A 129,724-nucleotide genomic window follows, 5' to 3' on the forward strand; every position below is an offset into this window, starting at 1 on the left:
CAGCCAGTCTCCCCTCTTCTTGCTTTATATCAGTGCCTGAGCCCTTATGAGCCCAGAGGTTCCCTGGGGAAGGGTGGGGGGCCGTGCTGGAAGACCTGCTCCCACCCGAGCATCAGCAGGGAGCAGTGGACACAGAGGAACCCCCAGACAGGGGCAAGACACAGAGGAAAGGTACATGTATCTCTATGCAGAATCGCCAAAATGTGGAAGCGGATCGAGCGCCCATTCACAGCGGAATGGATAAACAGAACGCAGCAGCACCAAGTCCACGAGATGGAGTATTTTTCCGGCCACAAAAAGGGATGAGTTACCCGCACGCACTAGGGCACGGATAAACCTTGGAAACATCACGCTACAGGACAGACGCCGACGACCAAACATTCTAGGATTCCAGTTGTATGAGATATCCAGAATAAGTGAATCCGTAGGGACAGAAAGAGTAGTGGTTGCCTGGGGCTGGGAGAGGGGTGGGGCTAGGGAGACTACAAACGGTACCGGTTTCCTTTTGCGGTGATCAAAATGTTCTGGAACTAGATGAAGTGATGGTTGCACGACCCTGGGACTGTAAGGAAGCCGAGTGAACTGTCCGCTTTAAGGTGATTAAAACAGTGACTTTTGTGTTATGCTTATTTACACACACACATACACAGACACACACACACACTCACACACGTGTGCCTTTCCTATCTGTCTACAAGTAAGTCTGGCACCCCTTCCCTACGGGTTCCACAGATACCCTCCTGTACCTTCGCCTTTAGCCAACCCTTCCCGCCACAACAGCGGTGGTGGCAACAGCGTCCCACACCCGAGCCGGGGCTAGCCCAGGGGTCAGCTGTGGGGACGGATGGTCGTCATATTCACCACAGTGATTCTTCTCACCTGAATCCTTTGCTTCTGCCTCCTCACCCCAACCCTGTACTCAGACCTGGTAGGGGAGCTCTGGACAATCACCTGGGGACCCCCGGGGCCCTGAGGCCCAGCGGTCAAAGACGACACTTTGCTGAAAACCTGAGCTACTGCCAAGGCTCCCAGATCCAAGCCAGCCAGTCTCGGGGTTGGTGGGGGGGGCGTGGAGGGCTGCCCCGCGGGGTGGGCCCTCCTCCCAGGGCATAGTCTGGCCTCCAAATAGGGGTGGTATGGACCCCATTGGGAGCCACCAACACAGGCCCTCCAGAGGCCCCGCCTTCTTCTCTAGCTGGTGTGCCCACCCTGGCTCGTGGTCCCGCCCTGACACAAGCACCCCGGGATCACCTACTAAGCCCCCCCAAGTCCCAGACACCCCAAATCAAAAGCAGGGGTGTCCTGTACGCTTTAGGAGCCTGACGGGTGGCCAAGTCCCCAAAGGAGGCCTAGTGCTAGGGATGCTACCCTCCCCCGACCCCCCCCCCCCCCCCCGCAGACCTCAACAGGGGTCCCGACCTTTGCCCCCGGGAGGGAGCTCACGGGTAAGGAAAACTCTTCGGTTCACCTGAAAGAGTTCCCCGAACTTCAGTGAGGAAGCCGGCCCGCTCCCTGAGGCTCATGCCCCATCACGAGCAGTCGTTCAAACCCGACCGGGGTCAGCGCCAAGCCCTGCGGCCTTGACCTGGGTTCCGCCCGCGTGGACCCGCGGTCCAGAGCACTTGCGCGCAGAGCACCGGAAGTGCCCGGGAGCTGGTCCAGCCGCGGGATGCCGCGGTCCCCTTGGCAACGGAGCGCACGCGGCCGGTGCTACCGGATGAGGGTGTGGTGCCCTCTAGAGGACACGGGGCCGCACGGCCGGGGACCGGGTCGACGCTAGGGGGCTCCTGCGCGCGCCGGAGGCAGGCAGGTGCGGGACCTAGGTGGACGCAGTGGCTCATCGCTTGTTCAAGGTCACAGGGAGACGCAGATCCGAGCCTTCCTTAGTCGGCCCTTTGGTACTCCGCGGCCGCTCCTAAAAGAAAACAAAAAGCCCTCGCACACTCACACTCGCCCGGAGCTAATGAAACTGACATGAGGGGGCACCTGATTTGTTGAAGACCCTCGGCGGAGCCCCAAAAATGTATTCACCTGGTCCTGTGTGTTGGTACAATTTGCAGAAGTGAACAATTTGAGCCTTAGCTGGTTAAGGTCGCTCTCTTCTCGCTCTGTCAAACTTCCCCTCTGGTCCTGGAGGGACCGAGGGTCTTTGGGGGCTGACTAAGGGGAAGTGGAGTTGGGAATACACTGAGTGTGCCTTTAATGAGAACTGTTTACATATGCAGTTATTACTGGCCCTCCCGGGGTAGGAATGACTTCCGGGAATAATCCCACTGCCCACCTGGCATCATGACACCAGAGCACAACAGCAGCTGGGGCGTGGGAAGAGGAGAAATGAGGTTTGAAATGTGCAGAGCCGGAAGCTGGTCTATGGGAAATTCTTCCAATCACCAAACGCCTGAACTTGTGAGCAGAGCAAAACAGAAATTTGTCCTCCCAAGAATATCATCAATAATGCAGTGAATAGGGTGCCATGGTGGCTCAGTGGGTTAAGCCTCTGCCTTCAGCTCAGGTCATGATCTCAGGGTCCTGGAATCGAGCCCCACATCGGGCTCTCTGCTCAGCACCCCCCCACCCCCCCACCCCCCACCCCCCACCCCCCGCCTGCCTCTCTGCCTACTTGTGATCTCTGTCTGTCAAATAAATAAATAAAATCTTAAAAGAAAAAAAAAGAAAGAAAGAAAAAGAAAATAAAAAATTTTAAAAAATAATGCAGTGAATGTAATTGCAAACTCCCTGGAAAATGAAATTATTTTTCAGGTATGTCAATATGTAACCAATCGAAATGATTCTGACATGGAAAAATAAACTGTAACAAAATGTTTTTTCAAATCATACCAAAGAAGGAAGGGATAAATTTTGAATAGAGGTAATGTACGGGTTCTTGGTTTGTTTAATCATCTACTTAATGAAAAGAAGTGAAGTATATGAACACAATGGGAAAATATTTAAATTTCTTGCTCATTTGACCAAAATACTGACATTGACAAAGATAACAGAAATCTTGTAACACCTCGACAAGGCATTGAGGTCAAGTTGGCTGATGAGTATTGTCAATTCAGGGTATTTAATATTGGTCCCTGAACTTGAATCCTTGATATGCCCTGAAAATGCACAGCTTTTATATAAAAGAAACATGATAGAGGTTTCCTCATATTTGACAGCAGTCCCCCAAATGTATACAGCATTACTAATAACAAATTGAGAAGCCGAAAGTTTTCTAAACTACCAGTAATGAAAACCAAAAACAGAAATAAGAAATAAGAAAAACAGAATATATTACCTTCCTATCCTCTTGCTAGAAAATGATATCACAAAATTGTTGTCATACAAAAAGCTTCTCAAAGAGTCTGCAGCCAAAAATTATAGCAGAAAAGCTTGTAGGGGGTTGTCAGGCAGTAAACAAAACTTTATGTCAGTTTTCTGATTCATGTGAGATTTGAGGTGTTTCTCAGGCTTTAAAATGCTATTTGTTGGGGCGCCTGGGTGGATCAGTGGGTTAAAGCCTCTGTCCTCAGCTCAGGTCAGGATCCCAGAGTCCTGGGATCGAGCTCTCCGAGCTCTCCGCATTCAACTCCGCATCGCCCAGTGGGGAGCCTACTTCCTCCTCTCTCCCCGCCTGCCTCTGCCTGCTTGTTATCTCTGTCTATCAAATAAGTAAATAAAATCTTTAAACAAAAAATAAAAACAAATTTTAAAAAATGCTATTTGTTAGGCGCCTGGCTGGCTCAGCCAGTAGAGCATGTGACTCTTGATCTCAGGGTCTTGAGTTCCAGCCCCACATTGGGTGTAGAGATTACTTTTTTAAAAATTGCTATGGAGGGGGTGCCTGGGTGGCTTAGTGGGTTAAAGCCTCTGCTTTCAGCTCAGGTCATGATCCCAGGGTCCTGGGATTGATCCCCACATCGGGCTCTCTGCTCAGTAGGGAGCCTGCTTCCTCCTCTGTCTCTCTCCCTGCCTCTCTGCCTACGTGTGATCTCTCTCTCTGTCAAATAAAATAAAATAAAATAAAATAAAATTGCTATGTAGGGTGCCTGGGTGTCTCAATTGGTTAAGCATCTGCCTTCTGCTCAGATCATGATCCCAGGGTCCTGGGATCGAGCCCCACATCAGGCTCCCTGCTCAGTGGGAAGCCTGCATCCCTGCTTGTGTTCTCTCTTACTATCTGTCGCTCTCTCAAACAAATAAATAAAATCTTTTTTAAAAACGCTATGTATTGTGTTTTCTTTCTGAGGCTGAATAACATCCCTCTCCTACCTAATTCTGTATCTATTCTGTTCTTTTTTCTCTTCAAGGGCTCCCCCAAATCATAAACTCTTCAAACAACCACAGAAGCTGGACCTGCCCTCCCACGCATGTGCACGCATGCTCACACACACAAGAACCAAAACGAACCACAGGCACACGGAGTGAAAAGAGGCACAAGACCCCTTCCCTAGAGACATTTGTGTGCTTTGGAGAGTTCTTGTCGCTATACGGGCGCTGGTGAACATAAGCCTGACATCAGATTTCTGCTCCAGAAAATATGTAGAATCATTTTACTAACAAAGCTAATTTTCCTGGGGCGCCTGGCTGGCTTCAGTCGGTAGAGCATAGAACTCTAGATTTCGGGGTTGTGAGTTCAAGCCCTGCGCTAGGTGTAGAGATTGTTGAAAAATAAAGACCTTTTTTTTTAAAAAAGCTAATGCTCCCATTGGTTTCCCCACTGCCTTCCATTTCCTTAATGTCACCCCCAAAGGAATTTTGGGGCTTTGGGAGGACGGCTTTGGGCCATTATTTTGCCATTCCCCTCAGACAGAAGGAGTGGTTTTTTTTCCTTCCTCGTTAGCCTCTTGCGTATTTTTAGATTGTCATCATCTGTTATGAAAAGAAAATCAAACTTATTTTTTATCTAATATTTCACGAGCCAAACTTCTTTTGTTCCATTGACATTTGTAGAAAGAGTTTTCTTAAAAGTCTGCTGCTCGAGTAAAGCAGCTGTAACCCGCAAAGAAGTACCTTGTCCACTGGAATGTCCAGTAATATCCTCCTTGGTAGGGAGCTTCTAGTCCCATGATGGTTTTTTCCTGTCAGGCGGTACTAGAAGGAAAAACATAAGAGGCATAAGGGTATGCCAGATGGTGAAAATAGGTTTACGGCACCGAAATAGTGTTGTTTTTATTAAAAACTAGGCTAGTATTGAATGCCAGAAGGTGTGAAACCCAGCTCTGAGTAAGAATCTCCACATTTAGCATTAATCTTGGCCCATCTGAGCCTCCCACCAGGGGAAGCAGAGTGGGCCCACCAGCCTGCCTAGGGGCTTTGCTGCTGGGCTGCCCGCACGGTATGCTGGAGACTCAAGGGAGAGCAGGTGGGTCTGCTTCCTGGGAGGGCCAGCTTGGGCCCCCACCCCTTCCTGTCCCCACGCCCACCGCCATCTTGCCCGAAGTTCTCAGCTAGGTCCTCTCTGACTCACCCGCTTTCTTTCATATTGGATTCTGAAAATAAGGCTTGAACCTTGACCTACAACAAGTTCTAGGTTTCTTCAGCATCAACAAAGGTAACAGCTATCTCCAAAAGTGTTCCCAGAACCCTTAGCAGGCCATGTCCCTCAAACACTCCATCTGAAGGGAAACCAACACCCGAGAGGGTTGGGCTCCTCACCAGGAAAGCCCTTATTTACCTCCAACACCGTACACTGAGACAGTTAGCTTTTGCTACAAAACAATCGGCCACCAAGCCTAGTGCCTTAAGACACCAATTTTTTTTTTTTTTTAAAGAGAGAGAGGGGCGCCTGGGTGGCTCAGTGGGTTAAAGCCTCTGCCCTCGGCTCAGGTCATGATCCCAATGTCCTGGGATCGAGCCCCGCATCCGGCTCTCTGCTCAGTAGGGAACCTGCTTCTCTTCCTCTTTCTCTGCCTGCCTCTCTGCCCACTTGTGATCTCTGTCTGTCAAATAAATAAATAAAATCTTTAAAAAATAAAATAAAATAAAGAGAGAGATAGAGTGCACAAGCGAGTGGGGAGGGACAGAAAGAGAGAGCACGAGAATCTTAAGCAGACTCCTCACTGAACACAGAGCCTGGTGCAGGGGGCTTGATCTCAGGACTCTGAGATCACGACCTGAGCCAAAAGCAAGAGTCAGATGCCTCACTGACTGAGCCACCCAGGAGCCCCAGCCAGCTCTCGATTTAGCTCTTGAGTCTGTGGACTGGCAATCTGGGCTTGGCTTCACTGATGCCTGTGGTTCATGCCCACGTCTACAGTCTCCACCCCAGGGTGGCTGGGGCAGACTGGTGTAGGATGGCCTCAGCCAGTCAGATCGTCTTTCTCCCACATGGTCTTGGCATCCCTAGCAGGAGAGCCTGGGTCTGTTCATAGGGAGCTGGCTGGGTTGCAGGAGAGCAAACAGAAACAGCAAGAACGCCCAAGGATTCTTGAGAGATCTGGACTGGGTTTTACGTTTGGTATTCGGATTGGTCAGAGCAAGTCCCAAGACCAAGTTCTAGGACTACACTTCTTTTTTTTCTTTTTAAGATTTTATTTTATTTTATTTTATTATTTATTTGACAGACAGAGATCACAAGTAGGCAGAGAGAGAGGGGGAAGCAGGCTCCCCACCGAGCAGAGAGACCGATGTGGGGCTCGATCCCAGGCCCCTGGAATCATGACCTGAGCCGAAGGCAGAGGCTTTAACCTACTGAGCCACCCAGGCGCCCCTAGGACTACACTTCTTGATGGGAGCAGCTGCTCTGCATTGAGGAGGGTACAGGTAGAGGGAGGGTAATAATTGTGGTCATATGTTTTCCTTAAATATTTTATATGGCGGGGCGCCTGGCTGGCTCAGTCAGTAGAGCATGCAACTCTTCATCTCGGGATTGTGAGTTCAAGCCCCACATTGGCCATGGCGCTTACTTAAAAAAAATTTTTTTTGAATTGTGGTAATATATACATAACATTAAAATTGCCCTTTTACAGGGGCGCCTGGGTGGCTCAGTGGGTTAAAGCCTCTACCTTTGGCTCAGGTCATGATCCCAGGGTCCTGGGATCGAGCCCTGCATCGGGCTCTCTGCTCAGCAGGACTGGGCTCTCTGCTCAGCAGGAAGCCTGCTTCCTGATTCCCTTCCTCTCTCTCTGCCTGCCTCTCTGCCTACTTGTGATCTCTGCCTGTCAAATAAACAAATAAAATCTTTTTTTTAAAAATTGCCCTTTTACCCATTTTTAGGTATGCGTTCAGTGGCATGAAATACATTCACATTGTGCAACCATCACCACCATCCATTTCCAGAACTTTTAAAAAATAGACTTTAAAAAAATGCTATCTCTTATTCATTTAGCACTTTTACAGTTAGTGTAGGACCATTTCCTTCCACTGCCTCAAAAAAATCCCATGTTCTGCCTATTAATCCCTCCCTCTCCCCCAGCCTCCTGCAACCGCCATCTTTTCACTGTCTCCGTAGTTTTTTTTTTTTTTTAATATTTTATTTATTTGACAGAGAGAAATCACAGCCAGGCGGAGAGGCAGGCAGAGAGAGAGGAGGAAGCAGGCTCCCCGCGGAGCAGAGAGCCCGATGTGGGGCTCGATCCCAGGACCCTGAGATCATGACCTGAGCCGAAGACAGAGGCTTTAACCCACTGAGCCACCCAGGCGCCCCTGTCTCCGTAGTTTTGCTTTTTCCAAAACGTCATATAGTTGGAAGTATACAGTATGTAGCCTTTCCAGATTGGCTTCTTTCACTCAGGAACATGCATCTAAGTTTCCTCCATGTCTTTACATGACTTGACAGCTCATTTCTTTTTAGTGCTGAATCACGTTTTACTGTTGTGGATGTACCACTGTTTATCCACTCACCTACGGAAAACATCTCGCTTGCCTCCAAGTTTTGGCAATTTTGAACAAACTGCTATAAAACATCTGTGTGCAGGTTTTTGTGTGGACATAAGCTTTCAACACCTTTGGGTAAATACCGAGGAACACATTTGCTGGATTATATGGTAAGCCTATGTTTTGTGGGGTTTTTGTGTTTTTTTTTTCTTAACATTTTTTTAAAAGTAGGGGCACCAGGGTGGCTCAGTCTCTTAAGTGTTCTGCCTTTAGCTCAGGTCATGATTCTAAGGTCTTAGAATCGAGCCCTGCTTCCAGCTCCCTGCTGCTCGGGGAGACTGTTTCTTCCTCTCCCTTGCCTGCTGCTCCCTCTGCTTGTGTTCTCTCTCTCTGTGTCAAATATATAAAATCTTAAAGAAAAACATTGGTTTAAAAGTAATCTCTATACCCAATGTGCAGCTCGAACTCATGACCCCAGGATGGAGAGTCGCGCACTCCACCATTGAGCCAGCCAGGCCCCCTGCCTATGTTCAGTTTCTTGAGAAACTGTCAAACTACTTCCCAAAGTACCTGTACCATTTTGCATTCCCACCAGCAATGAATGAACGTTTCTATTGCTCCACATTCTCCACATTCTCACCAGCTTTAGGGGTTGTTTGAGTCATCCCAAACTCAAACTCTGCTCAGTGACTGCTCCTTTCCCCTTCCTCAGCCCCTGGTACCTCTAGTCTACTGTCTGTTTCTATGAGTTCAACTATTCTAGATACTTCCTACAACTGGAACTGTGGCTTTTTTTTAATTGTTGTGGCCATTTTGGAAAACAATCTTTCACCTACTCTTAGAATGGGAAGATGAGGGGCGCCTGGGTGGCTCAGTGGATTAAGCCGCTGCCTTCGGCTCAGGTCATGATCTCAGGGTCCTGGGATCGAGCCCCGCGTCGGGCTCTTTGCTCCGCAGGGAGCCTGCTTCCTCCTCTCTCTCTGCCTGCCTCTCTGCCTACTTGTGATCTCTCTCTCTGTCAAATAAACAAAATAAAATCTTTAAAAAAAAAAAAGAATGGGAAGATGAACAGGGTTCCAAATTCTTCATCATCTACTTCCTTGGCACATGCAGTTGTGGCCACCTTTCCCAGAGTCACGTGTCCATGTAATCTCCAAGATGCCTGGTCTCCTCGGCTGTGGTGGTGGAAGATCTTATTCTGCCTGAAGCTCAGGTTTCAACTTGGACTTGGGAATGGTGGTCAGTGCCCCAGGCAACTTAGCACAGATTTGCTCAGGTCCCTCTGTCTGTCCTCCCCCATTTTAAAAAGACCTTTATTCATTTATTTGGCAGAGAGAGAGAGAGAGCACAAGCAGGGGGAGCAGCAGGCAGAGGGGGAAGCAGGCTCCCCAGCCGAGCAGGGAGCCCAATGTGGGTCTCGATCCCAGAACCCTGGGATCATGACCTGAGCTGCAGGCAGACACTTAACCGACTGAGCCACCCAGGTGCTTCCCCAGTCTGTCCCTTTTGTGTCAGTTCTCTCACACTCCAAGGAGCAGGCATGATGCTTCTGACAGACCCCAGCTGGCTGGGTTGTGGGGGGAATCAAGAGCCCCTCTAGAGGCCAAACCAACTGCACTTTCCACATCCATGTGCCTGTTCCCTGAGCTCAGCTAGCGGGCAGCAATGTGGCTGGCCGCCAGCCGCAGCCCTGGGCACAAAGGGGTGGAGACCCCCAGGGAGGGAGCTACTATGATGCCCCTCCTTTTCATTGACCTTCAAACCCCCTATGGTAACAGTGTAAACCCCCCAGCATAGGACAGGTGAGGTGGAAGGGAAAAGGGATGTGGAGAAAGGGAGAGAGAGGAAAAGCAGAACGAAGGGTGTAGAGTGAGGAATGAACCTTGCTCAGAGAAAGGGGTAGCCTTTGCCTTCAGCTCCTGGGAGGTGATCTCAGTCTGTGGAATGTCTTGTCTGGTAAGAGTGTCATTGGTTCCAAGGGGGCCTTGGACCACACCAGAGAGTGTAATGATGTGATTTACGGTGGGGGCTTTGGGTCACACAGTCTCAGCTCTGTCCCTGGGGGTAAGGGGGTGGGGAATCAAGCATGTGTATGTGACTGAGCTCCAGGAAACACTCTGGACACCGAGGCTCAGGTGAGCTTCCCTGGTTGGTGATACTCCTATGTATTGTCATACATAGTTTCTGGAAGGAGTTAATGCCGTCCATAATGTCACCAGGAGATGACAATTGGAAGCTCTGTGCTTGGACCTTTCTGGACTGTTCCCATGTCTCTTCCCTTAACTTATTTGAATCTGTATCCTTTTGCTGTAGTATACTAAAACTGTGAGTATAACAACTTTCAGTGAGTTCTGTGAGTCTTCCTAGCAAATAATCAAACCTGAGGGTGGTCTTGGGGACCCCTGAACTCTGCAGTTGGTGTGAGAAGTGGGGATGGTCTTGTAGACTGTTGCCTAGTTTTACAAGATGGAGAATGCTATCATGTTAATACTAGATACAAAAACAATGGTAGTAACACCCTCAGTCAGATGGGGCACCGTGATGCTTCTGGAACCTGACCAAGGAGAATCACAAGTTCAGTTCAAACTTGTACTTGTTGGTGACGATGACGCTGGAAAAACGACATTCGTGAAACATCATTTGACTGGTGAATTGGAGACGTATGGGACACTGTTGCCGGTTGAGGCCCATTGCCTTGTTCCACACCAGCAGAGGACCGTTAAGTTCAATGTAGGGAATAGAGGGGTTCAGGAGAAATTTGGTGGACCAAGAGATGGCTGTTATATATGAACTCCGTGTGCTGTCATGATGTCTGATGTAGCATCGAGCATTACTTCCAAGGATGTGCCTCACTGGCAGAGATTTGGTACAAGTGTGTGAAAACGTCCCCATCACGTTGGGTGACATCGAAGTGGGTGTTAAGGACAGGAAAGTTAAAGCAAAATCCATCATCTTCCATCGAACGAAGAATCTTCAGTACTGTGATGTTTCTGCTAAAAGTAACCACAAACTTTGAAAAGCTCTTCCTTTGGCTTGCTTGAAGACTAATTGGAGACTCTCACTTGAAGTTCATAGTCATGGTCGTTCTTGCCCCACCAGAGGTGAGCATGGACACAGTTCTGGTAGTGTGGTATGAGGCTGGTAGAGCCCCCCCCACCCCAGCGTGCCCAGAAACACCATCTCTCCATGTGCTGGATAGCTCCATCCTTCTGTTGCTGGTGTACCATGTCATGGTGCTCACGCCAACCACAGGTTGGCTGCTCTCTATGCACGTGCCTTCCGCCAATGAGACCATCTTTAAGTGCCTAATAGGAAGAACATTTGATTTCAAAATCCATTTGCATCATAATAAGAAATGTCAACATTTCATCTGTCCACTACAGGAAGAGCTGCCAGATTCTTTAAATAGAATTCCAACTGTTGGGGCGCCTGGGTGGCTCAGTGGGTTAAGCCTCTGCCTTCGGCTCAGGTCCTGATCCCAGGGTCCTGGGATCGAGCCCCACATCGGGCTCTCTGCTCAGCAGGGATCCTGCTTCTTCCTCTCTCTCTGCCTGCCTCTCTGCCTACTTGTGATCTCTGTCTGTCAAATAAATAAATAAAATCTTAAAAAAAAAAAAGAATTCCAACTGTTGCACAATTTTGAATGGATAATTAAAAAAAATATCAATTGCTTACTTATGCTAACAAAGTTTCTCCTTGATGGTGACCATTCAGCTTTCAAGTGTTAATCACTAGATCGGGGTTTACATGTGGCTGCTTCTAGCATTAAACCTCATATAAAAAGTTACATTGATGAAAGCAAACTGCAGTAGACTGATTAAAGGCCACCAGTCCCTCCCATGCTCCTTTGCACTGCTCAGTAGGTCCTCCCACATCTTCCTCCCATCCAGGGGCTTGCTGTTTCTTCACCCAGCCACCCACCCACCGGAGAGTCTGGGCTGGCCTTGTAACCTGCTTCGGCCAATAGAAAGAGGTGGAAGTGACGGGACGCCCGCAGTTAAGTCAGGAAGCTTGAGGCTTCTGCCTTGATCCCCTTGGAAGGTTTGGGTCGCCATGTAAGAGTCCATCTAGCCTACTAGAACATGAGAAGCCATGGAGGAAGACCTGAGGTGTCCTAGTCCACAGCCAGACATGCAAGTGCGGCCATCTTGGATCTTCTAGCCTAGCTGACCCTCCCTCTTGAATGAGTCCAGTCGATACCCTCAGAGGAAGTGTCTGGCCAAAGGAGCACAATCATGACAAAGCATGGACTATCGCCAGCACACTTGGGGTGGCTCGTCGTTACACAGCAAAAGCTAACTAAAACACAAGCTCAATTCATCATTAAAAAAATGAAAGGAGGGGCACCTGGGTGACTCAGTGGGTTGGAGCCTCTGCCTTTGGCTCGGGTCATGATCCCAGGGTCCTAGGATCGAGCCCTGCGTGGGGCTTTCTGTTCAGCAGGGAGCCTGCTTCCCTTCCTCTCTCTCTGCCTGCCTCTCTGCCTACTTGTAATCTCTGTCAAATAAATAAATAAAATCTTTAAAAAAAAAAGTGAAAGGATAGGAGCGCCTGGGTGGCTTAGTCTATTAAGCCTCCGACTCTTGATTTTGGGTCAGGCCATGATCTCAGGGTGGTGGAATCGAGCCCGGCCTCCGGCTCCGCATTCAGCCTAGAATCTCCTTGAGATTCCCCTTTCTCCCTCTCCTTAGGCCCCTCCCCCTGCTCTCTCTGTAAATACATAAATAAATCTTAAAAAAAAAAAAAAAGAAAGAAATTAGAAGAACAGAAGGGGTAGGGGCGCCTGGGTGGCTCAGTGGGTTAAGCCGCTGCCTTCGGCTCAGGTCATGATCCCAGGGTCCTGGGATCGAGCCCCGCATCGGGCTCTCTGCTCAGCGGAGAGCCTGCTTCCCTTCCTCTCTCTCTCTGCCTGCCTCTCTGCCTACTTGTGATCTCTCTCTGTCAAATAAATAAATAAAATCTTAAAAAAAAAAAAGAACAGAAGGGGTAAGTGGGTAGGGAGAGAAATGAAACAAAATTGACCCTACCTTGATAATTGTTGTTGAGGCTGAGGATTTATTACCGACTCATCTTTTTCTTTTTAATATGTGTGAAATTTTCCAAAGTATAAAGGAGAAAATGAAGGAGGAGGGCTGTGACGACTGTATTAGGAAACTGTATATGCACACTGGACATTTAACACCATTTATAACAGCTTACATTTCATTTTCTTTACATGATTACATAATCACACAATGAAATCATTTTTTTCCCCCCACCAGGCCCCATTTAGACTCTCCAAATACTCTCTAGTTCACCCCTGAAAGTCATTGGGATATTATATAATATAGATTTTTTGGGGTGTCTCATGAGGTGAACAAGGATGAGGAGCCTGCTCTGACCCCATATGCAACAACCTCGCGGAAGGCGGCTGGCGTACCCGGAAGGGCTCTAACAGGGCAAGCGCTCCAGCAGGGCGGGGCTCCAACAAGGCAGGAGCCTCTGGCCCCCCCACCCCACCCCCGCATCCTTCCCGGAGTGGGAGGAGTCGATGAGAGAGGCCCGCCTCCCGGCCCGCCTGCTGGGCTCTCCGGCCCGCCCTCCTGCCCAGTGTCCGGTTCGGGTAGTGACTATGCCCGGGCCCGCCTGCCCGTAGGCGCGCGCCCCGTCCTCGGGGTGGGGGATGAGGGTGCTGGGAGGGGCCGGAAAAGGCGGGCCACCCTGAATTACGAACCGCTCCAAACCATCCGGGGAGGAGCCAAAAGCTTTCCTTAGACCGATGCGGCAGTTCTCCCATGCTCTCCCGCATCCTTCCGAGGGGACGGGTGGCGGGCGCGCCGCTCTGGGCTTCCAGTCTCCCTGGGATGCCCCGGCTTTGGGGAGAGGGGAAACTCTGCCCCTCTGAGTCACACTCTCCGGGCGACCCTCGACGGCTGTACACGCGCGCGCAGCCCCGAAGTGAAGGGGTGACGGGGCGCGGCGTCGAGGGCCGGGGGCGGGACCAGAGCTGTACCCAGCGAGGCGCCGGGCGGCCGGGGAGGTGGGGGACCCGGCTTGGGCCCGGCCGTGAGCGCCCCCCCCCCCCCCCGAGGCCGTCTGGAACCCAACTTTCTACCGCCCTTTGGATCCCGTCCCGCTTCCGAACGACGTTTGGAATGACAGATGCGGGCTCTCGGGCCTCGAAGCCACGGTCCCAGGAAGTCCTCTTTCTTTGCAAGGGCGCCCAGACCCCACGGCGCGACCGGGGAGGGAGGAAGGGAAGGAGGCGGGAGAAACGGGGTGCGGGGTGGAGGGGAGGTAGGCAGCGGGGAAGGAGGGAGAGGAATTGCATTGGCCGGTCGCATCCGCAGCGGATGATCGGGCCGGATTGGGGAGGAGCATCCCAGGGGACCCAGCGCTCAGCTTCTCCACGCCAGGCTGCATACAAATGAGCCCACAGCACGCGGACCAGAACATAAACAAGGCTATTTTATTACTTCCTTTTTATTTATTTATTTATTTATTTTGCTCACTAATTAATAAACTCCTGCACTGGGAAAAAAAAATGCAAGCAAGCAGAATCCAAACATCCTCTTGGTTGCCATTTGGTTATGTAAGAAGGAAGAATTAAGGCTATTTGGCGGTAAAGAGTTCCTCCAATGCCACGCTCCAAATCAGAGCCCCTGCAAGGCCTTAAATCAAAGGGGAAAGCGGGCACCAGCAGCAAGCAGGGAAAGTGGGGCAGAGTTCTGCCAGCATGTCACGTAATGCTCCTGCTCCTAAGGGGACGATTGTCACATGTCACAGAATCAGGCCCAGCTGAAAGCGACCAGTCCTCCGCACCACCTCCTAGTACCACCCCCCCACCCCCGCCTCCCCATTCACTTTCTGAGCAGAGCCCCCACCCCCATCCACCGTGGCCTGGGTGCTGGGGGGCAGGAATACAAGCCTACCGGAGTCCCCTCATCCAGGGGTTTAGGATTGGGTGGGAGAAAGTGTCTATGTAGAGCCAGAGGCCATGGGTGTAAACAGGAGAGCTGTGGGAGGGAGCAGCCTTCCATAATGAAAGGCCAAGGGAAGGAGGGAGAGAGGGCAAGGGAGGAATCGGGAGACCCAGCATAAAATGCAGCTAGCACTGAGAGGCAGGCTGCAGGAATTCTGCTTATGCTCCCCGCTGCCTTCTGAGGCCCACTGCAGCAGCACAAACCCCCAACCCCCAAACACACACCGTCTTTGGTAACAATAATCCCTGTCTTCTGGTTCACCAGGCACCTGTGAATTATAACCTTCTGAAATTCAATGAGCTCGAAACTTCTGTTGCTTGGACTCAGTGGGCTTCTAAATAATACGCCTTCCAATCAAAGCTTCCCTTCTCATTTTACTTTAAAAACATATATATTTTTTTAAGATTTCATTTATTTATTTGACAGAGGGAGAGAGAGAGCACAAGTAGGGGGAACAGCAGGCAGAGGGAGAGGGAGAAGCAGGCTCCCCACTGAGCTGGGACACGGACATGGGGATCCAGGGCATGCGATTCCGGGGAGAGTGGGGGCTGGACAAGTCAAAAGCCCAGCTCCTGGTTAAGTTTGCCAACGCCACTGCCAAACTCGCTGCAAGAGAAGTCAGTAACTCCAGAGACGAGGGAGTTTGGAAGAGAGAAAGGGAGAAATTTATTTCGGTTGCTGGCAACTGGGGGCTGGAGGCAGGCTCAAGTGACCTCCCCACCTGCGGGATGGAAACCTCGTTTGATAAAGAGAGGTCTGGGGGATAAGTTCGAGACAGCAGTCAGGGAGTGCGTGATCCCGCGTGGGGGTGGGCCAGTGCTCAGCCCATGATCCCGGGCCAGGAAGGGGACGTGTGGGGTGTGGCCTTCTAGGCATTCCGTTGGTATCTGGACTTTTCTGGTCTGGTGGTTGGAATGTTCCAGTCATTGCAAAACATCTTCGTCAATGCCTCAAGAAAGTGCGATAAGAAATAAGCACAATGGGTTTTAGTTAGAGCCTGAGTTAAGCGGCTTGTCTATTTCTGGTTTTAATTGTTGGGATCTATAGTTGAGCCACAGGGCTCCCTGACAAAACAGCATGTATCCACCGTTATAGTATCACACAGACTAACTGCGGTGCCCAAAACCTCCTCTGCGCTCTGCCTATTCTTCCCTCCCCGCTAAGCTCTGGCAACCACCGATTCTTTCACTGTCTCCATAGTTTCGTCTTTTCCAGAATGTCATAGAGTTGGACTCATGCCGTATGTAGCCTTCTCAGATTGGCTTCCTTCACTTAGTAATTCAATTTTTTTCATTAGTTTTAGAGGTAGAATTTAGTGATTCATCTATTGTATAGACCAGCCAGTGCTCATGTCATCAATGATGCCCATCCCCCAGGGACCCCATCCTCCCCAACCCCCCCCTCAATCTGCTTCAATGATAGACATTTCCTGTTTACATTTTCCCGCCCTTTCTCTCCTCTAGTGGACACGCTACATCATACCCTCCAACTGAGGGAAAAAGCTTATTTGGGGCCTCCCAATAAATTGGAATCAAATGTTTTTGCTTTGGGAAAAGGGGAAATGACAGCGACTAAATCCTGGAACCTAGAAATCCCAGCATTTCTCACTGTAGTCACAGTCCAACCAGTTCTAAAGCGTTCTCTGACTTCATTTTCCAGAGCAGGGATGTTTAAAGCCTGGGGAACACATGTTCTGAGTGGCGCCTGCTTCACCCAAGGACTGGGCATGCCCACGAGCCTGGCATCCATGGAACCATCCCTAACGGCTGCCTCTCCTCACTCTGGGTGGCATGGTCCCATCTGCAGTAAGTAGAAGCCAATCATATTCTGCATCGAGGCAAAACCATGAGGGCCTGTTTCAGGAGCACTTGCAAAGACTCCTTGCCCTCTTTCCATGGAAGTCAAGAGCAAGGTCAAGACTCTGCACCATTCTCCCATCACCTGTAATAATGGCAGCAATAGCAGTGGCCATTTACGGAGTGCTAATTATATACCAGGCGCCTTGCTAAGTACTTCATACGCATTTATTTAATCCTCCCAATATAATGAGGTCGTATCCCCCATTTTATAACCGAAGAAGCTGAGTCACAGGAAAATTGTTACATGCTCAAGGTCACACAGCTTAGAAGTGGTCTACCCAGGATTTGAGTCCAGAAAGTCTAGTTGCAGGGTTCAACTGTGAACCACCGCACTGTGATGGGGGAAGATATTAGTTATATGTTGTTGTGTACCAAATGACTCCAAAACTCAGTGGCTTAAAATAATTGGACAGTTATCATGGCACGCAATTCCTAAGGGTCGGGGATCTGGGTGTTCTGGCTCAGAGGGTCTTGGGGGGAAGGCTGCTCTCAAACTATACCCTCCCAAGACTTGACTGAACAGAGAGGATCTGCTTCTAAGCTCATTCGTGTGGCTGGTGGCCGGGGGCCTGAGTTCCTTGCCACATTGGCTTTTCCATAGGGCTGCTCTGGACAAGGCTTCCCCAGTGTTACGTACGGAGGGGGAGAAAGAGACAGATACTGATAGATGAGCCACTCTACCTTTTATGACCTAGTCTTCCAATCACACATCATCACTTCTGCCTTCTTCTATTTATTAATCCAACCTACACCCAACGAGAGGATTACACAAAGGCTCGAATACCAGGAAGCAGAGATTACTAGATGCCATCTTGGAGGCTGGCTACCACAGCTAAGCAGGAAAAGGACCTTGCCCTCAGAAAATCCTAAAGCCTGCTTTAGAGTTGATACTGTGCAAATGTTTGTCGCCACTCAACACACCCTCACCCTGTGTCTGACACATTTCACCAAGCACTATGGAAAGAGGTAGACTCATCTAGAACATGAGCTCTGTGGGGTCACGCTCTCCATCTCAGGCAACATAAGGTTGTCAGGCTTCCAAGAATATTTTTAATTGACACTAAAGATGTCAAAGATGCACTCACTGCCTTGGGAAGTTCACAACCTAGATTTAGAGTAATCTTAATTACATTTTATTTGCATACCTTTTGTGGTAAAATATACATCACATAAAATTTCCACTTGAACCATTTTTTTTAAAGATTTTATTTATTTATTTGACAGATAGAGATCACAAGTAGGGAGAGAGGCAGGCAGAGAGAGAGAGAGAGGAGGAAGCAGGCTCCCTGCCAAGCAGAGAGCCCGATGCGGGGCTCGATCCCAGGACCCTGGGATCATGACCTGAGCGAAAGGCAGAGGCTTTAACCCACTGAGCCACCCAGGCGCCCCTTGAGCCATTTTTTTTAAGATTTTTTATTTCATTTATCTGACAGGCAGAGATCACAAGTAGGCAGAGAGGCAGGCAGAGAGAGAGGAGGAAGCAGGCTCTCCGCGGAGCAGAGAGCCCAATGCGGGGTTCGATCCCAGTATCCTGGGATCATGACCTGAGCCAAAGGCAGAGGCTTTAACCCACTGAGCTACGCAGGCGCCCCTTGAACCATTTTTCGAATGTACCATTAGTGGCATTAAGTACATTCACGATGTTGAGTGACCATCACTGCCACCCACCTCCAGAACTTTCTCACCATCCCAAATTGAAAAATCTGTATCCATTAAACAGTAATTCCCCATTTCTCACTCGCACCCCACCCCTGGCAACCACCTTTCTGCTTTCTATGAGTCTGGTAAGCTCTGGGTACCTGATACAAGGGGAATCCTATAATATTTGTCCTTTTGTGTCTGGTTTAAATTAGCCTAAAAAGTCTTCAACGTTCATCCATATTGTAGAACCTGTCAGAATTTCCTTCCTTTCTTTTTTATTTATTTATTTTTATTATTTGTTTTAATTTCCTTCCTTTCTGAGGCTGAATAATATTCCATTGGATGCGTATGCCACATTTTGGCATTCATCCCATCACTGGACGTTTCGGTGGTTTCCACCTTTGGGCCATTGTGATCAATGCTGTTACTAACATGGGTGTGCGAATCTGTTTGAGTCCCAGCTTGCAATTCTTTGGGGGACATATCCTGAAATGGAATTATTGGATCATATGGTAAGCCTACGCTTTTTTTTTTTTAAATGTCTAATTGCTTGAGGAACCACCATATTGTGTTCTTAACGACCTAGTGCTAATACACACTATTGTTTTGGGGGCCCCCGTGCTAAATCCTTTACACACGTTATCTGAAACCGGCACCGCGAGGAAGTGTTATTACTCTCACTTTTCAACGGATGAGTTCATTTGCTCAATATCACACAATCAGTTCGAAGACAAAATCAACACCAGTGGATCGCCGAGCAAGGCAAATGGCTCCAAACCCAGCTGAAGAAAACACAGATTCAGTGCAAGAAACTCGAGGCCACAGAGTGTGGTTGGCTATGGGAAGTTTCCTAAAAGTAAGCGGTGAACCAAAATTTTGAGGATGTTCCATGATCAGGCATCCTGCTGCAGATCAGGGCACAAGCTTGCTTTGAACCCTGAGGGTCTGTGTGTGAGTCTCTTCTCTGCGCTTGCCAGGAGCTCTGTACAGCTTTGCCGTCCAGAGGAACTTTTGAGAACATCAGAGCAGAGAGGCTGGTACCAGAGCCTTAACCCCAGCTGAGCTGTCTCTTGTTCTGGGTCCGCTCGGAGTGGCTGTCTCGGCTCGAATGGGCTGCGTGTTGCTTCTAGAATCCAAAATGACACTTTGGACAGCATCATTTGCCACCCCGAAATATGTCTCTTCGGCATAAGGAATCCTAATGGGTGGATTATTTTCAAGGAACTGCCAACAAGTGCCGCTCGGGGAACTCAGGAGCCGCCACCCTTTTGTAAGAGAGGTTTACAGGTGTCAGGGACATCTCCATTTGCAAGTGTGTCTCTCTGGCTGTACCAGGAAGAGGGAGATGACTCTGAATCCCTAGAAGCTCACCCATGGAGATGGCCGTGATTTTAATCTGTGTAACAACCTTACCCCTGTTGACTGTGCTTTTTCAGATCAGCTCCCGTAACGGACTCCCCACGCCCAGCAGCTTTTGTCTATCATTGGAGGTGGTATTTAAGGGGCTGGCTTCTGCCATTTTGGGGGAGTTACTCAGTTTTCCTAGGTGTCTCTCATGTATACGGGAGGTACGCATGTTATTAAACTTCTGTTTGTTTTTCTCCTGTTACTCTGTCCTGTACTACAAGGGGGTCTCAGCCAAGAGCCTAGAAGGAAAGAAGGGAACTTTATTCCACTGTTTCAATATGAAACACCGTGCCTTTTTCTTGACGGTTAAGTGGTACGAGGGGTTCCAACTGGTGTTTCACGTTGGGGGGGGCATCCCCTCCAGGTAGTGGAAATTTCTGTAGGTGAACAGTGATTCCAGTTTTGAAGTAGCGATCAGAAAGGCAAATGAAGGAAGAGAATGGCATTCGAGGCAGAATAAGGTCAGAGACTCCATGACACAGAAAAGCCAAATCCAAATGATTTACCAAGTCGATGCGGGAAGAGAAGAGGCTGGTTCACTTTGGAGGGCTCGCCGGACACAGGATATAGTTGTCTTCGTGGCTCAGATTTATCACAGTGAAGGGACACGAAGCCCAATCAGCACAGGAAAAAGGTGCATGGGGCCAAGCCCAAGGGAAACCAGACATAAGCTTCCAAGACTCCTTTTCTCTTGGGGTCACACAGGACGTGCCTACCTCCCCCCAGCAACGTGTAGTGATGATGTGTGCGAAAGGGTGTCTACCAGGGAATCCCGTTACGGACTGGCCACGCTGGGGGTGGGGGGTTGCTCAGGTAGGCACACTTTGCCTGGCATGTACCCACATTCCTGCCTTCCAGGAGGAAAGCAAGAGTTCAGCGTGAACCCCACTGTTCACGTAGAGTCTAGGCACAGTGAGCCACTCTCATCAGGTAGGGAATGGTGGGAACCCTCTCCAAATCCCGATTCCCAGGCACTAGTCAAGGGCCAGCCTGGGTAGCTGGCCTTTCTAGGGAGAAGTAGTCAGTCCTGCCATGTGAACTCCTCTTTGCACAACAGGAATCCCACGGAGCGCCTCGGACAGGTCCACGAGGGAGAGCCACAAGGGAGATGCACGAGATGTCTGTCCCAGTCCTATTTATGGGGGCAGGGATGCCCGGGCACTCTGGGAGTTTGTCACTGGGACAGGGGTCATGGTTCAGGACAGTGAAGGTGTATCCTGGTATATCCCACAGCGATCAGAAGCAATGGATTACACGTACACGTAGTAATAGGAACGGATCTGAAAAACTTAATCCTTAGTGGAAAAAAAAGGTAAGAACCAAGATGATATATACGAGCCAACACCATTAATGTAAATTCAAAATACATACAGGCACAGTTCATATAAATTTCAAAAACAGGAAATGTGACTTGGGAAGTTAGAAGTCTGGATACAAATTACCCTCAGAGAGGTAATGACTGGAAAGGGGTACAAGGCGTTCCCAGAGCACTGGTCAGATTCTCTCTCTCTCCAGCTGGGAACCAGTTATAACGGTGTGTTCATTTTGTGAAAATTGAGCCAGCTGGGCCCTCAGGATTTGTGCATTTTTCCATGTGTTACATGGCTATACAATTCACATTAAAACAAAAAACACTTTGGGGTGCCTGGGTGGCTCAGTCGGTTAAGCATCTGTCTTTGGTTCCTATCACGATCCTGGGGTCCTGGGATGGAGCCCCACGTCACTGGGCTCCCAGCTCAGGGGGGAGCCTGCATCTCCCTCTCCCTCTGCCCTCACCCCTCCCCCTCTTCGTGCTTGCTCTCTCTAGAGCTCTCTTTCTCTCTCTGAAATAAATAAAATGTTAAAAAAAATAACATGTTTATGGAAAAGATCCCATATAAAGGAAAAGATCTACATTAAAATGACTGTCTCTGGGGAAAGGGAGGGGGCCAGGACCAGAGAGAAGATGAATACACACGCGCACGCATGCGCACATGCACACAACAGGCCTTAACGGGGATCGGTGTTGTTAATCTGACTCAAACAGAAGAGGCTTGTTAATTCGCCTCCCTGCACCTGGGGTTAAGAAAAAAAAAAAAAAAAGATCCTAAAAAGCTTGCCTTGTGAGCTCACTGTTCGGAAGGACTCTATTTCTTGGCAGTGTTTATGAGGCCATCTCTGTCTACCCAGTTTCCTAAGAGATTAGGGACCCCCACCGCAACATCGTCTCCAACCTGGAAGAGCTCTAGGGGTTACCTAGCCGTGCTGAGATCCCAGAGGGCCGCAGAGGCTGCTCTGGTCAAGGCTATCCTTGCTGAGTGACTTTACAGTTAAGAAGAAAGATGCATTCTCATCAAATCCCCGGAAAGATTTAAGAGCGCTTTGCAAGTTCTCCCAGGAGCGGCCTCCGAATACCCTAGAGGGCTCATTAAAGGCCAAGGTGGTGGGCCCCACCCCCAGAGCTCTGATTCAATTGGTCTAAGGGGGAGGCCAGGAGAATTTGTATTTCTTTTTCTTTTTTTTATTAAAGATTTTTATTTATTTATTTGACAGAGAGACACAGTGAGAGAGGGAACACAGACAGGACGAGTGGGAGAGGGAGAGATAGGCTTCCTGCCGAGCAGGGAGCCTGATGCGGGGCTCAATCCCAGGACCTCCTCCCCGCCAAAGGTAGATGTTCAACAACTGAGTGACCCAGGTGCCCCAGAATTTGTGTTTCTAACAAGGTCGCAAGTGCTGCTGTTGCTGGTGGTCTTGGAACCTCACTTTGAGAACCACAGATGCTACAGCTACCAGCCGTTTCCGATTAACAAGCTTTCCTCCCCCAGAGCTTCCCCAGGCTACAAAACAAACCTCAGCCCAGACTGTGCTCTAACCAGATGGTGCGACCCTGAGAAATGGAGCTGATTGCATAAACAAAGCGAGAAACTCGAGAAGCAAGGATCTGTAGTCTTGGAGACATCAACGGGCCACCTCGGCAACCAGCGCAACCAACCCTCCATCCGAAACAAGAGGTGGTAGTCTGAGCGTTCGGCTGAGCAATGTGGGCCATGGCCAAGCCCGTCAGAGTGGGAGTCTCAGGGAAATGTGAGTACATGTCCAAGAAGGTCAGGGCGTGATGACCCCGCTCGAGGACAGAACATGTTGTGAAAGAGAATGGTCAGCAGGGAGGGTAGACCAGGGCTTCCTAACCTCCTCACACGCAGAAAACGATAACATTTGCCTCATTCATTTCAGAGGGTCAGTAAAAGGCTTGGTTAAAAAAAAGATAAACGATTCCATTTCCTTTACAATATATAATTGTGGTAATAAAAAAGAATTTGGTCATGATAGAAAACATAGAATTTGTATAAAATGCAAATAAAACTATAAGTGGGGCACCTGGGTGGCCCAGTCCGTTAAGCGTCTGCCTTCAGCTCAGGTCATGATCCCGGGGTCCTGGGATTACATTGAGCTCTCTGCTCAGCAGGTAGCCTGCTTCTCCCTCTCCCTCTGCTCCTCCCCCTGGCTCGTTCTTTCTCTCTCACTTGCAAATAAATAAAATCTTTAAAAAATAAAAAAAAAATAAGGAAGTGTACAACCATCAGTTCCTGGGGGGGACTTGCAACTCATTCTAAGCACCTAAGGAGCCACAGCACCCTCGCCAGGAAGCTCTGTTCCTAGTGTTCCACCTGCCAGAGGCAAGAGCCAAGCTGACCGAGGGGTCCCTGCGTGGTGGGGTATGGGTTCCTCACAGCTGTGTAACAAAACTCAGCTGCTTAAAACAATACTGAACACTCTACCATCTTCCAGTGTCTGTGAGTCCAGAGGCTGGGAGAGCCTCCCAGGGTGATTCTGATTCGGGGTCTCCCATGAGGTTGCAGTTAAGACTGGACTGCAGGGGCGCCTGGGTGGCTCAGTGGGTTAAGCCTCTGCCTTCGGCTCAGGTCATGATCTCAGGGTCCTGGGATCGAGCCCCACATCGGTCTCTCTGCTCAGCAGGGAGCCTGCTTCCCCCTCTCTCTCTACTTGCCTCTCTATCTACTTGTGATCTCTCTATATACATCAAATAAATAAAATCTTTAAAAAAAAAAAAAAGACTGGACTGCAGTCTCTGAGGACTCCACTGGCTGGAGCATCCACTTCCAAGATGGCTGACTCACATGACTGGCAAGTCAACACTGGTTGTTGGCAGGAGACTTCAGTTCCTCACCACGTGGACCTCTCTTTAGGACTGTGGGAGTATCTTCACAACATGGCATCTGGCTCTCCCGAGAAAAAAAATGACTCATGGGGCACCTGGGTGGCTCAGTGGGTTGAGCCAGCCTCTGCCTTCGGCTCAGGTCATGATCTCAGGGTTCTGGGATCGAGCACCACATCGGGCTCTCTGCTCAGCGGGAAGACTGCTTCCCCCTCTCTCTCTCTCCCTGTCTCTCTGCCTACTTGTGATCTGTCAAATAAATAAATAAATAAATGAATCTTTAAAAAAAAAAAGAAAGGAAAGAAAAAAACGACCCAAGAGAGAACAAAGTAGAAGCTACAGTTTCTCTTATGGCCTAACATCAGAAATCACGCATCAGAAGTCACGCACTGTCACTTCTTCAGCATCCTATTAGCTACACTGCCAGCCCTATTCATTGAGGGAGGGTTGTATACGAGAGAAGGGATACCCCGAGGCCTACATTTGGGGCCAACTTTGAGATTCCTGCCACAGGCGGCCTCTGGGGGGTGCGCTAGGGCTCTGCACACAGACGTGGGCCTGCAAAAAAGATTCCTCTGGGCGACCCTCCTTCCTGCACTCTGATTTTGTGCTCGCTTTATCAGTTAGGATTAGGTGTGGCTGTTAAACGGAACACCAAGTGCTTTAAACAAGATAGAAGTTTCTCTTTCTTTTAAAAGCAGTCCAGAGATAAGCAAACCAAGGCCTCCTGGGTGGCTCCACAGGCCTCTGGGAGCCGGGTTCATTCTTTCTTTCTATGCTGTCATCCTCATTGCAGGGCTTCCCTCCCTCAGATCACGAGGCTGCTGGGAGTCCCACACCCACATTCTAGGTGGGAAGTAGGGGAACTGCAAGGGACCACCAAGGAGCTTTCCTAGAAACCCCACCCACCAGCTGCCCACCTCAGCGGTCATCCCTAGCTGCAAGGGAGTCTGGGAATGTCATTTTCTTTTTTTTTTTTAAGATTTTATTTATTTATTTGACAGAGAGATCACAAGTAGGTAGAGAGGCAGGCAGAGGGAGAGGGAGAAGCAGTCTCCCCGCTGAGCAGAGAGCTGGATGTGGGGCTCAATCCCAGGACCCTGGGATCATGACCTGAGCTGAAGGCAGAGGCTTTAACCCACTGAGCCACCCAGGCGCCCCGGAATGTCATTTTCTATCTGGCTTATCAGGATGCTGTTGGCGAGGGGGAAGAGGAGAAAGGGGATTGGGTAGGCATGCTTGCAGCCGGGGCTCACCGGCACAAGAGCACAAGGCTCCAGGGGTCCCAGACAGACCAGGTTTGGCCACTTGGCCGCTGATAAAACCCAAAGGCAGAGAAACGAATGAAGGTGAAACAAGAAAGGACTTTATTTCAGTGAGGCCACCACCGGGCAGACTAGTGTCTCAAAGACTGTCTCCGAAGTGCCAAGCATACTTCCAGGTTTATCTAAGGAAACGGTGGGGTTGGGGGGGGGGGGCGCCTGGCTGTTTCAGTCAGAAGAGCTCATGACCCTTCGTTCCAGGGTCGTGGGTTTGAGCTCCACAAAGGGTGTAAAGATGACTAAAAAACTAAACTTAAAAAAAAAAAAAAAGACAAAAAAATGCGGGTCAAAGGTGGGTGGGTGTGGGCCTGAGGGCAGTGAGGTCAAAGGGACCACTGTCTTGGAGTCAGCCAGGGGCGGATCTTGCTGGCTCAGGGCAGTCCTTGTTGCTTGAGGGGGTAGTGTCATTGCCCATCAGGGAATGCTTTGCCCTGGGGTCTTCCACCCAAGCCAAGAGACAGGCTGGAAAGAACCCAACCAGAGAGTCCAAGGTCAAAATGGCAGCAGCTGGGGCGTCCGGCTGGCTCGGTCCGTTAAAGCTTCTGACTCTTGACTGTGGCTCAGGTCAGGCTCTGTACTGAGTGTGGAGCCTGTTTAAGATTCTAGCTCTTCCTCTGCACAACACCCTACCCCCCACCCCGCCCCGGGGTGGTTGTGTGCACTTGTGAGCTCTCTCTCTGAAAACAAATAAATATGGGGCGTCTGGGGGGCTCAGTCCATTAAGCGTCTGCCTTCGGCTCAGGTCATGATCCCGGGGTCCTGGGATCGAGCCCTGCATTGGGAGGGAGGGGGTCCCTGCTCAGCGGGAGCCTGCTTCTCCCTCCACCTGCCGCTCCCCCTGCTTGTGCTCTCTCTCTCTCTGTCAAATAATAAATAAAATCTTTTTTAAAAGTAAATAAAAATAAATAAAGAAAATAAAATGGAGGCAGCCGAAGTCCTCGTTCACGCCCACCACTTTTGCTAAGCAAACTTCCCACAAAATAATTTGGCCTCCCCGTTTCCTTTATTCAGAGTTGGGGGGCTGGCTCTCAATGGGAAAAATGGGGATTTCTGGACCATGAAAATTTATGTTCAGTGTAAACAAACCTGTACTTCTTAAAGTTCATATACTGGAATCCAGCCTACGCATCTGCCTGGGAGCCTTCGGCTATTCCGGGGTCTAGGAATCTTTCTCAGGCTGGAAGTCCTGGAGCTTGGAGTCCCCCAGCCCTTCAGGTGCACCATCTCGTCAGCTGTCTTGGGTCAGGCCACTTTTCCCAGGGCACTGCCAGGGAGCAGAGCAACCCCATGGCTTGCAGAGTGGCTGACCTCTGTCCCTGCCTCTGTCCTGGGGAGTCCCTGTCCCCTCCCATCCGCTCTAGGGGATGCCCCTCCCTCCAGGGCACCCATCATGACCTCTCAGTCAGCCCAGGCTTTCCCTAAACACCTGAAGCAGGACTTAATCCACCCAGCTTTTGCCACTCCTGCCAAGGCCCTGAGGCGAGGGCCTACAGAGGCCTGGGCTGAGAGGAAAATACTGAGAGAGCTATACAATTATAGTCCAGTACATTCTCCTGCCTCAAGTGAGACGTGGGGGCCGACCCAGGAATGCTAAGGAGCTTAACCTTTATTCTGCAGGCATCCGAAGCTACTGGAATTTTTTTTCCAGAAGGAAGTGACATGACCAGATGTGCATTTTAGGAAAATGATTCTGGGGGCAGTGGGGAGACTGAACCAGAGTGGGGAGATGTGAAAGAAAGGACACGAGTTGGGAGTGCCTGCCAGGTTCTCAGAGAGAAACAATCAGGCAGTCCAGATGAGATCTTTAAAAGGATTTGGGTGAGGGGTGCCTGGGTGGCTCCATCAGTTAAGCCCCCCGACTCTTGGTTTCACCATTCCCATTTGACAGATAAGGGAAATGAGGTCCCAAGAAGTTAGTTTGCTCCAGGACGCAAGGCTGGGAAGTGAAGTTGCTGGGATACAGACTGAGACAGTTTAGCTTCAGGCACTGGGCTCTGAATCATTATTACACTCCGCCACAGCTGTGTGACGGTCCTAGAGGTGTCACTCGTGAGGTTGGCCAGTCTTCGGCACCAAACTGTCCGACCCACAGCTTCTGGAAGGTGTTTTGCAGTGAAAACACCTGACTGCACCCTACCCCCTTGACAATAACTGATTGGGCAGGGGTCAGCCTTGGACCTGAAAAAAATAAATCCACAGGTGGAATGGTAGTGTCCCAGAGTAGATGACCCCAGAGAAGGAGATTTTCTCGCACTTGGTGATTGAAACCATGCTGGGGGATTCATCAGTTAATCACGGAAGCAGAAGCTAAAAGGTCATGATGTGGGTGGGCCATGAGTAAGCAGAAGTTAGGAGGGAACAGAAAGGATGAATGAAATGAGTAAGCAGATGTAGTCATCAGGGAAATGTAGTCATCAGGGAAAGAAGAAAGACAGCAGATTGCCCAGGAGCAAGGGAGAAGCCACAGGAGGGGTCTCAGGCGCTTGCTGCCTGGGCTCCTTTTTGCCTCTCGGGGCCCAGCAAGACCCTAAGCCCTGTCTCTCTGATTGCCCCCCATGGGACCTATAGTTGACTTCGCTGACGAGTAACTTTCCTATCACCTAAAAAGTCCCAATTCAGCTGAAGGTGTTGTCAGCAGAGACAGGGACAACAAGAAGAGGAGGGGCTACGGAAGATGTCCATGGGGGCTCGGAAAAGATCTGACATATTCTTAGAAATCTAGAAGGCCATCTGTATGCGTAGAGCTGTGCTCTTGCCCAGGAAAGGCCTAAGGGAGCCCTAATCTCTCAGCTCGGGCTGACCCTGAGACTCTGTGCAAGCAGGAAACAAAGGCTAAGGCAGAACTGTCAGCTACTAGGTTGGGCGTTGAAAGTGTGTCTTAACATACCCACAGAACCCACTGGCAATGACTGGGGGACCTCCTGCTTCCAGACACTTGAGGAAATCTCTGTCCATTCATAAGCTGACCGCTAAGCTAGCGAGCAGAGACGTCAGTGGCCACCCATGACAAAGAACATACCCTGTAGAATCAGTTCAGAAACAAGCAACGAGGATAAAGAGCAGCAACAACCAACCCTGGATGGAGGAAGACTCCGACTTCCGGGACTGTCGCATTACATTACTTGAAGTGTCCAGGGCCCCTGGGTGGCTCAGTCGGTAAAGCGTCTGCCTTCAGCTCAGGTCATGGTCCTGGAGTCCCGGGAACTTAATATTTCACGCGCTGAAAATATCTCATGAGAACAAGCTAAAGGAAAACAGAATGCTACTACGCACCAATGAGAATGGCCAAAATGAAAAAGACTGACAATGCCAAGTGCCGGCAAGAATATGGAGCCACTGCACTCGCATATGTCACTGGTGGGGATGGCAAGTGTTTTAGCAACTCTGGAAAATGGTCTGGCACTTCCTTAGCCACGTAAACAGAATTACCATACGATTCAGCTACTCTGTTCTTATTTACCCAAGAGCAATGGGTAAATGAGAAAGGAGGCCACACAAAGACACGTATACAAATGTTCACTGCAGCTGTATTCCTAATAGCTTAAAAAAAAAAAGTCGAAATGGCAGAAATACCCATTAATAGGTGAATGGAAAAAGGAGTTGTGGTATATCCATGCAATGGAATACTAGTCATCAATTAAAAAGAAATAAACTATTCATGCACACAACAGCATTGATAATCTCAAAATACACGCTGAACGGGGAGCCTGGGTGGCTCAGCTGTTAAGTGTCTGTCTTTCTCAGGTCATGATCCCAGAGTCCTGAGATCGAGCCCTACATCAGGCTCCCTGCTCAGTAGGAAGCCTGCTTCTCCCTCTCCGACTCCCCCTGCTTGTGTTCCCTCTCTGGCTGTCTCTGTCAAATAAATGAATAAAATCTTTAAAAAAAAATACACGCTGAACCAAAAACCAAGACACAAAAGGATCCACACTGTAGGATTCCATTGATATGGAACTATAGAAAGACAGATCTATTTTCCAATGACAGCAGGCAGATCAGTGGTTGCCTGGAAATGGGGGTGGCATTGGGAAGGGACACAACTGAACTTTTTTAGGGTAATAAAATCTTCTATACCTTATTTGTGATAGTGGTTACACTTCTGCATACATTTGTCAAAACTCATCAAAATGGTACACTTAAAACTGGCTCATTTGGGGCGCCTGAGTGGCTCAGTGGGTTAAGCCCCTGCCTTCAGCTCAGGTCATGATCTCAGGGTCCTGGGATCGAGCCCCTCATCAGGCTCTCTGCTCATCAGCAGGGAGCCTGCTTCCCCCTTTCTCTCTGCCTCCTTGTGATCTCTCTCTTTGTCAAATAAATAAAAAAAATGGCTCACTTGATTGTATGTAGCATCCATTTTAATAAAACTAGTTTATTTTTAATTTTTAAAATTTTTTATTTTTTAAAAGATTTTATATATTCCTTTGACAGAGAGAGAGAGAGAGAGCAAGCACAAGCAGGGGGAGCAGCAGAGGGAGAGGGAGAAATAGGCTCTCTGCCCAGCAGGGAGCCCAATGTGGGGCTCGATCCCAGGACCCCGGAATCATAACCTGAGCTGAAGGCAGATCATTAACCGACTGAGCCACCCAGGTACCCCAATAAAACTAGTTTTTAAAAATGAACACAGGGGCACCTGGTTGGCCCAGTAGGTTTAGTGTCTGACTAGTGATTTCGGCTTAGGTCATAACCTCAGGGGTTGAGGGATGTAGCCCAATGTAGGGGTCCCCACTCAGCTGGGGGTCGCAGGGGATTCTCTCTTCCTCTCCGTCCACCCCTCCCCCTGCCTACAGGTGCCTAAGCAAGGGCCGCTCTCTCACTCACTAAAATAAATAAATATTAAAATTTTTTTTTAAAGAATGCAGGGGGGGCGGGGCGCCTGGGTGGCTCAGCGGGTTAAAGCCTCTGCCTTCGGCTCAGATCATGATCTCAGGGTCCTGGGATGGAGCCCCGCATCGGGCTCTCTGCTTGGCAGGGAGCCTGCTTCCTCCTCTCTCTCTCTCTGCCTGCCTCACTCCCTACTTGTGATCTCTGTCTGTCAAATAAATAAATAAATAAATCGTAAAAAAAAAAAAAGAAAAAAAGAATGCAGAGGGGCACCTGGCTGGCTTACTCGGTAAAACCCGCGACACTTGATCTCAGGTAGTTGTGAGTTCAAACCCCACCTTGGGTGTAGAGATTGTTTAAAAAAAAAAAAACGTCTTGAACAAAAGGGAAGGAAATTACGAAATACGTCAGAGATGGCTGAGGAGGATGGGTTCGAGGGCACAGGTGCTAGGTCAGGCTCAGGAAGGGGCACTGCCACCCCGCCGGCCTCCGAATCAGAAAGCACGCACGGGACAGGCAGACGAAGACACGCGAGCGAAGCAGAGTTCACCAGGCCTCGGTGGAGGAGGCCAGGGTTCGTGATCCATCCACCCGACTGTGCTGTGGAAGCCTGGGGCCAGGGGAGAAGCAGGCAGCTTTGAACATGCTATTAGGAAAGGCAGGAAGCCAGCCACCTGGTTCGAATCCAAGGCTTGTCAGACACAAAGCGGGAGCTCATTAATCAGTAATGAGGCCCATCGGTGTGTTTATGGATTTTACCCTAGCAACCTGGGGGCAATGCGGGGGAGAAACATTTCAAATGCCAGTGCCTTCCCAGCCTCCTGGGCCACTGCTCAGCCCCTGAGGCCTGGCCTGTGTCCCCCGCCGACCCCCCCCCCCCCACCCTAGCCGGGTGCTGTTTCTTCTGCTCATGTGTCACTCAGCTGCTGGGCACTTGGCCACCTGGGGGGGGCCAATCCCCCATCTCCCCATCTCCCATCCCTTCCCCTCCCCCCCATTCCCCTTCTCTCCCCATCCCCCTCAGCCCCACCCCAGCCAAGGCCCAGGCTGGGGGTGTGCGTTGCCTCTGCCAGTCCTCTCTGTTCAGGGAAGAGAAGCATCCCCAGGACCTCTGGAGGCCTAGGCTTCTGTCTGCTCCCCGCCTCTCAGTCATCTCCAGGGACCTCCTCCCTCCTCCCAAGAAGGGAAACCCTCCCCGGAGGTGACTTTCAGCCGAGCACAGGCCCTTTTCCTGGTAATCCATTACCTTACATCCTGCTCTGCTGGAGTTTTTTCATCTTTAATTATCTTGTGATGACAAAATTACATGCTCTCTGGAAGACAAACAAGGTGGAAATGTATAATTCTCTGTGCTTGCACCTTCCAGAAATAACCCGTGCTCGCTCTGGTTTATATTTCTCAGGATGGATGCATGTATTCTTACCTATGAGAATGCATTCATTTTCATTTTTATATTTTAGTTTTTATTGTACTGAAATATACATAATACCAAACGTGTTTAGAATGTAAAAATGTAAACATTTAAATTTTATACAATTTAAAAATTTAAATTTACCATTTAAACCTTTTTTTTAATTAAAAAAATTTCAAGATTTTATTTATTTATTTGAGAGAGAGCTTGAGTAGGGGAAGGAGCAGAAGGAGAAGGACAAGCACAGGGAGCTGGACGTGGAGCTTGATCCCAGGACCTTGAGATCAGGACCCGAACTAAAGTTAGAAGCTTAACTGACTGAGCCACTCAGGTGTCCCCATTTTGGCCATTTTTTTAAAGATTTAAAAAAAAATATATTTTATTTATTTGACAGACAGAAATCACAACTAGGCAGAGAGGCAGGCAGAGAGGAGGAAGCAGGCTCCCCGCGGAGCAAAGAGCCCGATGCGGGGCTTGATCCCAGGACCCTGGGATGACCTGAGCTGAAGGCAGAGGCTTTAACCCACTGAGCCACCCAGGCACCCCTTTTTTTAAGATTTTATTTAGCTATTTGACAGAGCAAGAGAGCGAGCACAAGCAGGGGAGCAGCAGAGGGAGAGGGAGAAGCAGGTTCCCGGTTGAGCAGGGAGCCCGATGTGGGTGAGACTCCATCCCGGGACCCCAGAATCATGACCTGAGCCCAAGGCAGACACTTAGCTGACTGAGCCCCCTAGGTGCCCCCCATTTTGGCCATATTTAAGCATACAGTTCAGTGGCATTAAGCACATTCACATTGTTGTGGAACCATCACCACCACCTATCTCCAGAACTTTCTTACCTTCCCCAACTGAAACTCTGTCCCAATTAAACACTAACTCCCCATTCTCCGCTCCCCCCAGGCCCTAGCACCCAGAGACTTCGTGTCTCTGCAACTTTGGCTACTCCAGGGAGTTCATACAATATGAATGAGTAGAATCATACAATATTTGTCCTTTTTTTTTTTTTAAGTTTTTATTTATTTAAGTTATCTCTCTGCCCAGTGTGGGGCTTGAACTCAAGATGCTAAGATCAAGAGTTGCAAGCTCCTTTGACTGAGCCAGCCGGGCTCCCCATATTTGTCCTTTTATGTCTGGTTTATTTCATTTGGCATACTTCAAAAATTTTTTTAAGATTTTATTTATTTATCACAGACAAAGATCACAAGTAGGCAGAGAGTGAGGAGGAGGCAGGCTCCCTGCTAAGCAGAGAGCCTAATGCAGGGCTTGATCCCAGGACCCTGGGATCATGACCTGAGCTGAAGGCAGAGGCTCTAACCCACTGAGCCACCCAGGCGCCCCTCAAAAAAAATTTTTTTTTTTCTTAAAGATTTTATTTATTTATTTGACAGAGAGAAATCACAACTAGGCAGAGAGGCAGGGAGGGTGGGGGGGGAAGCAGGCTCCCTGCTGAGCAGAGAGCCCGATGTGGGACTCGATCCCAGGACCCTGAGATCATGACCTGAGCCGAAGGCAGCGGCTTAACCACTGAGCCACCCAGGCGCCCCCAAAAATTTTTTTTAAATATTTTATTTATTTATTTGACAGGCAGAGATCACAAGTAGGCAGAGAGGCAGGCAGAGAGAGGAAGCAGGCTCCCTACTGAGCAGAGAGCCTGATATGGGGCTTGATCCTGAGACCCTGGGATCATGACCTAAGATGAAGGCAGAGGCTTTAACCCACTGAGCCACCCAGGCGCCCCCCCCTCAAATTTTTTAAAAAAGATTTTATGTGTGAGAGAGAGAGAGAGCGCGCGCATGCGAGTGCATAAGCGACGGGGAGGGGCAGAGGGATAGGGAGAAGCAGACTCTCCTGCGGAGCAGGGATCCCAATACATGGCTTGATCCCAAGACCCTGGGATCACAACCCCAGCCGAGCGCAAATGCCCAACCAACTGAGCCACCCAGGAGCCCCATGTATTCAAATTTCATCCATGTTGTAGCATGTGTCAGAATTTCATTCTTTTTTAAGGCTGACTGATATTCCATTATATGGCTAGACTGCATTTTCTTTATCCATATTCATCCACTGATGGACATTTGGATTGTTTTCACAAAAATGTATTCTTAGATATAAGACTACATATATTTTTTAAGATTTTATTTATTTGTCAGAGAGAGAGAGAGCACAAGCTGGGGGAGCGGCAGGCAGAGGGAGAAGCAGGCTCCCAGCTGAGCAGGGAGCCCGATGCAGGACTCAATCCCAGGAGCCTGGGATCATGACCTGAGCTAAAGCCAGATGCTTAACCAACTGAGCCACCCAGGCGTTCCACAAGAATATTCTTGGGGTGACTGGCTGGCTCAGTGGAGCATGTGACCTTTGAACTCAGGGTCCTGAGTTTGAACCCCACCTTGGGTGTAGAGATTACCTAAAAAAAAAAAAAAAGTTAAAATAAAGAAAAGAATATATTCTTTTTTTTTTTTAATTATTTATTTACTTATTTGACAGAGAGAGATCACAAGTAGGCAGAGAGGCAGGCAGAGAGAGAGGAGGAAGCAGGCTCCCTGCTGAACAGAGAGCCCGATGTGGGGCTCCATCCCAGGACCCCGGGATCATGACCTGAGCTGAAGGCAGAGGCTTTAACCCACTGAGCCACCCAGGTGCCCCAAGAAAAGAATATATTCTTATATGAAAGAATGTCAATCCTGTCGATTCTCTCTCTCAGCCCAATTTAGTTTTTATACAGAAGAGATCAGTGGGCATGCCTTCTCTCCTTCCATGTCCATAATCTTTTTTTTTTTTTTAAAGATTATTTGAGAGAGAGAGAAAGCGCGTGTTTACGTGCGCACGCAAGCAGGGAGGAGGGGGCAGAGGGAGAGGGAGAAGCAGGCTCTCCACTGAGTTGGGAACCCAATGTGGGGCTCAATCCCAGGACCCCGGGATCATGACCTGAGCCGAAGGCAGACGCTTAACCAACTGAGCCACCCAGGCCTCCCTGCATGTCCTTAATCTATAATCAGATGCTCTCCTGATACTCTGAACCCTTTAGTGCTTTTGCCTCTGTGCCTTCGTCCCACTGATTTTGCCTTTCTTCTAGCAGTTTCTATTGCCTAAAACTCTTTCTGTGCTTCTCTGCTTCACCAATCCCTTCTTGGCCTTCCCCAACTAGTCCAACTCTCCCCTAGTCCAGTGATTCCTGCTGGTTTTTCCACAACAGCGCTTTATTTACATAATTTACTTGATTTTTGTATATTATGACTTCCCAACTGATGGTAGGCATGCCTTGAAGATGTGGTTATTGTCTCTGCATTCTCCTTACTCTAAGTTCAGTACTGGGCACACTGAGTTATGGAGGATCCTGAGAACCTGGCAAACAAGTTAGACTCAGTGTTAAAGGGGCTTCCGTAAGTGTGACAGTGACAAAAACCAAGACATATTTTATGCAAATCTGTGTTTCCCATGGTGGGAGTGGGGAGAAAACTAAAGTAAATGTCCTTCGATGTAAGCCATAAGAACTGTGGTTTTCTTTCCACATTTGGTTAACACTCCCCATCTCATCAATATACGGACAATATACACTTACTGCACATCTGGGGTTGGCATTCAGAATTGGGACTACAAAGTCATTGTACGGGGCCTTGCGGCACAGGACTTGGACAGGAGCCAGGAGGGCAGAGGAGGAGGTGCTGGAAGAGATTTAAACATCACTGGCGATTGTTATGAACAACTTCATGCCAATAAATTTGGAAAATTAAGTGAAAGAGACAATCTTGCAGATGTAAAGTAACAAAATCAATTCCAAAAAAATGGAACACCAGAATAAATCAATAGCCTCTTAAAAAGATGAAAGAGAAAGTAAAAATTCTCTCCCAGGGCCCACTCTACCCTCCACAAAAGAAAGAAAGAGAAGGAGAAGGGAAGGAAGGGAGGGAGGGAGGGAGGGAGGGAGGAAGGGAGGGAGGGAGGAAGGGGACCACCAGCTTCAGATACTTTTCATGGATGTGTTTTTCACCATTTTCAGAAAATAGGAAATCATATAAACTGTTACATCAAATAAAATGGGAAACTGCCCAGCTCATTTTATGGGGCTATTAGAATCTTAATCTTCGGGGCACCTGGGTGGCTCAGTCGTTAAGTGTCTGCCTTCAGCTCAGGTCATGATCCCAGGGTCCTGGGATCAAGCCCCGCATCGAACTCCTTGCTCTGTAGGAAGCCTGCTTCTCCCTCTCCCACTTCCCCTGCTTGTGTTCCCTCTCTCGCTCTTCTCTCTGTGTCAAATAAATAAATTAAAATCTAAAAAAAAAAGAAAAGAATCTTAATCTTCAAACCAGATAAATACAATAACAAGATAAGGCAGAAATGGACTAAACTCATTTATGAGCACAAATTCCAAACTTTTGAATAAAATATTAGCAAGTTGAATGCAGCAGTGTACAGGACACTAAAACATCAGGGCCAAGCAGAGTTATTGCAGGTATGCAAGGATGGTTCAACATCAGAAATCTATTATGGAATTCATTGTTGATAGAAGAAAGAAGAGAGTGAAGTCATCAAAAGACAGAGTTAAGTTCCATCTCTGTTCTGCCACTAACCAGCTATACAACCTTTCACCTGTCTCCGGCCCACTTCCAATGGGCCTCTCAGGAAGGGCTCTTCACTGAGAGGGGGAGCACAGCTTTGAGAAGCCGCCTGTTCCTCTCACCGTGCCACTTTACTCATCTGTGAAATGAAGAAATAGTCTGTCATTGTATAAGCTTCATGAAAGGCACATGATAGGGTCCAACAAAACAGAAAGGGAAAAATTGCCACATGATTGGGTACTGGTTGAGCAATTGAGTCCAAGGTGCTGGTGGGCTCGTAGGAGGAGATCAGGCCCACAGTGCCACCCTGTGGCTTGTTGGGAAATGCATAAAAGGTATAGGTACCTCTGGGGCCGGCTGATTACAGACAAGAAGAAACAAATTTGGACTAAATACAGTGGTGGATGATGGAAGTACATGCTACCATCTGAAGTAGTTTTCTTTCTTTCTTTTTAACTGTTGGTTGTTTTTTTTTTAAAGTTTATTTGTTTACTTAAATAATCTCTACACCCAGCATGGGGCTCAAACTCATGACCCTGATATCAAGACTCACATGGTCTTCCCACGGAGCCAGCCAGACGTCCCTAAAGTTGGTTTTCAAAACAAAACAAAACTGAATCAGGGGCATCTGGCTGGCTCAGTCTGTTGAGCATCTGCCTTTGGCTCAGGTCATGATCCCAGGGTCCTGGAATCGAGCCCCTCGTCAGGCTCTCTGCTCAGTGTGAGCCTGCTCCCCCTGCTTGTACTCTGTGTCAAATAAATAAGTAAAATCTTAAAAAAAAAACAAAAAACAAAAAACAAAAACCTGAATCTGATCAAGCCTCTAGATCTGTGTTATCCAAATACAGTAGTCAGTCATATATGGCTACTCATATTTAAATGAATTAAAATTAAATAAAATTAAAAATCTAATTCCTCAGTTTTATGTTTTAAAACTAGCTAGCATCTCAAGTGCTCAGTACTCCCATGCGGTGAGTGGCTGCCATACTGGACAGTACAGATACAAAACATTTCTCATTATAGAAAGTTCTACTGGATAGCACTGGTCTAGCTCTACCTACCAATTTATAGGGAATACAGAGGACAAAGGAACATGTCAAATCACACCATGAGGATGAACTAAAGCAACCTTCAGACAATGGGAAATTTTTAAAAAGATTTATTTATTTATTTATTTGAGAGAGAGAGAGAGAGAGAGAGAGAGAGTATGAGCAGGGGGAGGGGCAGAGAGAGAAGCAGACTCCCTGCTGAGCAGGGAGCCCTATGTGGGGCTTGATCCTGGGACTCCAGGATCATGACTCAAGCCAAAGGCAGACGCCTAACCAACTAAGCCACCCAGGTGCCCCACAGACTATGGAAAATTCTTACGGGCAAATTATCCAATTTCTTCAACAACAACAACAACAATAAGTTATGAGACAAAAATGAAATGGAGGGTAAATGTAGAGACTAACAGACTTAAGAAACAGACCATCAATTGGACTTGTTTACATCTTGATTCAAACGAACTCTTGATTTTGTATAAATCCAGTTGGGAAAATATGAGCACTGAGTAAATGGTTGACGGTATGAACTAACTATTGTTATGGGGGGTGATAATGGTATTGTAGTTATGTTCTTTTATAAAAGTCTTTAACTCTTGGGACACCTGGGTGGCTCAGTCGAGTGTCTGCTTTTGACTCAGGTCATGATCTTAGAGTCCTAGGATAAAGTCCCACATGGGGCTCCCTGCTCAGCAGGGAGTCTGCTTCTCCCTCTGCCTGCTCTGCTTGCTGCTCCCCCTGCTTGTGCTCTCTCTCTCTCTCTGACAAATAAATAAATAAATAAATTTTAAAAAGTCATTAACTCTTAGGGGCACCAGCTAGCTCAGTTGGTGGAATATGTGACTCTTGATGTTGGGGTTGAGTTCGAGCCCCATGTTGGGTGTAGAGATAACTTTAAAAAATGAAGTCTTGGGGGGCGCCTGGGTGGCTCAGTGGGTTAAAGCCTCTGCCTTCAGCTCAGGTCATGATCCCAGGGTCCTGGGATCGAGCCCCACATCAGGCTCTCCGCTTCGCGGGAAGCCTGCTTTCTCCTCTCTCTCTGCCTGCTTGTGATCTCTGTCTGTCAAATAAATAAAATTAAAAAAAAAAAAAAGTCTTGGGGCACCTGGGCGCCTCAGTGGGTTAAGCCTCTGCCTTCATCTCAGGGTCCTGGGATCGAGTCCTGCATTAGGCTTCCTGCTCAGCGGGGAGCTTGCTTCCCCCCGACCCCCCACCTGCCTCTCTGCCTACTTGTGATCTCTGTCAAATAAATAAGTAAAATCTTTAAAAAAAATAAAGTCTTAAAAAAAGTCTTTTAGGGCGCCTGGGTGGCTCAGTTGTTGAGCATCTGCCTTTGGCTCGGGTCATGATCGTAGGGTCCTGGGATCGAGCCCTACATTGGGCTCCCTGCTCAGTGGGAGGCTGGCTTCTCCCTCTCCTACTCCCCCTGTTTGTGTTCCCGCTCTCGTTGTGTCTCTCTCTGTCAAATAAATAAATAAAATCTTTCAAAAAAATAAGTCTTTAACTTTTAGAGATACATTTTGAAAAATCTGGCCATGAAATGATATGCTGAGATTTGTTTCAAAGCATTCTAGGGGTGGGGAAGGGAGTAAAGGAATAGAGGAGATGAGATTGGCCATGAATAGATAACTTTAATTAATTTATTTTTTTTAAAAAGATTCTATTTATTTATTTGACAGAGAGAGAAATCACAAGTAGGCAGAGGGGCAGGCAGAGAAGAGGGGGGAAGCAGGCTCCCCGCTGAGCAGAGAGTCCAATGTGGGGGTCGATCCCAGGACCCTGAGACCATGACCTGAGCTGAAGGCAGAGGCTTAACGCACTGAGGCACTCAGGTGCCCCAACAGATAACTTTTAAATTTGGGTGATGAGTACTAAGGGTACCCAGATATCTGGTCAAACATTATTCTGGGCTTGTCTGTGAATGTTTTGGATGAGATGAACACTGACATTGGTAGACTGAGAAAAGGAGATTGCCCACCCCAATGTGGGTGGGCCTCATCCAATCAGTTGAAAGCCTGAACAGAACAAAAAGGCTGAAAGAGGGATCTCCTCCTGCCTTACGGCCTTAAAACTGGGACATTGTTTTTCTCCCGATCTTTGGAACTGTAGCTAAAATATCAGCTCTTCCTGGGTCTCAGGACTGCTGTCATTCAGGCTGAAACCACTCTATCAGCTCTCTGGGTCTCTAGCTTGTTGATTGCAGACGTTGGGACTTATCAGCCTCTATAATTGCATGAGCCAATTCTTTGTAATGAATCTCTTTATGTACACACACATCCCATTGGTTGTTTCCCTGGAGAACCCTGAGAAATACACTCAATAAATAAACCCCATTACTGGATAAATACTCCTGTGGGCGCTGTGATGTTTCAGCACAACCTGAGGCAATATACCGACTTTCGTCCCTCCGAGTCACAAGTACGGCCTCTCTTCTATAATTAGAATATCCGCTCCAAGATAACCATACCTCCTCATCCCCCCTGGCTCAAGCCTGCTTCTGGTTGGAATCTTCTAGCAGTAAGTAGGCATGCCTGGCTTCCTGACTGTTTCTCCACCTTACACTTCCCCTCCCCTCCCCCCCACCTCTAGCTTCTCAGAGGTGAGGTTGAGCGGAGCGAGGAGGAGTGGTGTCTCTCTAGACTTGTCACTCTCTCTGAGTCTGGGCAGTGTCTAAGGCTGATTCTTTCTCCCCTGAGTTTTTGTGGGCTTTTCAAAGATTCTCACTCCTGTCAAGGCTGTGGATACAGAGGTGGGCCTCCCTCAGCCCTGGGCATTGGGTACTACCCTCCAGCTTCCTTGTGTTCTCACCTCCCATCACCACCGCCCACCCCAGAAGTCCTCTTGGGCCGTCTCTAAGATAACCCTAAGGAGGCTGTCTCCTTTGGGGCCAAGAAAACACCCAGACCACCTTTCTCCCGACAGGCTCTGGAAGGGTGGGCTGATGCAGTGTGACAGTGCTCCTTCTCTTGGCCACCATGGCCGTGAGCTTGCTGTCATTTGCCCTTTAGAAGTCTTGGGTACCCGAGAGACACCTGGGTGGCTCAGTCGGCCAAGCATCCAACTCTTGATTTTGGCTCAGGGCATGATCTTAGGGTTGTGAGATGGAGCCCCACCTCAGACTCTCCCTCTGCTCCTGCTCTTTCTCTCAAAATAAACAAATCTTAAAAACAAACAAACAAAACAAAAAGAAAAGAAGTCTTGGGTGGGAGCAAACCCTGGTCCACAGCCTACGAGAGTGTTCTTGAGTGTGGAGCTGCACCACTCACTGTGGCCCTAGGCTTCTTGGTGGCTGGGTGGGGAATGAGTGCTGGGGGAACTCACGGTGGCATTCTGACGTGTGTGCAAATGCCCTGGGGCCAACCCTTGACCGATCTGGAACTTGGAACTTGGAGTCCATGTATAAATTCAGTTTTTCTCCATCCCTCCTAGGCAGACAATTCTGAGGTACCCATTATGTGGATCATCCAAAAGTCCCCGGTGATATCAGGGCCCAGTTCACCTACAGCACTGGTCAACCGTCCTTGGTTCACTCTTTCCTGCCAAGCCCCTGCCCGCCCCCCTCTCTCCACCCCTGTCACTCCCATTCCCTGGGACCTCTCCGCAAAATAAACTATAAAGAAGCCCCTTTCTCAGGCTTTGCTTTTGAGGGGTGGTCAGGAGACAAGCTCAGATGGACCCCTCATTCAGCTTTGGGTTAAAAGTCATCATCTCCCCCACATATCTCCTTCCTCACATAACCTGTCATTTTGGGGGGTAGATGGGATCTTAGACACAGCAAGTACTACCTACCTCTCCCTCAAATCTCTTTAACTATTTGCCCCATCTCACTCTCAGACATTTCCTACCCTTGACTCCCAGAGCGGCTGGACAGGTCTGAGGACCATTTCCTTTGTAAATCTGTAGAGGTATATGCTAAATCGGCCCCTCACCCCAAGAATTCATATCTCCTGTCCCTTAGTAGCTGTGCAGAAGTTTCCATTTTCATATTCTGTTACACACCAAACATTCAGCCCAGCGTTCCTTTTCAGGAACCAATGGCATCTAGTTTTTTCTTTCAGGTCTGCAACATTATTTCCGGTTCTCCTACCATCCTGGTTGCAAACCACCACTCCCCCATCCCCAGGTCCTGTTCTTTTTTTTTTTTTTTTCCTTTAAAGATTTTATTTATTTATTTGACAGAGAGAGACACGGCGAGAGAGGGAACACAAGCACGGGAGGTGGGAGAGGGAGAAGCAGGCTTCCCACCAAGCAAGGAGCCTGATGCGAGGCTCGATCCTAGGACCCTGAGATCATGACCTGAGCCAAAGGCAGACACTTAACGACTAAGCCACCGAGGCAACCCCCGCCCCCCCGCAAGGTCCTGCTCTGACTGGCTTACTCACGTCCATCTGAAACCAGGCCCACTCCCTGCCCACCGCTAGTGACAACAACGAGGCCTACACACTATGTAGCTATAAATGCAGCCCTGATGTGTTCGTGTTAGCAGCCATGTCCTCCGGCTACTTCGGCAGTAACTCCCCATTCCCATCTCTTAATGCCTTCTGGACATTTCCACTTGGGTGCCTGCAAACTCCTCAGATGAGCAAATCCACAGCGGCTGGTTATGTCCTCCCACTGGCTGTCTCGTATTTGTGATCTTGGGCATGAAGTCATCCAACAGTGTCCTGGGCAAGTCACCTCAGAGACTTTCCTAAGGCCTCTGATTCTCCTCTCCTGCCCTTCCTATCTGCCTGTCCCCAGACCCTCTACAGACCCTCTGTGTTCTAAGGCTTGAACATCTCTCGGCCCTACTTGCCTTCTCTGACCTCCCTCCCATCTCTAGTTGTTTTCTCTAAGTCAAGTCAGATCTCATCCCTTTTCTGGGTTAGAAACACTTCTGGCCTTTTTGGTGGCCATGTGATCATCATTTTTTTTAAGTTTTTTTTTTTTTTAATAGAGAGCATACACGGGTGCATGCATGAGCAGGGAAGGGCAGAGGGAGACAGAGTCTTAAGTAGGCTCTGCGCTGAGTGTAGAGATCATATGGGGCTCAATCTCACGACCCTGACCTGAACTGAAATCAGGAGTCAGATGCTGGGGCACCTGGGTGACTCAGTGGGTTAAACCTCTGCCTTCAGCTCAGGTAATAATCTCAGGGTCCTGGGATCGAGCCCCGTGTTGGGCTCTCTGCTCGGCGGGGTGCCTGCTTCCCTCTCTCTCTGTCTTCCTCTCTGCCTACTCGTGATCTGTCTCTCTCTCTCTCTCTCTGTCAAATAAATAAATAAAATCTTAAAAAAAAAAAAAGTCAGATGCTTAACTGACTGAGCTACCCAGGCGCCCCGTAAAACTAAAATTTTTACAGGGCACCTGGATGGTTCAGTTGGTTAGGCATCTACCTTTGGCTCGGGTCATGATCCCTGGGATCCTGGGATTGAGTCCCGCATCGGACTTCCTGCTCGGCAGGGAGCCTGCTTCTTCCTCTGCCCCTCACTCACTTGCTCTCTCAAATAAATAAATTAAATCTTTTAAAAAATAAAAAAAAAATTTTAACGAATCTCTATACCCAAGGTGGGGCTCGAACTTATAACCCTGAGATGAAGAGTCATGTGTTCCACAGACTGAACCAGCCTGGCACCCCTTGATCAGTAGCTTTAGATTCATGAGCAAGAGATACAGGTCTTCACAAACTGGCCTTAATAACCTTCCTCAGGCTCTGTCCGTGCCCACACATGAAGCCCACGCCTGAGGCCTTCCTCCCAGGTCAATGCCTCGGGTCCAGTGGGACCATGGTTTGAAGCTCCGGGTCCCTCTTTAATTACGCCACCAAGTCCCTGGATTCCAGTCTCTGACAGTGACTGGTGACTGAGGTTTTCCAGTCCTTTCCAGTTAGTTACACTTTCTGCTTTCCTCATTTTATTCTCATAGTGAGTCAGATTGCTCAACGATGACTGTATAAGTCTCACGATCATGCTGGCTACACTCATGTGAGTACGTGCTCCCCCATGCCCTGGGAGCATCGAGGGGCCATGGCCCTTTACAAGGCTGCACAGTGGCCTCCACGCTTCACTCTCAGTACCCAGCGTTGAGGGCAGGATTCTGGAACACTGCGATCTTCTCCACCCACACTTCTCAGTTGATGTCATCCCGACACACTAACCTTGGGGCCTTCTCAAAGTGCCTGTGCGGGTCCATGGATCTGCAGAGGCCCATGGACAGCCCTAGCCTATTCTTGGGGCGATCGAGGGGACCTTGGTGCCACTGGAGTCATAATGGCCAAGTCCGCAGGGTGGATGTCACCCAGACTATGGGTAGACCACCCCCCCACCACCACTTTTTTAAACTTAATCTCTGTGCCCAGTGTGGGGTTTGAACTCATGACCTGCAGATCAAGAGTTGCATGCTCTTCTGACTGAGCCAGCCAGGTGCCCCATGGATGGACAGCTCTTAACTCTGGACCCTATGGACCTCTAAGTGGCGAATCCCCAGAAATTCTTGTAAAATCTGATGATGGGTATTTGTAGTTCTGGGAAGAAGGTTCACAACTGTCAGCAGATTTCCAAAGGGATTTGTGGCACAACTGTGGTTCAGAAAGGGAGAACAAGGGGGCCTTCCAGAACCAGCACTTTGTTAGAATATGCTTCTTGCTGATTATAGTAGTAATCCGTATTCATCGTAAAATTGGAAAATTAAAAAAAAAAAAAGAGGGGCGCCTGGGTGGCTCAGTTGGTTAAACATCCGCCTTTGGCTAAGGTCATGATCCCAGGGTCCTGGGATTGAGCCCCAAATGGGGCTCCCTGCTCAGCGGGAAGTCTGCTTCTCCCTCTCCCTCTTCCTCCCCGTTTGTGTTCCTCGCTGTGTCTCTCTTTCTCTCTGTCAAATACATACATAAAATCTTTAAAAAAAAAAAAAAAAGGCCACAAAGAAGATTCTAAAATCACCCTTGATTCTAGCATCCAGAGATAACCATGTTGGCATTTGGGTGTGTATCCCTCCAGCCCTTTCTCTGTGCAAACAGAAGCACATATCATCCCTCTAAATCTAGGCAAGAGGCTCCTTCGTGACCTGCTTTGTTCTACTTAAGAGGACGTTTTCTCAACTTACTGAATCCTTCTAGAACTTTAAGGACTTAAACAACATAATATCCAATCACTTGGGTGCCTTGTTTATTTTACATTGCTTTCTGGGTTTTGCTATAAATAATGTTGTGATAAACATCCTCTTACATACATTAAAAAGTGTTTTTTTTTTTTGGTTCTCTTTCAATACAATTCTAGAAGTGGAATTTTTTTTTTTTTTTTTTAAATTTAACTTCAGGGTGCCTGGATGGCTCAGTGGGTTAAAGCCTCTGCCTTCAGCTCAGGTCATGATCTCAGGGTCCTGGGATTGATCCCTGCATCAGGCTCCCTGCTCAGCGGGGAGCTTGCTTCCCCCTCTCTCTCTCTGCCTGCCTCTCTGCCTACTTGTGATCTCTGTCAAATAAATAAATAAAATCTTTTAAAAAATTTAACTTCAATTAATTAACATATAGTATATTCTTAGTTTCGGTGGTGGAGGTCAGTGATTCATCAGTCTTATATAATACCCAATGCTCATTACACCACGTGCTCTTCTTAACGTCCATCACCCAGTTTCCCCATCCCCCCACTCCCCTCCACCAACCCTCAGTTTGTTCCCTATGATTAAGAGTCTCTTATGGCTTGTCTCCCTCTCTGATTTTGTCTTGTTTTGTTTTCCCCCCCTTCCACTATGATCTTCCGTTTTGTTTCTTAAATTCCACGTTTGAGTGAGATCATATGATAATTGTCTTTCTCTGCAGAAGTGGAATTTTTAAGAGTTTATTTATTTAAGTAATCCCTACACCCAACGTGGGGCTCAAACTCATAACCTCAAGATCAAGAATCACAGGTTCTTTGGACTGAGCCATCCAGGCACCCCTTAGAAGTGGAATTTTTATTTTTTAATTTTTAAAAAAGATTTTATTTGACAGAGAGAGATCATAAGTAGGCAGAGAGGCAGGCAGAGAGAGAGGAGAAAGCAGGCTCCCTGCTGAGCAGAGAGCCCGATGCGGGGCTCGATCCAAGGACCCTGGGATCATGACCTGAGCCCAAGGCAGAGGCTTTAACCCACTGAGCCACCCAGGCGCCCCAGAAGTGGAATTTTTAAATTAAAGTGTATAAACACTTTAAAAAAAAAGATTTTATTTATTGACGGACAGATCACAAGTAGGCAGAGAGGCAGGCAGAGAGAGAGGGGGGAAGCAGGCTCCCCGCTGAGCAGAGCACCCGATGTGGGGCTCGATCCCAGGACCCTGAGATCATGACCTGAGCGGAAGGCAGCGGCTTAACCCACTGAGCCACTCAGGCGCCCATAAACACTTTTATATAAGGATTTTGAATATTGACACATTATTCTCCATAAAGGTTGGTCGCAATTTATTCTTCCACAGTAGCTTGTGAGAACACTTATTCCCTTGCATCCTCTTGTGATCAGTACTCATTGGGTGTTATCTTTTGGGGAGACTCGGAGGGGGATATTTGCGATTTGCTAGGTGGAATACTGCATCTCAGGCTTTCCCGAGTCTCACGCTGGTCTGTGCTTTAGCTATGGGTTGCAGTCAACAGTGCCTGAGAATTTTCTCCAGATTTTGGCAACCCTCTGGCAGGTGCTATTCGACAGAAGATGACATGGGGACAGCTTAATTTCCAGGCAGTGATGAGAGTCCGTGCAGCTGAATGACAGCAGGATAAAATATTTGGTGGCTCTTTCCAAAGATTCCGTCTTGGCCCCAGCTTAAGTCAAAATTTCAATGTCCTGTGAACGTTTAAGAATTGTAGCTCATCTCAAAGTCAGCCCCCACCCCCAGCATCCCCCAATTTTCTGGATAATTTGAGGAGAAAATGAGCATGTCTAAATGAAAACCATTCGTAATTAACAAACATCGGCATAAAGGTGTTTCTGGTTTTATGTAACAGACATGTTAGGGATTCCAGAAAGTTGTGAGTAACTGAAACCCTATTTCTAATTTCTCTAGGATTAACCCGAGGTGATTCTGTTTGTAAAGGAAGTAACATCTGTTGCAAATCTCCATTTTGGTCCAGCTGGAGCACTGACAGTCACTTAGTTGGCTACCTAGGAGCCTAATGTGTGAACATTGTACTCGGAGCTGTGGGAGGGGTGGATTTTAGTCGTGGGTCTCAGTACTGTCCCTTGGGGCTTTACTGAGGAGTGTGGCAGAGTCCCCGACAGGCTGGGTCTACTACTGTCCCTCCTTCCTGCTGGGGGCCCCATTGCTGTCACAACTGTCCCCACTATCTCCTCAGCCTTTGGATACCAGCAGCTGGAAGGGCACAGCTGAGGAAAAGCAGATAAATATGGAAAATGACCCCAGAGATCACCAACCCCCACAGTAGTGTCCCTGAACTGGCCACTAATGTTAACTGGCAGTTTCTGTTTATTTTTTTTTTAATTTTTTAAGTTTTGGGGACGCCGGGGTGGCTCAGTTGGTTAAGCAACTGCCTTCAGCTCAGTTCGTGATCCCAGGGTGCTGGGATCGAGTCCCACCTCGGGCTCCTTGCTCAGCAGGGAGCCTGCTTCTCTCTCTGCCTCTGCCTACCACTCTGCCTGCTTGTGCTGGCTCTCTCTCTCTCTCCCTCTCTGACAAATAAAATCTTAAAAAAAAATTTTTTTTAAGGTTGTATTTATTATTTTGAGAGAGAAAGTGAGAGAGAGCACAAGCAGGGGGAGCGGCAGAGAGAGAGGGAGAAGCAGAATTCCCGCTGAGCAGGGAGCCTGCCCCTGGGGCTTGATCCCAGGACTCTGGGATCATGACCTGAGCCGAAGGCAGATGCTTAACTGACTGAGCCACCCACGTGCCCCAGCAGTTTCTTTTTAAATTGAAAATTGTTCCTCCAGGGAAATTCCTGCCCTTCTCTGGTTTACAGTAAGGCTAAAGGTTTTGACAGATAGAGATAGTATGGAATGGACACAAGCAACTCGGTCCTGAACCAACACAGAATGTTCCTTAAATCCCCCATCAACTTTGCTTTTCAACTTTGCTTTTCGTTCCTTTTTTTTTTTTAAAGATTTTATTTTATTTATTTATTTATTTATTTATTTGACAGAGATCACAAGTAGGCAGAGAGGCAGGCAGAGAGAGAGGAAGAAGCAGGCTCCCTGCTGAGCAGAGAGTCCAATGCGGGGCTCGATCCCAGGACCCTGGGATCATGACCCAAGCCCAAGGCAGAGGCTTTAACCCACTGAGCCACCCAGGCGCCCCTCAACTTTGCTTTTCAATAGCTTAATGCAATGCAACCAACTCCAAGTTCATGATATAACTCCATGGAAGAAAGAAGCAAATGAGCAGGAGTTAGATACAAATGAGACGTGTCCACAAAATGCCATTTTGTAGTTTGTGGTCTGGAGCTTGGAATGCTTTTTCCTGGCGGAAACTAGAGGAGTGTTTAAAGTGGTCATTAGAATCCTAGGCTAGACCTCAAAATTCTATATAATTCATACTATGGCTGAAATACCCGTTCCTTGTCACTAAAAATTGGTAGGAAACAAAATGTGATTTTGCAATAATATTTTAAAAACATAAATTGGAGGGTGCCTGTGTGGTTCAGTCATTAAGCGTCTGCCTTTGACTCAGGTCGTGATATCTGGGTCCTGGGATGGAGCCCCACATAGGGTTCCCTGCTCAGTGGGAAGCCTGCTTCTCCCTCTCCCACTCTCCCTGCTTGTACTTCCTCTCTCGCTCTGTCTCTCTCTGTAAAATAAATAAAATCTTAAAAAATAAGTAAATGGATAAACAAACAAATAAATAACAACCCAAAGTGGGGGCGCTTAGGTGGCTCAGTTGGTTAAGCATCTACTGCCTTCAGCTCAGGTCACTATCTCCGGGTCCTGGGATTGAGCCCTGCTTTGGGCCCCCTGCTCAGTGGGGAGCCTGCTTCTCTCTCTCTCTCTGCCACTCACCCTGCCCTCTCCTTCTCTCTCTAAAATAAATAAATAAATCTTTTTAAAAAGTAAAAAATAAAAACATGAAAAACAATTTCAGAAACAGAAAATAAGACAGGTTTTGTTCATCTGAAGCACTAGCCCTTAAAAAAAAAAAAAACGGACTTACTAGAAAGTAGGGAAACAGCAGTTCACTTCGGAGAAGATTTTAGCAGGTACTTCTGGGAACTCTCAAAGGGCTTCGGACTTGAAGTTGCAGGTTCTTATTCCTAATTTTACCTCACAACCAAAGCTTTTCTTTCTTTCTTTTCTTTCTTTCTTTCTTTCTTTTTCTTTTTTTAAATACAGTCATGGCACTAAAACCATTCTGGTTTAACAACTGTACTGGGTGGGGAGAGGGATCTGGGCTTGAAAGTGGAATTAAAAGGGGGAGAGATTTTACTGAAGTCACGTGTGTACTAGAGAGAGGCTCTAGGAGATTAGGCACAAGGTGAAAGAGGACAGAACTGAACTTTGCCCCGCAAGGTGACAGATGGCAGTGAGGGAAAAGAATGGCGAGGGTAGAGAAGACAGGGTTCACCAGTGTGCTGGGCCCGCAGAGTGGCTCCGTCAGCACGGGAGAGCCTGGAGGCTGTATCTGGAGTGTTGGATACGGATGGAAGGCACCATGTGTGTCCAGCCATTTATTTTTTTTTTTTTCGTAGAGATTTTTATTTATTTATTTGACAGAGATCACAAGTAGGCAGAAAGGCAGGCAGAGAGAGCGTGGGGGAAGCAGACTCCCTGCCGAGCAGAGAGCCCGATGCGGGGCTCGATCCCAGGACCCCGAGATCATGACCTGAGCCAAAGGCAGAGGCTTAACCCACTGAGCCACCCAGGCGCCCTGTCCAGCCATTTACTTACGAGACCTGTTTTAATACCCGCTGTTTGAAACGAAGAGCACGCCTGCTCTGTAGAGCCAGGCTCTTGGAGCTCGTTGCCAAAGATGGCCCCCCCAAGGCACTGGTGTTCATGCCCTTGGATCCTGGCTGACCCTGAGACTTGCCTTTTGGCTAACAGAAAATGGTGGAATGACCCTGTGTGACTTCCAGGGCAAGATCCTAGTAAGTCTGGTAGCTACCACGTGGGACTCCTGGAACATGTGCTCTTCGAGAAGCCCACATGCTCCCACCGCTACTGCGTTGTAAGGAGGCCCACAGCTGCTTTCCAGCCACTCCAGCCCAGGTGCAGACGTGTGAGTGAGGAAGATTCAGCCAAGTGCAGCCTTATCCACCATCTGACTGCAACCAAACTCAGAACCTCAAGAAAGAACTGCACCTCTGAGTATGTTCTCTCCCAGAACTCTGAGGAATAATAAATGGACGGTTGGTTTTTTTTTTCTTTAAGATTTTATTTATTTATTTATTTTGACGGGGGCCGGGGGGACTTGAGTATGAGGAGGACAGAGGGAGAGACACCTGGGTGGCTCAGTTATGAGGCTTTCCGCTTGGGTCATGGTCCCAGGGTCCTGGGATCAAGCCCCACATCAGGCTCCCTGCTCGGCGGGAAGCCTGCTTCTCCCTCTCCCACTTCCCCTCCTTGTGTTCCGGCTCTTGCTCTCTCTCTCTCTGTCAAATAAATAAATAAAATCTTTAAAATAATAATTGGTATTATTATTATTATTTCCCAGCATGCTCAGCTTTTAGACTTCAATTCATTTCTTCCTCAGTCTCACTCATGGGCCCTTTGCTAGGTTAGAAATCTAGTGACTACAATTAAGGAAAAGAAATTAACTTCTTGAATGAATAGAGGTAACATTAGCTCTCTGTGGCATTCTGGTGGGCGGTCTTGGTGGAACCCCAGAAGTATTTCTGGGCCAGTGTCTCACAGCTTACCGGAAAAGCAGCTTCCCATCTCTACAATTTCACTGCTATACGTTAAATCTCATGGATTTCTCTACGCTCTCAAAGATCTGGGTCCTTCTGGAGACAGAGAAGAGTGCGGGTGTTTTGCAGAGACTGGCTTAGGGAATTGAGTAAAGGAAGACCATTTGCGCACACTGCTTGAGATTCCTTGTGCTGTTGAAATGACTTTAACAGAGCACTCACTTTCTTGGTGAGTTTTCCCTGGGTGGTTGTTTATGATGAGGCCGATAGCCTCTTCGGTGAACAATTACACAGATTACGGCAATCAGGACGACAGTCATCGAGCTGGCTTTGAGATCACAGTTTCACCGGTTCCTTCCCCTCACAAGGACAAAGTATGTGGTCACGTTGGAGGAGCTGATACGACATAGAGAATTGGTCCGAGGGCTCAGTTCCCCTTCCAAAGCAGAAAATCAACAGGACTTGCTTCCCTCCTCCTACCTGGAATGCTGTTTTGAAACAGATGGCGCTCGAAAACGTCTGCCCGATGAATGAATCTATGACTTAGAAGTCCTGAAACGGAGTAGTTTGGAGTCAGGTAGCCCACAGGGGATGCTATAAATAGCCAGACTGAAAACAGCCCCATTCATGCTGTAATTGAGTTACACCCTTGCTAACTGTACAAGGTATTCGTCCAGGCTGGAAACAGGCCAAACTATAGAATGTCATCAAGGACATCTTGGGGGTGAGGGGGGGAGAGTATCTAGGTTTCTAGACTTCATGGACACCGTGTATGTTAACATCAAACATTTCTGATCTTTTACAAGTTAAATGCCAGAAGATGTAACAAGACTTTCTTGTTTTGAAAGGCTTTGGTCGGAACCCTGTGTGGCACAAACAAGCCCTGTTGTCAACACTGCCAAGGGGCCTCGCGTGGGGGAGGGGGTGTCAGAAGGGACAAAGGTGCCTGTGAGCTGGGCTGTGGCAGCTGGTTTCTCTTGGGCTCCCGAAGGGCATCGAGAAGACATAAGAGAAGGCAACAGTGGTTTGCCTCACTCCAGTCCTTCCCCAGAAGTGCCCGACTGGAAAACCAATGGTTGGTCGGAAGCAATAACGGTGACAGTGACCGTGGGGAAGGCAGGAGCAGAACGAGAAGGGGCCTGATCCCATTTTCAGAGCTACCAACTCTCGGGTCTTTCTTCAGAAACATTTCTGCTAAAGGGACTTGCCTCTATTTTCGCTCTGCTTTCCCAGCCAACTGGGGTTGGGTCCCCTCAAATTGGCGGATGTAGGAAAAATGTTTTTACTGTATATCGAAACCCTGCGCTCCTGTGTGGTGACTCTAGGAGGCACGGCCTTTGGAAGGTGGTTAGGTCATGAGGCTGGTTAGGTCACTGAGCCCTGGGACCTCATGACCGGACTAGTGACCTTATAAAAGAGACTCCAGAGAGGTCCCTAGCCCCCTTCCACTCTGTGAGGACACACCAAGATGATCATCTAGGAACCAGAAAGTGGAACCTCACCAGACACCGAACCTGCCAGAGCCTTGACCTTGCACGGGCCGCCTCCAACACCGTGAGAAATACATTTATGTTGTTCATAAGCCACCCATCTGTGGCAGCCTGAAAGGACTAAGACGGCTCTCCAGTTGTCCCTGTGATGAGGTCATGATATAATACAAGGAGGTTGTGATGGTTAATTAACTGCCAAGGAAAGATCCCTGCCTGCTATTAAACTTAGGTTAATTGAAAAGCATAATTATCCAATAAACCTTTGGGGGAAAGGACAAAAGGAAAGTTCAGAGTGTACGCTGCTGACTAGTTTACATTTCTGGACACTAAATCTTCCAGGACCGTCCGAAAGTACTTTATTCAACATTCGTCAGAAGAATTTACCAAAGAAGAAGGCGATGACAGGGAGGAAAGGAAGGGACACTGGGCCTTTATGTGAAATCTGCCCCTGCTGTTAGCACCACAAAACAGTAGCAAGAGAACTGTGACTTTAAAAACACCTTTGAAGGCTCAGGGATATGTTTTAATGGCCTCGAGTTCTCACAGATCAGGATGTAAGAAGCAGGTATAGATTTATTTATGTATTTAAAAAGATTTTACTTATTTATTTGACAGAGAGAGACACACACAGCAAGAGAGGGAACACAAGGGGCGCCTGGGCGGCTCAGTGGGTTAAAGCCTCTGCCTTCAGCTCAGGTCATGATCTCAGGGTCCTGGGATTGAGCCCCGCATTGGGTTCTCTGCTCAGCGGGGAGCCTGTTTCCCTTCCTCTCTCTCTGCCTGCCTCTCTGCCTGCTTGTGATCTCTGTCTGTCAAATAAATAAATAAAATCCTAAAAAAAAAAAAAAAAGAGAGAGAGGGAACACAAGCAGGGGGAGTGGGAGAGGGAGAAGCAGCGCCCCCTTCCTCCCCCACTGAGCAGGGAGCCCACCACCACAGCCTGGGATCCTGACCTGAGCAGAGCCCCGAAGCCAGAGGCCTAACAACTGTGCCACCCAGGCGCCCCAAGAAGCAGACACTTCAAAGAGAGGGCCCACAGATTGAAAAACACCACGCTGCAAGTCAGAAGTGCTGACTGGTTTCTGTTTCAAAAAAAAACTTCTAATTTTGAAATATTATAGATTCACAGGGGTTGCATAACTCTAGTACAAAATGAAAGCGAGGAAGTGTGCAATGCACAGATCTCACTCAGATTTTACCAGTTTTGCAAGCACTCAGTTGTGTGTGTCTCTGGGTGTAGCTCCACATAATGCTATCACATCTGTAGCTTTGTGTAACCACCGAGACACTGAGCTCTCCCATCTCCACGATGGTCCTTTGGATTATCCCTTTATAGCCATACCCACTCCCTTCCCCTTCGCCTGGCAATAGTACACTGTTCTCCACCTCCAGAATCATGTTATTTAGTGAATGTTATACAAATGAGACCATGTAGGGGCACCTGGGTGGGTCAGTAGGTTAAAGCCTCTGCCTTCGGATCAGGTCATGATCTCAGGGTCGTGGGATCGAGCCCCACATTGGGCTCTCTGCTCAGCAGGGAGCCTGCTTCTTCCCTCTCTATCTGTCTGCCTCTCTGCCTACTTGTGATATCTCTCTCTATCAAATAAAAAAAAAAACCAAATGAGACCATGTAGTGTATAAACTGTTGAGGTTGGCTTTTTTAAAATAAGGGTTTTTTTAAAAAAAGATTTTATTTATTTACTTGAGAGAGAAAGAGTATGCGGGGAGAGGAAGAAGGGGAGGGAGACGGGAAGAAGCTCAAGCAGATTCCCTGCTCAGTGTGGAGCCTGACATGGGGCTCGATCTCATGACCCTGAGATCATGACCTGAGCCCAAATCAGGAGTTGGACCCTTAACCAACTGAGCCACCCAGGCGCGCCAAGATTAGCTTTTTTTTTTTTTTTTTTAAGATTTTATTTATTTCTTTGACAGAGAGAGAGGAGAGAGAGAGAGATCACAAGTAGGCAGAGAGGCAGGTGGGGATGGAGGGAAGCAGGCTCCCTGCTGAGCAGAGAGCCCAATGCGGGGCTTGATCCCAGGACCCTGAGATCATGACCTGAGTCGTAGGCAGCGGCTTAACCCACTGAGCCATCCAGGCGCCCCAAGATTGGCTTTTTAAAACAAGTTTACTTACTTATTTTTTAGTAATCGCTACACCTAGCATGGGACTCGAACTCACTTGCGTGATATACTGACTGAGCCAGTCAGGCACCCCTGGTGTCTCTTCTTATTAAGGACACCAATGCCATTATCAGGGCCCCACCCTCATAACCTCCTCTAAACCCAATGACCTCCCAAGGGCCCCCCCATCTCCAAATACTATCACATTGGGGGTTAAGACTTTAACACATGAACTTTGGGGGGGAATCACAAATGTTCAGTGCATAACAATTGTTCATTCCTTTTAATTTTTATTTATTTATGTATTTAAAGATTTTATTTTTTAAATTTATTTGACAGACGGAGATCACAAGTAGGCAGAGAAGCAGGCAGAGAGAGAGGAGGAAGCAGGCTCCCCGCTAAGCAGAGAGCCCGATGCGGGGCTCGATCCAGGACTCTGGGATCATGACCTGAGCCGAAGGCAGAGGCTTTACCCCACTGAGCCACCCAGGCGCCCCGTTCATTCCTTTTTTGATGAAAACAGAAAGGTTTTAAGTAATCTCTATGCCCAATATGGGACTCGAACTCGCAACTCTGAGATCAAGAGTCACATGCTCTGCTGACTCAGCCAGCCAGGTCCCTCTCATTCCTTTTTATTGTTGAGTCCTATTCCATGGTACGGACGTGCCATAGGTTAGCCAGTTACCCACCGAAGGACATTTTGGATAGCTTTCAATCTTTGCTATTACAAATAAAGCTGCTATGAACATTTGTGTAGAAGTTTACACGAGAAAATAAATTTTCATTTCTCTGGGATAAATGGCCTGAGTGCAAGTGCTGCGTCATACAGTAAATCCATTTTTAGGTTTAAAAGGACTTGCCCCGGGGCACCTGGGTGGCTCAGTGGGTTAAAGCCTCTGCCTTCGGCTCAGGTCATGATTCCAGGATCCTGGGATCGAGCCCCTCGTCGGGCTCTCTGCTTGGCAGGGAGCCTGCTTCCCTTCCTCCCTCTCTGCCTGCGTCTCTGCCTACTTGTGATCTCTGTCTGTCAAATAAATTAATAAAATCTTTAAAAAAAAAAGGGGGGGGGACTTGCCCAGGGACACCTGGGTGGCTCAGTGGGTTAAGCATCTGCCTTTGGCTCACGTCATGATCTCAGGGTCCTGGGATGGAGCCCCTGCGTTGGGCTGCCTGCTCAGTGGGGAGTTTGCTACTTCCTCTGTACCCCCCTCTTCCGCTTATTCTCTCTCTCTCAAATAAATAAATAAAATCTTAAAAAGAATAAAATAAAAGGACCTGCCCAACTGTTTGCTAGAGTGGCTATATAGTTTTACACTCCCGTCAGCAATGTATGACAGATCTAGTGTCTCTACATCCTCTCCAGCATTTGGTACTACTGGTATTTTTTATTTTGGCCATTGTGACAGGTGTGTGGTGTTTTCTCATTGTGGTTTCAGTTTGTATTTCTGTAATGACTGATGACGTTGAAATTCTTTCATGTGTTTGTTGGCCATCTGTATATCTTACTTCTGTGAAGTATCTGTTGATATCTCTTGCCCATTTTCTAACTGGATCATTACCACTGAGTTTTGAAAGTTCTTCATGTATTTTAGATATAAGTCCTTTGTCAGATGTGCGATTTGCAAATATTTTTTTCTCAGTCATTCGCAGAGTCTTTGGCGGGGCAAAGTTTTTAACTTTGATGTGGTTTTATTTTATTTTATTTTTAAAAGATTTTATTTGTTTATTTGACACAGAGAGAGAGATCACAAGTAGGCAGAGAGGCAGGCAGAGAGAGAGGAAGGGAAGCAGGCTCCCTGCTGAGCAGAGAGACTGATGCGGGACTGGATCCCAGGACCCTGAGATTATGACCCAAGCCGGAGGCAGAGGCTTAACCCACTGAGCCACCCAGGTGCCCCATGATGTGGTTTCATCCTAAAGTTAAAAAAAATAAGAGTGATCTCCTAGCCTGCCCTGTATTCCATGCCAAATAAGGGCAAATACATAGTTCATCCAGCCATCTGTCCATCCAGGCAATGTCTATTGAGCACCTACTATGTTTCAGGTACTAGTGATCTGAAAAGGAATAAAATATGGTTGCCTCTAAGGGTTCATATTTTCATGGGAAGGCATGAGTTCCACCACAGTGTGGTAAGGGATGTGAAGTAGGCTGTGGGAGCACAGGACAGAGCATTTGCTCTGGCCTGGGGAGGTGGGGAAGGCTGCTCCTTGTTTTTCTCCTTCACACAGCTTCTGAGGGACTGTCAGTTAGAAACCAGTTGAAATCCTAGCATTTTTCTAGCTCTATATAGGTCATAGTGTATCATGGAAAAACATTTCCATCCATTCTTTTCATCAAAATTACCGCTGGTTCATTTTCTAGAACATTCTTTCCACATCCCCGAATGACTAATACCAAAACTGAGATCCTGTGAAATTAGCTGAGAATTCACCCCAGACTGTGTTCATTTTACAAAAATAAAATGACACCTGTTAGTTCAATGGGTGGTCTTCGCCATGAAGCACAAGCATCAAGGAAAGGTGTAGCTGGGACTTGTTGCATAACAGTCCTTGGTCCTAATATAGCAACGTTCATCTGAGAAGCTTAAAGGACCTGACTCACATGACAAGCTGCCTCATTTTGCACTGACTCTTTGAGGAAGACAAGACAAGATTTATTACACAGTGGCCTATATTCCAAATAGAGTATGATGTTCTCTACCCAGGTAAATGGAAAAGTATGTCCTGTGACTCATTCAGGAGGAACCTAGAGATCCTTCCGTGAGAAGAGAGAATCGAACCATTGGTTTAGGCCACGGTTCTGCTCCAAGAATTTTTTTTAAAGTGTAAGGCCTGATCTTGCTTGTACAGAACTGAACAAATTATAACAAATGATTGAGGCTCAAAACCTGAGTGTTGTTTGCGTTCATGTCTAACCAATATTCATCTTGTCAGCTCTCCCTGGGCGATGCGCCCCTCCCCTCCTTCCATTCTCCTTCCTTCCTAGTCCTACTACAGTTTGGCCCAGAGACAGTTGACATTCAGCTGTCCAGCCTCAGTTTCTTTGTGCCCCAACCCACAACTGAACATAACTGTTATAGATTAAATGTTTGTGTCCCCCCTCCCATTCATATGTTGCATATGTTGAACCCTAATCCCCAAAGTGATGGTATTTGGAGGAGGTAAGTAGGTCCCGAGGGTGGCACTCTCATGAATTGGGCCAGTGCCCTTATAAAAGAGGCCCAAATAACAATCTAGCCCGTTCCCACATGTGAAGACACAGCAAGAGGCCATCGTCTAGGAACCAGGAAGTGGGCTCTTACCAGATACCAAATCGGCCAGCATCTTGATCTTAGATTTCCAGCCTCACAATACTGTGAGAAATATATGCCTGTTTTTTATAAGCTCTCCAGTCCATGGTATTCTGATATAGTAGCCTGAGCTAAGACAGCAGCAAGGACAGATTTATATCCCAAATATAGCGTTTCCTCTTGTCACTTCCCTGCTAAGAAATCTTTAGTTGCTCCTCAGTGCTTACAAAATAAAGTCCAAATGTTTCATTCTCCATGATCGGTCCCAATAGACATTATCCACTACCGTTTTTATCATCCACTACTTTTCTTTCTTTCTTTTTTTATTTTTTTTACTTTTTAAAGACTTTATTTATTTGAGAGAGTGAGTGAAAGCGAGAGAAATCACAGAGGGAGAGGAAGAAGCAGATTTACTGCTAAGCGGAGAGCCTGATGTGAGGCTTGACCCCAGGACCCTGAGATCATGAGCTGAGCTGAAGGCAGATGCTTAACCAACTGAGCCACCCAGGTGCCCCATTCTACTTTTCTTTTTCCTTTCTTTCTTTTTTTTAAGATTTTATTTATTTATTTGACAAAGAGAGAGATCAAAAGTAGGCAGAGAGGCAGGCAGAGAGAGAGGAGGAAGCAGGCTCCCCGCTGAGCAGAGAGCCGGATGCAGGGCTCCATCCCAGGACCCTGAGATCATGACCTGAGCTGAAGGCAGAGGCTCAACCCACTGAGCCACCCAGGCGCCCCTCCACTACTTTTCTAAACACACATTTAAACACCATGGTCAACAGACGGGCAGTCCCGTGGTGTCTTGCTCATTCACCATTGTGTCTCTGCGTTGTGGGCTTTCCTGAATGAAAAAATGAACCATCATCTCCAACCATTGTTTCCCAAATTCACTGCTTCCAAAAGCTCCATGGCCATTCCTACCCCTTAGCCCCTATGTATCCACATACTAGATGTCTTCTCCCTCATTCCCACAGCCAAAAACAGCCTTTCCCCCCTTCTCTGATTATTGGATTCCTATCCATGTCTCCAGGTTTCACTCAAGTTGCAAATTTAAAGGCTTCCAGAACTTTCTAGTCCACCATATCTTCCTCCTTAGAAGAGCTACTGCACTTTTGGTAGCACTCATTCATTTACTCCAGATTGACTAAGAGGGACAAAAGGCAGGCCCTATAGTAGAGGAGCTCATAGTCTCATAGTCTCAATTTACTACATATTACCTCATGTTAGATTAATGATCTTTTTGTGTGTATGTCTAATCTCCCCAGTTCTGTGATGGTGGAAGCCATGTTTTAAACTTAATTTTCTCCTCCCCCCGCATACCCAGCCCTAAGCATGGTGTTCACCAAATATCTTTTTTTTTTTAAGATTTATCTATTTTGAGAGAGAGAGAGAGAGAGCATGCGTGCGTGTAAGTTGGGGGAGGGCAGAGGAAGGGGGAGAGGGAGAGAAGCAGCCTATCCGTTGAGCATGGAGCCAGATGTGGTGCTCAATCTCACAACCCTGAGACCATGACCTGAGCCGAAGTCAAGAGTCATACACTTAACCGACTGAGCCATTCACGTGCCCCTCAATGAACATCTTCTGAATGACTGAAATAATGATTTGACTTGCTATTTTCCTCCTCTGTAGTTTTCTCGCTTCGCCCAGAGAAAATAATGTCCTATTACCCATTCGCAGTACTTAGGGGATGGCTCTCGTTACCCTTATTTTATCAATGAGGAAACTGAAACACAGAATGGTGAAGTTAACTGCTCCAGACTGCAAGTGAGTCATGGTTGCTTCATTCAAAATAGAGGTTTGAACAATTTTGGAACCAAAGACAGCTCTATTTCTATGGTGCCAGTATGTAGCTTTCTCTCTTAGACGCTGAGTGTACATTGTGCCCTATTCCACACGCAGAGACTTCACCAAAAATCACAAAGAGGAACATGTGTATGCTTGAAGTCAGAGTTTGGTTTGTGCAGAATCATGAATATGTATATATTTTCAGAATAATGACTATTCTTACATTCAAGATCAAGTTGTACAAAAGGTAACATATGATAGATTCCAAGACATTCCAGAGAGGAAAGAGTGGGTGGCAGCTGGTGAGCGGCAACATTTTTCTTTTCATAGAACAATTCTGGTGGAAGAAACAGCATTGCTGCCTTTTTCTATTTTCAGTGCAAAGTAACACTTAACTAATCTAATTATTATTCAAGTGAAGGTGTATAGCTAGCTGCAAACCTTCATCGGCAAGTTTTACAAAACTGATATACAGTAGAGGATGCAAACGGGTGGTCTGCTGCAAACCTGAATTCACATAAAAGGTTTACAGCTGGGATTTGGACTAGTATACAAGGAGATTTACCACCTATCTATGAGGCAACAGACCCTCATGTACCCATCAACCCAGCTTAACAACCAGAACAGTACCAATGGCCCTGAAGCATTCAAGTCACACTCAGTGCCTAGAAATAATAGGGATGAGCTGCCAACCATTAAAAAATCAGGACATTTCACGTAAACACCCGGATATCTCTTGAAAAACCTGGAGCATCTGGGGGCCTGCATTCCTGTAGGGAAATATTGGGTTGGGTCACCCTCCAGCTCAGCACATCCCACCCTGTGTCTGCTATCTGGCTACCTTCCTTCATCCCCGTGACCTGTCTGGCCCCGAGGTATCCGAGTTGGCACCCCCTGGCATGTGTGTTTCCTCTGTGGGTTGGCTTTCTCTCTTCTGACCTGGTTCAAGACATCCATTTCCCTAGTTCTCCTGCTTCTGCTTTGGGGCACCTCTTTTCTGGGTTGTGTGGGACCTTTCAGAGGCACTAGGCTCCACGGAGATGCACAGATGAGAAGAAACTGTCTCAACCCTCAGTGGACGTGAGCCGCGTACGTCCTAGTGACCTGTGTATGATCGCATATTATATAAGACAGGCAACAATGGGAATGGAGAAAGGATGTAGGAACACAAAGCAGGCAGAAACTGTGTTAGTCAGGGTTCTCCAGAGAAACAGAACCAAGGGGACTGATCGACCCATCAGTCCATCCAGAGACTGATTTTAAGAAATGGGCTCACGTGACTGTGGGGCTGGCAAGTCTGAAATCTGCAGGCGAAGCTGATAGGCTAGAGCCCCAGGGAAGAGTTGATGTTGAAGCTTGTACCCAAAGTCTGTCAGCTAACGGAATTCCCTCTTCCCTGGGGAGCCTCAGTCTTTTTCCTCTTAAGGCCTTCAACTGCTTAGATATGACTCACCTACACTAGGATGGGTCATCTGCTTTGTTCAAACTCTACTGACTTGAATTTTTTTTTTTTTAAGATTTTATTTATTTATTTGACAGACAGAGATCACAGGTAGGCAGAGAGGCAGGCAGAGAGAGGGGAAGCAGAGAGCCCGACTCGTGCTCCATCCCAGGACCCTGGGATCATGACCTGAGCCGAAGGCAGAGGCTTTAACCCACTGAGCCACCCAGGCGCCCTACTGACTTGAATGTTAATCTTATCTAAAAAAACCTTCACAGCAACACCTAGAGTGAGTTTGGCCAAATATTTGGGTACCGTGGTCTGGTCAAGCTGGCATATTAAAATTCACCCTCACAGAGTGCATGGGTGCGTGTGTGTGTGTGTGGGGGGGGTGTGCGCACGTGCGCAAGGTTCAGGTAGGAATTTAAGAGGCGGGAACAGGGGGGAAGAACATTTTGTGTGGAAGGAACAGTTGTGAACCAAGGAACAGAGGTGGGGTTAGTGCTGAGTACATTCAGAGAACAATGAGCAGTGCAGTGAAGGAGCACTAAGTGCGAGGATGGCCCTGAGGGTATGGTGGGAGGCAAGGTGGACAAAGAGGGGTTGGAGACAGGAGGGTTGGGGGACAGGAGAAAATGAGATTGGGTCTTGGATGCAAGTAGTGGGAGGTGTCTAAGTGGTTTTTTTTTTTTAATTTTTAAGGATTTTATTTATTTATTTGAGAGAGAATGAGTGAGAGAGAGCAAGCATGAGAAAGGAGAAGGTCAGAGGGAGAAGCAGACTCCCCAAGGAGCCAGGACCCCGATGCGGGACTCAATCCTGGAAGTCCAGGATCCTGATCTGAACCAAAGGCAGTCGCTCAACCAACTGAGCTACCCAGGCGCCCTGTCGAAGTGTTTTGAGCAGGGAAGTGGCACCATAGGACTGTTTTAAGAAAATCTTGGACACGAAGCACCTGGGTGGCTCAGTTGGTTAAGCGTCTACCACCTTGTGCTCAGGTCATGATCTCTGGGTCCTGAGATGGAGCCCTGTGTCGGGTTCCCTGTTCAGTAGGGGGTCTGCTTCTCCCTCTGCTTCTGCCCCTGCTCCCCTGCTTGAAATGAAATCTTTAAAAACCTTGGACAGACCTGTACAGGGTTGGGTAGAGGGGAAGGAGTGAGGCAGGAAAAGCAGTGAGGAAGTTTCTGGAATAATCAACAGCAGGCTTCAGCAAAGCCTGAACTATCGGGGAGAATTCTTGTAAACATGCATATTGCTTTTAAATTGGCACTCATTCGAGAGAGAGAGATTGCTCACTACTGATGTGAAGGTAAATAAAGGCCTGGACAAGGCAGTGGGACAAGGAGACCAGTTGGAGACCACCTTATCTCTGGATAAGGTGGGAAGAAAGAGGGAGGGTCTGTTAATGGGTGGCAGGTTTAGGAGGGAAATGGAGTCCAAAAAAATCCGCTGAGTTTTTAAGTCTGGGTGTGCGAAACGATGATGCTAGTATGTGAGATAAAGGCCAGAGACACAGTGGTTTGGGAGGCGATGGGGAATCGTGTTTAGGCCCTGCTGAGTTTGAGGTGTGTGGGGGGCCTAGTTAATGGGCCCCGGCTTCAAGGACGCGGTTTGACCTCTGGTGGTGTCCACCAATCACCAGTCCTGCCAATGACGGTGAGTCCTTGTGCCTTCAGTCTGTGCCCTGGAGTGTGTGTGTGTGGAGGGGACAGTTCCTCCCTTCTAGGGCTGCTGTGAGGATTAGATGAGCTAATAATGCCTGTGAGGCATTTAGAACAGTGCTTCTGAACAGACACAGAGAACCAGACCATGGAAAATGCAGCTCCATCTTCCCAGAAGACGTAAAAGAAGAGTTCCAAAGCACTTTCCTGGTCTCTGCATTCCAGGAGGGCTCATCTGCCCTGTGTGGGTGGCCCACACAGACGGTCTGTAATTAAGCTGAATTTCCATGACGAAGCTTTCCTGCCTTTTGGTTCATAACATTAGGATGGCCAACATGAGGGAGGACTCCGCAGAAGAGGGTCCGGAGTTCTGCCTAAGTGCACAATTCTGCATTCATAGAGTACAAAGGGTTGGACAGTAGGATTTTGATTCCACTTACAATGTGTATTTTTTTCTGTATCACCAAGCAATTCTGATACCAGCTGGGAGCCCTACCTTCAAACCCTTTCTGATGCTGTCTTCAGGTAGATGCCATAGACTGACGGCTCAGGCCTACAAGATTGCCCCCTTCCCCCACTTCAGATGCCACAAATCCAGACTATCACCCATGCTTCTGACCAACCAGCTACAGATCAGAGATTCCAACAACCCCCACCTCTGGTTCGATTAATTTGAGGGAGCGGCTCACGGAAGTCAGAGAAGGATTTCACTTAACAGATCACCGGTTTATTATAAAAGGACATAACTCAGAATAGCCGGATGTAAGAGATGCATAGGAGAGAAAGGGCAGGGAGCTTCCACACCCCCTCCAGGGCCCACCACTCTCCCCGCATCTCCACGTGCTCACCAACCCGGAAGCTCTCTGAACCAGTCTTTCTGGGTGTTTACGGAAGTTTGTTACACAGGCACGATTAAATCATTGGCCATTGGGATTGAATTTAACCTCCAGCTCCCCGCCCCCTCCCAGGTTGCCAGGGAGGGACTGAAAGGTCTCACCCGCTGACCAACCCCCATCCTTCGGCACTTTCCAAAAGTCACCTCATTAACGTAACAAAAGACCTTTATCGCACACTCTCTTCCCAGGAAATTCCTAGGGTTTTAAGAGCTCCGAGCCTGGAACGGGGGTCAAAGACCAAGTATTTATTTCTTATTCTAAATCACAATCTCATAGATCGCCCTAGCAAGAGGTCTTTAAAAGAAATCAAAATTCAAATGTTGAAAAGGTCTAAAACACTTTAAAAATGATTAAACCCAGCACCCACCAAGGTCTGTAAGACAACGACAGCAATAATCTCCAAGTAGGAAGGGGTATGGGAAAGAATTAAGGACTTTTACAATGCACCCTAGTGTGTATTTCCAACACAGGACTGCTGACTGCGAGATTAGCGCCAAGTTCTGGATCACCCGAGAGAGCAAGACTGCTAAAGATGCCACCACCTAAGTCGTGGGGTGGAATCTCGAAGGCATGTGACCCCTTTCGTTTATTTCCGAGTCCTCCTCTACTCTCCCAAGGCAAGGCCACCTTGTTGCCCGCCCCGCCCCCCACCCCCATCCCGTTCCCTCTGGCTCAGAGCCTCTACCCAAGGCTTCCCTATTATTTACCCCTTGTACCGCCTAGTCACCTTGCATGAAGGAAGGCAGGAGTGCACTGGGTTTTTCTGTTTGAAAATATTTTTAGCAATGTTAGCGGTAGCGAAGATAACCCTCCACTGTAACTTGGTTTTTCGTCTTGGCATCTTCGTGGGAGGAAAGTGGATTCCAGGCCAGGTTAGCTATTTGGGAATATAGTAATTGCCTAAAACATACCTGGTTTTGAATGTACCAACTCTCACCCTTGGAGAATAAGGGTGTACAGAAATTTCCCAAAGTCTAAGACTCCTCTTCTAGAACTTTATCAGCCTCCACAGTAACATCTTCCTAATCACAGTTGACCCTGGAGCAATGTGGGGATTAGCGATGCCAATTCCTGACCAGCTGAAAATCCACGTGCAACTTTCGACTCCCCAAAACTTGACTAATAGCTTATTTTTGACTGGAGTCCTTTCCGATAGCATAAACAGTTGATTAACACATTTTACAGGTCTTATGTATTACTATGGTATTCTTACAATAAAGCAAGCTAGAGAAAAGAAAATGTTATTAAGAAAATCGTAAGAAAGGGGCGCCTGGCTGGCTCACTCAGTAGAGCATGTGACTCGATCTCGGGGTCGTGAGGTCCAGCCCCATGCTGGGCATAGAGCTTACTTTAAAAATATATATATATAAGGAAAAGAAAATACGTTTACGGTACTGTACAGTAAAAATCCCATGAATAAATGGCCCGTGCAGTTCAAACCTCTGTTGTTCAAGGGTTAACTGTACTGTAAATTAGCTGGCAGGGGAAGCTAACCTGCTTTATTGGGAGCCCGAAACAAACAGAAACTCAAAAAGGCTATTACACTTTCAAACATAAAAGGAGACTCCGTGGGCACTGCTTTTACCTCCACACCTGGTAATTATCCTGATTACAGGGGAGTCCCGCCCTCTTCGAACTTTATTCCCTGTCCACACTAAAGGGAAGTGTGGGTCAGTTGGACCCGGCAGACCTTTCCTCTGGACCTTGCAGAAAAACTACTGGGAATTATAAGGTTCACTAAAGGCTCTGAGGTTTCTAGCTCTTAGCACCCCTTACCCTACCGCTTTTCTTCAGGCTGCAAAATAGTCTGATTATCTTTCTGCAAGGTTTTAGGTTACTTGGCCACATTGTTTCTTTGCACCACAATAAATGTGATTTCAGATTATCTCCGTCTTTGAGAATGGTGATGAAATTTACTTAAAACGATTTGCGGAAGCAAAATAATGGATTTAGACCACTTAACGTGCCCCACATTACAACTTGCCCAAGGCGGGCATTTGCACTAATTACTCATCATCAAACATCTATGGGGCAGTCCTAAGGTGTGACGACGAGTTCCCTCTTGTCTGTGGGTTCAGACGCAACCGCGGTGAATGTAACTGGTTTAAGCAGCCGGGTGCTACAGGAACTCTCTGTCTAAGGAGCTGAGACAATGGGGAGAGAGCCAAGTGTATGTGGACACGAATCTACCATGTACTAATCTCTCCCTCCTTGCAAAGCATTTTCACGTACCAGCCCTTGAATCCCAACCACCTTTTTTTTTTTTTTTTAAGATTTTATTTATTTATCTAGATCACAAGTAGGCAGAGTCAGGCAGAGAGAGAGGAGGAAGCAGGCTCCCCGCTGCGCAGACAGCCGGATGCGGGGCTCGATTCCAGGACCCTGGGATCATGACCTGGGCTGCAGGCAGAGGCTTTAACCCACTGAGCCGCGCCCCCAACCACCTTTTGAGACAGAAACTATTGTTTTAAATTTATTTATTTATTTAGTAATCACTACACCCAACATGGGGCTCAAAGCCATGAGCCCAAGATCAAGAGTCGCACGCTCTCCCGACTGAGCCAGCCAGGTGCCGTGAGATATGAACTATTTTCATTCTCTCTTACAGACAAGGAAACTGAGGCCCTGAGCTGTCAAGTACGTTGCCCCCAGTCTGAACTGCCCATTCCAGGAGCTGCAGTTCCTAGGGTTTTGTCTCCTCAGCTGCCTCCAGGGATGGGGGATGAGGTGGTGCAGAAAGTGTATTTGCTTCAAAAGGGGCCATCCGCTTAAGATTGTCTGGGAATGTAAGGAAGTGAGAATGCAAAAAAGTTTCCCTGGTTTCAGCTTTTCCTAACCCTTTTTAGGTCACTTCAGATAAAATTTGCAAACGACTGCCCTGTGGAAAAGTCCTTCGGAATGCTGCGAAAGTTGGCTCTTTTAGCTACCCCAAGTGTGCACATCATTCTTTTTCAGAGGGAACGTGTTTGAAGACAAAGCTTTGTATGTTTCCCTGCTTCCTTTCCAATTTGATATTCCAATTATAACATATTAATAAAAACCCCTGGTGGTTTGAACTGAGTATGCCTATGAGCAGGGGTTAATTGAAAGTAGGAAAGTGCTGTATATTTTAATTCTTTTAGGTACTCCCAGGGTAGTAGCCTGTACCTTGGCGCTACTAGAAAGTAAAACAAAGCCCGGAGCCAGGGATTTCAGCACATCCTATTATTGCTACATGCAGTTTGAACTCTCAGAACCATTACTTTTGAATGTTTAGCCTGCTGTATATTAAAAGGAAACTGAGGGGCGCCTGGGTGGCTCAATTAGTTAAGCGTCTGCCTTTGGCTTAGGTCATGATCCCAGCGTCCTGGGAGTCTGCCTCTCCCTCTCCATCTGCCTCTCCCCCAGCTCATGCGCTCTCTTGCAGGCGCGCGCTCTCTCTCAAAAATAAATAAAGGAAACCTTAAAAAATAATAAGAATAAAAAAAAAGGAAACTGAAGCCAAATCAAGCAGAAACATCTCACCAATGCTCTGTGAGAATTCATGAATCTCAGGGCTGAAAGGGACCCTAATGGTCATTAAGCTTAATGGCTCTCAAGGGGGCATTGTGGTTATCTGTATTTTGGGATGTCACAATGACCAGCATGGCTACTGGCATTTTAGTGAGCCAGGCAAGCTAGATGTTTTACAATGTTGGTCAGTTCTATACTGCTAGGAATTGATTCCCTGGACACTCATATAAGTGAAAAATGAGTTCATCATGATATAAAGCATGGAACACTACATATAAACAAGAGTATTTTTGCCCCTCTCCCCTTTTTTAGATTTTATTTATTTGACAGAGAGAGAGAGAGTGAGAGAGGGGACACAAGCAGGGGGAGTGGGAGAGGGGGAAGCAGGGTTCCCACTGAGCAGGGAGCCTGATGTGGGGCTCGATCCCAGAACCCCAGGATCATGATCTGAGCTGAAAGCAGACGCTTAACGACTGAGCCACCCAAGCACCCCTTTTGCCCAGTTTCGATGTACATTGAATTCTCCACGAATGGTAATACTGCAACAATTGAGAGAAGATAATAGTGCTTTGTTTCAAACATTACCAAGAGTTCATCATTCTAGAAAAGGTCACCGATGGCAACACTGCTGTTAGAACCCCTTACTTGAGTTGCATTTGTTGACTGCAGTGGGCAGGTGTCTATCACCACTTAGTGTCCTTGTGCGGGAGCATTCACATATTAAAGTACATTGTTTTATTATAATCGTTTTGTTTTTATCCTACAGTTAAGTCACTTATTTGGAAATTGTGTGTTGTCAGATTTAGGTTATATTAGCTATGATTTGTTATTTCAGCACGGTTAAAGGGGGCGTTAACAGACAGTTGTCATAAAAAGGAACTGAGTCTTTTTACAGGGTTATGTAGTCCACTCAACTCCTTCTATAGATGAGGAAATGGAGAACCAAAGCAGTTAAGCAACTTGCCTGGACACAAGTGTTATATTATCTCCCATCTCAGAATTTCGGTTTCAATTTTAAGAATCGGATAGGGAGAGAAGCAACGTGGTAATTTATGCGACGAACACTAGCTATTTGAATTCTGGCTGCAGAAGACCTTTTGAGGGATGGTGGAAAACCCTGTGTGTTATTTAATTCTGTTAGTCTGAAGGTTAGACGGGCGGGGGGAAGCGTTTATAAGAACGACGTTTGCGCGGCTGCTCACTTAAAGCCAGGGATCTACCAGTCAATACATTTTCTTCTATTTAAGGGCCTGTGGCACTGAAGCAAGAACCTAGGGGTGGCCTGCTTCGGAGGGGGTCACAAGTAAGGGTTCCTCCAAGGGCAGAAACCCATTTCCTCCCACTCCTCATCCACTGCAGTGGCCTGAGGGTCACCCCCACCCCAAGCCGATAACGCCTTAGCACTCTTTTGGGCAGGCCCTGACTGCGCCCAGCCGCAAACACTGCCGACTCTCTGAGAGCCCTTTGCAAACCCTAGGGTTCCCTAGCTTTGAGAGAAGCAGCAGAGCCACCGGAGGCCACCGGCCCTGAGTCGCTGAGCGCCCCGAGGGAGGAAACTAAGGGCCTAATGTGGTCGTTGCTTCCACGGAGGGCCGGGGTCCCGGGAGGACCCACAAACACCGGCTCAGCTTCAGCGCTTGATGGTCTCATTGTTTCCTCACCGCGGGGGGCGGGGGTGCGCGCATGAGCGCGCTCGCGTCGCGGGATGAAACAGAAGGGGATTATTGCGTTTCTAGGCGGCACCCCCGCCGCCTAGGCAACCGCGCAGTTAAAGTGTCCGGCCACCAGCACTTGTCCCCAGATCCCCTCCGCTACCCACCCCTCCCCGGTCACCATTCCTCCCTCCTTCCTCCTCCTTTCCCCCCTCCTCCTCTTCCCTTTCTTCCCTCCTCTGCCTCTCTTCCCTCTCCTGTCCCCTCTTCCCCCAACCCCCCGCCTTCCGAGCACTCAATTAAGGCCAAGGTTTCCAGCTCCACAAAATGGCCACCGCGATAAACACCTGCGGTCACGTGACCCGCCGTCCTCCCCGCTACGGGCTTTTTTCTGCCTAACTCCGTTTTCGGGGAGGCTGCCCGCGGAAGAACAAGGGCTGATTAGTTCCAAGAAATCTACCGATATTCCCAAGTCGGAGGACTGACAGAAACAAGAACGAGTGCTTGGCTAAAAGGAACAGCAAAAAACTGAGAGCATAGGGAGAAAAAGAGGAGGCCTAGGTTCAATTTTAAAGACCTCCTCGAAGGCGGAAAACGGGACACGAGTTATCGCGAGATTTCAAAAACTCAAAGACAAGCTAGGGTATTAGCGGAGAACAGGGTAACTGAAGCTCAAGCGAACTAGGACAGCATTTGGCGCTCGGCGGTCCAAGGTAGGACGCCAAGCCAGGAACGGGACTGATTAGAAAATCACGCGAGGTTTGGACTAAACGAGCTCGCAGTAGCTAGGCAGAAGTCACAGCGGTAGGAGGAGTGCGGGTGTGAGAGGGAGGGCCTACGTCTTACGTGCTGACGTACAGCCTTTCGAGTGAGTATATTAGATCCGTGGCCGCGCCGTGAGCTCCAGAGCCGCAGTTCTCCCGTGAGAGGGCTTTCGCGGTGAATCAAACACAGTCGCTCAGCAGAGGAAGACTCCGAGTTCTCGGTACTCTTCAGGGATGAGTCATGTGGCGGTGGAAAATGCGCTCGGGCTGGACCAGCAGGTGAGCTGCAAGGAGTCTGCCGGGATGGTTGCTGACCTGACTTGGCTTATGGCGCAGCGCTAACTGGCACTCTTAGTTCCCATTTCCTGGGTGCCTCGAGCTGGCTAGTGTCAGTGCTTCGGGGCTGTGAAAGAACGGGGAGCGGGCAGGAATGCTGGTTATGGTCGTCGCTCGGGCCGGGGCCTCGGCTTGGCCCGCGGTATTGTCCCCCGGCCGAGCACAATGGCGGCTTTTGTGTGTGCGTGCGCAGGCGGGAGGAGGGGGAGGGGGTGCGAGCGCCTTCACGGGGACGCGCACGCGCGAACCCCGACTGGTTACTGACCCGTGGGTGGTGGTGGGGGGGTGGTGCGCGGCGCGGCAGTGTGCGATTGGGGACCCTTTTGGCCTCTAGGGCTTTTGACTCTGCGCGCGCGGCCTGGATTCCTGTCCCAGAGACTCGGCGGCGTTGGGGTGTGTGTGCGCGCGCACCCGCGCAGCGGCATTTGTGTGTGTGAGTGTGAGAGAGCAAGAGGGACGCAGCCCTGGAATGTGGGAGGGGGCGGCGCGGGGGGGGGGTGGCCTTCGCTCGGGGTAATGGCGGCGGCCGCCTTTGTGTGGGGCTGGGCGGTGCTGGGGCCCGCTAGCGGGAGAGAGCGGGCCGCGGGCGGGCGAGGGGCCTGGAAAGGAGGATGGAATGGACATCTTGTTCCTCCCGGGCTTCCTTCCGCAGCCTTTTTCGCTCCAGCCAGGTTTCCGCAGGGGCCATCGGACGGAGGGTGCCGAGGCCGCCGAGGCCGCGTTTCCGGAGTGGAAAGTTTTGTGACGCAGAAGATTCGGGGAGGAGTGGGGGGAAGGGGAGGGAGTAATGGGTCCCTGCGTGCGCGGTGGCGCTGGGCTCTAGATAAAGATTGAACACGGCGGGGAGATCTCAGGGAGGATAGGGACCTGGAGTGGCCCCTTTTTCTTACTCGCTCCAGATAGTCTGTGCGTGGCAATTTAGCGAGGGCCGGGCATTGTTTTGGGTGGTACCACGGGTTGTATGACCATTCCCGTGTTAGTGACGTTTGATCCAGGAATCGGGCCGGAGGAAAAATACCCGGAATGTAGCTTGAGGGAAATAAACACTTCGTTGTTGACTTGTTGCTGCCTGTGCAGTGAAATTGTGAAATAGGTCAGATCTCCGAGTCTGTCATCTTAACCGGAATCTCCTCTTCTAAGGCTTTTGGGGATAGATTAGAGGAGGACGTGTGATCTGAGCGAGGAGGAGGGGTTACGGGCTTCGGTGGCAGGAAGTCTGCATCCCTCTGCAACAGAAGCACCGTGCTTCCGTTAAGCTTTTAGGTGGGATGTTTGGATCCTTTAAGTAAACTGTTTACCTACGAACGCCAGAGAAATCCTGAAACGAAGTTTAGTGACACAAATTGATAGTAGGTTTTAATGTAGTCGTGTGTAATATTTTTAGAGATTTAATGCTGTTTCTTTGGGAGCATTTTTCCCCCATTAATGAATCAATTACATTCTCCAAATTGCTGCCACGTCCTTTGTTGAGTGAAGCACATGGAATATCTTGTCAAGAGCACAGACTCTCCCCAATTTTAACATTTTCTATATCGGTGGTGCCGTTTTAAAAAGATTAGAGGCAGGAATGAAGCAGTGTAATCCTTAGAGTTTGTAGTAGTCTTTAACGTGATCTTTATCGTTCCTATTGCCCAGTGTAAAATGAACAAAACTTGTAACACAGGTGCAAAAGGACTTTCTGTTCCTGTTGCTCAGTGTAAAATTAAAACTTGTAACACAAGTGCAAAAAGACTTTCTCTTCTTTTGGACTTTAAAGTATCTGTTAACAGAAAGCATGTCAGCGTTTTTGCTGATGCAAACTATGGAAGCCAGGTGCCTAAAAGTCGAACCCCGCACTTAGTTTCTTTTTAAGATTTAGCATCTGCTGGGACGCCTGGATGGTTCAGTGGGTTAAGCCTCTGCCTTTGCTCAGGTTGTGATCTCAGGGTCTTGCGCTCTGCTCAACAAGGAGCCCCCCCCCCCCACTCGTGATCTCTCTCTGTGTCTGTCAAATAAATAAAATCTTAAAAAGAAATAGCATCTGCTTCCAATTTTCAGTGACTACATTGATAATGCTTGCAATTTGACAGTATCAATCTGGAACTTTTAACAGAAGACTTACGTCACCTTTGCAAACAGGTGGCATCAGTACTGTGTGATTTGGTCTTTTGTGGCTTTCTTAAATTAAGCTGTTACTTTTGACACATGTAGTCCTGTCCCCGTCCCCACCCCCCCCTTCCGCTTGCATGTAGTTTCTGTTGAGTCCTAAAAGAATGAGAAATCATAGCAGGTCTTTTTGTAGAATGTTGAGGTTTTGCGTTCCAGTGTACGGGGATGAGTTGAAGTGGAGATTAAAGGTAGTGAAATGTGTTCTCTTAAAAAAAAAAAAAGTGTTGACTGTCACTTGTGCTATTTATGTTCAAAGTTTTCTGAACTTAATTATATCTTGAAAATGGGAAAATAAATAGGTAGAACCTACATCTGAGTTGTTTTTTGTTTTTTTGTTTTTTGTTTTTTTGTTTATTTTAAGAATTTTCTTGGGGGAGGTGCAGAGAGGGACAGTGAGAGAGGGAACACAAGCAGGAGGGGTGGGAGAGGGAGAAGCAGGCTTCTGGCTGAGCAGGGAGCCCAATGAGGAGCTCTGTGGCAGGACCACGGAATCATGACCTGAGCGGAAGGCAGACACCCGACGAACCACTGAGCCACCCAGGAGTGCTACCCTAATTAAATTAAAAACAACTGTGCAACATTAAGGGATAAAAGAACTAAGAAATAGTTAAAATTTTAGTTTATTTTTCAGGTGTGCTCTGTAGGCTTAAAAGAATTTCAAGTAGGAAGTTGGTGGCATTGGAAACATTTGTCAAATATGATTGGAGTAAAGATGAATCCATTGCCTATTTGACATTTTAAAATAATTTCTGGGGGCTTTTAGTATGGAAGATGTTACAGGGGGAAATCCATTTTTAATTGAATGACTTAAGTTTGTTCCCAGTTTGTACCGGATAACACCAGCCTCCTAGTGCGCTGCTTTCTGTAGTATGTATATACAGTGTTATTTTGGGTTTGCTTAGAATTTTACAGTCTTCAAAGCACATTCTTAGTTCATATTCTCATTAAGAGCTTCCCATCAGCCCCATGAAGCAGGCGGGGCAGCTAGTGCTACTTAGCTGGAGGGCAGGACGAGTTTTTTGGACTAGTTTTTTCTTAGTGTAATATTTTAACACATGGACTGCTAACCATTTAACTCTCTTTTTTCCTAGTTTGCTGGCCTAGACCTGAACTCTTCCGATAATCAGAGTGGAGGAAGTACAGCAAGCAGTAAGTAAACCGTTTTATGAATTTCTTGAATATTACAGCATTAGTAGCAATGTTTCCTTGGACTTATTTAAAGCTTAAGAATTTCCCCTCCACTTCTTGCTGTGGAAAGAATTATATAGTCAGTGTTCATAGAATTATGTAGTGTAATTAATAATCATAACATTGTGGCCTTTTGGTAATAAAAGGGACTCATTTTCTTCAGTAAAAAGTCATTAAAAAAAGAACTTGGTAGAAAACACATTATTCTTGGAAGTGTTTGATTGTGTTCATTATGAATCTTGAGCCAAGCTTAGAGGCGGTGGGAATGTGTTTATCCCTATTTACCAGAATTAAATTCAGTAAAGGGAACATTCACATTCATCAGCTACAGTTAACCCTTTCCTGTGAAGAACATGAGACTTAACAGGCTATAATAATCTTGAGTGGTGGTTAGGATTTTAAGTGCTAAATTGCATCATTTGTTTGAAAAGAAGTTAGAGGTAAAAGCTTTATTTCATTTTTTTCAGAGTTTTTGTTTTTGCTTGAGACTTGTTACAGATTAGTATTAAGGTGTAGGTGGTTTTATTATTGGTTTATTATTTGGCACTAGGATAGCTTCAGGTTCCCTCTGGTCAGGTCTCTTCCTATTAACTCCCCTGCCCCCAAAAAGGAGGGGGGAAATGAGTTTAGGCTGTAGGGTGTGAAAGCATTTTTTTTTTTCCCAAGCACTCTGTTAGGTGGTAAAGGACGTGGCCTCATTTTTAGACAAGAAGGGCCTTGCTGAGCACAAAGTTACTTCGTATTTTTTATATTCTACTTTATTTGCCAAGGTAAAGCTCTTTAGAGAGTTGATCATCTTACCTAATAGAGATACTTAATATTTAATACAACCCAAAAGTAGAAAGGGAAGTTAAGTTGTAGTTTCTTTAGAAGTAAAGCAGGTTGATTTTCCTTTACCTGGTAGGTATACGTTATTTGCTTTTCCTTCTCATCTATTGTCTAGGCTGTGTTCTTGCCTGCCTACAGGACAAGTTGACTATAGACTTAGCAAGCCCCAAGTTAAAACTCCAGTTCTTGAAATCCTTTTTGCCTTTGCTGTTTTTCCTTAACGTATATCGGCCATTTTTTGGAATTTAACCAGGATGGAAATAAAAATATTTTAGTGTCTAATTGCATGATTTATTACATAGTAGTCTGTGAGGTTGTAATACTACGTGTTGTTAACTGTGTCTGTTCATGACCTTTCTCTGAAATAATAGCAGGCCCTTAAAGTGTGTTATGTTAACCACTAGAGACAAATTATGTTTATTTTTGGATTTCAGTGATTAGGTTCCAAGTCAAATTTTTATTTACCAACCCCCCCCACCCCCCACCCCTTAAAGTTCTTAAAAAGCAGTATGCATTTAAAGTAAAAGCAAAAAAAAAAAAAAAGTAAAAGCAGATTCATTTTCTCCCTTCTCAATTTCCAAATAAGAGACTGGGTGGCTGGATACTAAAAAAATTGGTTCCGGGACCATTTTTTAATTGCACAAATTTTCGTAAAAAGCTTTAACTTGAAGTTTTGTCATTTAAATTTACATTCTTTCTTTTAGAGGGACGCTATATTCCTCCTCACTTAAGGAACAGAGAAGCTACTAAAGGTAAGTCAAGCAACTTGAGTAGACCTAATTCTTGTTTTTAAGAAATCAGAGCCTAGGGAAAAATGAGGCACTTTGGGAGGTCCATAAACATGGTGCTTGGTTCAAATATTAGGACTTAACACTCTTTGAGAAAACTCATCTAAAGTCATGCAGTGAAAAATTCTATTTCCTATATCATATTCTTCTGTGGCCAAGGACATGGTTTTATACAAGCTAACTAGTGTTGTACTTTGTGATTTGTGTTTGTAATCTTTCACATCATGATTTCAGTTTGAAAAGGGTGAGTAGGCACCCTGCTATGTAAAACAAATTGCATAGTGATAGCCCAGTTATTTCTGTTTTGCAGAGCTGTCAAAAAAGACAGATGGGTTATTGCAGAATAGGTAACAGATTATAAACAGATGATAGCACTGGGCATGCTCGCAGTAAGTTGGGAGTGATCCTCTCTTTCATTCATCTCCTTCCCCTTAACTACTTCGTTTGAAAGGTTTTGTCAAATGTATCAACAACACCTGGTCTTTCCTGATTGTGTTTGTTAATATAGTGATAGACTGATACTTCCATTATGGGACCGTTGTCTGGGTCTGTATATTCCATAAAATAGGTGATCTGAGATTCAGAGGAAGAGTTAAGGTTTGGAAAACTAAAGGTTAAGAAGAAGATGATGAAGGCGGAATCAGAAGGGTGAAGTCCACAGAAACCTGTGGTTTACTGTCATTCTTCATATGCATGTGCAGTCTTTATTAGCCGCACTGTCCCTGCAATGCATGGATATAAAATCCATATTATAATCTCTTAATTAGCATATCATTGTTCTGGTTACTGTACGTTGTGTCTTTATTGTCATGGGTTCTCTCATTCTTAAGAGTGTTCTAGTTGGAATTGGCCTCGTGTATATTCAGTGCTTTTCCCTCTTCATCCCAGTGATGGAGATCAAAGGGAGGAGGTAGTATAGAGGTTTTAGAACTGAAAGAGATCTTAGAAATGTAAAATTTTTCATTGCTAGTTAAGTCTGTTGATCACCTGGCTGGCTAATGGTAGAGGCACCAGTCTGAAGGAAAGTAACTTTACTGTAAATGATCTCTATTTAATAAAGTGCTGCTGAAACTAGTTTCAGTCCTCTACTGCTTGTCTTTAAAGCCTCTGCCTGTTGGGCTAATTTATACCTTTCTCATTCCCTGTTATTGAATGTTTATAGTTGTACCTAAGAATCTGTCCACACCAACAGTGTGCAGGGATGAGGATTTTCCTTTTTTCTAGGTATTCTTGATTCTTGTCTGAAAGTATGCATTTCATGTGAACAGAGCATTGTTCTACTTTTTACTATTGAATCTGGAAAATAATGTATTAAGTAATCTGAAACCTTTAGGAATGTCTTAAATAAAGAGCACCTCTAGGAAACATTGAAACAAAGGCAACTGTTCTAGTAAACTGGGTTCACACGTATAAAATGGAAATTAAATTGTGCCTGTGCCGGTCATACAATAATTGTTTTATAGGCAATGCGATTGACCTTTTTAGCGGTGGTATTTTATTCATTTAGAACACTTTCTAGACTGTCAAACTGCTTGATTTAGTGCACAGTGTTGTGTAGTATTAAAAATATTAAAAAATTTTGTGTGCCGATTATAAACCAGCTCTGAATCTTGGTTCACTTCTAGTACCATGATAGGAATATTTCCATTGTCCTTCTAGTTCACAGAGATAAAGTTAGAGAGCTTTGAATTCAGAGACCTAGGTATTGTAAATTTCTAATTAATAAAATAAAATGGGTTTGCTTCTTTTTTTTTTGTATTCAAGGATTCTACGACAAAGACAGTTCAGGGTGGAGTTCTAGTAAAGATAAGGATGCATACAGCAGTTTTGGATCTCGTAGTGATTCGAGAGGGAAGTCTAGTTTCTTTAGTGATCGTGGAAGTGGATCAAGGGGAAGGTAAGTGATTTTTTACTGATCTTCTTGTCTTACGTGTATGCAATTCAAGAATTGGTCTTTAATTTGATAAGTATTCATTCTTGTAGTCTGATCATTAAGCATGTTTTTCCCCTAATGGATCACCTATTTGGATGTTAAGCATTAAGTTTGTGTAATCTTATTTTTCTAGATGTAAGAGGTCTTAACTAAATTGAACTTGTATAGAAACTGGATGAGAATAAGAATGTGCCCCTGGACATACTAAAATCAATTACTTTTATATTTATTTAGTTTTATTTATATGTAAAGGAGTAAAGTTGTCTAGTGAATGGCCTAATATGGTTGAGATTTTTTGTGGATATTCTATATGACAATTTTTAAACACCTTATATTTTTGATTACACAAGTGGTGAACTGACCTCATGCGCCTAATAGCTGTGGTTAGTCCTGTGTGTCCTGATTTTTCGCAAACAGGCCTAAAACTAAAAACATCTTAATTCAGGTAAGGATTATTTTCTACCTTTTATCCAAAGTCTGTCACACAGGTGAATTGATTGTCCTTTTAAGTGACATCCTAATATAACTGGGACAATTGAGGTTTGGTGTGCTATTTTCTTTTTCCTACCACTAAAATATATTTGGATGAGAAGTTTAAATAAAAGTGTAAGTTACGTGCTGATACCAAATATTTAAGACTCGGTTCTTAATTTCAGCATGTATGAGGCCTGTGTAGGCTGTATAATATTATAGAACTCAAGAAGGATACATACTTAATGTATGTAAATGACATAATCTGATTAGTTTAAAGGCCTTATTTGTCAAGTAAGAGTAAGCAAAATTGACATCCTTGAAGTTAGCATAATGAGGACTTCAGTTTCTCTCTAGGTATGATTCTAGAGTAGTTCTGGGAATCTGATAGTGGTTAAATGATACGATTCTGATTAGTTGCTTATGCTGTTTAGGTTTGATGATCGTGGACGGAGTGACTATGATGGTATTGGCAGCCGTGGTGACAGAAGTGGTTTTGGCAAATTTGAACGTGGTGGAAATAGTCGTTGGTGTGACAAATCAGATGAAGATGATTGGTCAAAACCACTCCCACCAAGTGAACGCTTGGAACAGTAAGTTTTTGAAATGTGTGTTAATTGTGATAAAGCCGCATTAGCTAGGATAACAAGTAGACTTACCAATCTTTTGATTTCAGGGAACTCTTTTCTGGAGGAAACACTGGGATTAACTTTGAGAAATATGATGACATTCCAGTTGAGGCAACAGGCAACAACTGTCCTCCACATATTGAAAGTGTAAGTATTTGTGTTTGACCTTTTAAGACACACAGGGAAGTGTAAACTTTTTCACAGCACCTCAAAATGAGGTGGGCTTCCTAAAAGCAAATGCCAATTATACCTACTTCAGGAAGTCTTTAGTTACATTAAAAACCCGCCTCATTGGTTTGTGGAAAGATGGAGTTCAATGTCTCCATTACTAATAATTGGAAATAGAAAAAATAAATGGGTCAAATATAGGAAGAACCCAGATTTCTCCAATGTATATTAAACCCGGGAGTTGATTTTTCTCAAAATGTAATGTTTCACGTAAAGCAACTGTATAGTACAAATTAGCTATTAGGGTTCCCCTCCCACCCCTGATTACTGTATTAATGTAAAGCAAGAATGGCTCCAGATAGCATTTCTAGCTATTTAACCCTGTTGAATTTCTTTGACAGTTCAGTGATGTTGAGATGGGAGAAATTATTATGGGAAACATTGAGCTTACTCGTTATACTCGCCCAACTCCAGTGCAAAAGCATGCTATTCCTATTATCAAAGAGAAAAGAGACTTGATGGCTTGTGCTCAAACAGGTAGGTTTACTTGATAAAAGTAAAAAATTATCAAGATTACTGTAACTGGGTTTGCTCTTATGAAACTAGTATCAAAAAACCACAGTGGGGTATATAAGTTTCCTGGGGAAGCTTGAGTCCCAGATGTATACTGGGACTCATCAGTATACTTTGACACAGGTGTGCAGTAGCCGGCTGGTGTATTTGTTTTAAGATCTTTGGATTTTGTTCTCTCCAATGTTTAGGCCTGTAGAAAGTCCTTAACCCAATACTGCTCCAAGAGGAGTAGATTATTGTCCATGCATTGGTGGGAAATGAGCACTGTAATGTTATATGTGGAATAAGGAGGATAAGATGAGAATAGTCTGTGATCCATAGGAATATGGCCAAGGGGAAGGTGGCTTCATGGAAAAGGAGCACCTCCCAACTTTTGGGAATGGGGGTAGAGCCTCTGAATTGAGTACAAGCTTTGTTATATTGGTGAGTTTGACCAATATGAAAGAGGGTGGCAAATTCCCCCCCCCATTAAAAATATATTAATCATTTGGTATTTTTTCTTCACTATAGAAGAGTGAGAGTGTCATCCTTTGTATACCATCAATATCTATAGTACCTATAAGGAAGTGTTAGAAATTGCATTTGACATCACTTCTGAGTGAAAATTGCTTTTCTCTTTACACACACAAATGCAAAGAAGTGAATACTACTTCATTATTGATGTTTGTGGTGTACTTCCTCTGTAAGGGAACAAAATAAACATTTTTGGTTTTATGGGCCACATGGTCTTCATTGCCAATCAACTCGTTTTTGCTAGGTAGTGTGAAAGCACTTATAGACGGTATGTAAATTTGGCGTGGCTGTGTTCCAGTAAAACTATTTATAAAGATAGGCTGGGTCTTTTGCTGACTCCTGTTACAGATGGCTCAAAGAAGTCACTTCTTGGCATTTTTAAGTTGGGTGTTAATTTTTAGAAAATTCATTTGGGCATAAAGTAAAACTACTAATTAACTAGTAATAGGGCAGTTAAACTCAGGGACCAATATTAAAAAATAATCAGGTTTTTCTGTGGTTGAATCAGAATATGCTTTCCCTTAAACAGGGTCTGGAAAAACTGCAGCATTTCTCTTACCCATCTTGAGTCAGATTTATGCAGATGGTCCAGGCGAGGCTTTGAGAGCCATGAAGGTAAATACTTACTAAATGGGACTTTATTTTAAAGTAAGCTCTGCCCAGTGTGGGGCTTGAACTCCCCACCCTGAGGTCAAGAATTGTGTGCTCTACCAAGCCAGCCAGGTGCCCCTAAATGGGACATCATCATTACTATTTTTTAAGATTTTATTTATTTGAGAGACAGCTAGAGAGTCCAAGCTGGGGAGGAGGAGAAGCAGGCTCACCACTGAGCCCTACCCAGGGCTCGATTCTAGGACCCAGGATCATGACCTGAGCAGAAGACAGCCCCAATGGGACATTACTGTTAGAAATTTTGTAGGTAGATGTTGAGAGAATTTTCTGTATGAGAGCTCTTTATAAAAAACTTCCTATTTACTCCAAATTATTGAATGAAAGTTTTCAAGTGTAATCTATAAATTACTGAAGGGAATTATGTTGTAATGGGTCTTCAAAAAGGATGTTGAAGAGTTTAACTTAAATTATTTCTTAGGAAAATGGAAGGTATGGGCGTCGCAAGCAATACCCAATCTCCTTGGTGTTAGCACCAACTAGAGAATTGGCAGTACAGATATATGAGGAAGCCAGGAAAGTAAGTATGCATTTGAGGGATTATTGGCTTTCCTGTTGATTCTAATGAAATGTTTTAAGACCATGTAAAAGTGTTGGCCTTAAAGTTGATAAAATTTCTTTGCTTACAGTTTTCATACCGATCCAGAGTTCGACCTTGCGTGGTTTATGGTGGTGCTGATATTGGTCAACAGATCCGAGACTTAGAGCGTGGATGCCACTTGTTAGTTGCTACTCCAGGTCGTCTAGTGGATATGATGGAAAGAGGAAAAATTGGATTAGATTTTTGCAAGTATGTTGATTTTTAAGTGCATGAGATGTAATAATTTTTTAAATTATGGGCCATTGGTTTTGTAGAAGTAATAAGTAGAAATTGTTGACATTTTAAGATTGAGAAATAGTTTTTAGTCCTCTAACTTTTATAAGAATTTGGCTATTTGTAATTTTAATGTTGAAAAATCAAGGATCTTTTTTTAGTAGAGGCTGAGAGTAACCCGATTGGGAGAGAGTGAAAAATAGTAAGAGCTAGTTTTGCTGTATGCTTGTGAATGATGGCACAAATCCTGGGCTAGGTCTCTTGTACATGTGTCAGATCGTGCAGTGTGAGGAATTTATATCAAACTCTATTATGATAACAGCTGTACTAAAACTGTCTTTTTTCAAATTCTAAACTGAATTTTTCTTTTTGGCAGATACTTGGTGTTAGATGAAGCTGATAGGATGTTGGATATGGGTTTTGAACCTCAGATACGTAGGATAGTTGAACAAGATACTATGCCACCAAAGGGTGTCCGCCACACTATGATGTTTAGTGCTACTTTCCCTAAGGAAATACAGGTATTGTTTGATGCTGCTGCTTTTACTACTTGGGAATTTGTACTACTTGGGAATCTCAGTAGATAATAAACATGTTTTTTTCTTTCAGATGCTGGCCCGTGATTTCTTGGATGAGTATATCTTTTTAGCTGTAGGAAGAGTTGGCTCTACCTCTGAGAATATTACACAGAAAGTCGTTTGGGTGGAAGAGTCCGACAAACGGTCATTTTTGCTTGATCTCCTAAATGCAACAGGTAAAATGACAATGTTAGCATCACGTTGGTGGCTTAGGTGATGAGAGTCCATTTGGATTGCCTTTACTGCTTTTCCTCCCCATTCAGAACATTGGTTAAAAGTGTATTTTTTATTTGCCTGTCTTTGCATGTTTACTAAATGTAAAGAGAACTAAGTCACTGTTAGTGACAAAAACCCGGTAATTTTTCACAATCAGGCAAGGATTCACTGACTTTAGTGTTTGTGGAGACCAAAAAGGGTGCAGATTCTCTGGAAGATTTCTTGTACCATGAAGGATATGCTTGTACCAGTATCCATGGAGACCGATCTCAGAGAGATAGAGAAGAGGCCCTTCACCAGTTCCGCTCAGGAAAAAGCCCAATTCTAGTGGCTACAGCAGTATGTATAAGACAGTTCTTATTTTCAAGTTCAGCATGTTCAGTGTTTGGCTGGAAGTGCGCCATATGTAACAAAAGTTATTTCCCAGGTAGCAGCAAGAGGACTGGATATTTCAAATGTGAAACATGTTATCAATTTTGACTTGCCAAGTGATATCGAAGAATATGTACATCGCATTGGCCGTACAGGACGTGTAGGGAACCTTGGTAAGTGTTCAGTTACTTGATGGTCTGGTGGTGGTTTTTCAGTGGGATAAGTGCAGCCAAGAACTCTCTAGGACCTTCCTTAGATCTAAGAAATCTGTTTCTAAGGAATGTGGTTAAAATCTGTCTCCGCAATACAAATGATTTGTTTCCTCTTTCATGATACTCTACTTTAAGATGTGGTATAGGAAAGGAAGAATACTATGCTTTAGTGGATGACCTTAATTTATGTACTTTAATTTATGTACTTTTTGGAACTGGTTTAGGCCTTGCCACCTCGTTCTTTAATGAGAGGAATATAAACATTACCAAGGATTTGTTGGATCTTCTTGTTGAAGCTAAACAAGAAGTGCCATCTTGGTTAGAAAACATGGCTTATGAACACCACTACAAGGGAAGCAGTCGCGGACGATCGAAGAGGTAAGGTGTATGGGTGGTGCATAAAGAGAGGGATGGTGCCGTGTCCACAGTTCACTTTTCCATTGTTCAGTTGAGTGGGCTTCATGTTTCTTAGGTTGCCTGGATCCTTCGGGTGAGGGGTGTTAGAAGAGATGACACTGAGTTAAAGCCAGCAATTCGTGGCTACAGCGTTTACGATCACTATTAGGGAAAAGAGGGCTGGATAGGGAAACTTTGGTATCGCAAAGTCAGAAATTGACCACGGGAAAGTGTTAACAAGAACTGGGTTATTTGGTGGAATTGCATCTTCCCGAGAACCACCAACACACCTTGTCGTGCAGTAGCAGATTCAGTGGAGGATTTGGTGCCCGAGACTATCGACAAAGCAGTGGTGCCAGCAGTTCCAGCTTCAGCAGCAGCCGCGCAAGCAGCAGCCGCAGTGGAGGCGGCGGCCACGGCAGCAGCAGAGGGTTTGGTGGAGGTAATGTGACTTTTTAAACCTGTCTTTGGGAAGGGGTTCTTCCTTGTAGTCCTCTTTTTCAGAGCATAATTAAAAACACTGGGGGAAGTTCTGCTGTATAGATTGCTTTTAGTAATGTGACATCAAAGTATTTAAAGAAGGGAAAGATTTAACGGTGGCTGACTTAATTAATTTGTCTTTTTTTTTTTTTTAAATCTCTCATTAGGTGGCTATGGAGGCTTTTACAACAGTGATGGATATGGAGGAAATTATAACTCCCAGGGGGTTGACTGGTGGGGTAACTGAACCTGCTTTGCAGTAGGTCACCCTGCCAAACAAGCTAATATGGAAACCACATGTAACTTAGCCAGACTATACCTTGTGTAGCTTCAAGAACTCGCAGTACATTACCAGCTGTGATTCTCCACTGAAATTTTTTTTTTAAGGGAGCTCAAGGTCACATGAAGAATTGAAAGGAACAATCAGCAGCCCTGTTCAGAAGGTGGTTCGAAGACTTCATTGCTGTAGTTTGGATTAACTCCCCTCCCGCCAACCCTCATCCCAAACTGCATTTATAATTTTGTGACTGAGGATCATTTGTTTGTTAATGTACTGTGCCTTTAACTTTAGACAACTTTTTATTTTGATGTCCTGTTGGCTCAGTAATGCTCAAGATATCAATTGTTTTGACAAAATAAATTTACTGAACTTGGGCTAAAATCAAACCTTGGCACACAGGTGTGATACAACTTAACAGGAATCATCGATTCATCCATAAATATTATAAGGAAAAAACTTATGCGGTAGCCTGCATTAGGGCTTTTTGATACTTGCAGATTGGGGGAAAACAACAAACGTCTTGAAGCATAATCATGGAATTAGTTTCTAATGTGGCAAACTGTATTAAGTTAAAGTTCTGATTTGCTCACTCTATCCTGGATAGGTATTTAGAACCTGATAGTCTTTAAACAAGCCATTCCAGTCATGATGAGGTGATGTATGAACACATGCATACATTCAAAGCACTGTTTCCAAAGTTAATGCAAGTAAATACAGCAATTCCTCTTTCAGTGTTTAGGCAGATCATTAACTATGAGCTAGCCAAATGTGGGCATATTATTACAGGGAAAGTTTAAAGGTCTGATAACTTGAAAATAGGTTTTTAGGAGAATTCATCTACTTAGACTTTTTAAATGCCTGCCATAAATGAAATTGAAATGGTAGAATGGCTGACCACAGCAATGACCAGCCCTCCTCGGGGCCCTGGGTGATTTTTGTTCTAATAACGCATGCTAGTGTTGATGTTTTTTGGTCAAGAGGGTATGAACAGGAAGAATTAATGCAGCAGGCTTTATTTTAAATGCCGATTCACATTACTCTGTTCAAGCTGCGTTGAGATGTTAAACTGGCTTACTATAGACTTCGTAAAAATGGCTCCAGAAGAGTAACAAACTGAAATCTTTTGAGATCACACAGGTTGGAAATATGTACATAACTGCACAAGGTGTCGATTCTGCTCTACAGTGCAGTTGTAGTCAGTTTTAGTTGCATAGGTTTCCATTGTATTTATAGTCTGTTTATGCTAAATCTGGCCAAAGATGAGCATTGTCCACCACTAAAATGCCTCTGCCACTTTGAATTCTGTGCTAATTTTGTGGCCAGAATGCGGTGATCAAAACGCTCAATCTTTTTACAGTGGCATAGGAAGACGGCAAAAATTTCCTAAAGTGCAATAGATTCTCAAGTGTATTGTGCCTTGTTCTAAAACTTTTATTAAGTAGGTGCACTTGACAGTATTGAGGTCATTTGTTATGGTGCTATTTCAATTAGTCTAGGTTTAGGCCCTTGTACATTTTGCCCATAACTTTTTACAAAGTACTTCTTTTATTGCACATTCAGAGAATTTTATATATATGTCTTGTGTGCGTGTCCTTAAACTTCCAATCTTATTTTGTCTCTTGGAGATTGTTGAACGCAGCTTGTCTAGGAAGGGGATGGGACTAGATTCTAAAATTTATTTGGGACCACGGGAATAATAGTCGGGAAGAAAACTATTTGCACACGACAGATTTCTAGATACTTTTTGCTGCTAGTTTTATGTAATATTTATTGAACATTTTGACAAATATTTATTTTTGTAAGCCTAAAAGTGATTCTTTGAAAGTTTAAAGAAACTTGACCAAAAGACAGTACAAAAACACTGGCACTTGAATGTTGAATGTCACCGTATGCGTGAAATTATATATTTCGGGGTAGTGTGAGCTTTTAATGTTAAGTCATATTAAACTCTTAAGTCAAATTAAGCAGACCCGGCATTGGCGTGTAGCCATAACTTTCTGATGTTAGTAAAAACAAAATTGGCGACTTGAAATTAAATCATGCCAAGGTTTTGATACACTTGTCTTAAGATATTAATGATACACTTCAAAACACTGATAAGTGTCCAGATTCTCAGATGTTTGTTGCGTGAGTTTTGTTTAGTTGTGTGTATTTTTTTTTTTTTTTTTCAGTGAATGTCTGGCACATTGCAATCCTCAAACATGTGGTTATCTTTGTTGTATTGGCATATTCAGTGACTTGTACATTCAGCGGTAGCGTTTGAGCAAGTTTTATCAGAAGCAATATTTTCAGTTAATAAGGTTTCAAAAATCACATAAGAATGGATTTAAACTTGCTGAATGTAAAGATTGAACTTCAAGTCACTGTAGCTTTAGTAATTGCTTACTGTATTAGTTTAGATGCTAGCACTGCATGTGCTGTGCATATTCTGATTTTATTAAAATAAAAAGTTGAACTGCACAGTCTCCTTTGTTGTTGTCAATTGTGGTTTATTATAGGTGAAAATAAAGTTGTGCTCTTGCCTGAAGAATTGTAAGGTGTAATTTTTTTTTTTAATTATTTTTTAGTTTGCTGTCCAGTGCTAATTTGGAGATGCCGTTTGGAGACAGAATTACTCTGATACAAGTATTTGTCATAAACAATGAAGTTGGCCCCAAAAAGAGTTGTTTGATTAGATGGGAATCTAAGAGGTCCTTATTGATGTACAGTGTGCATTGCAAATTGGTTTGTGCTTTGAGCAGCTTAATAGGGGTGGGAATCTGTTTTTTGAAGCATTTAATGAGAAGGTCATTTGAACAGTGGAAGAAGTTGGGTTAGAAGCAAATGTACTAGTAATCCAAGTGATGGTGAGCACTTAAGGATCAAGAATGTATTTGGTGGGTGGGCGACCAAGGGGAACTCCTGGGTGGTTCAGTCAGTAGATCATGTGTTTCTCAGTTGTGAGTTCAAGCCCCACGTTGGGCATGGAGCCCACTTCTAAATGTATTTGGGGTCAGGGTGATAGGGATGGCATGGGCACCCTTCCTCTGCATTCTTTGCTGGAATCCATTACTCCACATAGCTGCAGGCCCCTCAACTACCAAGGAACCAATGGTCTGGATAAGCCCCATTCTGAGAAGTGAGGTTGAACCATACAAAAGGACTATTCTGTTTGGGGGGTCAAACATGGTGAAGTGTTGGCAATCAGATACGATTAAACCTCGGGAAAATATTTAATTCAGCTTGTTTCTTTTGGAGTTCTTTGCAGTATGATTGAGAATAATTTTTCATGAGCATTGTAAAGAAGTACTTGCCTCTGGATAGTTATTTTCAGAGTTCATATCAAAGCAGCAAACCTGTTTTTAGGGCAGAAGTTTGAAGCATACCATATTGGTTTTAGAGGTGGGAAAGAGGAAGGGGAGCCTGAGTTTAGTCAAAATGTGGAAAGAGGTTATGTTAGGATGGCTGCATTGACAAGACAGTGGCTGAAGGTGACAAATAGAGTGAAATTGGATTCTAAGAATGGTTCCAGTTCGCTTTTGTGAATGAACACAGGTTGTCTGGGGGAACTAGTTCTGAATTGAGAATTATTTCTAGTCTAGCAGGGCTAAGATTATAACTCAGGTTTACTTGCATACTATGTTAATTTTTGTAGTTTCATTTTTATAATTTAAATGATACCGTTTAAATATAAAATACTAGTCATTCTCCCTCTCTACCCAGTGTTACAGTTTCCTGGGTTTTTTCTTAACCATCTCGACTGAATTCCAAAACCAGATACTTTTTTTCTAAAATGACTTAATAGGAACCATCTTTGAAAATGTTTCCAGTGTCTTTGCTTAAACTTATATGTGTTTTTTTCTATTCTGGGTAGCTGTTTCCCTTGCCCTAATGCTCCTAAGTGACCTGGTGAATGGTCACAGGCTTGTTCTTGAAGCTCAGTAACTGAGCTATCTAGATGTTGACCCGGGTCTTAACGTGCCTTCCCACTGGAATGCAGAGGCTCCAAACGTTCACTGCATTTTAGGAATATCTCTGGGTTTTTTTTTTTTTCTCTTCTGTTCTCTGAACACGATTCCAGATACGTTCAAACCTGCTTTGCTTCAGATCTCGTCCTCATTTCAGTTGATCCACTTTCCAGCATGTTCAGTCTGTTTGTAATATGGTTTCCTCTATAATGACTCTTCTCCACTTTCATTTTCATTGTCCATCCCCCACCCCACCCCCACCCCCAGGTTTTTCCTATCTCTACCTGACTGGGTTGTCTTCAGGGTAATTTTGAAATAGGAATATTTTGACACAAGGCACTAGGTTTAACTATAATGTGGAAGAATATTTCATGACCTGCAAAGATGCTTATTATGGGAGAAAACATAAAACAGATGAACACACTTACTGTAAGAGGAGCAGCAGTCTCAAAACAGGTGTTAAGCATAGAATTACATTATGACTCAGCAATTTTACTCCCAGGAGAATTCTACCCAGGAGAAACGAAAACAAGCTTACAGCTTATGTTTGCATGCGAATGTTCATAGCATTCAAAATAAAAAGTGGAAACCACCCAAATGCCAATCAGCTGGCAGATGGACAAACAAAATGTGTATACATGGAATGGAATGCTGTTTGGCCTTAAAAAGAAGGAAGTACTGATGCTATCTCTATCCTCTAGGGACATGACCACATCCCTAATTTCCTTTCCCTTCAAAGGATCATTAAGAGGGCCTGTTAGTACTGTGACACATGTCTGTATTCCGACTTAAGATTTTCTGTGGATGTCTGGTTTCAGTCCTGATTTTATTGTGTTAGCAGATCTAGTCATGGTTTATAATTTGAGGGTTCCTGTTTTCCTTGTTACACTGAGGATGACATTTTACTTTTTTTTTTAAGTAGGGCCTTGACCCTAATCCTGAGATCAAGTGTGGCACCATGACATTTTCCTTTTGAGCTAAGTGAAGTAAAAATGCCTCCCATCTTTGGAAGAAAGTGGAAATCCTCATTCTCCCTTTTCCACTCTAAACTCTATTCCACACCCACCTAAATTTTCAACAGCCTGTCTCATTTATCTGACATCGGTTGGTTAGTTGGATGCGGAATGGTCTCTGAACCTCCACTCCTGACCCAGGCACCTGGTAGGATCCTAGTGGGTTATCTAGTAAACATCTGGATGGCCAAGGTTGATTTAGGGCTCATTCAAAAGCTGATTTGGGGTCTCTTGAGTGTTAGGGAATGTGTAGTGTTGATTTCAAATGTAGTTCTTGTCCTCTTAGAACCTAGTTTTTCTTTTGTGGTTCCCCAACTTGATGTTGCAACAAGGGAATCTGGGAAATGATTCTATGGCAACTCCTAATAAAATCTATCCCTGGGGATTCACTCCATAATCTCTTTAGCTTTTTGCTTCTGCTTTTAATTTCCCCAGGCAATTCTGATGCAGCAGACTTAGGTATGGAGTCTTCTGTTCTCTACCCTTTATCATGTGTTCCAAAACTTCCAATGACTGTGATCATGTTTCAGGTACTTCGTGGCAGATGATCTCTGTATTCCAAATTACAGTAGATACTGCAACGAAATTAATGGCGCTCTATTAAGTTGGTCCAATGGTGTGGCACCAGTCTCCCTTGGTAGCTCTTAAGTTCCCACTGCCTTATATTGTAGCTGAATATGATGCTCTTGTGCAGACAATCCTGCACTCAGCCAGAGTTTTTGTTCACCCTGTTCCTTCTGACTGGAATTTGAGCTGAATATTTAATTTTATGTATTGTGCTAAGAATACTAAGCCGCCATTTACAATTATTAGCGATGTAGAGAAAATAATTGCTCTGGGTTGAGGGAGGGTTGAGGAAGGAGTAGGTTTTCAGGTGGAGTGTGCAGCACGAGCTCAACTCTTTGGAGAGTATGTAGAAAACTAGAAGGAAATCTGCCAAAATAGAGACAGTTCCTGCTTCTGGTTGAAACAAAGATTTTCCGCTGCTTCATAATTTCCCTGTACTAAACAGGTTTTATACAATTATATTTTTGATAAAAGTTAAGTTTATGTTTTTTAGTCTGAAATGATAAATTCACAGGAAGTTGTGAAGTAGTACAAAGAGGTCATTTGGGTCATTTGTACCTTTCACAGTTTCCCCTGTTGGTAACATCTGGCATAACTAATAACATCAAAACCAGGAAATTGACGTTGGTCCACAGACCTCCTTCATTTCTCACCAGTTTTATGTGTGTCTGCGTGTGTGTGTGTGTGTGTGTGTGTGTGTGTGTGTGTGTAGTCCTATGCAGTTTTATCACATGTTGATTCGTGTAACCACCTCCACAGAACTGTTCTACCACCAAGATCTCCCTAGTGCTACCCCTTTAGAGCCACACCTGCCTCCCTTCCTGCTTCCCCACCCTGTCACCCCTGGCAACCACTTGTTTGTTTTCCATCTCTAAAATGTCATCTCAGAATTGTTAACATAAATTGATTTGTGCAGTGTGTGACCTTTTGAGATTGGCTTTTCTGTCACTCCGCACAATGTCCTCGAGAGCCATTCAAGTTGTCGCTAAGAGTTGGTTTCTTTATTGCTGAGTGGTATGGACGTTCCCTGGTTTGTTTATCCAGCCTGTGAAGGGTATTTGGCTTGTTGCCAGTTTGTGACGATGACAGATCAACGTTGCTACAAACATTAAACGTTTGTGTACAGCTTTTGTGTGGACATGGATTTTTGTTTTTCTGGCAGAAACGCAATTGTTGGGTCATATGGTTAGTGTGTGTTTAGTTTAAGAACCTGCCAAACCATTTTCCAGATGCCCATCAGCAATGCACGAGAGATCCAGTTTCTCTGCATCCTCACAGCGTTCGGTATTGGCACATTTTGTTCTGGCTGTTCTGATTGGCGCGAGATGGTGTCTCCTCGGGGTCTTAATTTGCATTCCCTAATGGCCAGTGATGTTGAACATCTTTTCAGGTGCTTGTTTGCCATCTCTGTAGTCTCTGGTAAAATATATGTGTGCGTCTTTTGCTCATTTTGAAATAGTTAATAGTTTTGCAATGCTGAAGTTTAAAAAAAATTATTGAAGTATAGTTAACAGATGATGTTACATTAGTTTCAGGGATTTGATAATTCTATACATGACATGGGGCTTACCATGATAAGTGTAGCCACCATCTGTCACCATACAAAGTTGTTGAAACATTATTGGCTATATTCCCTATTCTGTACTTTTCATCCCCATGATTTATTTCATAGCTGTAAATTTGTATCTCTTAATCCCCATCACCTATTGCCACCCCCCACCCTGAACTCCCTCCCCTCTGGAAACCACCAGTTTGTTCTCTGTATGTATGAGTGAGTCTGTTTCTGTTCATTGGTTTTGTACTCTTGAGTTTTGAGAGTTCTTTATATATTCTAGGTACTAGTCCTTTGTCAGATATATGATTTACAAATAACTTTTCCCAGTCTATAGCTTGTCTTTTTATTATTATTTTAACTCCAGTGTAGTTAACATACAGTGTTCTATTAGTTTCAGGTGTATAATATGGCGATTCAACAATTCCAGTGCTCAATAAGATAAGTATACTCTTAGGGAGCCTGGCTGGTTTAGTAAGAAGGTCCTGTGACTCTTGATCTCAGGGTTTTGAGTTAGAGCTCCATGTTGTATGTAGAGATTACTTTAAAAGAAGATAAGTGTATTCTTTTTTTTAAAAATTTATTTATTTGAGAGAAAGCGCAGAGCGAGAATGCAAGAACACAAGCAGGGCCAGGGCAGAGGGAGAAGCAGATTCCCCACTGAGTGGGGAGCCTGATGCGGAGCTCGATTCCATCATGACCTGGGCCAAAGGCAAATGCTTAACTGGTTGGGCCACCCAGGCGCCCCAAGATAAGTGTACTCTTAATCCCCATCACCTGTTTCACCCATCCCCCTACCCACCTCCTCTCTGGTAATCCTCTGTTCTCCATAGTTGAGTTTCTTATTTGAGGGGCACCTGTGTGGCTCAGTCAGTTGGGTGACTGACTCTCAATCTCAGGTCAGGTCTTGATCTCAGAGTTGTGAGTTCAAGCCCTATGTTGGGCTCCATGCTGGGTGTGGGGCCTTCTTAAAAAAAAAAAAAGAGTTTGTTATTTGGTTTGTGTCTCTCTCTTTTTCATTTGTTTGTTTTGTTTTTTAAATTCCACATATGAATGAAATCATATGGTATTTGTCTTTGGATCTCTCATCCATCAATGGACACGAAGGCTGCTTTATTTTTCTTCTTAGCAGGGTCTTTTGCAGAGCAAACATTTTTAGTTTTTTAAAAACCTTTCCAATTTTGATGCAGCCCAATTATCAGTATTTCCTTTTGCAGATTGTGCTTTTGGCATCACATCTAAGAACACTTCACCTAGCCCTAGGTCCTAAAGATTTCCTATTTTTTCTAATTTATAATTTTACATTTTAAGTACATGATCCATTTAGAGCCCATTTTTAAGGTGTGAGGTTTAATCTATGGATACTCATCTATGGATTTTTAAAAATCTTTCATCTTTTTAATCTATGGATGTTCAACTGCTCTAGCCCTGTTTGTTGAAAAGCCCTTCCTTCCTCTGTTGAAATGCCTATGCAACTTTGTCAAAGCTCAGTTGCCCATCCTTGTGTGGGCCTATTTTGGGTTGTCTTCTCTTTCATTGATTTATGTGTCTATCCCTCCCCCAACACCACACTGTTTCCATTACTTCTAGCTATATAGTAAGTCTGAAAACGGTAGAAGGATTCTTCCCACTTTGTTCTTTTTCAAATTTGTTTCAGCTATTCTAGTTCCTTTGTCTTTTCACATACATTTTATTTTTTAAAGATTTATTTATTTATTAAGTAGGCAGAGAGGCAGGCAGAGAGAGAGGGGGGAGGCAGGTTCCCTGCTGAGCAGAGAGCCTGATGCGGGGCTGGATCCCAGGACCCTGGGATCATGACCTGAGCTGAAGGCAGAGGCCTTAACCCACTGAACCACCCAGGCGCCCCCACATACATTTTAGAAAAAGTTTCCTTCCTTCCTTTCTCCCTCCCTCCCTTCCTTCCTTTTTTTTTTTTTTTTTTTTAAAGTAATCTCTATGCCCAACGTGGGGCTTGAACTCATGATGCCCAGATCAAGAGTTGTACGTTCTACTGACTGAGCCAGCTAGGCAGCCCTAGAATGTAAGCTTTTCCTTACAAAACAATCTTGCTGGGATTTTGATGATAATTGTGCTGAACCTATAGATCAATTTGGAGGAGAATTGACATCTTTACTATGTTAAATCTAAAACACATTTTTAAATTGTGAACTCAGAATATCCAGCCAACAGGAAAACTCATCTGCTACTTCCTCTCTGGAGCGCTTCTGTTTATTCATGCTCCTGGAGCACAAGATCATGCTCTTGGTGTGGAGCATGGCTATGGAGCAGGAGTCTCCATGAAATGCCACATTTTGTGAAGGAAGTTTATGTAGGAATATATACATGAAGGAGTCCAGCTGGTTCTCGTGGCAGCCTAGATATTTAAGAGCAACACTCCTGCTGAAGGCAACCATAAAAATGGACGTAAATTTAATGCAGGAATTCCCCTTCTGATCCAGTAAGCACCTTCTGGAAGGGTTCCTGTTAGGAACAGAGAGGCTTCCCGAAAGTCAAGTTAGGAACTGCCTGTGCAGGAAGTGTGCAATATTCAGTTTATCTGAAACTTGTAGGAAACCTTACACCCTGGGGCGCCTGGGTGGCTCAGTTGTTAAGGGTCTGCCTTTGGCTCAGGTGACGATCCCAGAGTCCTGGGATCAAACCCTGCGTCATGCTCTTTGATGAGGAGGCTGATTCTCCCTCTCCCACTCTGCCTGATTGTGTTCCCTCTCTTACTGTTTCTCTCTCTCTCTGTCAAATAAATAAATAAAATCTAAAGAAAAGAAAAGAAACTTTACATCTTTTCAGTTGCATCTTCTTAAAACTCATCATTGGGAGAGTACTTGGGAGTCTTACTTTCATATTAATTCTCAGCAGGCACTGAACCTAATGACCACAATGTCCCAGAATTTTAATAACAAAATGTTAATGTCAGTTTTCATCAGGGAACTGTGTCCTTGGATTGTCCTGTGGTGACTTCCTGTAGAAGCTTCTGTAATTGGCACACTTAGGCAAAGCCGTCTTTCCCACAAGGGGCACGGAAACTGCCGTGTGCTGTTTGTGAGTCTGTTTATTCCGTGGATTTCTAAGAGATCTACAATGTTAACAGTATTCCTTGTGATAGGACCTATGGGGTAGATTTATTTTGGATATCAGTGTCACAGACAGGCTTTGGCTCTAAGGACATGTTTTTACTTGGGCCCACTCCTAGGAATGAGGTCTCGGGCATTAACGACACCCCTGGTTGAATCTCAGCCTACTCATTTCTCTTTCTCGACTTCTTTCATTTTCTTGCGCAGACATCTGAAACTTGCCCATATGTTTTGGAGATAAGGTATAAATACATAAAGTGAAACTTAACACTCTTTTTTAAGTCTGTTGTTTTGGTGTGTTACCACAGGAAGGAATATCTGGAGATGGGAATTCAGCTTTAACAATGATAAAAAAAAAAAAAAAAAAAAAAGAGCGGGCATGATTCAATCTTGACAGCACAGCAACTTGGGTAATCCTTTTGATTTCCAGCTTTGGAGTTGGGTGGGATACAACTCGGGTTTTATCTAATTCTATAGGGAAGTTGGGTTTATATTCCCGTCTGTGGTTTTCCAAAAACTAGCTTAAAAAACACAGGATGGCCCTTATAATTGTGTTCTCTACTGGGACAGAGTCGACTCTGTTGTGAATGGTAGTGTCAGGAGGTGGTCACAGCCATAGCTTACATGTTATAGTGATCAAGTAGCCAAAGGAAAGGTGTTTTTTTTTTAAAGGCATTTAGTTCCAGAAGATCAGGATGTATTTGCTAACAGCTCTGTTGAAAACCCTAAGTAAAGAGAGGAACCGGCATCACCCCTGGCCAGATTCATACTTTGTGTTCCCTTCGATGCTTTCTTCCGTTCACTCCTCGTGGAGGAAGTATGGCGTGCTCTTGTTTAGACCATCTAGCTGTGCTTTTCTCAACCACTTAGTTCTGTGGTGGCCTTTCACCTATGAATGTATTGTCTGTATTTCCCTCTCTTCTGGATCATTCCCTTAATGTCACCGATCTCAAAGCCCTGGCTTGATCTCATGTCTTCCTCCAGCTTGCGCTTCCATCTGTGTCGATAGCTTTTGGTACCATGTCTTTCTTTGTTTTTTTTTTTTTCCTGGTACCATGTCTTTTAATTAATATTTTACCGAGAGAATACATTGACTTATTTTAGAATCACACGATTTGTGAAGTTATGCAATGAAGTCTCATTCCCACCTTGCCCCCATCCCAACCAGTAACCACATATTACTTACTTGTCTATCCTTCTAGAGAGTCTTTATGCAAAGGGAAGCATCTACGAATATATTTTCTCCTAATTTCTCATAAAAGGTAGCGGGCTACAAGGTGCCTGGCTGGCTCAGTCGGCAGAGCGTGTGACTCTTGATTTCAGGGTTGTGAGTTCAAGCCCCATGCTGGGCACAGAGCTCGCTTAAGAAAAAAATAGCACAGTATATGGTTCCGTACCTTTTTCTACTCAACAATATGTAATGGAACATTTTGCATGTCACTACATAGAGTCCATTCCTTTTTACAGTTGTGTACTCAGAACAGTCTTATTGTGTGGCTATAGCGTAATTATGCAACTATCCTATTGATAGGTTGTTTTCTGTCATTTGTTATTTCCAGTAATAACTGCAATGAATGATTAACTTCGTACACATAAGTATATTCATTGAAATTTGGGCACATATGGTCAAGTTCCCCACAGGAGTTGTATCAATTTGCGCTGCCATCAACAAGGTACAAGAGTGCTTTTTTCCCCATAGTCTTGTATTTGAGTGTGTTGGCAAACTTGTATGTTGGCTAATGTAATTGATCCTGTTTTGTTGTTTTTTTTTTAACCTGGATAGTTTTATAGTTCTCTTCTGAGTGAGCTCAAACATCTTCCCATTATTTAAAAGACTATTTGTATTTCTTTTTCTGTTAACTGTCCATTCCCAATGATCTTTGGGCGATTTTTCTTTTGTGTTATTGGTCTATTTCTTGTGTTTGATTTGTAGAAGCTCTATATGAGGAGGATCAGGTCTTTGTTATAGTAGTAGCCAAATAGTTTTTGTTTTTGAAATTTGTTTGACATTTGGCCATTTGTGTTCTCATGTTGCTTTTGGTTTTTGACAATACAGAGGATTTTTAAAAATTTTTTTATTAATTTATTTGACAGAGAGAGAGACAGCGAGAGAGGGAACACAAGCAGGTGGGCTGGGAGAAGGAGAAGCAGGCTTCCCGCTGAGCAGGGAGCCTGATGCAGGGCTCGATCCAACGACCCTGGGATTATGACCTGAGCTGAGGGCAGACGCTTAATGACTGAGCCACCTAGGCGCCCCAATACAGAGGGTTTTTAAAAATTGTTTTTTATTAGGTAGCCTCCACGACCAGTGTTGGGGTCGAACTCACAACCCCCAGATCAAGAGTCGTATGCTGCACTGACTGAGCCAGCCAGGCACCCCTGGCTTTTTTATTTCTTAAAAACAACATTTACAGTCCATTTGTTGAGCTCTAAAAATTTTTCGGGTTCTTTTGGAATGGTGTTGATTTACAAAGTGACTTAGGGATAGTTGACATATATGATGACTCTGTTCAGGTTGTCTTTTTGTAACTTCAGTAATGTTTTTAGAGTTTATCTGTATAATTTTTGCACATTTCATGTGAAATTTATTCCTATGTGTTTTATGTTATTTGTTGCTATTATAAATGAGATATCTTCTTTCATTAGATTTTCTAGCTGGTAATTATATATAGGAAAGCTGTTGATTTTTGCATATTTTATTTTCTGCTACCTTACTGAATTCTGACATTCTTTATAGTAGTTTCTCGGTTGAGTCTCCTGGTTTTTCGAGGTATACATGTACAAATAATAATAGTTTTATTTTCTCCTTTCCAATGATTAGACCTTAAATTGGGGGAGGGCAGCACTAGCCGGGTTATGTTTCTTTATTTTCTTTTTTTCATTGCAGAAATGGTACTATTTATGAACGACAAACTATATTATATACTATAAAAAAGATACACTATATTAAAGATATACCCTATGAAAGATATACTGAAATCACTCAAATAATACATAAAGTAATTTTATCTGTTCCTTACAACTATACTATTAGACCTCTAATCCATTTTTCTTGTCCAGCTGCCTCAGTTAGTGTCTCCACTAGAATGTTAAAATAAGAATTGTGAATTCTTCGGCTGTTTGCCATTAAGCATGATGCTAGAATAATATTAACTAAGGGTATCAGTCTGTTCAAATTTTGAATTTTTATTGAGAATGGGTGTTGAGCTTGTCACATGCCTTTTCAGCCTCTGGAGAAATGATTACATGTATTTTTCTCCCTAGATTCATTAATATACTTAATATATTAATATACTTAAGCATAGTCCCTAGATTTATTAATCTCCTTAGCTCTATTAATATATCTAAATTTATATTAAAATATAAATTACTATAAACATACAAAAATTTTAAGAGATTTTATAATATTCAAATAATGGGGTACTCGCCACCATCTGAACTAAGGAACTGAAAGGTGGTGGATAACAGTAGATACTTGTACCTTCTCCCTCCCTTTCCCTGACCTCTTCTGGGTCCTTTCTCCGTTTCCTTAAATGGCTAGATCGTTCACCCACTCACTCAGGTCAAAGGCTTGGAAGTCATTCTTTCTTCCCCTCTTTTTCTTGTTCCCTTCATCTGCAAATCTCAGATGCTCTACTTCCAAACCTGGCTACTTCACCACCCCTCGCTGCTAAAGTCCAAGTTAACTTCTTTTCTTTCTCGAACTACTCTAACAGTCTCCTCACCTGAACTTCCTGCCTCCATTATGCCTTATAAGACCACCTGACTTGGTTCCTCCCTGCAGCCACGTGTCCTTCTCATACCAACCTCCTTTCCCTCCCTTAGCTGTGCCAAGTTCCTCCTTTCTGCTACAACTTCCTTTCTCCTCACAGCAGTCTCCTGCTCATTCAGGTCTCACCCAAATGTCGCCTCTTCAGAGAGGCCCTCCCTGACGTTCTTAGCTAAGGGCTCTAATCAAAGTACCAGGGAAGCCCTCAGGGAAAGACATGCCACTTCTGACAGGGCCCCGAGCCAGTCTCTTGCCTATGAAAGGGGAAACAGGAGCTGCTGAGGCTGATGACTCTTCCTTGGCCCCCTCCTTTCCAGCTTCTGAGGGCTGGGTTTCCCCTCTCTCCCTGCCACTAGATGTGGTTCCCTTGCTGCTCCCCGTACCAAGGGCCGTCCTCCCCTACTGTCTTCCTGCCATGGAAGGATCTGTAGCACCAAACCACATTTACTCCCTGAAAGTAAGATGCTGTCTATTTAAAGGGCCATTGTATGATTCCATGGTTTCACTGGCCAGATCACCAATAGTAAACTGTCATGACAGGCACGAAAAATAACGCCCTGCCCCTCCCTCCCAATCCTTCCACTTGTCCACCAGGGCAGGAAGCTCAGCACCACCCCGACGGCTCATTGTAACATCTCTCCTACCGTGATCCAAGATTGGCTTGTTATTTCTGAACATGGCTCCTGTCTGCTCTTCCTTCCCTTCCTGCTGCCTTCAGCCTGGACCCCCGACGTGGCTGCCTCTCTGCCTTTATTCTCTCCCTGTCTGTGACAGATACTCCTTTCCGGTCTCCGTTCCTAACAGAACTCCACTTGGGTTCAGGAGGGACATGCTTCTCTAAGAGTCCTCTGCTCCTTAACCCCACTTCCTCCGGGGCAGGCTTGTCTTTCAGTTCTGGTCAGTGAGGTGTAGATAGAAGTCCCTGGCATGGATGAGCGGCCCTTTCCAAGGGAAACCTCGTAAAAAACCTTTCAGATCTGCTATTTTTTTTTTTTCTCTCCTAGAACTTGGAGCCTCACACCCAGGGGTGCAGGAAGTGTTCTGTGACCAGAAAGACTAAAACCATATGCTGACCATAGTGGAGTAGAAAGACTGAGCAAACCTACATCACGGATGACCTGTGATGCCAGTACCCCAGCCTGAGCTGTCTTCCCCGATGCCTCTGCTCCCATAAGAAAAATAAATCCCTGTGCATCTCACTTTCCTTCCTTTGGGCTGTTTATTCTCATAACTCTTCGGCAGGTTTAAATTTTTTTCTAGATAAAATATTGGGAAGCAAATGAACCTATAAAACTAGAGGGAAAGGGCAGCTCCAATCAATCATGATACATAAATATTTTTACATATATTTTCCATCATATGAGAGATCTGCATGACCTCTTCGCAAATACAAAATTTCTTGTTTTGCAACTTTAACTGTATATTTTATTTTTACTGTTAAAAAAGGCAACACACACACACACAGTCTCTCAGGAATATGGAGAGCATGTGGCTGGGGTGACACTGTGTTGTCACAGCGTCACTACGATGGAGGTGAGCCCGTTGCACGGAAACACCGAGAACTAGTGACTCACCGGTAACTACCAATGCTCTTGATTTTAAGTTCTCTCTGTGAGTCAGACATTGGTCTCACGAGTTCTCACAAGCACCGGGACGTTGAGGAATTGTGGGAGTGTTTTTCCCGAGGTGTGATAATGGTAGTGCAATTACGATTTGTGAGGGGCTTCTGACCTTTCACAGATACATGTTTATCAGTGAAAAGAAACAATGTCTGGCATCTGCTTCCAAATAATCCAAGGGGCAGAAGTGGGGCAGGGTACAGACAAAGCGAGATCACCCGATCAGTTGACAGTTGTGAAGTTGGATGGTGGGTAAGTCTTTTAAAAAATGTTCCCTGAGGGGGTGACTGTGTGGCTCAGTGTGTTAAAGCCTCTGCCTTTGGCTGGGGTCATGATCCCAGGGTCCTGGATGGAGCCCAGCATTGGGCTCCCTGGGGCTCTCTGCTCAGCAGGGAGCCTGCTTCCCCCCTGCCCCCACCCCCGCCCGCCTCTCTGTCTACTTGTGATCTCTGTCTGTCAAATAAAATATTTTAAAAAAATATATTCCATTAGGATAAATTCCCAGGACTGGGGTTAGGGGTCAGAGGATGGGCTCATTTATGAGTTTTTTTTTTTTTTTTTTTTTTTTTTTTAAAGATTTTATTTATTTATTTGACAGAGAGATCACAAGTAGGCAGAGAGGCAGGCAGAGAGAGAGGAGGAAGCAGGCTCCCTGCGGAGCAGAGAGCCCGATGTGGGGCTCGATCCCAGGACCCTGAGATCATGACCTGAGCCGAAGGCAGCGGCTTAATCCACTGAGCCACCCAGGCGCCCCTATGAGTTTTTTTTTTTTAACATTTTATTTATTTATTTGACAGAGAACACAAGCAGAGGGAGAGAGTGAAGCAGGCTCCCAACTGAGCAAGGAGCCCAACACCGGGCTCGATCCCAGGACCCCAGGATCATGACCTGAGCTGAAGGCAGATGCTTAATTGACTGAACCACCCAGGCGCCCCTTAAATATTGGTTTTGCCTGGTTTTGAGCTTTCTTTGCTCTGTAATATTCGTGAATAGCACAATGTACTGAATTCTGTCATTGCTGGACATTCGGGCCATTTTCTAGTATTTGGCTCTTGAAAACAATGAACGAGCAAGCTTTGGGGTTCTAGCATTTTCGAAAGAACACAAAAGCAGAAAAGGAGTGATATGATGAACCCCCGTGGAGTCACAAGAAGCTTCAACTATTATCAGCACTGCAATGCAAGTCTTTTTAATGCAACATTAGAATCTCTGGGGGCACCTTTGCTAAACTCACGGGTTCTAGCTCAATCCCTGGAGATCCCACACTGCATTTAGTTATGTCACTAGTCACCAAACTATGGGCCTAATCCCAGTGTCACCAGCGTTTTCACAAACATTTCTGATCTGTTTCAGGATCCAACCCACGATTCCACATTGTATGTGGCTATTATGTCACCTGGTGTCTTCCAGTCTCTGACACTTTTTTTTTTTTAAGATTTTATTTATTTGTCAGAAAGAGAGAGCACAAGCAGGGGGAGCAACAGGCAGAAGGAGGAACAGGCTCCCCGCTGAGCAGGGAGCCCGATGCAGGACTCCATCCCAGAACCCTGAGATCATGACCTGAGCCAAAGGCAGATGCTTAACTGAGGGAGCCACCCAGGCGTAGAAGCTTACTTTAAAGATACTTTTTTAATCTGATACTCTTGATTTCAGCTCAGGTCACGATCTCAGGATCATGAGATCAAGCCCCGCTTCGGGCTCCCAGGCTCAGAGCAGAGTCTGCTTAAGAGTCTCTGTCTTCCTCTGCCCCTCCCCCGCTCCCTCTCTCTCTCTAAATAAATAAAATCTTAAAAAAAGATAAACACAAAAACACAACTAGGCACCCTAGTTAAAAAAAAGGAGAGACACCAGAGAGCTCCCTCTCTCTCCATCATGTGACGACACTGTGAGAAGGCGGCAAACCAGGAAGGAGGCTCTCACCAGAACCTGACCAAGCCAGCACCCCGAGCTCCAATTTCCAGCCTCCAGAACTGTGAGGACATTTCTGGTGTTGAAGCCACGTGGTCCGTGGTATTTTGTCATGGCGGCCCCCTGCTGACTGAGAGCCTCCCTTGAGGTGACAACTGCCCCCACCGCCCCAGTTCTAGGGGTGTGCTTCGGGAGAACCATGGTAAAAGCTCTACCTTCAGGGGTCTTGGGGAGGGGGGAAGATGTGAGCTCCTTTAGAGTTTTGTATGTATCTACCCAAAGTGAACAGATGCTTTCCCTGACCCAGCACTCCCACTCCTGAGGAGAGCCCCGAGGGAAATGCAAATATACATTTGCCCCAGGACAAAACTGTTCATGGCAGCATTCCTCTTAATAACCCTAAACCGGAAACTGCCCCAGTGCGACTGACGTGAACAGAGAAATAAATGATGTCATCAGACAGTGGAATACCATACAGCCACGCGAATGAATGAGCTCTTGAGACAAGGCGGATGCATCTCCTAATGTTGACCGAAAAAAGCAAACAAGCCCGCGTTTGTACTGTATGATTCCATTTACAGGAAGTTCAAAAACAAGGCAAAATGAACCCGTGATATTAGAAATCAGGGGAGTGGTTACGTTCCACTAAAAGTTTTTAATATTTATTATTATTATTAATATTTTAAAAATATTTTATTTATTTATTTGACAGAGAGACAGAGAACACAAGCAGGGGGAGTGGGAGAGGGAGAAGCAGGCTTCCCGCCGAGCAGGGATCCCAATGCGGAGCTCGATCCCAGGACTCCGGGATCATGACCTGAGCTGAAGGCAGATGCTTAATGACTGAGCCACCCAGGCGTCCCTATTTTTATTTATTTTAAAAATTTATTTTATTTTTTATTTTTTAATGTCATTTATTATTTATTTTTTTATTAAGTAATCTTTATGCCCAATGTGGGGCTCTAACTCACGACCCCAAGATCAAGAGGCGCATATGCCACCGGTGGAGCCGGCCAGGCGTCCCTTCACGGAAAGTTTTTAAATCCGTGCTGACTAATGGTTGACTGGGAATGAAGTGCCGGAGCCCATCAGTTACCTCATTCTTCGCTCTTTTTCCTGCCTATGGTACTTTATTGATATTATTTAGAGACAGCCAAATGCATAAATCTGAAGTGACCAGCTCAATGAATTTTGCCCCATATATACACCTGGTAACTAATCCACACCTAGATCAGGCTACAGAACATTCCAGCACTCCTGAGGCTTCCCCCACATCATCTCCTTTTATCTTCATGACAATCGCAGGAGAGCAGAGCTATTATTTGCTCCCCTCACCACTGAGAAACAGCCTCAGAGATGGACTCCTGGCGCTGGGCCCTGCCTCCCCCAGGTCAGGGTCAGGATCATGCTGCCTTTTGTGGCAGAGGATGACTGAGAGAACTCTCGGCAGCCTTCTCAGCACTCCCTCTCTAGAGCTTGCATCATTAGCTCATGGGCTAATGGACTCCCTGGAAAATAAAGCTCCGTCCCCCTTTCCACACAGCCGGGCAGAGAAGTTGGGGTGGCCCAAGTGGGAGGCACCAGTTAGTTATTTTTCAGCTCCGGTTATCTTCCAGAGTCATCTTCCAACCATCAACATTCTGGACAATGCCCTGGAGTCTGAGGGTTGCCTGGGACGCTGGAGCCAGGCTAGAAAGTGCCGCTGGGGAGGGAGTGGCCCCCAACCCGTCAAACTGGGTGGGCAGGGTGCCTAGTGACGACAGGTACCTCTAATCCATTCGTGCTTCAAAGGAGCGGGGCCTGGAACGGGCCTCAGGCCGAAGCTTCTGGATGCTCTTGGAGTTCCTCCATCCCCTCCTGGGGCTGGGTGAGGTTCGAGGGCTGACCATAGGCACACTAGAGCGAAGAGCAGGTGCCCCGTGACCTTCCCTGGGGATTTCGCCCTTCAGTTCAAAGTCCTCCCTCAAACCTATCCCCAGGTCACAGCCCTGGGGACAAAGCCCAGATATCTACGTGACCTTTGTTCTTTGAGGGTAGACCAGTAGGCTCCACAGGGGCAAGGATACCCTTGCTCATGGTTTCTCAGAGTTCTGGGAAGATTCTCAGTCCTCTTACGAAAATATTCTGGACTCTTTCAGTCAGAAACAGAGCTCCTCCAACGGCTCCAGGGGTTGGAACTTGGTTGTCTGAAAGCAGATGACTGCAGGTCTGGATGACAAGGTGACATGAGAAATATACAAAGGCTTGACAATTTTGTCTCTTCTATTTTTCAAGAAAACACACACACACACACACACACACACACACACACACACACACACGCCTTAACATTCCAAAGCCACAAATGAACTTATACCATCTGCTTATCCCCCAGCTTAGGAACACAATTCCAGGAAGCAGGAGAAAGCTGGCCTGCCGTGGCTGTCATGTGAGGACCATCGGATGGGAACAGCTGCTTATCCTCGGTGACTATTTCCATGTAGGCCCATTTTGGGGATTTGCCGTTCTTTGCGCGGCAGAAAGGAAACAGACCCCCACCTCTGCCCAGGGGCCAAGAAAAGCCGGGTCTCTCCTCCCCCCTACAATACGGGGAGCCAGTGCAGGGGCAAGGCAAGAAAACAAACAGCTTCATGTTGCTCAAGGGACTAACGTTTCACTTGGTTCCAAAAAAACCAAAACAGGGCGCCTGGGTGGCTCAGTGGTTTAAGCCGCTGCCTTCGGCTCAGGTCATGATCTCAGGGTCCTGGGATCGAGTCCCGCATCGGGCTCTCTGCTCGGCAGGGAGCCTGCTTCCCTCTCACTCTCTCTGCCTGCCTCTCTGCCTACTTGTATCTCTCTCTGTCAAATAAATAAAATCTTAAAAACAAAACAAAACAAAACAAAACAAAAAAACACAAACCCAAACACAACCCTCTTCCTGTTCCCGTTCCTGGGGACTGAGCTTCTGAGTAACAACTATCAGCCTCTGCCCCCACAGATCGCTTCATCTGGATTTGCAACAAGCTCCTGGGTGTGGGACTTTGATATGAATTCTAGCCCTTTTATTTCGGCACATGCCCGCTTGATGTTGTAAAAGTGTGTATGGAGGAGGGGAAGGTACTAGAATCAGTGCGGGACAGGAAGTTCTAGAGGAAAAAGAAGAAGAAGAAGAAGAAGAAGAAGAAGAAGAGTATCTTTGCTGTGCATACAAATACAGCCACACCCCAGCCTGAAAGATCCTTCCACAGAGAGAAGGAACTGGGCAGTAGGAGTCACATGCCACCCAAGCCTCAGTGAGGTCTGGGTGAAATGGAAACTTCCTGTTTATTTTAGTCCATCTGAGCCATGGGGGGAGGGGGGCAGGGATTTAAACCAGGGCTGTTGGGCTTGGAAAGAATCAGAGCTGCTGCATCAGTCCGGAAAACTGTGGCGTCGCTTGTCCCATCAACCACTCCCTCCTGTTCCCAGCCAAGGACAAGACCGAGATAATACCGTGATAATGCATAGGAGTTACCATGAACTTGCACCAGATGCTTTCAATGAGCTAATTTTAACCTCACGGCACCCTTTGGGGGGTGGGGGTGAGAAGCAGACACCATCCTCGTTCTCTCGACCGATCACAGCCCGGCTGGGGGAGGTTGACTGACCCAATCATGGTCAAACAGCAACTCAAAGGCTGAGTCAGGACCTAGCTCGGTCTCTGTCCTCCCTCTACCCCAGCTACTTCCTCCTAAATCGCTCTAAGCACTCAGTTTCTTGGGCCTCGAGTTTCAGTGCCCGGGCTGCCAAGAGCCATCATCTCCTCGGTAACGCTGCCCCTCGTCAGCATACCATCCCCGCTGTCACCAAGCCTGGGGCTCTCTGTGCAAGGGGATCCAACCCCGGGCCACCCCACACCTCAGAGGGGTAAACAAGTCGGACTTCTGGAGCTCAGAGCAGGGTGCTCAAACTTGGTTGCACCTGTGCAACGTGATAGAGACCCACGGGCCAAGGACATGGGGAAACCGGAACCCTCCTCCGTTGCTGGCGGGATTGTTACGTGGTGCGGCTGCTGTAGAAAACAGTTTGGCAAAGCCTCAAAGGATTAAGCACAGAGCTACCCTATGACCCAGCAGTTCCACTCCTACATACCTAGCCAAGAGAAGTGAGAACGCACGTTCACACAAGAACTTGCACACAGGCGTTCACAGCGGCATTAAACACAACAGCCCCAACAAGGGAAGGACCCAAATGTCCATGAACGGATGCTTGGATAAACAAAATGGGGTTGATCTGCATAGGGAAATATGATTTGGCCGTTGAAAGGAAGGAAGGCTTGACACCTGCTGCATCACGGATGGACCTTGAAAACATGAGGCCGAGTGAAAGCAGCCAGACACACAAGGCCACGTATTGTACAATTGCATGGACAAGCGATGTCCAGAACAGGCAAATGCACAGAGACAGAAAGTAGATTAGTGGTTGCCAGAGGCTGGAGGAATGTCGGGGGTGGGGGGTGGAGAATGAGGAGTGACTGCTAAAGGGTTTGGAATTTCCTTTTGGGGCGATGAAAACGCTCTAAAATTAGATAGTGGTGATGGTCGCAAAACTCTGTGAATATGCCGCAAACCACTGGCTGGTACAGTGTAGAAAGGCGAATTTCATCGTATGTAAATTACACCCTGGTTAAGTTATTACCAAAAAGAATACAGATACCTGGGCCCACCTGCAGAGATTCTGGCTTAGCCAGTCTGAGATGGGACCTGGGCACGTGTCTTTTAATCAAGTGCCCTAAATGTTGCGGAGGGAGCGGCTGGCAAAGTGTATGGCATCACGACTGTCCCCAAAGTGCTAGCTCACCGTCACACTGGGGAAACATGGGAGCCTCTTAGGGGACAATTTCAGTGTCATTCCGTGTGATCCTAGAGGAGAGTGCATAAGAAGTTCAGGAGATAGAGGGCAGTTTGGGTCAAGGTGGACTGGAGGTGGAGTGGGGGATTGATCCTTGGAGGATGGACAGATTTACACAGACAGGATCTGCTGGCACAGGTCTGGGGGTGGGAATGAGCACGGCGTGGCTTGGGGTCTGTTTGAACTGACCTTAAGGGTGAACTTGGGGGGTATTGGGGAAGACAGACTTGGAGGAGTGGGCTTGTATCCTCCCTGAGTGCCAGGCAGGAAGCACTGGGGTGGGAGATGTGGAGCCAAAGAGGAATCTAAGGATAAAAAGAAGCAGAGTTTTAGGAAAAATAATCTGCCATCTATGTAAGAACATATTGTAGGGCGCCTGGGTGGCTCAGTGGGTTAAAGCCTCTGCCTTCGGCTCAGGTCATGATCCCAGGGTCCTGGGATCGAGCCCTGCACCGGGCTCTCTGCTCAGCAGGGAGCCTGCTTCCCCCTCCCTCCCCCCACCTACTTGCGATCTCTATCTGATAAATAAATAAAATCTTTAAAAAAGAAAAGGAAAGAAAAGCTAGGGCAGGAATCAAGAAATAGAATCGTGAGGGTCTGCCCCAGGGGCTTGACTAGGTGTTAGAGATGAAGGATCAAACTCGGGGTTCAAAGAGGAAATTGGCATGAGATGGAGAATGAGGAAAAGAGTGGAATCAGAGAGAAGCCTACATGCTCATTCACATAAAAGGAGGAACCATGGCTGCTTCCCTAGTCAGACCTGGTTTCAATCCCAGCTCTCCCACTATTGGCTCTGGGACAGGGGGCAAGTCACGTGACCTCTCTGTGTTTTACTCTTCTAACGGGAAAAGTCAAAGAACCAGTGTAACTACCCCAGAGGTTGTCCTGATGAGTAACTGAGAAAATCCAGATGAAACAAAGGGAACACTTTGGAGAACTGAAGTGGGCTTTTCCGTCTTGCGTTTCTGTATAGGTCACCTTCTCCTTGGGCAGTCTGAGGACCATTTGGTTGGCAGCAGGAAAGGGTTTTTCTGCATTTCTTGAGTGAATTAAAAATTAATCCTCTGTAAAAATAAACAAGGGGAACTATATTGCACTAAGAAGCTTCCGCACCACAAAGGAAACTGTCAACAGAATGAAAAGGCGCCCTACTGAATGGGGAAAATATTTGCAAATCATGTATCTTATAAGGGGCTAGTATCCAAAGTAAACAAAGAATTCATACAACTCAATAGCAACCCCCTCAGGCAATCCAGTGAAAAAATGGGCAGAGGATCTGAATAGACATTTTTCCAAAGAAAGCATATAGATGGCCAAAAGGTACATGAGAAGGTGCTCAATGTCATTAATCGTCAGGGAAATGCCAGTGAAAACCACAGTGGGATATCACCTCACTCCTGATAGGATGACTATTATCAAAAAGATAAGAAATAGGGGCTCCTGGGTGGCTCAGTCAGTTAAGCGTCTGCCTTTGACTCAGGTCATGATCTCAGGGTCCTGGGATGGAGCCCTGCCTTGGGAATCCCTGCTCAGCAGGGAGCCTGCTTTCCCCTCTCCCTCTGCCCCTGCCCCCCTCCTTCTCTCTCTCTCTTTCTCTTGCTCACTCTTGCTCTATGTCAAATAAATAAATAAAGGCTTTAAAAAAAGACAAGAAATAACAAGTGTTGGGGGGGATGTGGAGAAAAACGAACCCTCGCGCATTGTTAGGAATGTAAATTGGTGTGGCTACTCTGGAAAACGGTGTGGAGGGTCCTCAGAAAATGAAAACCAGAGCTGCCATTGGATCTATTCCACTTTTGGGGATTTATCTGAAGAAAATCAAAACCCCAATTGGAAAAGATACATGAACTTATTGCAGCATTATTTATAACGGCCAAGATGTGGAAGCAACTCAAGTGTCCATCAATGGGTGACGGGACAAAGAAAATGTGATGTTCATATATACAAGGGAATAAGAATGAAATCTTGCCATTGGCGACCCCACATGGATGGATCAAGGGCATTATGCTAAGTGAAGTTAAGTCAGAGAAAGGCAAATACCGTATGATCTTACTTATATGTGGCATCTAAAAAACAAAACAAAACACACGCAAAAAATCCAAGCCCATAGATACAGAGAATAGATGGGTGTTTGCCAGAAGTGAGGGTGGGTGGCTGAGATGGTACAATTTTCCAGTTATAAAATAAATAGGTCATGGGAATGTAACGTACAGCATAATGACTATAGTTAATAATACTGTCTTGCATATTTGAAAGTTGCCGAGAGTAGATCTTAAACGTTCTTATCACAAGAAAAATTTTTTGTAACTGTATGGTGATGGATGTTAACGAGACTTACTGTGGTGATCATTTCATAACATATACGAATACCAAATCGTTATGTTGTACACCTGAAACTAATGTAATGTATGTCAATTATACCTTGATACAAAAAATCGATTCTGGAGAATTCAGATCACAATAGTTCCTCCATGATGGAGAGACAATGCCCCTTCTATCAATATTGGTCAGGCTGTTTCTTTTGAGGAGGAAGATATGACCTAGAGGAAGTGAAAGCCCAACATTGGTCCCATCTGGTTACCAGGAATTGTGGGAAGAAACATGGAGGCGTGGCAGTGGGTCCCAAGGTTGCTTTTCTGGGCATATGGCCAGAGAAAGGGTGAAAAATTAGAGAAGTTGAACGGGAAGAAGCAGAAGGCCTTTGGTCATAGTCACATTTAGGACCCTGAGAGGAGATCGTGTCCTGCACTGTCCCCTGCCTCCAAACACACACTGGGGGTCACATAGGACAGTCTTGGCAACACAGCATGAGATAGAGATACAGCGGGGAGGAGTGTGTAGCTGCCCAGGATTTCCTTCCTGCACTGCATGGCTTGGAAAGAAGTTTCTGTTCTGGCTGGATTTAGGCCAAGAAGAGGGAATCAGGCTATATGTAGAAATGCAGCAGTCAACATAAATTGAGCCCCTAGAAAGTTCTGCCCTGGGGAATATAGAAAGAGTGGCACAAAGGTGACCTAGAGTTTGATCTCTCAAGAAAAGATCCGTGAGGGACGCCTGGGTGGCTCAATTGGTTAAGTCGCTGCCTTCGGCTCAGGTCATGATCCTGGGGTCCTGGGATCGAGTCCCGCATCCGGCTCCTTGCTCGGCAGGGAGCCTGCTTCCTCCTCTCTCTGCCTGCCTCTCTGCCTGCTTGTGTGTACTCTCTCTCTCTGACAAATAAATAAAATCTTTAAAAAAAAAAAAGATCCTTGAATCCAAGTTGGTGAGCTCACTGACGAACAGGGTGAGGAGACCCATAAATCAGGGAAGACTCAGTCAGAAGCTTGCACACACCCCCAGCCAAGGGAAGTTCCAAAGACCATCCCTGACCGGAAGTGTGGCGGGAAACCTGGCAAAGTGCTGTGTCAAGGAATCGGGGGGGGGGGGTGTGTGGGGGGGGAGGCCACGGCTTCAATGACAGATGTTCAGTTCTGGAAGTGCTTGGTACAGGCCCTCTGACGGGGGGGCGGCCAAGTTGGGCTAATCTGCATGTTAAGAGCTGGAAGTATGCCTCTGAGCCTTTCTAGTCGCCTGACATTTCAGGATGGGGAGGCCGAATTCTCTAGGCCTTGAATGTGCTCTTTGCAGAGAGGACTGTACTCCTGTTGGATCCCAGGCTGACACGAGAGCAGGTCCCCGTTCGGGAGGCCACCCAGGCCCTTACTGGTAGAGTTCCTGCTGGCGCCACACCTATTGCCAGGGGAGAGGTGAGTCAGGGCCTTAAGTAGCCCAGGGGAGCACTCCCTGTCATCAGGGAGCCTCCGTCCTGGCTGTCGGCCAAAAGGCAAGGGAGCAACTCAGTTTCCTTCCACTACCATGGTTGCAACCTGGGCAGGGTGGCCAATTCTGAGTGCCAGAGTGGCCGAGGCCATGGGAGTGCCCAAAGGCGGGTGGGCAGGTCATTTGGGTGGGCAGGTCACTTGCGTGGTCAGGCCTGCCCGGTCTAGATCCCTGAACTGGGCCAGGAGGGTGTGTCAGGCAATTTACCGAGGGCAACCGTGGCTGGGCACACAACCCCTGATTTCCACATGACTTGCTTCTTCTTGTTCTTCCCATCTGGGGTAATTTTAGTTTTTGTCTTGGTTTGTTACTTTCTTTTTTTCTTTTAAAGATTTATTTATTTATTTGAGGTGGGGAGGGGCAGGAGAGGGAGAGAGAGAGAATGTCAAGTCAACTCCATGCTGAGCGGGGAGCTCCATGAGGGGCTCGATCTCATGACCCTGAGATCATGACCTGAGCTGGAATCAAGACTTGGACACTTCACCGACTAAGCCACCCAGGCGCCCCAGTTCTTACTTTCTTTCTATAGCACTTGGCCTGAAAAAGGAGATGAAAAAAACAGCCCCTCCATTTGGACCCAGAGAGAAGTTTCGGGATGGATTTTCTTTTTTCCTCTTTCCTTTCTTTCTTCCTTCCTTCCTTTCAGTAGAGGCATTTATTTATTTATTCATTTACATTTTAAAAATATTTTTTAAAATTTAAATTCAATTAATTAACATGTAATGTATTATTGGTTTCAGAGGTAGAGGTCAGTGATTCATCAGTCTTATATAATACCCAGTGCTCATTACATCATGTGCCCTTCTTAATGTTGGGGACGCATTTTTAAGGCCCTGGTTGAGGAGGGAATAATGAGGACATCACTTCCTGAGATTCTCGGACACCACGGGAAATTACAGAAACGACAAACTTTTTCGTGGGATATATTCATTGTTGTGACACAAGGTGGATATGGACACAGTCTCATTTACCAAGTGTTTTGAGATTTTTCTGAAAAGATTTATTTATTAGAGAGAGAGAGTGTATGTGTGCTTGAAAGCAGGGGGAGGGCCAAAGGGAGAGGGACAAGCAGACTCCACGCTGAACATGGACCTTGACTTGGGAATCAATCCCAGGCCCCTGAGATCGTGACCTGAGCCGAAATCAAGAGTCTGACATTTAACTGACTGAGCCACCCAGGCGCCCAAAGTTGTTTTGAAATTTTGAATGATTTGAACCTCCTATGTTTTCTGCCAGTTTTTGTGTGCGAAAGTTGTTCCCTTAAACTGTTAACGTAGACAACATTCTGGCATTCAAAGCCGCTGTACTTTGATGTAGCATGATGAAAATCAGTCTTCTCCCTCAGTACTCATTGACATCAACTTCAAGTTTATTCACTCATTTATTTATTCATCCATCCGTCCATGTATTCATTCATTCATTCAAGACACAGTTTTTGAGCATGAAATGCATAGCCATGTGCTGCTGGAAGCTTGGGGTGCAGAGATGAAAAATACAGTCTACAGGGTTCAGGAGAGAGAAAATAAAAAAACAGTTTACCATTCCATGTGAAAGTGTTAGGCTTGGGACTGCAGGGTGCTGCGATGGCCTGCCCCTTCTCCCCTGGGCCCCTGAGCTCACCTGTAGCTGTGGTAGGCAGGTGAGCAGAGCGCACCCTGAGGCCCGCTTCTCAGCCTCTCAGCCCGAGAAACTGTAGGTACAACAGAATTGTGGGTGGGGGGTAGCAAAAGGGCATGGGAAGTTGGTAGAGAAATGTCCCCGCCTCCTGGTCCTCCAGTGTGATAGTTTGGAGGCCTGTCCCTGACTTCTCAGATGATCCCTAGCAGGCCTGAGTCCCAGGTGCCCAGGGTGCTAATCAACCCATAAACACAACCTTTATTGGCTTCCCTCTATGTCTCACTTTCCCTACTTGAAAAGAATAAAACCATAATTCTTTTTTAGAAAAGATCTATTTATTTATTTGAGAGAGGGAGAGAGAGAGAGCACTCGAGAGAGAGCAAGCAGGGAGAGGGGGAGGGGGAGCCTGGATAAGAGAGAAAGAGAAGGAGAGAAGCTGACTCCTCCCTGAGCATGAACCCTGAGGCAGGGCTTGATCATAAGACTCTGAGATGACCTGAGCCAAAATCAAGAGTTGGGTGCATAACCTATCGAGCCACTCAGGGGCCCCTAAAACCAATTCCTTGAAGGATGGAAATCAGTTTTGATTCCTGGGGTCACCTGTCAAATACGCTACTTGTCTCTAAATCCTCCTCTGAGGGTTTGCTTTGTGGGGAGGACAAACTAAGACAACAGGGATGTGAATTGGGGGAACCCAGAGGAGGGACCCCCAAACCAGAAACCGTACAAATTTCTACAGACAAAAAGCCTTGAACCGAGTCAGATGAGAAGCCTGAGTTGAGTAGGTGAAGAAGACAGAGAAGGGCTTGGGTTCCACGCAGAGGGGCCAACAGGTGGGAAGGGTTGTAGGTGTGAGAAATCACGGAGAGTTGCAAGTAGAACCTCCAGCCTGCAGGGGGCGCAAGTGCAAGTTGCCAGGTGGGCGGGGCCGGATCTCCAGCGCCGCGGGGCTTGGGGTGGGCTTCCCGCGGTTCCGGAGACTCAATGCCACCTCAGAATGGGTTCACGGGTTGGTCGTGGGCAAACCCTCTACCCAGACTTCTAACCCCGCTGGCGCCCCCTGGAAAAAAGAAAAAAAAAAAAAAAAAAGACAACATCTACTACTGAAAAGCCAACTTTTTAGCAAAAGTTTAGAAGCCTTCGAGAGGGGAGCTTCAGGTCACCTCAGTCCGTAGACCTCGTGGCTCTTGATCTCGGGACTGTGAGCTAGAGCCCCACGTTGGGTGTAAAGATGACTTAAAAATAAAATATTTAATTAAAAAAAAAAAAGAGGGGCGCCTGGGTGGCTCAGTGGGCTAAAGCCTCTGCCTTCGGCTCAGGTCGTGATCCTGGGGTCCTGGGATCGAGCCTCGCATCGGGCTCTTTGCTCAGCGGGGAGCCTGCTTCCTCCTCTCTCTCTGCCTGCTTCTCTGTGATCTCCGTCTGTCAAATAAATAAAATCTTAAAAAAGAAAGAAAGAAATCGCGCCGAACATAGGAACAAAACCACATTGGCACCCTGACTTACCAAGGAAAGAACATAGATAAAGCAGCAATCAGGCATTCGCTTAATCCCGCACTAAGTATTTATGGGGCACCTACTGGGAGCCAGATGGGTGTCCAGTCAACACAAGGAAATGGCAGGGCGTCCTTTCACGGAGCATGTCTCTGCTCGCTTGCAAGTGGACCTTTGCCTTGAAAGTGGACCTTAGCGTTGATACCATGAGATAGAACCGGTTGAGCAGAAGGAGAGCAGCAGGAAGGCTCGCCTTAGCTCTTTATAGTTTTCTCCTTCCCTTCTTTTCTTCTCCTTCCTTCCTTTAAAACGGTGTGTTTTTATTCTCTTCAAGAACCCACAAGGGCAGAGCTAATTCTTGTTCTTTTGTGTCTGCTTTTCTGAACTGGTAATACACCTTTGTTCTGTAAAGAGAGAACAAGGTAACACAGACACAGTCGTCGTCCTCCTTCTGCCCTTTAGTCAATGGATCACCTCCCCAAACCTAACCCCTGTGACCAGTTTCTTGTGTACCTTCCAGAAATACCCTACGCATTTACCAACGTATATGTTGACATATAGTTTTGTATATAGTTCTGTCTTTTTTTGGCGACATAGAAATAGTAGTATTCTCTACACCATCTAAACCTTCTATTTTTACCTTGAAAATCATTCCTGGAGGTCTTTCAATACCAGGGTAACTGGAGGGGCCTCATTTGGGGGGCCATACCATCCTGTATTTGGCTCATCTACTATTGATAGATATGTAGGTTGCAGACAGTCTGTTGCTGTTACCAACAACGCTGCAATGCATATCTTTGTTTATAGATCATCTTGCGCAGGTGTGAGTGTCTCTGTAGGATGACTTCTTAAAGGAGCTGCTGAGTCAAAGGGATGAGCAAATTTTAATTTTCATAGATATTGCCAATTTGGCCTCCATAGAGGTTATGCGAATTTACATGCCAAGCAGAAATACATGCACGCAGCCCTTTTAAACACAGTGTATTAATTTTTTATGGCTGCCTAACAAATTACCTCAAACTCAGTGGGTTAACACAACACCCATTTATTAGCGCACAGTTCTGTAGATTAGAAGTCTGGCCCAGCATGGCTGGATTCTCCCTGCTCAGGGTATTACAAGGTTAAAGTCGAGGTGTTGGCCTGACTTCTTGTCTGGAGACTCTAGGGAGATACCTGCTTCTAAGCTTGTTTTTGGTGAATTTCAGTTCCTTACAGTTGGAGGAGTGAATGGGGAGAAGTTGTCTGTACACCAGGGGGTGGGAATTTGGGGGATCATCTTAGAATTCTGCCTGCCACACAGTGTCATGAACGTTTTTGATCTTCGCCAATGTGAGTGATGACCATGGAATTTATTGGATATTTCTCTTACTATGCTGGTGAATATTTTTTTAATTTTTTTATTTTTTGTTTTTTTTTTAGAGGGAGAGAGTGCACGTGCACGAACACACATGCAAGTTGGGGGAAGGGCAGAGGAAGAGGGAGAGAGAGAATCTTGTTTTTTTTTAAAAGATTTTATTTATTTATTTTTCAGAGAGAGAGAGAGAGCGAGCAAGCCCAAGCGGCGGGGGGTGGGGGTGGTGGCAGGCAGAGGGAGAAGCAGGCTCCCTGCCAAGCAAGGAGCCAGATAGGGCACTCAGTCCCAGGACCCTAGGATCATGACCTGAGCTGAAGACAGATGCTTAACTGAAACACCCAGACATCTCCAAGAGAGAGAATCTGAAGTAGGCTCCATGCTCAGTATGGAGCCTGACCAGGGGACAGAGAGGGCTTGATCTCATGACCCTGAGATCATGACCTGAGCTGAAATCAAGATTTGATGTTTGACTGAGCCACCCAGGTGCCCCACAAATATTTTCATATATTTAAGATTCATTTCTATTTTTTTTTGGTGAATGCTATCTGCTTATATTCTTTGCCCCTTTTCCTACTGGGTTCTTGGTCTTTTTCTTTCTTTCTTTTTTTAAGATTTTATTTATTCATTTGTCAGAGAGAGAGCACAAGCAGGGAGAGCAGCAGGTGGAGGGAGAAGCAGGCTCCCCGCTGAGCAAGGAGCCCAATGTGGGACTAGATCCCAGGACCCTGGGATCATGACCTGGGCTGAAGGCAGACACTTAACCAACTGAGCCACCCAGGCGTCCCTTTTTGTTTTTTAGAAGAGCTCTTTATATGTTGAGGATATTTCCTACCTTTTTTTTTTTTTTCAGCGACTCCCTCCTACCTTAATGACTTTGTTTGTCCTATTTATTTTACCTGGAACCCCACCCTCCTTCAGCCTTCTGAAACATCATTCATTCTTTACGTCCCAGAATTCAAACCCACATTACTAATGCCGTACTAATGCATGCTCTGCAACTCCTCTCGACTCTTTTCTTGTGCCATTCTATGCTTTATGTTTGTTGGTTAATCTTGGCTCCTCAGCTGGGATGTTGAGCTTTTTCACTGCAGGGATCCAAGGAGTTTCAAGTGTGAGACTGAACATGTAGTATGCACAAAACTGGTATCTGTAAACTGATAAATGGATGCCTTGAACTGGAAGTTAACAATTTCAGGCTTCCTCTCCCCATTTCCTATGTTCATTATAAATACATGTCAGCATATACCTCAAATAACCCTGTCTTTGTAACTTCCATCTTTTTATAATTTTTTAAAGTTTAATTTTTTAATGTAATCTCTGTGCCCAGCATGGGGTTTGCACTCACAACCCTGAGGTCAAGAGTCGCACGCTCTTCTGACCAAGCCAGCCCAGTGCCCCCATTTTTATAATTATTAAATGATACTAGAGAATATTAGTGGGTAATCTGTCATGTACTCTAATTTTTTCTGTTAGCTTGTTTCTCTTTGGAATGGCACAGTTAGTGAAATTCGTCTCCAAATCCATAATATTTTTTTAATTTGATTTGATTTGAAATTAATTTAAGAGTTTATCAAAGAACGTGTTCATTTTCTTTCTTCCTTCCTTCCTTTCTTTTTTTTTTAAAGTAGGCTCAGAAAAAAATTTTTAAAAAAATAAAGTAGGCTCCATGCTCAGTGTGGAGCCTGTATGGAGCCCAGCTTGGGGTTTGAACTCATGACTCTTGAGATCAAGACCCAAGCTGAGATCAAGAGTCAGACGCTTAACCGATTGAGCAACGCAGGTGCCTGAATGTGTTCATTTTTTTCTTTCTTTCCTTTTTTTTTTTTTAAAGATTTTATTTATTTGAGAGAGAGAGAATGAGCAGGGAGAGGGGCAGAGGGAGCGGGAGAAGGACTCTGGGATCATGACCTGAGTCAAAGGCAGACGCTTAACCGAATGAGCCCCCCAGATGCCACCCGATTTTTAAGAGAGTTAAGTGGAACTGAGAGTTTCGTGGTGAATCACCCTGCCCCGGCCTTTCCTACCTCCTTCACTTCTCTTCCAAAGGAGATATTTTCAGCCTTTTCTCTTTCTCATATTTTTCTCCATATTTCTAATTAATATACTTTAAAAAGTTTTTTTTTGTTTGTTTGTTTTTGTTTTTTTTACTTTTTAAAACAATCTCAACACCTAACGTGGGGCTTGAACTTAAAACCCCTAGATCAAGAATCTCATGTTCTGGGGCGCCTGGGTGGCTCAGTGAGTTAAAGCCTCTGGCTTCGGCTCAGGTCATGATCCCAGGGTCCTGGAATCGAGCCCCTCATCGGACTCTCTGTTCAGCAGGGAGCCTGCTTCCTCCTCTCTCTCTGGCTGCCTCTCTGCCTACCTGTGATCTCTGTCAAGTAAATAAATAAAATCTTAAAAAAAAAAAAAAAGAATCTCATGTTCTGCTGACCAAGCCAGCCAGGCACCCCTAATTAATACACTTAAACCACTCTGTTTGATTTTTTTAAGTTTAGATATCATTGGTGACTTCCTGTCATGGTGATGAAGACAGGGCCTTCTCTCGTACCCTGATCCCATTTTCCCCACTTTTACTCCCCCACCAGGTCTGCTTTGTAATTTTTGCTTTTAAAACAGGCCACTATTTATATTCTTATGACCACACAAATGCTTACTGCTGGGCTAGGTCGTGCTTCACAGCTGCACAATTCCTTTCTTAACCAGCAGTTTTATAAATGCGTGTCTATTGGTAAGGAACCCGGAAGCAACAGAAAATCCATCTTATCAACAGTGGCTTAAATCATAAGGCTCTTACTTTTCTTTTCTTCCGTTCTCTTTTCTTTCTTCTACATGCCCAACGTAGGGCTTGAACTCACCTCCTCGAGATCAAGAGTTGCATGGTCTGCTGAGCCAGCCAGGCGCCCCTCTTTTCCTGCTTTCTCTAGGAGCATGAAACAGGCGGGCCAAGGGTTGGTTCACAGGTTTGGCAACATCATCAGAACCCAGTTCCTTCCCTCCTTCCACTCTGCCCATCTGTGTCCTGGTCTTCATATTTAGTTTTGCTCTGAACAGTAACAAGATGGTTGACATGGCTCAAAGAGGGGCATATTCCTACTACGTCATTCAGGAAGAAAGAGAGAATTCTCCTCCTGTGGCTCTTTCTCTATTTTGCCTGGGGTGGTGGCGGGGGTGGTCTTGGAGATGCACTTCCTCTTGTGTCTCCTGGGCCAGAACTAGGTCACGTGAGCTACCAGCTGTCAGGGAAACTGGAAAAGTAAGTGTGTGGTGTTTTCACCCTCTATAATGGAAAAGAAGTTTGGGAAAGGATTGCCAACCAACAGCATGGGCCCGTGAGGGTGTTTTCTCTGCAAGTGACCGAAGCCTCGATTTAAAATGGCTTAAACAATACTGGGTTTGTCATCTCATATAAGCTACAGAATTCCAGGTTGGGTAATTGACTGACTCAATGATACCAGCAAAGATCCAAGCTCTTCCTACCTTTCTGCTGTGTTTTCCTTAATTGTTGGCTTTGGTCCTCTAACTTTCTCCTCATGGTCATAAGAGGGCTGCAGTGGCCAGGATCGCGGAGCACCAATGGGATTAAAGAGAGAACATTTGGGGGGCGCCTGGGTGGCTCAGTGGGTTAAAGCCTCTGCCTTTGGCTCAGGTCATGATCCCAGGGTCCTGGGATCGAGCCCCGCATCGGGCTCTCTGCTCAGTGGGGAGCCTGCTTACTCCTCTCTCTCTGCCTGCCTCTCTGCCTAGTTGTGATTTCTCTCTGTCAAATAAATAAAATTAAAAAAAAAGAACATTTGGGGGGCACGTGGCTGGCCCAGTTGGTAGAGCTTGCGACTCTTGATCTTGGGATTGTAAGTTTGACCACCATGTTGGATATAAAGATTACTTAAAAAAATAAATAAATAAAATGATTAAAAAGAAAGAGAGAAAAAGAGAATGTCCTGTCTTCTTCTCTCCCTCTCTCTTTCTTTTTTATTCCAATATAGTTAACATACAGTGTTATATTTGTTTCAGGTGCACAATATAGTGAGTCAACAATTCCCTTCATAATTCAGTGCTCATCACGCCAAGTGTCCTCTTCATCCCCTTCACCTGTTTCACCCATCCCCCTCCCACCTCTGCTCTGACAACCACATTTGTTCTCCATATTTAAGACTCTGGTTTTTTTGGTTTGTTTGTTCCTCTCTTTTTTTCTTTATTCATGTGTTTTGTTTCTTAAATTCCACATATGAGTGAAATATCAGAGTCTTTCTCTGACGGACTTATCTCACTTAGCCTTATTCCTTCTAGATGTTGCAAATGACAAGATTTTATTTTCTTTCTTTTTTTTTTAAGATTTTATTTTTTATTTATTTGAGAGAGATAGAGCCCAAGCTGGGGTGGGACAGAGGCAGAGGGAGAAGCAGAGAGTCTGATGCGGGACTCGATCCCAGGACTCTGGGATCACGACCTGAGCTGAAGGCAGATGCTCAACTGACTGAGGCACCCAGGCGCCCCCAAATTTTATTCTTTTTTTTTTTTTTGTAAAATTTTATTCTTTTTATGACTGAGTCATATTTCATTGTGTATATATACAGCACATCTTCCTTATCCATTCATCTATTGATGGATATTTGGGTTGCTTTTGTATCTTGGCTATGGTAAATGATGCTACAGTACACATAAGGGTGCGTGTGTCTTTTTGAACTAGTGTTTTGTAGTCTTTGGATAAATACCGAGTAGTGGAATTACTGGATCATATAGTGATTCTATTTTTTGCTTTTTGAGGAAACTCCACACTGTTTTCCACAGTGGCTATACCGGTTTGCATTCCCACCAACAGTACACAACAGCTCTTTTTTCTCTACACCCTTGCTGACCCTTGTTTCTTGTGCTTTTTTTTTTTTTTTTAATTTTAGCCATTCTGACAGGTGTGAGGCGATAGCTCACTGTGGTTTTGGTTTGCATTTTCCTGATGAGAGTGATGTTGAGCATCTTTTCATGTGCTGGTTGGCCATCTGTATGTCTTTTTTGGAAAAATGTCTATTTATGTCCTCTGCCCATTTAAAAATTGGATTATTTGCTTTTCTGGTGTTGGAGACATGTAAGTTCTTTATATATTTTGGATATTAACTCCTTATCAGATATGTCATTTCCAAATATCTTTTCACATTTAAGGAGTTGTCTTTTTGTTTTGTGGATGGTTTCCTTCACTATGTGAAAGGTTTTTATTTGTGTGGAGTCCTAATAGTTTAATTTTGCTTTTGTTTCTAGATACGTTTAGACATATCTAGAAAAATGATTCTATGGCTAATGTCAAAGAGATTACTGCCCATGTTTTCTAGTAAGAATTTTATGATTTTGGGATACCTGAGTGGCTCAGTCAGCTAATTGTCTGCCTTTGTCTCAGGTCATGATCCTAGGGTCCTGGGGTCGAGCCCCATGTTGGGCTCCTTGCTCAGCAGGGAGCCTGCTTCTCCCTCTGCCTGCCATTCCCCCTGCTCTTGCTCTCTCTTTCTCTCTGACAAATAAATAAATACGATCTTTTAAAAAAAAGAATTGTGTAATTTCATGTCTCACATTTAGGTCTTTAATCCATTTTGAGTTTATTTTGTGTATGGTGTAAGAAAGTGGTTCCATTTCATTCTTTTGCATGTAACTGTCCAGTTTTTCCAACACCATTTTGTTGAAGAGACAGTCTTTTCCCCATTGTGTTGTTCTTGCCTTTTTTGTTCATAGATTAATTGACCATATAATTGTGGGTTTATTTGGGGGCTCTATTCTGTTTCATTGATCTATGTGTCCATTTTTGTGCCAGTACCATACTGTGTATGTGTGCGTGTGTTCTGAAGATTTATTTGAGAGAGAGAATGGGGTAGGGCATGAGTTGGGGAGGGGCAGGGGGAGCAAGAGAGAGAACCTCAAGCAGATTCCCCACTGAGCATGGAACCTGATGTGGGGCTCAATCTCACAACCCTGAGATCATGACCCAAGCTGGAACCAAAAGTTGGATGCTTAACTGACTGAGCCACACAGGCGCCCCTACTGCCCCTACTGTGTTTTGATCACTACAGCTTTGTATAGTATATCTTGAAACCTGGGGATGTGATACCTCTAGCTTTGTTCTTTTGCAAGATTGCTTTGGCCTTTTGGGGTCTTTTATGGTTCCATGCAAATTTTAGGATGATTTGTTCTAGTTCTGTGAAAAATGTATTGGTATTTTGGTAGGGATTGTATTAAATCTGTAGATTGCTTTGGGTGGTATGGACATTTTAACAATGTTGGTTCTTCAGTCTATGAGTGTGGGGTATCTTTCTACTTGTTTATGTTCTCTTCAATTTCTTTCGTCGGTGTTTTATAATTTTTAGAGTACAGGTCTTTTACCTCCTTGATTAAGTTTATTCCCAGATATTTTATGTGTTTATGTATTTATTTAAAAGATTTTATTTATTTGAGAGAGAGAGAGAGCATGAGGGATGGGGAGGGGCAGAGAGAGAAGCAGACTCCCCAATGAGCAGGGAGCCTGATGCAGGGCTTGATTCCAGGACTCCAGGGCCATGACCTGAGACAAAGGCAAATGCCTAACTGACTGAGCCACCCAGGTATGCTGTGTATTTATTTTTTTAGTGCAGTTGTGAATGGGCTTGTTTTCTTTATTTCCCTTTCTGCTACTTTATTATTAGTATATAGAAATGCAATAGATTTCTGTATATTAATTTTGTATCCATTCCTATCCTTTTCTTAAGAGTGAGAAGTCTCTTAGAAACTTAATAGCAGAGGGACGCCTGGGTGGCTCAGTTGGTTAAGCCGCTGCCTTCCGCTCTGGTCATGATCCTGGGGTCCTGGGATCGAGTCCCGTGTCAGGCTCCTTGCTTGGTGGGGAGCCTGCTTCCTCCTCTCTCTCTGCCTGCCTCTCTGCCTGCTTGTGTGTACTCTCTCTCTCTTACAAATAAATAAAATCTTTAAAAAAAAAGAAAAGAAAAGAAACTTAACAGCAGAATTCTCAGTTTCATTGACCAGTATTGTGTCATCTGTTCATTAGTTAACCAACCATCAACAAAGGGAATAAATTACCATGATTGGACTAGTCAGCATTCTCTCTCTGGGGAAGACAGGAGTCCCAGCACTCTTGAAGTAGATGAAACTGACATATGCTTAACTGAAATCAGAGTTCTGTTAGCAAAGAAGAAGGAGGGATGGATGCTGGGGAGTCAGCAAATAATGTCTGCCACACCTTCATTTTTCCCTGGAGTTTATAATTGTCTTAATTTTTTATTCACCTATTTTTAAAATGTATTGAGACTCTACCTAATTCTAGGCACTATTCCAGGTATTGGGTATTTTTCTTAAACAAGAAAAACTTTGTTTTTGGCATTATGGACTTCACAACAAGATCATACAAATTGGGAACATTGGCTGATGGGTAGTTCCTTAAACTGCCATTGGCAATGGTCTCCTGCAATTTTCATTTGGGTCTACATGTACTTGTTTAAAGAACGCATCTTTCTCAACAATTATTTATATTCTTCTTTAAAATTTGAAACATTTTTTGGCTTGTCTCTGAGTAATTCATTTGAATTTTTAAGAGAGGCTTTATAGTTTCAGTTGTCAGTTACTTTTCAGATTCCTCAGACTGGATAATCAAAAAAAAACCAATCTTACTTCCTTAGACATGGAAGGATCAATATTTTTATTTTCTTATAATGAGCACCTTTGGGTACATTCAGTCATTCCTGATTTGAAGATAATGTTCCTTTTGACTATTGTTTTCATTGAGAGATAGTAGGAGAATGAGGCCACACTATGATATAGAAGGAGAAGGGATTTTTCAAAGATACCAAGATTTTTTCAGATTATCCCATTCAGGACTTCTTCCGTATTGAAATAAGAATAATCAAGGTGCCTCGCTGGCTTAATTGGGAGAGCATGCAACTCTTGATCTTGGGGTCCTGAATTCCTGCCCCACATTGGTGTAGAGATTACTTTAAAAAAAAGTAAAAAAAAAAAAAGAAATGAGAATAATCAATAGATGCTCTCAAGGTTTGCCTATACTAATCATTAGCACTTGTCTCCTGCAGAAGCTACAAATTTCAGGAGTTTTTCTCTCTTCTAAACTCTGCTACAACTTTGTAAGTTTTGCTTCTCCCGAGTCAGTATTTAGGTTTTGAGTAAACATGCCAGTAGTCTTGGTAGCACGTTTTTTATGGCTCATAGCAATGAAAACATTTACTTAATCAGTCAGCTCCCACGGTAGGATGTAAAGTTCAAGAGCTTTCACATTAACTGCAGTGTTTCATGAGATATTTTAGTAATGGGAGGGACAACAGTTTTGTTGGAATTCTGAGAAATCTATGAGATGAAGTTTCACCCAGTGCCATTGGCTCATTCTTAGAAGATTGTGAACATACATTTTCCACAATTGTTCCACTTTTTGTTGGTGCTGATGACAAATGTAGGTTTTAACTTTGCGAAAATTGCTGTGTACTATGATCTGAAATTATGGTCGTGTTTTGGGAGGGGGTGATCCGTTTAAAAGAGGACTGTTTTATCTCACTCTAAAGAGACTCTTTGCATTTTACTGGAAACATTTTATGAAAATGTTCTCGATAAACATAATAGAACATGTAGAACAGGTGGGGAACTGATGATTCTTTGGTGGTGTTCGTAAAGTCCGACTTCCCACTGTAAAGAACATTTATGCTGCTTTTTAAAAAAAAGATTTATTTATTTGAGAGAGAGTGAGAGAAAGAGCATGAGAGGGGAGAAGGTCAGAGAGAGAAGCAGACTCCCCGTGGAACTGGGAGCCTGATGTGGGACTCAGTCCCTGGATTCCAGGATCATGACCTGAGCCGAAGGCAGTTGCCCAACCAGCTGAGCCACCCAAGTGCCCTTATGCCACTTTTCTACTGAGTGCATATGATAGGAGGTCAACTTTGTAAAATTACATGTTCTTCTCATGTCTTTTGCCCTTGTTTTGACACCAAAATTAAAAATTGCATTTAAATGTTCCCTCTCACTCTTCAAAGAGCCTGGAACTGTTGACAGAGTTAGCCCATCTGATTCAGGCACACCCCAGCATGGAAAACCATGGAACATTCCGTGGGTGCCCAGGCCTCTGGTTGTTGAGTTGCTCAACCCTTCCCAGCTTTGCACTGGGCTTTGTCTGTCTGCATTCCAGCTCCTGGTGCTGGGTTTTCTCTCTTGGGTCCAGTCCTGCTTTTACCCTTCAGTTTCCTCAAATGATCTTGGCTACCTCAGGCCTGGCGCTCATGAGGCTCACTGTGCTTGGCTTTGCTCCCAGCTCTCTCTGTTCTACCTGTGTCCCCTAGGTGTCCTGCTTTGGCCTGCATGGAGGAAAGGAGCCCCCCAGTGCTGGACTGCCTGGCCACTTCTCACCAGGGCAGAGACATGCCGTGTGTTATAGGAACAAGGATGCATTGGCTTATTGGGTCCCAAGGCCTGCCCTTGGGAGTATGCACCATTACCCCCCCTCCACATATGTGCCCTGGCTGAGAACAGGCTTGGACAGCCACTCCTGACTGCTGAGCATCCATGGGGAGCCTCATGCTGGGCTTCCAAATGGACCCACCTGATCCCAGCTCTCACAGCCTGATCAGACACACCTCAGAACCTGCACTCGACAGACCTCCATTTGCCCTGTTTATCAAAGAGTCTTTCCACCTCCACAGGCCTCCCTCTCTCTGATTTCCAATCTGAGCTGCAGCTTTTACCTCTGAATACTTTCCGTACCTCAGGCACTGCACTAGGGGTTTCACACAGATTATTGGCTTCAGCCTAGTTATAACCCTATGAAGTAGGCACTGTGTTCAGCCCATTTCACAGATAAGGGAATGGAAGCTTCCAGAGTTTCTGTCCCTGGGCCACAGTCACCCAGCCTTCCAACTTATCCCCTGCAGACAGACTGAATGATTCACATGTCCCCATGCTAAATCACCATCCAGGTAAACGGGTAACCTGCAAATATGCCTCCCTCTATAGACCCAGAACATTCCATCCCTTGGTCATTAGAGCTTTCATCCCTGTTGCCTGTGAGCCTCACCATAATGTTAGCTGCCTGTTCATATCTAGCAGGACTTCTCCTTGCCCCAGCAGGACAGATCACCTGTTAGATTTAGTGGGGTACTGTGTACTGTGGGAAAGAGGCATATACGGCATGGTGCTGACAGGCATTGGCTCCAAGGGAGACAATCAGAGAAAACAGCCTAAGACTCTCCTTCCTCCCCCGTGGCTTCAGCTCCCCCTGTTGAAAAGTTGAAGTGCCTCTGTTCTCCTCTAGGATTCTGATGGATTCCTGTCTCACTTTGAGGTCTTTTATCCATTTCAAGTTTATCTTTGTGTACGGTGTAAGAGAATGGTCGAGTTTCATTCTTCTACACGTAGGTGTCCAGTTTTCCCAGCACCATTTATTGAAGAGACTGTCTTTTTTCCATTGTATATTTTTTCTTGTTTCGTCGAAGATTATTTGACCATAGAGTTGAGGGTCCATATCTGGGCTCTCCACTCTGTTCCAGTGGTCTATGTGTCTGTTTTTATGCCAGTACCACGCTGTCTTGGTGATCACAGCTTTGTAGTAAAGCTTGAAATCAGGTAACGTGATGCCGCTAGTTTTGTTTTTGTTTTTCAACATTTCCTTAGCAATTCGGGGGCTCTTCTGATTCCATACAAATTTTAGGATTATTTGCTCCAGCTCTTTGAAAAATACCAGTGGAATTTTGATCGGAATGGCATTAAAAGTATAGATTGCTCTAGGCAGTACAGACATTTTAACAATGTTTATTCTTCCGATCCAAGAGCATGGAACGGTCTTCCATCTTTTTGTGTCTTCTTCAATTTCTTTCATGAGTGTTCTGTAGTTCCTCGAGTACAGATTCTTTACCTCTTTGGATAGGTTTATTCCCAGGTATCTTATGGTTCTTGGTGCTATAGTAAATGGAATCGATTCTCTAATTTGCCTTTCTGTATTTTCATTGTTAGTGTATAAGAAAGCCACTGATTTCTGTACATTGACTTTGTATCCTGCCACGTTACTGAATTGCTGTATGAGTTCTAGTAGTTTGGGGGTGGAGTCTTTGGGGTTTTCCATATAAAGAATCATGTCATCTGCGAAGAGAGAGAGTTTGACTTCTTCATTGCCAATTTGGATACCTTTTATTTCTCTTTGTTGTCTGATTGCCGTTGCTAGGACTTCTAATACTATGTTGAACAAGAGTGGTGAGAGTGATAGGCAGTAACCTCTTCGATATCAGCCACAGCAACTTCTTTCAAGATATGTCTCCAAAGGCCAAGGAAACAAAAGTGAAAATGAACTTTCGGGACTTCATCAAGATCAAAAGCTTCTGCACAGCAAAGGAAACAGTCAACAAAACAAAAAGGCAACCCACGGAATGGGAGAAGATATTTGCAAATGACAGTACAGACAAAAGGTTGATATCCAGGATCTATAAAGAACTCTTCAAACTCAACACACACAAAACAGATAATCATATCAAAAAATGGGCAGAAGATATGAACAGACACTTCTCCAATGAGGATATACAAATGGCTATGAGACACATGAAAAAATGTTCATCATCACTAGCCACCAAGGAGATTCAAATTAAAACCACATTGAGATATCACCTGACACCAGTTAGAATGGCCAAAATTAGCAAGACAGGAAACAACGTGTGTTGGAGAGGATGTGGAGAAAGGGGAACCCTCTTACACTGTTGGTGGGAATGCAAGTTGCTGCAGCCACTCTGGAGAACAGTGTGGAGATTCCTCAAGAAATTAAAAATAGAGCTTCCCTATGACCCTGCAATTGCACTGCTGGGTATTTACCCCAAAGATACAGATGTAGTGAAAAGAAGGGCCATCTGTACCCCAATGTTTATAGCAGCAAAGGCCACGGTCGCCAAACTGTGGAAAGAACCAAGATGCCCTTCAACAGACGAATGGATAAGGAAGATGTGGTCCATATACACGATGGAGTATTATGCCTCCATCAGAAAGGATGAATACCCAACTTTTGTAGCAACATGGATGGGACTGGAAGAGATTATGCTGAGCGAAATAAGTCAAGCAGAGAGAGTCAAGTATCATATGCTTTCACTTATTTGTGGAGCATAACAAATAACACGGAGGACATGGGGAGATGGAGAGGAGAAGGGAGTTGTGGGAAATTGGAAGGGGAGATGAGCCATGGGAGACTATGGACTCTGAAAAACAACCTGAGGGTTTTGAAGGGGCGGTGGGTGGAAGGTTGGGGGAACCAGGTGGAGGGTAATAGAGAGGGCACGTATTGCATGGAGCACTGGGTGTGGTGCAAAAACAATGAGTACTGTTATGCTGAAAATAAATAAATTAATTAAAAAAAAAATAAAAGAAAAGTTGAAGTGCACTATCTTGCCCCAAGCCGGCTGACAGGTTTGCTCAGTCCCGTGGGATTCCGCTCTTGGTGACCCTGTCCAAGCACCCAGCAGTATCTTCTACTGCTTTCTGCCTTTGCTGGCTTACTGAGAGCCTGGCCCATTCCTTCCTGTGTTAGTTTCCTATCGGTGCTCTAACAGATTTCCACAATCTCAGTGACTTAAAACACCATCCATTTATAATCTTACAGTTTGGAAAATTCAAGTCTGGATATCGAGGTGTTGGCTGTGTTCCTTCAGGAGACTAGAGGGGAGAATGCATTTCCTTGCTTTTTCCAGCTACAGGCTACCCACATTCTTTGGCTCGTGGCCCCTCTCTCCATCTTCCTGGCCTTCAGTGGAGCACCTTCCAGTCTCTCTCCTGCCTGCGACCTCTGCTTCCATCCCCACATCACCTTCTCTGGCTTTGACCCTCTTGCCTCCCTCTTAGAAGGACCCCTGGGGGCACCTGAGTGGCTCAGTGGGTTAAAGCCTCTGCCTTCGGCTTGGGTCATGATCTCAGGGTCCTGGGATCGAGCCCTGCTTTGGGCTCTCTGCTCAGCGGGGGGCCTGCTTCCCCTTCTCTCTCTGCCTGTCTCTCTGCCTACTTGTGATCTCTCTCTGTTGAATAAATAAATAAAATCTTAAAAAAAAAAAGAAGGACCCCTGGGCTCACATTGGGCCCAGCTGGGTAATCCAGGCTGATCTCCCCATCGTGAGATCCTTGATCGCATCCACAAAGTTCCTTTAGCTGTGTAAGGTCATGTGTTCATGGGTTCTGGAGATTTCCATACTTCCCACAACAACAGCCCAGCCAGTAGAGACGGGGAACTAGAGGACACAGGGGAGGAGGTACTGGGTTGTGGCAGAGACCCTGGCCAGCTCTAGTTTGTATGTCCTGTGGGAAGAGGAGGTGGACCAGAAGCACCTGAGGAAACTGCCTTCCTTCTCAGGAAAAGACAAATTTCTTTCCTCAGACAAATTTGGAGCAGCCTTCATTCTGCCTTGCCCTGCCCAGCTGCCTAGGTGGGAGAGGGCAGAAGGGTGGGGGCTTCCCATAAACCAGGTCATCTTACCCATCTCCCACAAGATGGATGGCCAGCAAGGAAAGCTACCACTTCCACACACAAGCCTGCTCCTATCCTGTCCGTCTCCTGCCCCTCTGGCCTTGACCCTGTTTCTGTCTCTGCTTCTAACCTGGTGACTTACCCACTGACCTTACTTTCCCACCCTTGACCCCAATGGTTGTTGAACCAGGCTTACCCTCCAGCTGTTCTTACTTGAGTAGAAATCTGTGTACCGTCTTTGGTCCCTTGAAAATTAACACTGTACCTCAAGGAGATGGACGATGCTCAGAGGGAAGAGTCTAGAAATATTTGCCACTATTCTCTTGTTCTGTCTGGCTCCTTGTCCTCAGCCATTCTGACCAGAATGGGCTGCACACACAGCCTTCTCTCAGCAAAACATGGGCCACTGTGAGCCCAACTTTGTGAGTAATTGTGAGGTGCTTGTCCCCCCCCCACAACCCTGCTATCTCAAAAAATGCTTTATGATTTCATTCATTTAGCTATAATTCATCAGGATCCTAGAATTTCAGGGGAAATGATGATTTGTAATGACAAGCAGATAGACTATTTAAAATCAGGCCTCACCCAAAATAGCCAGAACATATGACCGACATCTGGAAAACATCTGCATGAACGATGTGACGACGGCAGACACCAAGGAAGGGGACATTTTAAGAACGATACTGAGGACTTCTGGGTCCTAAGAACACCAAAACAAAGTCCTCATGGATTATATAGCAAACTAACATCCAAGGGGAGATTTTTTATTTATTTAATTGAAAAATAATTTTTATTTATTTACTTAAGGGGGGAGAGAGAGAGAGAGTGCACATGAGCAGGGGGGATGGGAGAGAGGCAGAGGGAGAGGGTGAGAGAGAGAATCTCAAGCAGGCTCCACATTCAGCTCAGAGCCTGACGTGGGGCTCCATCTCACAAGCCTGAGATCATGACCTGAGTCGAAATCAAGAGTTGGACGCTTAACCAATGCAGCCACCCAGGTGCCCCTCCAGGGGAGATTTTCTTTTTCTTTTTCTTTTTTTTTTTTTGTTTTAAACAAAACCCTTTTTACTATAAAATAAGACACAGACACAACAAAACAAATACACGACTCGATGACTTGTTCTAAGCCAAACATCCTCATCACCACCAACCAGGTCAAGAAATAGAGCTTTGCCAGGCACCCGAGAAACCCCTTCATGTTTCCCATCCAAACCATGCCTGCCCCCCTCCGCCCGCCAGCACGTAACCATGATCCCAACTTCTCTGCTGATCACAGAAAACAATAGTTTTATCACTCAGCTGTACATTCCTATACTATAGTTAAGCTTGCCTTAAAAAAAATTTTTTTTTTGTTTACCTTTTACAAACTTCTCTTCAGATGTCTTCTAAGTCACTTTTAACCTATTCCCCACCCCCCTTCCATTTCTTTCTTTTCCTTACAGCCTAGCTTTTGGAGGGCCTGAGCCATTTTGTCCCGGACGGTTTCCCATAGTCTGAACTTTGCCCATGTCTGCTTGCTGCTCTGTCTGCCCTTTTCCTCTGCCCGCCATCTGAGGAGATTTGAGCTGTGAAAAGGAGGAGGAATGGCAAACGTGGACCACCTCACCCGTTCATCCGTGGTCTTTTCCCAGAAATCTTGTGAATGAGGCTGGTGCCTATTTAGCTCTCCATGCCTGTGGGGGCACCTGCTTCCCCAGTCTGGCCCTTTGGGTTCCCACAAGCCCAGCTTCCCTCATGGAACTGCCCCCCGGTCCTTCCCAACCCCATTCCAGGGTCAGGGGATCTGGCGGATGGTCACAGTTTCCTGGCTTCAGTGAGGTTACGAAAGCAGCCAGGGCTCTCCACCAAAGATCCTGTAGAGCCTGTCTGGGCTGGAGCCTGTTGTCCCCGCACACAAGCTTTGCAGCAGGTCAGGCTGCCTCTGCCCGTGTTAATGCCTCTGGCCCATTGCTTCCAAAGTGAGCCCCCGTCCACTGAAGCATCGGATCATCCAGAAGCATTCTTGGCCACATTCTTTTACTGCACTCTCCTGGACGGGCCCGCAATGGAGGCTGGGCTACTCCAGGCAGCAAAGGGAGCTCCTCATCCAACACTGCCCTTGGACCTGGGCCAGAGAGCCCTGGCCTGGGCTCCGCCTGCCGAGGAGCCTGCTTTGGAGGTCGCCCTATTGCCGTAAGAACACACAGCAAACACGTGGTAGAGATTGCATGGGCATCTCCGCCTTGGGAGCCAGTGGTCAGTGCTGGCCTAGTGCTGAGCCCTGAACTGTGCCCTGCTTAAACAGCCACTTGCATGACTAATGACTGTGGAGGCCCTAGGGAAAGAGATACTTCTGCACAGCACTTGCACTGTGTCCCCCAAACAAAAGTCGACTATTTATGGATGCCATGAAGGTTTGTGGGCTGTGCCTTCTGTGATCTTGGAGATGGCCACTGCTTTGGAGTAAGGGGGGAATTTGAGCAGCAGAGGCTTAGGAGAAAGAAAAGACAAATTAACGCGTCAAATCCTTCCTTCTGATAGTGTGAACGCAAGAGATCCACGGGTAACCAAGCTCTCATTTCCCACTGATGCTGCGTGTCCCTGTTCTTGTTTCTCTTTGTGTTCCAAATGGTGGTCCCCGAGGTGCCACGTGGTGGCTAAGGAAAACCATGAAACATTAAATGATTAATATTACTCTTAAGTCTATACGTATGCATATCTATAAGCATACATTATTTTTTATTTTTTACTTTTAAAGATTGATTTTATTTATGTGAGACAGAGAAAGAGCATGCGTGCATACACAAGCATGGGGAGGGGTAGAGAGAGAGAGAGAAGCAGACTCTATGCTGAGCAGGGAGCCGGATGTGGGGCTCGATCCCAGGACCCTGAGATATGACCTGAGCTGAAACCATGAGTCAGATACTTAACCGACTGAACCACCCAGGTGCCCCACAGACTCTTGACATGCAGGAAGCATGGTATTAGTTCTCTAGGATGGAGCTTAGGTGGACGTTGAACACTACTAATGTAAAAAGTTACATATTTATAAAAACATTTAACAAGATTTAATTAAGTTTCAGATGAGTGGGGTGCCTGGCTGGCTCAGTAGGAAGAGGATGTGACTCTTGATCTGGGGGTCGTGCATCTGCGTCCCAGAGCAGGTGTAGAGATTACTAAAAAAATGACAAAATTAAAAAATAAAAAATTCTAATAATAAAAAAATTTTATTAAAATTAAAAACTAAAAATTCAAATTATTCAAATTCCAGCATGACTTAAATCACTTTGACTTCAAGTTCTGATGTATACGTTTTGAGTATACGTGTGATATGGGGGCCTGCATCTGTCCTCTTGCCCTTGAGCTTGCAAATCTGGGAGCTGGGCCAGATCTTGTACTCTTGAACTTCAGGCTGTTAGGCCTCTCAGAGTAACCTCCCAGCAGCCCTTGCTAATTGCAGACTTCTGTCTTTAAAGATGAAGTCCTGAGCCATTCTGCTTTGAAAATGCCACTATGTCTTCCCTTTTTTCTTTTTGCTGGTTTCTTTTTTTTTTTTTAAAGATTTTATTTATTTTTTGACAGAGAGAAATCACAACAAGGCAGAGAGGCAGGCAGAGAGAGAGAGAGAGGGAAGCAGGCTCCCCGCTGAGCAGAGAGCCCGATGCGGGACTCGATCCCAGGACCCTGAGATCATGACCTGAGCCGAAGGCA

General features: G+C 45.7%; 1 protein-coding gene and 1 long non-coding RNA gene across 4 annotated transcripts; one reads left to right on the plus strand and one right to left on the minus strand.

Moving 5' to 3' along the window:
* Nucleotides 1-15,233: 15,233 nt before the first annotated feature.
* Nucleotides 15,234-48,317, minus strand: LOC123934431. Of its 2 annotated transcripts, none has more exons than XR_006816795.1 (5): nucleotides 48,088-48,317; nucleotides 35,953-36,079; nucleotides 34,944-35,046; nucleotides 31,221-31,287; nucleotides 15,234-15,714 (listed from the first exon to the last, which is right to left on the minus strand). It is a non-coding gene; the product is annotated as an uncharacterized LOC123934431 (long non-coding RNA). The 2 variants fall into 2 exon arrangements; XR_006816796.1 differs by lacking the exon at nucleotides 15,234-15,714 and adding an exon at nucleotides 18,095-20,967.
* Nucleotides 48,318-68,493: 20,176 nt separating this feature from the next.
* Nucleotides 68,494-84,429, plus strand: DDX3X (DEAD-box helicase 3 X-linked). 2 transcript variants are annotated; one of them, XM_045995108.1, is made up of 17 exons: nucleotides 68,494-68,651; nucleotides 71,948-72,005; nucleotides 73,577-73,624; nucleotides 75,425-75,557; nucleotides 76,499-76,657; nucleotides 76,741-76,840; nucleotides 77,263-77,398; nucleotides 78,477-78,562; nucleotides 79,038-79,136; nucleotides 79,246-79,406; nucleotides 79,807-79,951; nucleotides 80,040-80,184; nucleotides 80,382-80,563; nucleotides 80,652-80,769; nucleotides 81,033-81,186; nucleotides 81,507-81,646; nucleotides 81,852-84,429. In XM_045995108.1, the coding sequence occupies exons 1-17, from the start codon at nucleotides 68,607-68,609 to the stop codon at nucleotides 81,929-81,931; spliced, it is 1,989 nt and encodes a 662-aa protein (XP_045851064.1). In that variant the 5' UTR covers nucleotides 68,494-68,606; the 3' UTR covers nucleotides 81,932-84,429. The 2 variants fall into 2 exon arrangements, with proteins under 2 accessions (XP_045851064.1, XP_045851065.1); XM_045995109.1 differs by having other exon boundaries at nucleotides 81,510-81,646.
* Nucleotides 84,430-129,724: the final 45,295 nt, after the last annotated feature.

The sequence above is a fragment of the Meles meles genome, chromosome X, assembly GCF_922984935.1.
Source record: "Meles meles chromosome X, mMelMel3.1 paternal haplotype, whole genome shotgun sequence".
Classification (NCBI taxonomy): Eukaryota; Metazoa; Chordata; class Mammalia; order Carnivora; family Mustelidae; genus Meles; species Meles meles.

Coding starts and splice junctions, on each gene's coding strand:
- DDX3X (XM_045995108.1), top strand. CDS start 68,607: ATGAGTCATGTGGCGGTGGAAAATGCGCTCGGGCTGGACCAGCAG. Junction 79,407..79,806: donor ATTGGATTAGATTTTTGCAA/GTATGTTGATTT, acceptor TCTTTTTGGCAG/ATACTTGGTGTTAGATGAAG. Junction 81,187..81,506: donor AGTCGCGGACGATCGAAGAG/GTAAGGTGTATG, acceptor CTTGTCGTGCAG/TAGCAGATTCAGTGGAGGAT.